The sequence below is a fragment of the Anoplopoma fimbria genome, chromosome 22 (genome assembly GCF_027596085.1).
Source record: "Anoplopoma fimbria isolate UVic2021 breed Golden Eagle Sablefish chromosome 22, Afim_UVic_2022, whole genome shotgun sequence".
Lineage (NCBI taxonomy): Eukaryota > Metazoa > Chordata > Actinopteri > Perciformes > Anoplopomatidae > Anoplopoma > Anoplopoma fimbria.
The window spans coordinates 5,354,234-5,476,321 of NC_072470.1; the positions used below are offsets into that span (position 1 = coordinate 5,354,234).

At 37.4% G+C, this 122,088-nt stretch overlaps 11 protein-coding genes and 1 long non-coding RNA gene across 13 annotated transcripts; 6 read left to right on the forward strand and 6 right to left on the reverse strand.

The window, feature by feature from the left end:
- The first annotated feature begins 8,749 nt into the window (after positions 1 to 8,749).
- Positions 8,750 to 13,527, forward strand: aamp (angio-associated, migratory cell protein). The gene is made up of 11 exons (XM_054623983.1): positions 8,750 to 9,052; positions 9,884 to 10,018; positions 10,111 to 10,230; positions 10,362 to 10,501; positions 10,840 to 10,984; positions 11,109 to 11,192; positions 11,740 to 11,855; positions 11,950 to 12,044; positions 12,253 to 12,343; positions 12,530 to 12,684; positions 12,839 to 13,527. Exons 1-11 carry the CDS (start codon positions 8,962 to 8,964, stop codon positions 12,912 to 12,914), a joined length of 1,248 nt encoding a protein of 415 aa, XP_054479958.1. The 5' UTR covers positions 8,750 to 8,961; the 3' UTR covers positions 12,915 to 13,527.
- A 5,741-nt stretch (positions 13,528 to 19,268) lies between these two features.
- On the forward strand, positions 19,269 to 20,297 carry LOC129111977 (G-protein coupled bile acid receptor 1-like). Its single transcript, XM_054624149.1, has one exon. The coding sequence runs from the start codon at positions 19,269 to 19,271 to the stop codon at positions 20,295 to 20,297; it is 1,029 nt and encodes a 342-aa protein (XP_054480124.1).
- A 2,607-nt stretch (positions 20,298 to 22,904) lies between these two features.
- LOC129111939 (keratin, type II cytoskeletal 8-like) lies at positions 22,905 to 25,268 on the reverse strand. Its single transcript, XM_054624101.1, has 8 exons — positions 25,159 to 25,268; positions 24,968 to 25,028; positions 24,637 to 24,732; positions 24,382 to 24,546; positions 24,162 to 24,287; positions 23,858 to 24,078; positions 23,735 to 23,760; positions 22,905 to 23,093 (listed from the first exon to the last, which is right to left on the reverse strand). The coding sequence occupies exons 1-8, from the start codon at positions 25,251 to 25,253 to the stop codon at positions 22,930 to 22,932; spliced, it is 954 nt and encodes a 317-aa protein (XP_054480076.1). The 5' UTR covers positions 25,254 to 25,268; the 3' UTR covers positions 22,905 to 22,929.
- Positions 25,269 to 25,826: 558 nt separating this feature from the next.
- Positions 25,827 to 31,798, forward strand: LOC129111938 (keratin, type I cytoskeletal 18-like). Its single transcript, XM_054624100.1, has 9 exons — positions 25,827 to 25,853; positions 27,542 to 27,910; positions 28,801 to 28,883; positions 29,039 to 29,195; positions 29,287 to 29,448; positions 29,544 to 29,669; positions 30,089 to 30,318; positions 30,618 to 30,652; positions 31,424 to 31,798. The coding sequence occupies exons 2-9, from the start codon at positions 27,575 to 27,577 to the stop codon at positions 31,777 to 31,779; spliced, it is 1,485 nt and encodes a 494-aa protein (XP_054480075.1). The 5' UTR covers positions 25,827 to 25,853; positions 27,542 to 27,574; the 3' UTR covers positions 31,780 to 31,798.
- Positions 31,799 to 32,870: 1,072 nt separating this feature from the next.
- arpc2 (actin related protein 2/3 complex, subunit 2) lies at positions 32,871 to 40,653 on the reverse strand. The gene is made up of 10 exons (XM_054623820.1): positions 40,402 to 40,653; positions 38,664 to 38,698; positions 38,058 to 38,170; positions 36,575 to 36,620; positions 36,146 to 36,332; positions 35,841 to 35,934; positions 35,078 to 35,204; positions 34,866 to 34,966; positions 33,927 to 34,027; positions 32,871 to 33,034 (listed from the first exon to the last, which is right to left on the reverse strand). Exons 1-10 carry the CDS (start codon positions 40,473 to 40,475, stop codon positions 33,013 to 33,015), a joined length of 900 nt encoding a protein of 299 aa, XP_054479795.1. The 5' UTR covers positions 40,476 to 40,653; the 3' UTR covers positions 32,871 to 33,012.
- Positions 40,654 to 45,476: 4,823 nt separating this feature from the next.
- LOC129111868 (C-X-C chemokine receptor type 2-like) lies at positions 45,477 to 47,583 on the forward strand. Its single transcript, XM_054624007.1, has 2 exons — positions 45,477 to 45,552; positions 46,047 to 47,583. The coding sequence occupies exons 1-2, from the start codon at positions 45,537 to 45,539 to the stop codon at positions 47,087 to 47,089; spliced, it is 1,059 nt and encodes a 352-aa protein (XP_054479982.1). The 5' UTR covers positions 45,477 to 45,536; the 3' UTR covers positions 47,090 to 47,583.
- Positions 47,584 to 48,456: 873 nt separating this feature from the next.
- slc19a1 (solute carrier family 19 member 1) lies at positions 48,457 to 56,049 on the forward strand. Its single transcript, XM_054623923.1, has 6 exons — positions 48,457 to 48,518; positions 49,094 to 49,745; positions 51,398 to 52,181; positions 53,358 to 53,550; positions 53,660 to 53,801; positions 54,559 to 56,049. Exons 2-6 carry the CDS (start codon positions 49,443 to 49,445, stop codon positions 54,760 to 54,762), a joined length of 1,626 nt encoding a protein of 541 aa, XP_054479898.1. The 5' UTR covers positions 48,457 to 48,518; positions 49,094 to 49,442; the 3' UTR covers positions 54,763 to 56,049.
- Positions 56,050 to 57,202: 1,153 nt separating this feature from the next.
- On the reverse strand, positions 57,203 to 62,297 carry LOC129111874 (T-lymphocyte surface antigen Ly-9-like). The gene is made up of 11 exons (XM_054624017.1): positions 62,065 to 62,297; positions 60,469 to 60,624; positions 60,241 to 60,369; positions 59,980 to 60,140; positions 59,549 to 59,642; positions 59,340 to 59,444; positions 59,162 to 59,182; positions 58,885 to 58,905; positions 58,744 to 58,770; positions 58,601 to 58,648; positions 57,203 to 58,519 (listed from the first exon to the last, which is right to left on the reverse strand). The coding sequence occupies exons 1-11, from the start codon at positions 62,138 to 62,140 to the stop codon at positions 58,500 to 58,502; spliced, it is 858 nt and encodes a 285-aa protein (XP_054479992.1). The 5' UTR covers positions 62,141 to 62,297; the 3' UTR covers positions 57,203 to 58,499.
- A 583-nt stretch (positions 62,298 to 62,880) lies between these two features.
- On the reverse strand, positions 62,881 to 66,949 carry LOC129112016 (cytochrome P450 4F3). The gene is made up of 14 exons (XM_054624188.1): positions 66,925 to 66,949; positions 66,558 to 66,841; positions 66,074 to 66,218; positions 65,902 to 65,955; positions 65,656 to 65,783; positions 65,345 to 65,466; positions 65,117 to 65,263; positions 64,710 to 64,833; positions 64,554 to 64,620; positions 64,147 to 64,276; positions 63,751 to 63,884; positions 63,563 to 63,627; positions 63,399 to 63,481; positions 62,881 to 63,308 (listed from the first exon to the last, which is right to left on the reverse strand). Exons 1-14 carry the CDS (start codon positions 66,947 to 66,949, stop codon positions 63,089 to 63,091), a joined length of 1,728 nt encoding a protein of 575 aa, XP_054480163.1. The 3' UTR covers positions 62,881 to 63,088.
- A 596-nt stretch (positions 66,950 to 67,545) lies between these two features.
- LOC129111558 (insulin receptor substrate 2-A-like) lies at positions 67,546 to 73,232 on the forward strand. 2 transcript variants are annotated; one of them, XM_054623550.1, is made up of 6 exons: positions 67,546 to 67,761; positions 68,883 to 69,384; positions 69,791 to 70,040; positions 70,592 to 70,844; positions 70,934 to 71,564; positions 72,538 to 73,232. In XM_054623550.1, the coding sequence occupies exons 1-6, from the start codon at positions 67,737 to 67,739 to the stop codon at positions 72,941 to 72,943; spliced, it is 2,067 nt and encodes a 688-aa protein (XP_054479525.1). In that variant the 5' UTR covers positions 67,546 to 67,736; the 3' UTR covers positions 72,944 to 73,232. The 2 variants fall into 2 exon arrangements, with proteins under 2 accessions (XP_054479525.1, XP_054479526.1); XM_054623551.1 differs by lacking the exon at positions 67,546 to 67,761 and adding an exon at positions 67,847 to 67,893 and having other exon boundaries at positions 72,538 to 73,231.
- Positions 73,233 to 77,709: 4,477 nt separating this feature from the next.
- LOC129111559 (trace amine-associated receptor 13c-like) lies at positions 77,710 to 78,696 on the reverse strand. Its single transcript, XM_054623552.1, has one exon. The coding sequence runs from the start codon at positions 78,694 to 78,696 to the stop codon at positions 77,710 to 77,712; it is 987 nt and encodes a 328-aa protein (XP_054479527.1).
- A 37,483-nt stretch (positions 78,697 to 116,179) lies between these two features.
- LOC129111560 (uncharacterized) lies at positions 116,180 to 120,986 on the reverse strand. The gene is made up of 4 exons (XR_008532333.1): positions 120,927 to 120,986; positions 120,617 to 120,690; positions 116,393 to 116,464; positions 116,180 to 116,265 (listed from the first exon to the last, which is right to left on the reverse strand). It is a non-coding gene; the product is annotated as an uncharacterized LOC129111560 (long non-coding RNA).
- Positions 120,987 to 122,088: the final 1,102 nt, after the last annotated feature.

Below are 122,088 nucleotides of genomic sequence, written 5' to 3' on the forward strand. Positions count from 1 at the left end.
ATAATATACTTACACTTAAAGTTAGTTAGTTTCTGCGGATATCATGTGGGGTTATGGTCATTACTGAGGAGAAACGTCTCTGGGCGTGTCCTAATAGGAGAGATATCATCATGTTGATGTCATTATTTGTTTTTAATAACTTTATGATGCTTTACATCTCCTGTAACTGCTATACAATAAATGGCATTTTTATGGACCATATTACAATCCAGAATATTGTTATAGACTCTTTTTGTGCCACTTTAAATATGTTATCTCTAGAATAAAGAATCTAAATGCTCCTATATTCATATTCATAATAATAAAACTAATAATAATAAACTCACCCACATGGTCTCTGGGCGTGTCCTAATAGGAGAGATATCACTGTGATACTCCAACGTGCAGTCATTATTTGTTTTTAATAACTTTATGATGCTTTACATCTCCTGTAACTGCTCTATAATGCATATGTTTATCGGTGCTTTACAATAAATGGCATTTATATGGACCATATTACTATTTCTGTGCCACTTTAAATATGTTATCTCTAGAATAAAGAATCTAAATGCTCCTATATTCATATTCATAATAATAATAATAATAATAATAAACTCACCCACATGGTGAGTTTATTATTACTTTATACCAACTTATAGTCTTTTTTTTTTTTATCAATAATAACATATTACAATCCAGAATATTGTTATAGACTCTTTCTGTGCCACTTTAAATATGTTATCTCTAGAATAAAAGAATAAAGAATATAAATGCTCCTATATTCATATTGGGATGTGGGTGAGTTTATTATTACTTTATACCAACTTATAGTCTTTTTTTTTTTTATCAATAATAACATCCCCATAATATACTTACACTTAAAGTTAGTTAGTTTCTGCGGATATCATGTGGGGTTATGGTCATTACTGAGGAGAAACGTCTCTGGGCGTGTCCTAATAGGAGAGATATCATCATGTTGATGTCATTATTTGTTTTTAATAACTTTATGATGCTTTACATCTCCTGTAACTGCTCTATAATGCATATGTTTATCGGTGCTATACAATAAATGGCATTTATATGGACCATATTACAATCCAGAATATTGTTATAGACTCTTTCTGTGCCACTTTAAATATGTTATCTCTAGAATAAAGAATCTAAATGCTCCTATATTCATATTCATAATAATAAATAATAATAATAATTGGGATGTGGGTGAGTTTATTATTACTTTATACCAACTTATAGTCTTTTTTTTTTTTTTTATCAATAATAACATCCCCATAATATACTTACACTTAAAGTTAGTTAGTTTCTGCGGATATCATGTGGGGTTATGGTCATTACTGAGGAGAAACGTCTCTGGGCGTGTCCTAATAGGAGAGATATCACTGTGATAGTCATTATTTGTTTTTAATAACTTTATGATGCTTTACATCTCCTGTAACTGCTCTATAATGCATATGTTTATCGGTGCTATACAATAAATGGCATTTTTATGGACCATATTACTATTTCTGTGCCACTTTAAATATGTTATCTCTAGAATAAAGAATCTAAATGCTCCTATATTCATATTCATAATAATAAATAATAATAATAATAATAATAAACTCACCCACATGGTGAGTTTATTATTACTTTATACCAACTTATAGTCTTTTTTTTATCAATAATAACATATTACAATCCAGAATATTGTTATAGACTCTTTCTGTGCCACTTTAAATATGTTATCTCTAGAATAAAGAATCTAAATGCTCCTATATTCATATTGGGATGTGGGTGAGTTTATTATTACTTTATACCAACTTATAGTCTTTTTTTTTTAATCAATAATAACATCCCCATAATATACTTACACTTAAAGTTAGTTAGTTTCTGCGGATATCATGTGGGGTTATGGTCATTACTGAGGAGAAACGTCTCTGGGCGTGTCCTAATAGGAGAGATATCACTGTGATAGTCATTATTTGTTTTTAATAACTTTATGATGCTTTACATCTCCTGTAACTGCTCTATAATGCATATGTTTATCGGTGCTATACAATAAATGGCATTTATATGGACCATATTACAATCCAGAATATTGTTATAAACTCTTTCTGTGCCACTTTAAATATGTTATCTCTAGAATAAAGAATCTAAATGCTCCTATATTCATGTTCATAATAATAAATAATAATAATAAACTCACCCACAATGTGACTTTACACCAACTTATAGTCTTTTTTTTTTAATCAATAATAACATCCCCATAATATACTTACACTTAAAGTTAGTTAGTTTCTGCGGTTACTTTACGGTAACCTTATAATACCACTGTGATCATTACAGCTTTTATAATTTATTATAATCATAAAGGCACCTACAGTTGTGTATGTTTTTAATAACCTATAGGTTTGTATACTATTATGTCATTATTACACTGCATGAATAGATTTATAGTTGGTCTGAGTAACTTATAAATGGATTTTTGTAGCAATTTAATTTTGACTATTTAACTTTTTCTATATCGTATGTTATAACTAATATTATATTCTAATGTGATTTTTCTACCCCTTCAACATGTATCACTGTTTGCTGTAATGTGTTTATAAGGAACAAAGAAGCTGGAAAATAACTATAGATTATTGATTTATTCAATTTTTGTTGTAATTTCCAACAATTTTTTGCCTTTTGCGACTTTACTAACCTTCCTTCCATTATTCAACACTTTCCATAACCCGTTGTGGCAAAATGAAACAAACATTTTTATCCAATTCTGGCTCATTGCAACATGAAACGCCTTCTCGGCTGCCTCCTCTAATCCAATATGCGTTTATTTCCATTACTTTATATTTGATTTTGCATCTCAGCAGCCACCCACAGGCAAAACTGCAGCACCACTGCCTGGTTCAGCTGACTTGATTACTGTAATATGCTAACCAGCTTCTGTATGGGTTTCATCTGCAGGCAGAGAAGGTGTTATTCAAGTGGAGATGGACTACACAGCTCCGCTCTCACTGGTTCCTCTCATACATAAGTTCACAGACACATTTTGGATTCGACTCTGGTCCTGCATGGACCGACCCTCCAGAGAGTTGAACATCATCTAACTTCATCACTGCATCAAAAAGGTGAATTACTACCATCATATTTTCAAACCCTCATCTACAAGGAGATCAAAGGTCAGGTGCTCTAGTATACTTGTAATATCCTTTGACTATTTATAGTATATGTATCATTTTCGGGCGTATTTGATCTTGACCTTTTTTCGTCTGATGTACCACTGCAGCTCTGTCAGACAAACTCAAGTAGCACTTAGTCAACAGCACCCTTCATGTTCCAATTGTGTTCATTGTGAACTGGATTATATAACACAATTTATGATATTAAAGAAGATATTTTTACAAAAATGTATTCACACAGTTGAACTGATAATATTTTATTTGCTTTGGTCAAGTTTGCATCTAATGTATCCGAAGGTTTTCCCCATTAATCCAATACGTTTAACTATTTTAACAACATATTCATATATTGCAGTGCTCTGTTCTATTTTCCTGTTTTACTCTTTTTATATGCCTTACTTTATTATTGTCTTATGTAAAGCACTTGTTGTGTAAAAGTCAGTAGACAAATAAACCTGCCTGTCCTTCCCCTGTTAATGCATTGCTTTAGGTATCTATTTTGACAATTGATATTATTTTTAGCTCGTCCCAGCTTTGTGCATGCATATATTAATCAAAGTCGCTCCTCTTTTGGAGTACAGGGGAGGCCAGTTGGGACAGCCGTATCCATAGCAACAGAGGATTATAATTTCTGTGGATGAGATACGGAGCATCGGTTACGTAAGGCAGTTGGTCTTGGAGGCAACTCTGATGTTGTTGTGCTTGATAAGCTCTTCAGGGCTAAACCCTGTACGGCTGCAAACCCTCTACCTCTGTATACGCTGCATATGAAAACAAACATAACACACATATCATTGTAATCCTTCTGTTTACATGCTGGACATCATGTTTAGTTTCAACTATTTATAGAAAGGATGTATGCATAAATGAATTGTTGCCATCTCCCTCTTTGTAAAAAAAAAAAAATACTTAAAAACAAGAACTAAATTAAAAACTAGCAAACCTACATTAAAAATGTCATCATTTTAATGCAATTATATATAGGCTTATAAATAACATGAGTTTGAAGCTGTGCTAGTAGCTCTGTGAGCTAAATGCTAACATCATGCTCACCATGCTCACCAACTGTAGTTGGTTTGTTCAGTATATTCGCATGCTAACATTTGCAAATTAGCTACATAAACAAGCTAAATCTGCTTGTGAAGTGGCGGACAGCACCAATAACATCTAATAAAATGCTTTAATATATGTATTCATTTGACAATATTAGTCAACTATGATTGTTGACAGATAAGTTGCAAACTGTTAAACAATTTACACAATCCTCTCTGAAAGACATATATTTACATCCGTAAAGTTTATACTTTTCTGTCAGGGAGCAAAAATCTTTCTTGATCATCTGTATTGTTTGTCTACGGGCTTTTGCTGACGCATATGTGCATAAATAACACTCAAATGTGTGTATACGTGCGTGTGTGTGTGTGTGTGTGTGTGTGTGTGTGAGAGTGTGTCCAGAGCAGTGATGTCAAAGCAGGGATTAGATTGGCTTATATTGCCCAGAGCAGCACATTTGCAATTCAGTGAACATCACACTCAGGTCGCCAAATCGCTGATCATGTTAGTTGAACTATTTTGCATTCAGGGGGGAGTCACCATCACCTCCTTCAATTTCAGGTTTCTATCCCATTAAGTTAGCTATAAGACCCCTCGTTTGGAGCATTTAAAAGCATCTGTACCAAAGAACCTTACTTGGCTCTGGTGAAAAAAAAAAAACACAAATCCTGAGTGATGATGTTCCAAAAATACTTCATGTTTTTTTGGCCAGTGGCTGGGTGAAAGGAGCAGCCATCAGGCTAGAGAGTCAACAGGCGAGCGTGTACGGCCTGCGCAAACTACCGCTCTGCCACCACAGCCGACACATCACACACAGGCTGTGGACCAGACCACTTGCAGTACACACACACAACTGGCTGTTAGTGGTTTTGAGAAGGGAAGCCGTCATCTCACCCAACACGGTCCCACATGAGTCAGACGCAGCGTGCAGACAAAGCGGGCAGACCTCAGTGACATAAAGAAGATTTGCTTTGCCAGCAAAGAAAGAAAACACTTCCAAAACATCTCGCAGTGCTTTTGACGGGCATGTGATAGAACTGTGCAACGATGTGAACTGAGGGCCTTTCGCGTATTCTAGATTGACATTTTTCCAAGGTGCTGTGAAACTGGAGCATTTAAGAGAGAAAAGAGAGCAAAAAGAGCAATAAAGAGTTCTTGTTAAAAAAACAAGAAGCAGAGTCAAGGCTTCTTACGGTCGAGCCAGTTAGTCTAAAACTTTCCATCAAAGCCTCGCTGAGCTGCATGGAGTAATTACCTCTCACACAGCAACAGCTCCCGGGCCTTATTACTGATACTATTTGTGTGTGTGTGTATTTGTGTGTGCACCTTTTACACACACACACACACACACACACACACACACATGCCTCCATGTCCTGGTCAGGCCGAGTGTGTGTGTTTCCACGTGTGTGTGCCTATAAAGTAGCAGCGCCCAGAGTGTCCTGTTTTTCAGACATAAACCAGCTTGCCGGAGTGATAAACCGAGAAATGTTTTTATGACGGGGTCGCTGCTGGTCTCTGCTGTCCTGATGACGGCAGAGAGGAGCCCACCCAATGCGCTGCTCTAGAGTTTCTGGGGTAAAAATAGGAAGATTCAAAAGACTGCAAGTGGAAAGCATGAAAACCTCCACCAGCGCTGAACAATCCTCCAGTTTGCTGTAACACCCGAAGGCATCAATTCTCTCACCTTTGAATATTTGAACCGGTCTGTGTCGCTGGAAGCATAAATTTGACTTTTTTGCTGATGTTTATTATCAAAAGAAGTACTCAGATGTTTTACTTAAGTTCTCTTACAACAATTTAAAGTCCTGAATTCAAATCCAACCCAAAATCCAGAAGTATACTCAGCAAAAAACGGTGATCAAACCCATGTGGAAGACCTCACCAAACCCTCACAAGAGATCCTGATGACAAAAGAAAAGATTAACTGACTGAAAGAAGAGAAATGACTTATTTTCAGCCGATGATTGATGTTTCATTGGATGTCCTGGTTGCCCAGGGGACTGAATCACATGTTTTCTAAGGTCAAGCCTGCTCATGGTCTCTATTGCATATATGGTATTTCCTGTTTCACCTCACCAGCGACTGTATGTACAGTTAATGCTCCTGACTCGGATTAAACCTGCGGACCGGACTGTATTCAGTCATGTAATCTCTCTTTGATGTGACCAGATTTTATTTTTGTGGACATTTCTGAATTTTATTTATGAACCTCAGTGCCTTAAGGAGCTGCTAAGCCAAAAAGAATCCCCTCGTCTGGGTTTTTAATGGAGACTTTGAGTGTCTCATGGTGGTCTAACTGCTTTTTCATGGAAAAACTGTGATTTATTGCCATGTTTTCGTATGAAAATTAGTTGGATTAGTATTTGAATTATCCTACAAAATCAGCTGCTACCCATTATTGTAAAAAGGTTCCAAAACTTGATTGATATCCACAAATAATCCAACAACGTTAGAGGCTTTTAAGTCATTTGAACAGGAGCTGAATAAAGTCCTTTGCTGGATGGATGGCCCAAAAAAAAAATAAAGAAGATAAACTGTCGAAACAGATTGACAAAATAAAGCGGCTGTAATTTATGTCATCTAACTTTCCAGCGTTCCTCATAAAACTAGCCGAGAGTTTATAAATCTCTCACTCACTGCAGATTGAAAACGTCTAAATAATGTACACTCCGATGTTTCCACATCTCACCACATCATGAGATGGTTGTATTTTTCCAGGGACGGCTTAAAACGGAGGGCCCAGGCAGCCAGTAAAACTTATTTGGGCATGCAGAGGCTGAGCTCTGCCAGCAGCATACAGCAGGAGACATAAAACCCCAAAAACCTGAGGTAGACAAACTGTGTTAAGTGTTCATAAAATATCTCAGGCAAGGGAACTTTTGATGGAGCGAATAAGTAAGAGAGGGGAGCTCCTTTTAAAAAATGGAACCACTAATGTTAGACCTGTGGCTCACTGCAGTCTCACAAATATCTTCAAACATCATCTCAGAAAGAGATGTTTGTCCTCTCGTTCCACTTGCAGAGGGAGGTCAGAGGTCAGTATTCAAGCTGGTGAAAACCTGAGAATTAAAAAAATCGGCCCTCTGCTGCTTTGATTGCACTGAGGTGATCTGGAGGACAGTTTCAGTTAATTAGCTCCCTAAACTGACTGTCCAGCTGCCAAAATCACAATGAGATGAGCTTGATATTGTCACATTTTTGATAATAAGGTCCCCATCAAGAAAACTAAACCTGATTTTAAGTAACCTTCTTGCATTAATATCGCAGCAATCTACATAGCATTTCTTATATTACATCATAATGTTCTTTGAGTTTTAAATCCCACAACACAATGCTTAACCTTTGCTCCGGTAATAACAGAGATGTCAATTACAGTTTTGTGTCATTACACACATGAGTGGTGGAGCATGATGAATAATAAGTGTCAGTTCACTAGAGGGACACTGAGTGTTAATCATGGAGGGGATGACAGAGAGAGAGGGATTTATGTTCTGACACACAACAATCACACAATGAGGAACACTTCACAGGGATATTTTAAGAGTGAGAATGTGGCTGAGATTTCTTTATTTTTTGCATGTGCAAGGACTTTTGCTTCCTGTGCTGCTTCCTGAGAAAAACTACTGAGCACAAAAAATAGGAACTATGTAAAACATATTGTCTGCATGATGCTAACGATGATAAAGATGATGACAGTGACTATCATCATTAGTATTAGTAGTAGTTGTGGGAACAAATATAATTATAAATGAATTAATAGTTAGTATTGGTAGGCACAGAAGGAGATAATTAGAATACTTCTCTGGGGAAGCTGCCCTGAACCCTTCATGACGATGATGAGGGATTTATTAAGAGATGGCAACCAGTCTTGGACACGGTGGACCCCTCTGGACTGGACTTGGTCCTCCCTTATGAACAACAATGGAACTGATCACAGCATATAACCTAGTCATTTATTGTAAATTACGTTTGTCTACGAGCTGTTTTGGGCTTTTATTATGGCTGTTCAAAAATGATGAGAAAGATAGATATTTATTATTTAGTTTTTGTTGGCCTAGTTATGGATAGAAACTCGATGGATTATTATTATTTGACAAATTGTTTGAGATCTTTAGTATAGAATACTTTTTTGGAATTAAAAGGACTTTGACTCTCTCTTTGTGAAAGCCAAGACAAACTAATCTATAATTATTTGTGTCACTTTGATCTACTGTCAAACACAGTTAGGTCAACATCTCTGTAGTGTAATTGGCTGATTAATAAACTTCAACAGAAATGTTCAGGACACAAAACTATGAATAATAACCAAGCAAAAACAAAAGAATATAGAAAACTTTATAATAACATCAGCCTAGTTTAGTGTTAATGACAATATTTATGAAGATAAATGACACAATAAGGGGGGTCTAAGCATCTCCAGGCTTTTAAACATCCTCCACACTGGTCTGACTGTCTCATTTAGCACAGCAGCGCCATCTTGTGGCCACGTGGTCGAACAACGCTGAGGTTGCGTCACGACGTTACGTGCTTACGTCATCACTGCGCGTCTTGCCTCTGAAATCTCCGCAGCGTGTGAAGAAAACACGGGAAGGCAGCTCAGTTGACATCTCACAATTGTTATATTTTTAAATTCACCGACAGCGACGTTTTGTGGAAGTGTTCAGATAAAAGTGAGGCTCAGGTTAGCTTTACTCGCGGTGGTATTAGTAGTTTTTTTTCGGTTGTTTTGCTCGCGTTTTAGCCCGCTGACAGCATGGACAACACGCAGGGGAATGCGATCGATATCCACGAGGACGAGGAGATCATCGAAGTCATCGATCTGGACGAGATGGAGCCTGATCCCGGTTGGTAGAAGCATGTTTACATCTCTACTGCAAGTCACTTTTGGCAACCTTTTTTTGGTTTCCCCACACCTGTGTGAGGCTGGGTATATATTATATATATATATATATATATATATTATATTATATATATATTTATTTTTTTTATTACTGAATAAATTAATAACTGAACTTAACTTCCTGACAGAAGTTTGAGGGGTTTGTTATTAACCAGCTGTTAATGATGCTCTTAAATCAAACCAGTGTTACTGTATCAGCACCACTCACTTCACCTAATTCATCTGAATGCTTTGTCAGTTTCTATTTGTTTCTACTAATAGTTTCTATTTGTTTTCTACTAATAGTTTCTATTTGTTTTCTACTAATAGTTTCTATTTGTTTTCTACTAATAGTTTCTATTTGTTTTCTACTAATTATTTCTATTTGTATTCTACTAATAGTTTCTATAGTTTGTCACATGACAATAAAAACACTGTGCAATAATAGTTAAAATAGTTTTTTTCTGTCTGTAAATATTAGATTTCAGTTATTGTTGTTTTTCTACTGTTTTTATTGCTTATTTATAATAATAATTCATTTTTTTTTTTATCTTGTCTTTCTTACTATGTCTCTTGTGTGCACTTTACTCTATGCTGCTGTAAGCCTGCAAAAAGGATTATCTTATCTTATCTTATTTTATCTTATCTTATTTGTATTCTACTAATAGTTTCTATACCTGTATCTGTATTCATTTATGTCCTTGTGCTGCTGCAACAACAGAACTCCCCTGCTCCTTATCAAAAAAAAGGTGCATCTTAATCTTAATTTCATTTTCTTTCTTTCTCTCTCACCAAGATGATTTGGCTGATGACCTGGAGGACGTTGACTTTGAAGACGCTGGGAACGCAGATGATGACGAAGGCTGGGAAACCGAGGACGAGATGGAAGAAGATCAGGATGACAGCGAGCTCACCTTCTCCAAACACACTGGTAGCACCTTGTCTTGATTTCATGCTCTTGTCAGCTGGCAAATCCAGCGTGTTTGACTTAAAATTTTTGGTCCTTCCCCTTCCTCGGTCCAGGCTCAGTGTTTTGCGTGAGTTTGGATCCGGCGACAAACAGCATGGCTGTAACAGGAGGAGAGGACGATAAGGCCTACGTTTGGAGGGTGAGCGACGGAGAAGTTCTGATGGAGTGCACCGGTGAGTGTTAGAGGCACACTAAAGGCTGTGTTCACACCACGCATGTAACTTTAAATCCTTCTGTTTACCGAGAAGATATAAGATCCAAGCTGCATGGGAAAAAAAGCTATTATTTTCCTTTTATTCCACAGGTCACAAAGACTCTGTGACGAGCGCCGTGTTCAGCCATGACTCCTCCATGGTGGCTACAGGCGACATGAGCGGCATGATTAAAGTCTGGAAAGTAGAAACCAAAGAGGAGATCTGGTCCTTCGAAGTGGGAGATCTGGAGGTAATGGTGAAAGAGTGTGACCAAGAAATTGGCTTCTGCATCAGCAGGAACGTGCGTCTGTTAAGTTTGTGCATCTGTAAGCACTTGTGTCAAGTCTCTTATTTGGGCTAAAGGAATTTATGAGGAAGTAAAGGGGGGATGACCGCTCAGGCGAAGAATTTTGTGGTCTTGTGGAGGCGCATGCTTGGTTGCCCTTTAGCAAGGCACACATCCTATGATGATTACAAGATCTGCTCTTTGTCTACCAGTGGAAAACTGCAGGGGGAATAAGAGGGGAAATAATCGGTGTTTAAAGTAGCTGTTTATTTTGTGGTTGTCTGCCTGGCTTCCTCCTCCAGTGGTTGGAGTGGCATCCCTGCGCTCCGGTGCTGCTGGCGGGCGCAGACGACGGCAACGTGTGGATGTGGAAGATCCCCTCGGGAGACTGTAAAACCTTCCAGAGTTCTGCATGCCAGGCCACCAGCGGCAAAATCCTCCCTGATGGTGAGAGACGGGAAATACACGACACAAATCCACTCCCAAAAATCATCTGGAGACTCTTCAAAAGGCTTACTGTAAACATACTGAATATAAATATATATATAATATAAAATATTTTTTTTCTCAGGTAAACGGGCTGTGGTGGGTTACGAGGATGGAACGGTACGCGTGTGGGATTTGAAGCAGGGAAACGCCGCCCACGTCATTAAAGGTGAGTCTGGCAGCTCAAAATGTAGCTTCATCCTGCTGTTACCTTTTTTTTTTTGTTATCTAGATGAGAGAGTCAGCATTTATAAATGCATGTATAAAAGAATTGAGTAGAGATAATGAGATGATTTTTATTTCAAGATAAGAGCGTGTTAGAGGAAGGAACGTGATCTCTGGAGCACGTTCCATGTGACTGTGCTGCTCCAACCCCGATGGGAAAGTAATTCTGGCATTCATTGTGATGATGAAAAAAAGGGGTCATGACCTAATGGAAGTCAACAGTAAACAACAGCCAATAAGGGACATTATAAAAGTATCAGCCATTAATCAAATGCAGAGTTACAGCCCGTTAAAGCAGACAAGAAAATAAAACTCAAGTGTAAACAAATTATATAAGAGTTTTTTGGAATCAGCCCTGACTTTGATCCGCAATACAGAAAGTATCGGAGCTTCTTTGGTGCATTTCTCTCATCAAGAATCTTTTCTGAATTCTAAACGAGATAACGCGCATCACTGTTTCATAAATGGTGTGGTTTTGTCTCAATCGACAGGTCAGGACGGACACAAGGGGGCGCTGACCTGCCTGGCGTGTAACAAGGACGGCTCTCTGGTGCTGACTGGTTCAGTGGACGGTTTCGCCAAACTCATCAACACCGTCACAGGCAAAGTGGGTGAAGGAAGTAATACAGCTCATAAAACATTTCCGAGTTTTTTTTTTTTTTTTTTTTTCATCCCTGTGTGTTTTTTGTTTGTCTTTTAAGGTGGTCGGAGCGTTCTCTGTGGATGGAGGCAAAGCCAAAGGGGCGAAGGATGATGCCGAATCCAACTCTGTCGAATCTGTGGGATTCTGCAACATGTGAGTTGTGAAGTGTTGTCTTTTGAAAGTCATGAAGTAGACATTAAACTGGAGAAAGATGCCATGTAATCTTACCCGGCGTATCCAGGTTCACCGTTATATCATTTTCAATTAATACCCAGTAAATGCGTGTTTTTAAAAGTCATTTTCGGGTAAGTGATTACGAGGGAAGTTTCCTAAATGTTTCATCCCTCTTTTCCCTTTCCAGCCTGCCTCTCATTGCTGTGGCGTACCTGGACGGGACTCTGGCCATATATGACCTCTCCTCACAGGTCCTGAGGCACAGGTGCCAACACGAGGTAACGCACAGTCGAGAGTTTTGTTTAGTTTAGTTCCCCTGTGCCGCGACGCTATGGATTCTCACTTGTCATAACTGTGTCAATCTCCTAGCAACCACTTCTGGTGCCATCAGGGAGGTCTAGGTTGAGGTTGACGTTGCCTGCGTGCAGATAATATGTTAAATTATACACACATTGTTCCTCCAGGCTGGCATCGTTCACCTGCAGTGGGAAGAGTCTTCTTCTGTGGTGTCCACTTGCTGCTTAGACGGAGCGCTGCGCCTCTGGGACGCCCGTTCTGGCAGCATTGTGTCCGAGTACCACGGCCACACTGCCGAGATCCTCAACTTCACCATCAACAGGTACCACATTATTTTCTGAAAGTAGATATTGTCTTTCTGAAAATGTAAATATACCGTCTCAGTTTATGAATTTATTTTTGAGGTATTTTGGCCATTGTTCTGTTTTCTTTTTCTTCTTCTTTTGTTCATTTGCCTTTGTTGATCTCTCCTTCAGGGAAGCGTCTCTCGCAATCACCGCCTCAGGAGACAACCAGGCGAAAGTGTTCTGCCTCCAGAGACCCGATCGGTAAAGAAAGACGGAAGAAGAGTGGAGGAAATCTAGCAGAGACATTTCATGATCAGACTCTTTGGTTCTCCAATACTTGAGAACGTGTTCCCCTTCTCCTCAGGATTTTAAAATGTGTCGTCTCACCATCGTATCTGACCTGCTTTAGGGGGATTGTAGCATCCAAAAGTTACTTTTTCCAGTTTTCATCAGGACTTTAAGATAAATCAAGGAGGCCTAAATAAACTGAAAGAGAAAGAGAGAGTTTTTGATCTTGTCTACACAGAAGTTCAAATCTGAAGCTGTTCCTCATAGCTTCTCTTGAGTAGCTCTTGTTCAGGAATCTGAAACACTAAACAGAGGAGAAGAGTGATACATTACAGTGGCTGCTGCCTTTGACATCCCTTTTAATGTTCTTTCCAAAATGTTTTGTTAGAGTGAAAACAAGTCAGAAAGAAGAAACTCCTTTGTTTTAAGTTTTTCCATAATTTGATTTTTTTTTTTGTCCTAGCTTACTCCCTGAGGTTGTGTATGTTTGGTCTTCCAGCTCTCAGACACATTGTTCGGTCAGGAATTTTCTGGCCAAGTTTTTGATGTAAACTGAAGTGTAAATACAACATAATAAATAATTGACTTTCTTCAGGGTAACCATGAAAGTTTATTGAGTAAGATAAGATAAGATAATCCTTTATTAGTCCCGCAGCGGGGAAATTTGTAATGGCTGCCCCCACCTCATGAAACACTTCATCTGCAACGGAGAAAACAGTTTATACTTGTGTGTTTCGGCTCAGATAAGATGAAGCACTGAGTTCATGCTTGAGGACAAACGTCATTTTGTGGCTGAGAAAGCGGGCTCTTGTTTAGACTGTCGTTCGATTCGGCATTAACCTCGGATCTGCTTTATCCATTTTATCAGATATGAGTAAATGGAGGAGTTGAGTCAGTCTGCAGACGACAGGACCCTTAAGAAAGTTTCCCAAAACCACAGCCGAGATATGATTCAAGATAAAAAAATTCAAATGTGAGGGTGGTGAGTACAGTCATCGGGGCTAAATGCGTAATATCCTGTCTTTAATACCAAATTAAGATTTTTATCATTTCAAAAGATAAGGTTTTATATATTTATTAAATATGTACCAAGACAAAAAGACCTATTTGTAACGCTGAAACAAAAGGATGTTGTTGGCAAAATAGAACAATCATAAAATAACTTTAATGCCCCAAACTGCATTTTCTGCAAACAGGAAATACAGTAGTTTCCCAGCCTCTTGTTGCTATGTCAGCGCTTTAACACAGGCCAAGCTGCTGCTCCCATTAGTATATATATATATATATATATATATATATATATGTATATGTATATGTATATATATATATGTATATGTATATATATATATATATATATATATATATATATATATATATATATATATGTGTGCGCATAAGTGTTTGCTACCATTGACATATAAATGCATGTTAAAATGAATTAAAAGGACCGTTACACACTTAAAGCTAGGGTGGGTATTAATTAATTAATTTCTTTACTGTAATATTTGGCAAAACTGTCCTAATAGCCAGTCAGCTATATGTAGGTGAAGTGCTCTGAGAATATCTGCTCATAACTTTGCTCTCCCCTGCCTCTGTGGGCCGCACCCAAAAATTGCCACCGCTCATGTACACTTTGACCAATCAGAGCGAGGCTCCGATTCTCCGTTCTTATTGGCTGTGGGACTGTCCGGTCACCTTGGCAACGACGTTGGTGCGTCCCTGCGTGTTTCGTCTTCCTATCAATGTAACTGAATTCACATGAACGCGCATAACTGACGTTCGGTGGGAGGAGCTACAGGTAGCGTGGCAGGGAGAGGCCAGAAACGCGACGGAATCTCAACGGCTTTTTCGCCCACCCTAGCTTTAAGTTACACCAGAAAAGCCTCACTGCAGCATGTATTGCACTGACCAGCATGCAACTTATATTAATAGATATGAAATTCAGAGGTGAGTCTGCACTTTATGTTTACCAATGCCCTGATAAAGACCAGACATCACATAAAGGAAACTCTGATTCAGTTTAGCGTAAGGCTTCCAAACACCACCGCTCTTCTCCTCGGTGCTCCTTCTCACGATCAAAAGTGTTAAAGGTCTTGTTTCAATGCCAAAACCTGCTCGGCCTCTTGAACTCCATTGTTAAGTTATTTTTCTCCTCTCCTCCCGGCTGTCCGTCCCGAAGAGGGAAAAACAACCGTCAATCGGTATCCTGCGCACAAGTGCTTCTTCCTAAAACCTGGATCCTCAGCTCACACAGTCATTGTATGTATCCAAATGTGCATGTGTGCATGCATAACTCACCCAGACAGGCAGGAGGTAAAACACACTTGCACGCATGTTTTGTTTGTGTGCTTTTCAAAGTTGTTGTTGAATCTGGCCGTGTGAAGTCAGAAGATGAGGCGCAGCATTTGCAAAATATGTATGTATTTTTGCACTATAAATTGCACAAAATTAATCCCAACAGTGTTTCAGCAGCTCATTTAGTGACCAGCGGAAAATAACGCCTGTCAAGTGCGGTGTTCACTGGCAGCAGGATATTTTCCTCATCTGTCACAGCAGTGTGTGTTTGGCCTCAAAGGTCAGCCTGTGTGAAGACAAAGGCGAGGAGTGGCCTAAAGGATTATCACCTTTAAACCTCCACAGGGCTTAAAGCCTGATCTATTAATTCGCAACTCGTATTGCTGCGCTGACAACAGATGCTGAACAAATCTGTTGAGCACAAAGAGAGAGACACGTGCCGGTGCCAAGGTAAACATGTCTGAGAGGAGGCGACAAGTGACAAACCCACTCAAATCTGTTTCACAAAAAACTGACACTCAGAACTCAGGTCAATAATTTATTAAAAATATTGTTAATAAGGGATTCAGTCGAACCTTTAAGTGACATATTGTAAATACATATTTGTGCCAACTGGTTGATTTCAGCTCACTTTCTGGCCTGTTTGCAAAAAGAAACTGGAAAAGGCCACATTTTCAGAAAATAATGAATTTAGTTGTGTCAATTTGAGTGTAACCAGTAAAACTTAATTCAGTGGAAATTTAAGTCCCTCAATACAGTTGGGTCCAATGTGATACATTGAGCCGGAAATGTAAGAAATGAGATGTCCTAAAAGGAATAAGGGAGTGTCAGCAATGAAAGCAGGTTGTTTTATTATTATTTGGCAAATTATTAAGCAAAAATCCCACCTATCTGAGTTCCAGGACACTTTAAGCGTCTTCTAAAACAAGGAAGTGGCGCCATTTGTTTAAGTTAACGTTAGCTCGTTTGACTAAAATGCTTTGTTCTCCTTAGCCGGCCAAGGTCTGCAGATGTCCTTTAATTAGTCATATCACATTGAATGTTTCCGCTGTGTATAAAAAAAAAATACCCAGATTAGATCACTGATGTTCTGTTGAATAGGAACCGTTGTTCTCAGAAAGCCAAGATGCTCCATCTTCTCCTTTGTAATGTGAAGATGTTGTGGTTTCATGTCCAGCTCGTCCTCCCTGTGTAGTGTCTTCCCAGACGCTCCCAGGCTGTGGAACATCTCTGTTTAAAACCATTATCTGACGGGAGCTCGTCCATCTCCAACCAGCACCAGGTCTGCTCCTGACTATCAGTGAAGGAGGCTTACGTGTTTGGCTAAAAAAAAAAAAACAGGTCACCGCGGGCCTTCCATCCAACACTGTGTTTAAATATGAGACGTGTGTGGCAGCTGTTATGAATTCAGACGTACACACTGTTGTATGTATATGTTTAGGTCAGCAAAGGGCCAAATAAAAGGAGCAAATACATCTAAACATCTGCTTCAACCTACTTGGAGTATGTTGGGGCCGTTGCTGACAAATGTTACAGTGTCATACGTTGAAAGACTGTTTCAGTGTTTCTAAAACTCAAATAAAAACCTTGCAGCTTGGTTTTTATTGATTAAACATTTTGATTAAACATTTTGGGTATAATTAGGCTTTTTCTTTTTCATGCTGAGAGTTAACGTCAGCTTACTGCTAGTGGCTGTTCCCACCTACAGTAGCTTCCCATAAAACCGCAAATTGTTGATTTTCCATTTCTGTTTGTATATGAATTAAACAAATACAATACATGAAATTAAATCTTGCCCTAAAATAATAAATAAATATATTAGAGGACAATCAAAGAATAAAGAATATTGTTCAAATTGACTTCCTTCTATATATGTTTCGGTATTAATTAATATTTGATCATTTATTTATAAATTTATTTATTTTTTTTCTGCGTTTGGGCCCCTATTCCATTTTACTGATGCTTAAAAAAAATAAAATTAAAAAAATATTAATTTAGGTCCTACCTTTTCCTTAAAACGATAGACCCATGTCAAAACTCCCACTCCTGTCCACATTTCTAAAGAAAGCCATGTTTGTACAGCTGCTAAATATTCAGAAAAACAATACTATTTTAGATCTGAGACGTCAGAAGCATCTGGGGGGCCACTATGGAGGGTGTGAAACCAAACCACATGCCAGGCCTCCTGATGTTACCCAGGAACGTTCTTATCATTTTCAGGCTGCAGTGATAACAGCTTTCCATCTTTCTTCCATTCATGGATGTGAACTGCAATCCTGGACAAAGTGGTGAACAAAAGTGTAAAGGTGCAGATTGACAAAACAACAAGTTTAGTGGGTGAAGGGTTAGTGGATACTGCTGCCTCATCCTCAGTGTGACCAGCGACCCCCATCAGGAAAAGACTATATACAGTATAAATGCAGCCACCTCCTCCTTCAGTGTGCACTTCCCCTTTAAAGCATCCGAGAGGAACAGCCTCACACTTGGCTGCTCGTCTCCGTCTCCCTTGTAGTTTGTGGCGAGGCTGCCATGGCTGACTTGATTTAAAGGATTATTAATCGATAAAGAAGAAGCAGTGTAGTTAATGTTGCTTGTGGATGTGACATGCAGGTAAAGAGGCTCCAAATTATCAGGAGAGAAATAAAAAACTATTTATTTATTATTTATCTGCATTTCCTTTGCTGAAGGATACATGACCGGACTGTCCATCCCCAAAAAAGGTAAAAAGACTTCATAGGTTTGTTGCTTATTATTTCAAAAAGTTATCATAAGTCATATTTTGTAACAGGACGTTATATATTTCTGGTGATTTATTTTAAGTAGCATCACTTCTACTCTTTTTAATACACTTTCTACATTACATAGATTGCAGGATCACAAATCATTTGGACTTTTTTTATTTTATAAAGGTGGCTTCTTTTATTAGATGACATATGTGGAAAATGGCTTTAAAACACATTTTGGGGGGAAAGTAATAAAGCAGTTATTCAAGTACAACCACTTTGTACTGTGTATTCACCTTTTAAATACCTTTTAAAGGCTGTATTTGTTGAAACCCATGATACCATAAAATTCCCTTTATTGAGCTGGTTAGCAAATGGTATATTATACATGTGGACATTGGAAATACTGGCATTTTTTACAATATTTTAATTGTAAGATCGCAATCATATAAAATGTTCGCTTTTGCACATTAACAGTTATTGCACATAATAAAGTGTAATCATAAAACATATAGACATATAAAATGTGCAATATTGTAGCTCATTGTGATAACTGCCTTTGACCATAAACTGACTTGTTACCTGAAGTCAAACTTGTTAAATGATCTCCAGGACATATAACAGGTACAAAGCGGGCTGTAACTCCAGAGTCCCAGCTGATGAATTATTGAATGAGAGCGGCTTCAAGTCCATTAACACGTGCTCTTATCTCTGCTGTTTGCTAACAAAGAGGTTATGTTTGTTTCACTGGTGACAGTTAGTGTGGTGACTGTTCTGACACCAAAGACAAAATGTAATATTCTAGTGATTATAAATACAAACATGCTCCCTTTAATTGAACAAGGAGGGTTTCTCTCTCTTTATTCCCAATGATAGTTGTTTGAAAGGTCACTACGCTTGATATAACTTAATGTTCAACTGTGAGATTGTATCTTATATTGACTTAAATTGGCTTTCAAGAGGTTTCCTTAACTCTCTTTTTGGTTTGAGTCCACCATCTCCATCCATCTCTGATAATCCACTCTGCTCTGCCAGCTGCTACTTTTAATTTAGAATCTAATTTTTCATCTCCACTCAATTGCATTTCCTCTGCATGTTTCTCAAAGCCTGTTTATGCTTGTTGAGCAATTACATCACACTAGAAGTTCACAAAAAGGGGTCAGCAAAAGCTCTTGATAGGATACATGAAACATTTCAGCTCGTTTTGGCCTCTACAGCTACCTTAACAATGCGTCTCCTTCCCTGCAGGGTAGCTGAGCCTTGATGGGAGTAGAACCAGGCTGCAAAGGGGAGGAAGTCTGCAGATTCCACACATGATGGACTACAACGACTCCCACGCTCTGCTCTCTGGGGAGCAGCTCATCTACGCCATCACCATACCGCTGTCCACCTCCATAATCTTGGCCAATCTCGTCATCGTGTTGGGCATCGCCTGGAACCGCCAGCTCCACAACACGCCCAACTACTTCTTCCTCAGCCTCTTGGTGGCGGATCTGTGCACGGGCGTGGCACTGCCCTTCATACCACTAATGGGTCTGAACCGGGAGTTGAGTTTTAGCTCCTGCCTGGTGGCTCACGTTTTCCCAAACTTCCTCTTTCTGGCGTTCCTTTTCAACCTGGTGATGGTCCACTATGAGCGCTACATTTGCATCATCGACCCGTTGCATTACAATAACTTGTGGATGCATCGCAGCTTTCCTCTGGCGTTGCTTGCGGTTTGGGCGCCACCGCTTCTGTACGCATCCCTACCTGCTTTTGGGTGGAATAACTGGACGGGGCCAGATTGGAAAGGCTGTTGTGCGAGTAACCAAAATCTAACGGCACTTTCAAACTGTTTACCCAACAAAACCGCGTGCTGCTCCTACAGGCGGGTGTTCCCCACTGCTTTTATCTACCTGGAGGTGTATGGACTCGTCCTACCTGCTATTCTTACCATCGCTGGCATGACTGGCCGTGTGTTATGGATCACCCGAGGCCAGCTGAAGGACATTTGTCGCCTCCATCGTTCGGTGGAGCGGGGAAGTCAGGCCTCGGACCACGAGCAGAGGATGAACCTGCGCTACACTCGCTGCGTGGTGGCCGTGTCGCTGACGTTTCTAGCATGCTGGGTACCCTACCTCATCTACATGCACGTGTGCATAGCGTACTTGATCAGCGACACCAAGCGGAGCTCCACCACTCACATCGTGCTGTCGTGCATCGGTATCGGAAGCATGGCGGTGGTGCCGCTGGTGCTCGGCCTCGCCAACAGGCAGTACACACAACCTGCATACAAGCTTCTCCAGAAACTCAGAGACAGGTGGAGGCGAAGGGTTCCGGGATCAGAGGAGGTGGAAGTCTGAGAAAATAGCGCTGAATATTTATGAATATGAACCTGTAAGAAATGATGTTGCTATAGTTGATGCCCAAATTATATTGATCAAGTACTTCAGCAGAAAAACACATTTGCAAAGACTCTTTTCGCAATTTTTTATCAGTGTTCCTCTGTTGTTTTATCACCACAACGATTTTCTGTCTGTAACTCTCCATTTCTGATGGGCCTCCATTACATCTTTCATAATTTTGCTGACAATATTAGTCAGTAAGGACAACATTTAAACCAACCTAGAGTAAAGCAGCATTAGAGCAACATGCTAACGTCAGCATGATAACATGCTATAGTGCTGATGTCTAGAAGGTATAATAACATTCTGCACGAATGAGTTCTAAAACATATTTACGCTTCAAAAAATCATAAAAGTGGATTTCATTTGGGAAAATTCAAAAAAAAAACTGTATAAGTATCATTTTCTGCAATAACCCAAAATCCAAATGGTAAAATCTCATTGACATTTTTGTTATGAGGGAACCAGTGTGATGCTAACCTTCTGGTTGGTCCACAACAATATATCACCCCTTCAGCACTGTATGATAACATGATTAAGAGAGGTTAAATAAAACTCCCCTTGTATCAGTGTTGTACATCATACAAACATAACTCAAATACAGGCTTATCTTCATTTTTCTTTGAGCTGCCTGCTCTGGATATCAGTTTAACCGATAGGAGATTTCCTCCATCTGTCTGCAATGTTTACTCCTACTTCGCTCACTGGTGTTTATCTAAATACTGGTATGCAAGCTGAAGAGGGTAGTTCCTAATTCATCTACAAGATTTGAGGAAATGAGAGCTTCAGCACGAACGTGCAGGACGATAAAAATGATAAAAACAAGTTAAAGATGGAAATTAGTTTTCAGTCTTTAAATAAACTGTCAGAGGAAGCTTAGATACTGTAAAAAAGAAAACATCTGCTGCGTCCAAATACTTTTATTCAAAGACTAGAAATTATCTTTGTTGATAAGATCCATTCGAGGGAAATTAGATTTTTATTTGAGACTCGATTAAACAAAGAATACATGCCGTGCTTATCGTTCCCCAATCAAAGTGCAGTTTTAGATGTGTTTGTACAGTATGTGGGTGGAAAAGAGACTTTAATCCAATTACAGAGCAAACAAGGACTGACTGACTGGGACATGAGGAGGGATGTGATATCATCATGGGGTCAGGGAACACCGTCACTATGACGTTTGTATGTGTGGCCTTGTTAAGCCATGTTCCAGTGTGTTTTCCACACCGAAATACTGTAAACATAAGACGGAGGAGAACCGGGACAGGAGGATGAGGAGGATGAAGAGGAGGGAAAATGATGACGGGACGAGACTGTCGGGCTCCAGCTTCTGATGACTGACTGATATCTGTATCAAGTGGAAACAAACACACTGTGCCCAAATTGTGTCTGGATTCTTTACATATAACCAACAGTTCAACGTTTTGAGAAATACGCTTATTTGCTTTCTTTCCGAGGGTTAAATGAAAAGATTGATATCACTCACGTCTTTCCCAAAATGTCTGTCTTAAAGCGACTATACTGTTTGTGCGTTTATGTGAAAGAAAAAAGAGAGCAGACGTATTGTTCATGTCACTTTATTTATTAATTGTATTCCATTGTAAATATTCAACAGTAAACTCTGATGCCCTCTGATTTCCTTGTGATCATTTGGATACGTTTGAGTTATAAAGCAGAAGAAAAAAAAAGCCATTTCAAGAAAGCAGATTCAACCCTGGATCCATGTCTGCATCACCTTAACGTGACCTCTTGTGAAACTCTCCTTCAACCGCCAGCTGGAAGCCAAAAGTTCCTCATTTTATCCTTCAATTCTTTAAGAAACCTGTGCACCGTTAGATAGGTGGTTTTATTTTTCCCACAAAGACAAAATCTTATTTAGCTCACAAAGGAATGAGAGAACAACTGCAAGACATTCGGCGCAGAAAAACACACTGATGGTTCTAGGAATACGAGGCAAACAAAGATAAGAAAAGATTTTTAAAAACCACGCTTGACCTAAACAAAATGTCTCCAACTAGATTCTATGAAAAACATTCCACCTGCCAAAGAAGCTATTGTTATACCTTAAAGCACACAGAGGAAGCATGGTGATTATTGAATTTAAGGACACTTTCGTGATGATTCCTGAAGAGTTTAACTACTTACAGTACCAGTCAAAAGTTTGGACACATCTATAATCTAAAATATAAAACATATTCTGGTTTGTTGAGCATTTGTTTGTTTACCACAAAATTCCATATGTGTCCCTTCATAGTTTGGATGTCTTTAATATTAATCTACATTATAGAAAAAAATAAAAATAAAAATAAAGAAAAACCATTGAATGAGAAGGTGTGTCCAAAACGTTTGACTGGTACTGTATAATATATTTTAAATAAACATATAATCTCTTTTTGATGTTGTTTTTTTAGTGAGCTATTATCAAAAAAATATTTCGAATTATTTCATTTAATATTTAAAAATAAAAATAAAATAAAGAAAAACCATTGAATGAGAAGGTGTGTCAAAACTTTTGACTGGTACTGTATTTAATTTACATTTTGCGGATTTACTGTAATGCTGCAGACAGAGGTGTGACGGACAGTGCCGGTCAATCTTCAGTGTAATGGGAGCTTTCGGAGACGACTCTGCCGGCCTCCACCTCCACCCGGATCAGCAGGCGTTGCTTGGAGGCGGGGTACTCAGCAGGGACAACGGTGGGTTCTGGGGCTCGTGGCTTTTCGGTCCGGTGTTGCTTCTTTGGCAGGTGAACGTCTGCATGCAAGTAAGGACTTGATTTTTGTTTGTTTTTCAGAAATCTGAGCGAAAGAGAGGTTTGATTTTAGCGGGGCACAAAATCATGAGAATGCAGATATGCATGAAATAGAGGCAGGGTTTGTTTTTGTTTTAATTTTTGATACAATTTTTATTTAATAATTATATCAGATCTATGGTCCACTCAACCTCCCTTATCTTCCAGTCCCACATTTCACATTTTATTTTACAGTTGGTTTAAGTCAAATGTCAGCACGCAGCCACTTTGTGCACATTTGCTGCATTGCATTCTGGTTTATTGAGGCCTTCACTTGCGTACTGGTTTAACATTAGTGGTTCCCAACCTGGGGGTCCAGATCCCCACAAGGGGTCAGAAGAGAAGACCAAGAGGGTCACAAAAGAATTAACAGGATAGAAAACAATAAAAGACAATTGTGCAATTGTGTTTTTTTCTGACTTTCTTCCAAATGAATCATTTTTTCTTATAAATGATTGTATGATTTCAACTCTAGACATCTGAATGATGAGACGGCACAAGCCAAACAGATTGGGAACCACTATTTTGACATGTATATTTGTCCAGTATCCGTAGAAAAAAGTTAAAAGTGACCAAATCAGGAAAGTAACACAATGGTTCTCACCTGCGTTGCGCATGAGGTGGTTCATTCTTCACAGAGAGGGAGCAGAGACAGAGACAGTTATTAGTTTAAATATTAATGCATGGTTATATATGTGATAACTAACAGCAACATGATCTCACATACCTCTGCTCCTCGCCCTCCAGCAGCTTGCGGTAGGTGGCGATCTCCATGTCCAGGGCCAGCTTCAGGTTCATCAGCTCTTGGTGTTCACGGACCTGACCGGCCAGGTCTTGCTTGGCCCGCCTCAGGGCCTCCTCAAGCTGGGCAATGTCCTCCCGAGCCCTGTCCAGGTTTTTGTCTCCTTCTGTCCTCATGTCATTGATGTCCTTCATCAGGGACTCTTCCTAACATAAAAAATTAGAATGTTAAGAGAACATCAGCGGATGAACATATGAACTCTGGGAGTGTTTATCTGTGTGATCACAACCTTCCTTTGGAGAGCCTCCAGGTCCCCGTGGAGCCTCTGGATTTGGCGCACCAGGTCTGAGATCTCCCTCCTTATATCACGCACATCCTTCTCACGCTGTCCTGCAGTTAAGACCATGGCATCCATCTAAGGGGGCGAGAGGGCGAGATAGCACATTTCACCATGTCTGTTGGTAACTCTACGGAGCTAGTTTAAGAAAAGGATCTTCCTTTGTCCTCACCTTATTCTGGTTCCACTGCTCGGCCTCCTCCCTGGTGCGGGCGGCCATGTTGGCGTACTGATTCTTGGCTCCGTCGATGATCTTGTCCATGTCCAGAAACCGTTTGCTGTTGTCACGTAGGACCACTGTCTCGTTTTGGACGAGCGACTCCAGCTCCTTGATCTCCTGCAGGGGGGCAGACAGGTTGTAGTTTTTACAGTGCAGAGAGATATAACAAAATAAAACAATAAAAAATACAATAAACCCTGTATTTACCTCATCAAAGCCCACCCGGAGGAAGTCCAGTTTCCCCATAAGGTCCTCTAGCTCCAGAGCAAGATCTACTGTCTCCAAGTGACCTTCATCTACGTCCTGTTACACACATACACATTGAACACATGCATAAGTGTGTGATTGCATATTATATATCATATTGTCAAGGTTACATCCTCAGTTAAATACACCAAAGTATATCCAAAACAATACAAAAAAATATTTTTCAGTTGCCTGAAGTTCTTTAAAAGTACTTTAATGTCTTTCGAACTTCATGAGAGTGTTTACTATGTTTCTAAAAAGGTTGAATAAATAAGCAGCGTAAAACATATACCTTTTTCTTGATGACAAAATCATTCTCCAGTTCAGATTTCTTTGCAAACTCCTCCTCATACCTAAAAACCAATAGAAAGGGTGAAAACATCATTTGTTCCAATAATATAACATACACAGTACAGGGCCAATGGACTTATTAAAAGTTGGTGGAGATCTAGTGTGTCTTGACTCTGGCCGTGACCGACGGACCTCCTCTTGGTGTCATCCACTTCCTCCTGGTTCTGGAGCAGCTCTGCCTTCAGTTTTTCTTGGTCCTGGAGCAAGTTCTCGATCTGCTGCTCCATCTCGGCCTCCAGCTGCTTGACGATGTTGTCAATTTTCCCCTCATAGTCCTCCTTGTCCTTGAGGATCTTCAGCTTCGTGTCAAGCTTTTTGTTCTCATCCTCCAGATGTTTCACCTAAGACAGAGACAGACACATTTTGGGGGTTGGATGGTGAACAGAAATGCAGGAGGAAAACAAAAAAAATAGCAAAGAAGTAAAGGCTAAGGAGGCATGATACGATGATATCATAAAAAAGTCCCCATTATTTCATGTGATGGTGAAAAATAAATCTGAGGAATGCCATGTCCTAAATATTTAGGCCTGCTGTAGCTAGATGCTAACTTTTCCATGTTATCATTATGTGGTCCTTGTGTTTGAGCATGTGTGTTTAGAGCCCCACCTGCTGGCGATAGATTAGAAGTGTGGTTTATTGATATAATTCAGCTGTTTTAATTGCACTGCTGCAATTTGATTGGCTGTTCGTCTCTGTCGTCATTCGCTATCAAGAAAAGCTTGACATTTAACACCTGAGGGCCTCCTTATTCTGAGGAAATGGACAACAACAAGCTTCAAACATGACGGCGGATACAAACGGGACTAGAAAGTTGAGGAGGAAAAAAGGTATGTACCCAGTCGTATTTTTAACCTGTTGTGGGAAAAAACGCAAAGAATGGCCCCAAAAAACTGCACTCTGTGTCTTTATATATGAGACTTTAATTTATTTATATAATTGTCCACAAGGTGGCGCCCTACATGTACCTCCACCATTGTATACGTGCAGTGAAGCGAGCAAAGGGAGACACTTTTTTATGGCCTCCGGTTACAGAATGAATGACAGCAGGCGGAGGCTGATTAAAATCATGCTCCAGGATTGTAAACAGATTTTTTTTTACATTTTTTTATACCCTCAACAAATGATTTTAGTTTCTTTGAAATAGTTCTGAATATTGTTCTGCTTTTACGACAGATAGTGACATTTTGCGTTGGTTCAAATGGCAAATAAATAAAACAAACAAAAGAAAATGCACAAAAATATTAAATGAAATAATTCGAATATTTTAGCTCACTAAAAAATAACATCAATAAAAGAGAAAAATGCACTATCCTTTATATGTTTATTTTAAATATATTATACAGTACCAGTCAAAAGTTTTGGACACACCTTCTCATTCAATGGTTTTTCTTTATTTTTATTTTTATTGTTTTCTATATTGTATATTAATATTGAAGACATCCAAACTATGAAGGAACACATATGGAATTATGTGGTAAACAAACAAATGCTCAACAAACCCAGAATATGTTTTATATTTTACATTCTTCAAAGTAGTTGAATGAGAAGGTGTGTCCAAACTTTTGACTGGTACTGTATATATAATGTATGTCTTCTTATTTTATATATATATAAATGTATGTCTTCTTATTTTATATATATATAAATGTATGTCTTATTTTATATATAAATGTATGTCTTCTTTTATACAGTACCAGTCAAAAGTTTGGACACACCTTCTCATTCAATGGTTTTTCTTTATTTTTATTTTTATTGTTTTCTATATTGTAGATTAATATTGAAGACATCCAAACTATGAAGGAACACATATGGAATTATGTGATAAACAAACAAATGCTCAACAAACCAGAATATGTTTTATATTTTACATTCTTCAAAGTAGTTGAATGAGAAGGTGTGTCCAAACTTTTGACTAGTACTGTATAAATATAATAGATTGCACTATTTATTAAAATTATTTTATTTAGTTATAGACTAACTTTTTTGTTTTGACCTTTTTTGAAAAATAAAAAATATATATAATTCACCTAATATGTATGGAGGGGAATATCTTAATTGACCATTTAATTAATGGAGCTAAACTGTTATAGAAAAAAAAAAAAAAAAAAAAAAATGTAATTTACTCACTTTGTCAATCAACTGGACGAACTTGTCGTTGAGTCCGACCAGGTCGTCCTTCTCCCTGGATTTGCCCGACGGGTCGATCTTGTAGCTTTTGGCCGGGCCCTTGTAGGACTGGCTGCTGTAATCTCTTGGCTTAGACATATCGGAGCTTGTAACAGGAGAGATGACACCCATAAACTGCCTACATCCCCTCCGGATCACCTGCTTTTAAGGTGGACAAGGCCCACCCATCACCTCCCCAACACTCTGCATGCGTCCAATCAAGAGAGGTGCAAAATAAAAATAAAACTTGAAATACTTCATTTTTGAGTTGGAACCAGTTTGTCCATGGGAGGATGCATGCGTAAAAACCCAGGTATAAAACCTACCTGTCTCCATCACCTCCATCCAGACGGGTCTCTCTGTCCTTCTGCTCCCTGCAATCATGTCTTCAAACACGGCTGCCAGCATGTTCGGTGGAGCCGGAGGAAGAGGCTCCAGGGTGTCTGTGGCCAGCCTGGCTGGGCTGCGTAATATGCTGCGTAACGAGCCGGACAGGGACTCTGCTCCTGGAGCTCAAGCAACACCTGCCGAGGGAGACAAGCAGACACTGCGGGGATTGAACGACCGGCTGTCAGGCTACCTGGGCAGGGCGAGGCAGCTGGAGAAGGAAAACGACGACCTGGAGAAAGAGATTGATGGTGTTTTGGCCCAGAGGAAAACACCTGAGGGGCGCGACTGGGATGAGGTTGAGAAACCCCTGGATGATCTCAAGAAGCAGGTTGGTTATCAGGTTTCATTCTTAGTCCAAAAATACATTTGCATATTCTCATGAGATATATATATATATATATTTATTATATTCCTTTATTGATCCCCATGGGGGAAATTCTAGTACAGCAGCTCAACTACACAGACAGACAATAAATACACATACTATACAACTACACAGACAATAAATTACTATACAACTACACAGACACAGACAATATACAACTACAACTACACAAGAAATAAATACAATACTATACAACTTTGTTGACAATAAATTTGTTTATACTATACATTCCATACAGTTCCTTCATACAATAAATACATGTATACAACAAAATAAATCTATAGAAAAAAATAAAAAAATAACATGAAAAACCATTGAATGAGAAGGTGTGTCAGCAAACCAGACTGTGGTATAAAAGAAGACATTGTTATACAGTCTGATGGCAGTGGGCACAAATATATATATATATATATATATATATATATATACGTATTATTGTATTCGTATTAGTTGTTGCACTCACTGTATTCGTATCAGTTTGCTGCACTTATTGAATTCGTATTCGTTTACTGCACTTATCCTATTTGTAGTAGTTTGTAGCACTTATTGTATTCGTATTAGTCTGTTGCAATTATTGTTTTCGTAGTAATTTGCCTCTGCACTATACTTTTGCTCTGGTTTATGCTTTTAGATGCTTGTTTAAGAAAGGAGATGCACTTATGACTTCTGGTGACTAGTAGTTCTCTTGAATACCTATGTTGAATACACTTCCTGTAAGTCGCTTTGGATAAAAGCGTCTGCTAAATGACTGTAATGTAATGTAATGTAATGTGTATATATATATATATATATATATATTACTGGTAATAAACATCATGCATTAATCTTCTTAGATCAAAGACATCACCATGGACAACGCCAAGCTGCTGCTCCAGATTGAAAACACCAAACTGGCCAATGAAGACTTCAAGAAAAAGTGAATATCATGCAATCTTTTTATTTTTTTGGAAATAAAATTGGTTTAGGAAAAAAAAAAAGACCAAAATTAAACATTAAGTTCAGTAAACTTGATTCATTTTTTTCCCCAGTAGTTTGTGTGGATCATTTTTTGGTTCCTCTCCTTGTACGCAGGCTGGACGATGAGAAAAGAAATGAGAAAGAATTAGAGAAAGAACTGGATGATCTGAAGAAAACCATTGAGGAAACCCAGCTGACCCACGTGCAGACAAAGAAAGAGATCGATCTGGTGAAGGAAGAGGTCACTCGTCTCGAGCAGGAACACAAAGAGGTGAGACGTGAAAACAAACACACTTCAAGAATGTGTAACAAAATTGTATCTTGTGAAATCTGAGGCAAACTTGTAACTGCCGCTCTCGTAGGAGGTGGATGTCCTGCGTGAGAAGATCAAGGACTCTGAGGTGAAGGTGGAGATTGAGTCTCAAAACTCCGACCTGGCTGAGATTGTCAACAAGATCCGCTTTCAGTACGATAAGCTAGCCAAGAAGAACCTGAAGGACACAGATGACTGGTACCAGAGCAAGGTACGTTACCTGCAGGATCTTTAAGTCAGTCTTTCTCTCTTCAGTCCATCTCCCCTGTTCATCTCACCATTTTCATCTCATTTTTCCCTCTCCAGTTTGAAAACATCGAGGTGGTGGAGGCCCAAAATGACAAGGATTTGAACTCTGGAAAGTCAGAGCTCAAGGAACTGCTGAAACAGCGGAAAACTCTGGAAATTAGGATCCAGGGTTTTCACAGCAAGGTAACCACACACAAGTCTGTTCAGAAGTTTGGAGACGCCTTTTTTTGACACATAAGACCTAAACATCAATATTTTCCATGTTTTTAAAATAATCACTCCGCAGCTTTTGCAAAACTCCTGCGTGACATTAGACACCAGTCAGAATGATAAAATTGCATACCTGACTACCCTGTCATTACCATGTAAACACGCTACTTTAAACCAGACAAACTCTTCATCCGTCTCACTGCCACCTGGATCTGCTCTTGCAAAACAAAACAAACTATGAACATTTAAAAGGTCAAGGCATCCAAGAAGTCACGAGGAAACAATCCGTTTAACATCTGGCCTCCTTGGTCTAAAATCTAACTACAAAAGACATTAGAGGACAGGACCCCCAAAAAGAGGCTTAAAAAAATCACTTGACATTTTCCTTTCAGATCCACAATTTGGAGGAGGCTCTGAGTAGATCCAAAATGGAGTACAATCAGAGCCTGGGCCCCGTCAACCAGAGGATACTGGACCTGGAGGCGGAGCTGAAGGAGGTGAGGGCACAGGTGGAGCGCCACGTGGAAAACAACAAGAACCTGCTGTGTGTGAAGATGAAGCTGGAGGCGGAAATGGATAACTACCAGCGGCTGCTGCAAGGCATAACTGCCGACCCCGAAAGGTGAGGACCGTGGCAGCTCAGAAATGATGGTTGTATGACATCAGAGCTTTAGATGTATCCTATTGGCTGAAATTAAATTCTGACACATCTCTGCCCAGGAGAAATAATACTTGGGATAGAAAGTCATCTGCTAGCTGTAGCATCTTCTTGTCTAACTCTCAGAAAGAAAGGGATAAATGTATTTAACAAAATCATCATCTGGTTCTTTTTAAAGGTTTAATGCGATAGCATAAACACACATAAGCATGGTGTACCTGTTTCCCACTCGTTAGCATACTTATCCTCCTCTTTCCCGACAGCTTGGAGTTTTCTTTAGAAGCTGCGTTGACCAGCGGTAAGTTCTGGATCTGGCCTGACAAAAAAACAAAACTATTTGAAATAGAATCACAAAGCCCCCAGCATGTTCGTGTTGTTTTTCGGATGGAAAAGTTTATCTCTGCTGACAAGAAAGTTCTGGGAAAACTACTGACTGACATGCTTTCTAATTGGCTCCTTTCACACAGAAAAAAATATTCAAAATGATCAGAATTTGATTCCCAACTGTCGATTTGAAAGAGCTAGAAAGGTGTAATAAATACGGTTGACATTCCTCACTGAACAGGTTTGTAACATGGAATGGCCATATGGTTTACACCTTTCTATTCTTTTAAAATCAACAGATTGCGCTATTGTACGTGCAGAGTTAAACTTGAAATCTAACCCTCGCATCCCCTGTTGAACATGACGCTTATTTGCTTCCTTGCCACCAATGAGAAGAGAAGACACCTCTTCTACACCCCTCTCAAAGATATCCATCTCCTCGTCTGATTCTGAGTCTGAAAACAGACCAAGCGTCTTTCTTGAAATGTCAAACCATTCCTTTAAACCTGGTTGTGTCACTGAACTGCACCCAACTGTTTTTGTCACATTTCACCCTGTAACTGCATGCATCGCACACCCGATTCTAACACAACACTGGAATCATATTTTAAATGATCAATCGCAAAAAAAGGAAAATCTAATTTCTTTATCCTGTTCACTTGACTCTCTCGTAGGATCACACACAAATTTAAAGAGAGCTGAAGGGCCAAAAGGATGCTAAACATATTTATATCTTGTTTTACAGATCAGCAAAAGCCTGACGAAATGGCGCCCAAGCAGCAGGAAGAAGTGAGAGAAGAAGCCCCTGTGAGGCAAGAATCCCCCTCTGACAAATCCACTCCCCCTAAAACCCCTGAAGTGGAGGAAGGAGACCTCATGAAGAACATGAAGGCTGAGGTCAACAACGCAGCAACTCCAGCTGCACCAAGCAAAAAGAAAAAACCCAAGACCAAAAATAAGAAAGGCTCATCCTCTTCCTCCTCCTCATCTTCTTCTTCCTCCTCCTCATCTTCTTCTTCCTCCTCCTCATCTTCTTCCTCCTCCTCCTCCTCCGATGAAGATGAAAAGCCCAAGAAAGAGAATGAAGAGGCCAAAGCCTGATCTTAAAAGCTTTTCTGTCACTAAGCCAAGTATCATATTCTTTCCTTCTGTTGCTGTCTAACCTGTTGAAGTTACTATGAGGTTGTCACTAAATAAAAGTTTGATTCAAAAAAGATGTCGCCAAGCTGGGTTTCATTTACTTACTCTTCTGATACATGATGTTGTTTTTCCTTCTCATTTACCTTCATAAAATATACTTTAATAATCACAAAGTGCAGTGATTCTCAATCAGGGATACTTCAGCAAAAACATTGTGACAAAAAGACAACTAGAAGGTAAACTATCAATGGTTGAAACATCCAAGTGACGTTACAAGTATAAATGCATTTGCATGTGTATTTACTGTAATTATAATAATTCTACTCCTACTGAAAAGATTATGATTTACAGATTATGACTTCCATATGAAGAAATGTAGCAAGAAACAAATATCTACTAGAGAAATCTGCCAAAATGTCACTGTCAGGTGGAAACTTAAAATGTCCTTAATGTCATTAGCACCCTTGTTTTTTCAGGCACGTTTTAGTTTAAAATATATTTAAATATATTTAAAAAGTCCTCAAACCAAATTGGAAAGCCATTATGCCAAAGTTGAGTATTTCCAATTCACAGGCTAGTTTATGCAATTTCTTTTCTAAATGAAACCTTATTATTGTCAAAGAAAATAAGCATGACGAAGTAAATCAATTGAGACAAAATATTCTATGTGCAATGAAATTGTGGGGAGAAAATAATAGCATAAGTGTTTGTTTTTTTAAGAGTGATTTCTTTTATTTTTTCAAATGACAATGGTACAGACGACATGAAAGCACAGAGGGAGGAAAGAGGGGGGGGGGGGTTGAAATCATCCAATTGATGGATATTGCATGGTGAGGGTCGAGGGGCAAGCAAGAGTACCAAATGGAGTAAAAGATATCGTATCAAAAATTTCAATTTTTTTTTCATATATATATTTATATAGGACTAATAATTCTCTTTAACTATGCAAAAGCAGGGAATGCCCATGTTTCCGTTTATCTTGAGCCATGGCTTTCCCTAAGTAGAGCCAACATTATTATTCATTTTAAAAAAAAAAAAAAAAAGGGGGGGGGGGACTGGACACGTGTTTGGGGGCTGGGCGGGGGGGGGGGGGGGCATTTAGAAGAGTCCTGTCCGATGTGGCGTCTCAGTGAAGCGCGTTTGGGCTTGTCCACGGGGTTTAGGATTACTCTGGTCGTGTTGGTGGGGCGGGCCTCAGCGGGAGAATGTTTTTCCACTGAAAAATCAAACAAAGACACTTCTTAGGCGCCACACAATAGGACATAACACCAAACAGGTTATCATCTTCCCTGGTACTCCACTCAGACTTCAACCCCTTAAAGAGGAATCATAGTTTGTTGCAACATACAACTGTGTTAGCTGCTTTAACTACATCTAAAATGATTTTTTTTTTAGGGGAATAATTTGGCTTTTTGGGCAATGTTTTGGTTGAAACAGCTAACAGAACTGAATGTTGCAACATATAATCCTCCTCTTCTCTTGTCTTCTGGTTGCCAGCGCCATCAGAGCCACTATAAAATTACTTTCATCGATGGACTTGGCAATAAACTTTATAGTCAAACATATAACTCTCACGGAATTGTGTTATAATTTAAGTCTGCAAACTTATTTAACAATAAGTGATTGACACTTCCAGTTTCGGTTCTATATTCCTGAACGTTTCTTAGCCGATGACATATTTTTATATCTTCAAACACAGAATCCATATGAAACGTTTCTCCCTCTTCGAAACTCACAAACATGACGGCTATGGGGGCTTCCTGATTGTTTCAGTTACACGTTAACCACAGAACAAAGACTCTCTTTGCTCCGAGTTTGTATTTCCCAATTATTTCAAAAGATGCAGGGCTAATAAACTGTGTCTGTGCAACTGATTTCAGGTTTTAGAAAAGCAGAGAGCTGTAAAAATTCCTCCCTCACTCACTTCAAGCACTGTAAAAACTGTGTTGGCATACAGTCACACACCTCAAAAACACACAAACTTACAGATGGGAAATGAAGGAGTGGTAAAATTAAATGAAAGAAAATAAGAAATAGGATTAAAATTCCCAAATTTGATTCATGGCCTCAAAAAAAACCACCACAAAGAAAGAATCGTGACTACGTACGACATGGTCTTCATCTCCTTCTTCTCGGCGTCGGGTCGAGCGCGGTTCAGCACCTTGAGGAAGTCTGACGTCTTGGCCCTCATGCGTGTGTGAATGTAGGCCTTCGGAAGAAAAACGATCACATATGAGGAGATTCTCATCACACAAACAAGTGTCGACAAAGTTTCTTTATCTATCTATAGAGATGCACATACAGAATTTTTTCTTTTGTGAAAAATAGGATGAAAAACATGTTTTGTCACGTGCGACAGCGGTGGTTTTGACGGTGTGGAACCACAAGTTACTATCCCTTTATCTATCCGTGATGTTACCCGCGCAGACTCCCTGCTGTCTGGGGGCAAAAACATCCAATTTCAAATTCCATTACCTGCACCCTGAACACCAGGTGTTTTCAAAATAACACAACAGCATGAAACATGCCTCTGAAATGCATGCCGTCTGACAATTTCCTTTGAAAAACGTGTTTAGAGTCGATAAGAGCTCAAAGGGAAGGTTCTCGTCAGGAAGGGCCCTTGTTTGATCTCACCTGTGGCGGCGCTTTCTATTGTGGAGAGGGAGCCTCAAACTTGATTTATCGTGTCATGTATCGTGTTATCAGCATCAAGCCTTAAAGTATCACTACAGTTTACTGATTATCTGTCCAAACATAATGATTACAGTACTTGCACGAGATAATCACAAATTTAGAGCCAAGAAACAGCAAGAAAATACAACAATAATTATCTAAAAGGGCCTAATTTTACGTCAGAGCTTAATGAAAAGGTTCCCAAAAGATTATGTTTTCGGTAACATCGATGTGCACTCTGCTCCAAAGAGTCTCAAAGATTAAAAAAAAAAAAAAAAACAACCTGACAGAATATACATGTTTTTAAATCCTTGAAAGGAAAACTTGCTGGAGAATGTCTCTGATTTCTTTGGTCGTGGTTAAGTTGAACTGACCTTGGAGCACTTTATGTGGTAGTGCAGGTAGTCCCTGAAGGTGTGGATGAGGTTGATGGTGTTGTCTCTGGCATTGGTATTGGTGTGACGTGGGAACAGGACTGAAAAAAGATTTTTTAAAAAAAATCAGTGTAAAGATACCAGTATCAGATTTACAGATTAGTCAAATAATTACAGTAGTTGATCTTCAAGCCGATTGCTTTTGTACTGACCAAAGGTGATGTATCCAATGTTGTCCCCGACAGCAGCGTCGGTGTCCTTCAGCTCCAGTGGCGGCTCCCTGTGGCTGAACAGCACCTGGGGGGCTGTGTGGCTGGCTCGCCGACCCTCCTTGAACTCCTACACACAGAACAAGTCAGTGGACAGAAACACTCCATTACTTCCATGCCTGGTTTAACATCCATCCCTTCCAAAAATTAAAAAGGAAAAATGTTATTCCAACAGCAAAGAATTAAATCTGTACAGCTCTTAAGATTAGCTTGTTAGCTATTTCGCTAATTTAGTTAGCTACAGGTTGCTGGAGCTAATGTGATCCTAGAAGGTCAGCTAGGCTTTGTAGCTAACCGAAATGAAATATAAATAAATAGCGTTTCAGCTAATACTGAGAGTGCTATGCTACATAACATTAGCTGCCTTCTTTCCCACATTATTGCCCCCAATTCCAACATATTAGTGCTCCATTCGGGTGATGCACGCCAAACAGGGAAAACAGAAAAAGCTTGGGAGTCACACATTATTCAAAGATGGTCATTTTCAGCCTTGCGTTTTTTTGTTGTTGTTGTATTGTGCTTCGGTAACAAGAGACACTAGAATGAATATCTCTTTTGTGTTTAGCTGAATCCACTGACTGAATACTGGGTTTTTAATTCTGTGTAACTGCCATTTTGCCAGCGGCTTGTGGACTACCTTGCTGCAGTCTCGTATAACCTCTCTAAATTTCCCTCAGTAACTTCATGTACAGATGGCCTCACACACCTGCATGAAAACTTTGCCGATGATGACGTCGTCGTCGTCTTTGAACACTGTGCTGAAAACAACTGTCACTCTGTCTTTCTTGGCCTCCAGATACCTGAGAGGAAGGAAAAAAAATGTCGGAGGTTTAAAAATGAGATAGTACATAAACTAAAGAATTTGTCAATCCAAGGGACTGCAAATATTCTTTTTAGCTCTGTAACATCATACGTGGCGGTCTTATAATCAACCTGTTTTCATTTTATTAGCCAACAATTCAATCCACACGGTCACATCTCAGTTAAATAAATATCTAAATTTGCATTTACATGGACTCATCCTCTCTGTAGTGGACCACGGCCCTCTCCTCGCCCTCTTTGCCCTCTTCCTGGAACTTGAAGTACTTTTCAAACACTGAGGCGAAACAGTTCCTCTTCAGCATCCCCGCCTGGTGGACGACCTCGTCTTTATTGGCCGGTAGCGCGTCCAGATCGTAGAGGAGGGACACGTTGTAGCCTGGGAGGAAAACCGGATCAGAAACGGAGCGATTAGGATTACAGATTGTACAAAATCTACAGCGAGTAATGTCTCATTGTTAGCCATTACTTTTAATTTTTATATTAAAAGGAGAAATTGAGCGACCACAAACAAACAAATACCGGAAGAAAAAAAAAGATGTAGAAATGAGGAACAAAGTGGCTGTGTGGGAGTTAGCCGCCTATCAATCTCATGCAATCAGTAACTTAATGAGAGCTTACCAGACTCTGTTGAAACCAGGAAATTCCCATAGATCCTCTTGAGCAGCTGAAATTAAAAACAACCTTTTATTTTTTTTATCTCACTTCTCTAAAACACAGACATACAGAAAAACCACTACACAAAGGCAAAAGAAAAAAAGAATATGAAGGTCAAGAGCAAAATCTTAGTTCACAGGAAAGGAAATGTTATGTAATGCAAAACACTGTAAATGTGTTTTTAAAAATCAGATTATCACGTAAGAAGTCATTGTCATTGCCTGTGGGAATTCTCAGGTAGTTCGAAGAGACAAGAAACTGGCAGGAGTTTCAAAACTAATAAAAAAGCAGAGAAAGAACAATAGGAACACTATGTAGCGCAGCAGGAAGGAGGTTGGTGATTTAACAACACGGGGGCCTCCTCTGTAATGGATACCTGTCGTTGTGGAATGAAGTAGACTTCGCAGGAATATGCAAATCAAAACTAAGGTTTGGCAATAACTAACCACCAAAGGTCAACAAAAGACAGAGCGTAGTATGCTATGTTCTGTCTTATTTTAATCTGAGCAGCAAAACTAAACCGGTAAAATGAGGAAGAGATTAGAATGTGTGAGAATAAAAGGAGCCCCCCTCCTCCTCCTCCTCCTCCTCCCCCCGACTGCTTTCTAAAAAGACTTTTCACAGGCTGATTAACTGAACCATTCACTTATCCCTCTGCTCTTCAGTTTTAGGCAACAAGGAGGGAAGATGCTGGACGGCAGCCAAGACATTCACACACGGTGGCTGCTGCTCTCAGTAAGCATTTCCTCGCCCGGGGTGAGTCACACAACTCACTTCCTGTTTCTACCAGAAGCCCAGGCAGCTGCTTTCTTCCTTACATGGCAACAGAGCTCTTGTGGTGGAGGTGTGTGTGTGTGTGTGTGTGTGTGTGTGTGTGTGTGTGTGTGTGTGTGATAGTGTGTGTGTGTGTGTGTGTGTGCAGATAGCAATCATGACCTCATACTGCTTTTTTTTTTTTAAACTTAATCAGTTCAAAATTAACACCAAAACCTGTTAGAAATCATCAGTTTATCAGTGTTCTTTGTTTTAGTGTTGCAGCAGTGCAATTTCATAAGTTGACCGGTGTTCAAACAACAGTTAAAAAATCATAAATATATAATGAAGCAACTGTTGACCTCTGCGTGACCAATTCATTTTTTAGTGTGAGAAAACCATTCACACATTTTTAAGACTTTTAAACTCAAGATTACGACCTAAAAGACAAGAACATTTCAGTTTATGAAACATGAAAACATAATTTCAGCCACTCAAAGGTTTGTCCAGGGACTAACAGACAGCCTGGTCCATGTTAGATGTGTTTATACAGTATGTGAACTTGTGTTTAAAGATGTGAATATGGGTATTACGAATTTGAAACCACACATAACTGAGCGTTCGTGAGGCCCCGTTTCTGTCTGGGCAGGCACAGAGGAACATTTTCTACGTTATGTTATGTTATGTTATGTACCTCGTCAGCCCCATGCTCCTGCAGCTCCTTGTAGAACTTCAGGGAGATGCTGACCATCACTTTGGTCTTTTCCCCATTGGGGTTGGAGATGTGGTACAAGACGCCATCGAAATCTGCAGCAGAGGTGAACGTTAAACATTAGAGCCTGCAGGTGACTGATGAGGGGCGACCTCCTAACCCTTTCATTCTGGCAACTTGACACCAAACACGTTTTGTACTTGGGACAACTGTTCCTTATCAATTAGTGACCTCAATACATTGCGATATATTAGAATATTTCAGAGAATTTCACATGTGAGATGTAACACTTGGTGTCTTCTAGCAGCGATTACTGGCAAGGCTGAGAATGCGTAACAGGTTGATTGCATAATTGGAATATCCTCCAGCAATAGCATTAAAGCTTTACACATATCAAGACTCAGCAGATGGAAAATTCTACTCTAGCAATGTAGTAGTAGTAGAAAAGGTTTGGTTTTATTTGAATGTCTTTACACTTGGCCACAACCAAGCTGTTAAAGAATTGTGTGGTCGGATCTAAACAAGGACTTTCAAAGACAACGCATACAGTGTAAAGCTGTAGTTAGACAAGATGCAACATAATCTCACCTGCAAACGTCACATCTACGGCCTCTGGTTTGGTTCTGCAGGGAGAAAAATCAAATTAGGAGACGTATGACGCATAAAGTAAATACAATCATAAATCGTTAAGTCACATATCATTTCGAAAATACTGTACGGCTCGGACTGTGTTCAATATAATCCAAACTGTCCCCCATTTTAACAGCAAAATAACACATTTGGGTGCTGACATCATGTAATGTAATTTATCGCAATCACATGATGAGTTCCTCGTTACAGATTCTCTATTATGAAGATTTGCTGCTTCCATTACATTTACATTACATTACAGTCATTTAGCAGACGCTTTTATCCAAAGCGACTTACAGGAAGTGTATTCAACATAGGTATTCAAGAGAACTACTAGTCACCAGAAGTCATAAGTGCATCTCCTTTCTTAAACAAGCATCTTAAAGCATAAACCAGAGCAAAAGTATAGTGCAGAGGCAAATTACTACGAAAACAACAATAATTGCAACAGACTAATACGAATATAATAACACTAGGCTTCAGGAAAAGTAGGATGGGCACTCTTAATTATTTAATGAGCCTTTAATGGACGTAGTGATACGATTCTTGCAGGCAGAGTCACTATTTATTTAGTCTTTATGCTCTGATTTCAAACTAAAACAGTCTGGATTGCACAATATCTTCTTTTTTTGGGTTTTTTTCAAAACCAGCTAGGGTATATAACTAGAATACGTAATGCATGGATATGTTTTTAAAGCTGGATGCTCCAAGAAGCTGCACAGAGCTCGGACTTGACTCAGCTTGACTTCAGGAATGCGGAAGCTGGGGGGGAGAGAGAGAGACAGAGAGACAGAGAGAGAGAGACAGAGAGATAGAGATAGAGAGAGACACAGAGAGAGAGATAGAGAGATAGAGATAGAGAGACAGAGAGAGAGAGACACAGAGAGAGAGACAGAGAGATAGAGATAGAGAGACAGAGAGAGAGAGAGACAGAGAGAGAGAGACAGAGAGAGAGAGAAAGACAGAGAGAGAGACACAGGGAGAGAGATAGAGAGATAGAGAGACAGAGAGAGAGAGAGAGAAAGACAGAGAGAGAGAAAGACAGAGACAGAGAGAGAGAGAGAAAGACAGAGAGAGAGACACAGAGAGAGAGATAGAGAGATAGAGAAAGAGAGACAGAGAAAGACAGAAAGACAGAGACAGAGAGAGAGACACAGAGAGAGAGAGACAGAGACAGAGAGAGAGAGAGACAGAGAGACAGAGGTCCTACGTGGAAAGCATACATTTGGCTTTCAATGCGTGGAAACACCCACTTTAAATACCAGAGTTGTGTTAATGGTTAGTCACGTGGGGGGAAAGGACACCGGAAATGCATTTTTTGTTGTTCTCCTGACAGACCTGTTTAGTCAACAAATGACTTAATTAAATAGCTATGCTGTTTATAAATAGACATTCATGACTGGACATACAGATATCTATATCATTCATTGTGAAAAAGCATACCACAAAAGCAGTGCAAGACACACCCCAGCTCGGGGGCAAAAACACCCAATAAAACATAATTAAATATGTCTTTATGCATTTTAAACCACAAACACGACTAAATATCTGACTTATGCACGGCTGTAAACAGTAATAAACAGTAATAAACCCCTCCTTTGCTCCATTGCGTGCAGCCATCATCTTGCAGGAAAAGCGCTAAAGGGGAAGCTAGCATTGTTAGCATTGTTAGCATCGTTAGCATCGTTAGCCTCACCCATTGGACGCGCCGTCAAACTTCAGCGACAGCGTCTCCTCTATGATACGGTTGTTGATTTCTAACAGGATCATCGCCGGTGTCGAGAAAAAGAAAAAGGAGAGGGGATGATCGGTGCTATTTGTTTGGGATTAAACCTCTTTGTGTCAAATTCTGCAATTTTCTTTTTTTTCTTCCTCTCCCCTGCCTTGACAGATCAGACCGCTTCCGCCTGTCACTTCCGCGTATTTCACAATCAGGACCCCGGGAGGAGGAAGGGGTCCGGGAGGCTGCCTGTCTGAAATTCGTAACGCTGATTTAATGGAAAGAAACGGGTCTGTGATATTTACTTAATAATAATAATAATAATAATAATAATAATAATAATAATAATAATAATAATAATAATAATAATAATAATAATGGATTTTATTTATACAGCACAGTTTAAAATATTTAATGAAATATCAAGGTGCTTTGAAAGTAAAACAATCACAATAATCAAATATTATTATTATTATTATTATTATTATTATTATTATTATTATTATTATTATTATTAATATTAAAAGATTTAAATGTACAGTATATCCACATGGGGGGGGGGGGGGTCGCCTGGTCAGCATGATAATAAATATGATAATAATAATAATAATAAAATGCTAAAAACTAACTAACTAACTAATTATTATTATTATTATTATTATTATTATTATTATTATTATTATTATTATTATATTCCTTTATTGATCCCCATGGGGAAATTCGGGTGTTGCAGCAGCTATATTATACAATAAAAATTAAAATAATATTAAATAAAAGATTTAAATGTACAGTATATCCACATGGGGGGTCGCCTATTATTATTATTATTATTATTATTATTATTATTATTATATTCCTTTATTGATCCCCATAGGGGGAAATTCGGCAGCTCAACTACATATAAATAGATAATAAATACAACATATTATACAATGAAAATTAAAATAATATTAAATAAAAGATTTAAATGTACAGTATATCCACATGGGGGGGTCGCCTGGTCAGCATGATAATAAATATGATAATAATAAAACGCTAAAAACTAATAAAAAATAAAATAAATGGATTCAAGAGTCATGGCTGTGCCAAGTTTCAATCTTATTGTCCAACATTTTTTTTTTACAAAACAGCAAAAACTGTAAGAAGAGACGTCTAAAAAAAATCACCGATATTTACTTTTGCTTCTAGTCTTTTTCTGCCCTTTTTCAGTCATTGTTATTTTGCGTTTATTTTCTAAGTGCTCTTATTACTGTTGATCCATTCAGTGGTTACCAAAGTGACCAGAAACCAAAAACAGGCCATTCTCGTTTGGGGACTTCCATGTTACCCGATGGAGGCTGGAAACAATACTGCAATTTAGTGTCGTGGAGCCTTAATCTCTAAGTAGTGTGACAGCTGTGGGGACATGTTAATCATAATACAATCTAAGAATATATATTAAAACTGAACAACTACCCAAGAAACGCAATCTAAACTACACAAAGCCAAGACCTTAGGGGAAGGCAAACTTACTTGTGATCAGTTTTGCGTGAAACAAATGTCCAAATATACAAAGTATGCAATACAAACGAATACATATTCCTTATGTAAAACATAATTAACGATAATTAATCACCATATCATTACATTACATTACATTACATTACAGTCATTTAGCAGACGCTTTTATCCAAAGCGACTTACAATAAGTGTATACAACATAGGTATTCAAGAGAACTACTAGTCACCAGAAGTCATAAGTGCATCTCCTTTCTTAAACAAGCATCTAAAAGCATAAACCAGAGCAAAAGTATAGTGCAGAAGCAAACTAATACGAATACAATAAGTGCAACAAACTAATACGAATACAATAAGTGCTAAGTGGAAGGCTCAGGTATCAATTGAAGCTATCAAGATTATTACATATACAAGCCATACTGAGACGCTCTATCACGGTACACCAAATAAAAATCATATTATCTACATCACTTTGTTAGTGTAATAAAGCTTATAATAACAGAACCTCCTATACATATAGTTTAGTTTATTGTGTACTACTTTAATTTTACAATGGTCCCATATTTTTAAGGTTTTAAGGTTAATAAGATGACAAATGTTTCAGGCTATTGTTCTTTTCTAACATAGTAAATATGCAGCAATTGTGCAAAATAAGGAGAAAAAAAGTCTCTGGAGTGTTTGAAAATGTATTTATGTGGATTGGTATTGTATTAGCAATTTCAGTCATCTCTTCTTGTGAAACCCCAGTGAAATAAACACAGTATAAACCCTCTAGGCATCATTTACATATCTGTATTTTGATATTTTAAGAGTAAGTCATATCACATCTGCAAGTCTTGATTACCAAACAAGAGAGTGGGCAACCCCCCGGTGCCCGAGATTTCCAGAAACCCCAGAAGCCCCGTATTCACTTGTTTTTTTGGCAATTTGATCTGATCGATCCAAATCGGTTTCGATGTACTTAAACAGATAGATAACTCTGTGGTTCTCACCAGACAGAAAGCAACACAGTCATAATGTTTCCTTTAACATGATAAGTATGAGGGGTGGTAAACTTAAACATAGGCCTCAGTCCATTTACAAGGTATGTCAAGATAACTGCCAGTAATGACCGTACTCGCTGTCACAACGCCTTTAAGTTGAGTGGTTTTGTAAAAGAAGAAGTTCAGGAATGTTATAAAAGAACTACTGTGTAGTTTATGTCCAAAAATAAAGAAGAACCATTAATGCAGAAACACAACCAGCATTCAGTAACTGATGGGTTCATCAAAACTAATATTTTAAAGTCTGATATGTTTTTACTCCAAACCACATTAGTAACACTAGAACACAGCAGCCAACAAGACTGCACTACAAACTGTATGCTTTTTAATTTTCAAAAAATAAGAAAAAATACTCAATTAACTGTTTGGAGATAATGTGACCGCTTATAAAAAAACAGGCTAAATTGTTAATTTTTCACTTTAGACATTTCCAATCTGAACTCATATGGTTTCATTTACATAACTGTAAAGAGGTAAAATTATCCAATATATCACAAAAAATTATTTGATTAGATACAAGCCATTGGACTAAACTAACTAACTGAAAGTAGTTAAAACAAGCGTCACCTGCACCAGCTGCAACAGTAAAATGATACTTGTACTGTACATTCATGCATGAGTATTAACAATTTAATAATGGTATTTATGATAATATATAAGTTGCAGGTGGAATTCCTGATGAACAAGTACTTGAAGTAGCTGATTTTGTACTTTTACCTAAGGAAAATTCTGAATGCAGGACTTGTACTTGTATTGGAGTATTGTTATTATTTTTTTTAAATATATATATTACCTATTTATATCCAAAATGATTATAGAAAACAAGCAGCTGAGAGGACATCAGGGTGGTGACAGCAGTATACTGTCCAAAAGGCAGACCCTTGTTAAATAAAAAACTCATAAAAAGTGTTATCTTTTAGAAAAACGCATGGATACTGCAACACTCCCAATATAAACTAAATTCCAAGCATAGCTGGGAATTTTAAAGGGATTCCTGTTTTATAGTTTTGCAGGAATCATCCCAGTGTAGCTTTAGACACAAACATGTTGATAAGACGATAAAATTGCCTTCAATGTTTACGGCACTTCAAGGTACGAGAAAATATTTCCTCTTCATTGTCAGTCAAACATTTCCATAGAAGTACACACACACATGGACACACAAACACATGCACGCACACACAACCATTGAAGTCATGGCTGTGCCAAGTTTCAATCTTATTGTCCAACTTTTTTTTTTTACAAAACAGCAAAAACTGTAAGAAGAGATGTCTAAAAAAAAATCACTGATATTTACTTTGGCTTCTAGTCTTTTTCTGCCCTTTTTCAGTCATTGTTATTTGTATTAATGTCTAAGTAGTGTGACAGCTGTAGGGACGACAACAGTGAGACAACACGTCGCTATGTTGATTATTGTGCATCGCAGTTCTTAGAACCTGAACGAGGTGATTTATGGAGACAAAGGGGAGGAAGAGGAGACACCTTTGTGTCTGGATACACATTTAGCTTTTCTCAAAGATAAGGGGGATGAGAAGGTTCAGCTTCTATTAGCTTTATCCCCTGTCATTACCGATGGGTGTTTATCATTTTTCTCTGCATGCTCACTGATGCTCAACAAACCAACGACAATAACAACAATCTCAACAAAACAGTCTACCTTGTAACTGATTATTATTTGACTGTTTACACAGCGTGGGGAAATTATGCCGGACTTTTGCAACAGGAAGAGTGAGAACAAAATATTTCATTTCCAGAAAGTCTCACACTGACATCCTGACGTTCTGATTTGTAAAATACCTTTCCACACACCCCTGGTTACCCAATACTTGCAACAGGGTTCCATCACATGTTATCTGGCTATCTGTTTTAGTTGTTTCTAAGATAAAGATCAATCAGCTTACAACATCTGAGTCCATAAAGGATTTTTTCTGCGGTTTACTTTTTTTTACAGATGTTTCTTTTTTTCTAAGGTTAGGAGCTTTATTTTGGAAGAAAATATCATAATTTTGTCGACATACCAAGTGTTATGGTTGTGTTGAGAGAGAGTTTGGGAGAAACAATGTTGTAATAAAATGGGACCAATTTAAGTTCTGTTTCTGAAAGTATGACTATGTAAACGAGGGGTTCACAGCTTTTTGAACCCCTTGTTGTTGTTTTATCCTTGTTGATTTAAGTTTTGGCCTCAAAATATTTTTATCTCAGGTTTCATTTCATGGGTGTTTATTTCCTGTTTTTGCAATCAGCGTTGGTAGGATAACTATGTATTCCTATCAGTCTAATTGATTAATAAACAGACCTAACTTATATATATTTTTAAATCCATCAGTCAGCATCTATTATGTTATTTACAATTGTGCTTTTTCTACCGCGACATGTCAAAATGCCGTTTGTTGTATTGCAGTAAAAACATTTGATGCAGCAACATATTGCACGTGCAGCAACATATTGAGTAAGGAAACAGGACATTGGGTCAACTCTCCATAAATAACAACTATTGTTACCCTCTTAAAGGGATTCTCATTGGCACAGTCTCATTTGGGTGTTGTGCTGTTGTCATCCTGAAAAGCAGCTATGGCAAAGCGAGAAGGTGAGCGTCTGAACTAGTTTATTCTCATAGGTGGAAACTATGGAAAATATGTGTGTATTAAAAGAAGGCTATTTAACTTTTGAAAAACAGAATAACCCAATCTTCTTGGTATAAATTAAAAGTTAAATTGTTAGATAATAAAAACGCCTTCTCTTAAGTTAATAGACTCAGGGGTTTTGGTTTTGGTCGTATGACTAGTTGCTCATCATGGCTCTAATTGTGCTATTGTTTCTCTCCATGTCGCTTGTGGTCACAGTAGTTGCTGTTTAGCAAGAGTTACTAAGGCTCACTTTAAAGCTGCACAACGCAATTTTGCTACCCTCAAATTGTGGGAAATCACTGTTTGTAATTTTTAAAGCTCGAAAAAATAATATCATGCATCCTCTTGCTGCAGTTTTTTAAGTGTAATTTTGCAGGATAATTTCAGCTTAAAACCGTAATGTTTTTGTACTGCTTTGATAACGTACCAGTATCAATCTATTTTTCATCCATAGTCATGTCGTACATCTATAGCTATGAGGAAGATAACTTCACCAGTTATGAGAATGAAACGCCCTACATTGTGGATCCAACGACGTTATCATGCGAGAAGGAACCACTGCCTCCTACAACAGCTTTGACCCTGTGTGTCATCCTCATAGCCATCTTTTTACTGGCTGTACCAGGGAACCTGTTGGTGGGCTGGGTGATCAGCACCAGCAGAAAGGCACTCACTCCATCGGATGCGTACTTGTTTCACCTGACAATAGCAGACGGTCTGTTGGCCCTAACCATCCCGTTCATGGCTGTTGAACTGATTAAAGGATGGATCTTTGGGGACTTCATGTGCAAGTTCCTCAGCCTCGTCACGGAGGCAAACTTCTACACCAGCATCATCTTCCTGGCCTGTATTAGCATCGATCGCTACCTTGTGATCGTGCACGCCAGCGGGAACCTCCGGAGTCACCAGAGGAAGTGCAGCCGGCTCCTGTGTGCCGCAGTGTGGGCCCTTGGTTGGGCCCTCGCTCTGCCCGCGCTTTTCAAAGACGCCTCCAAGTTGACTTGCAGCGAGACCTTTGACATCGGCAGCGCCACCTCATGGAGGAACGCCACTCGCGGGTTCCGTCACATTTTTGGCTTCTTGCTCCCTCTGGTTGTCATGGTAACCTGCTACAGCATCACCATCGAGAGGCTGCTGCGCACCCGTGGTTTCCGGAAGCACCGGGCCATGAAGGTCATCATAGCCGTGGTGATTGTGTTCCTGCTGTGCTGGACGCCGCACCACTTAACCATGATGATAGACACTCTCATGAGGACTGATGTGATATTGTTCAACTGTGCTTTCAGGAGAGCCGTAAACTTTGCTTTGGTTTTTACCCAAATCCTGGCTCTGTCCCACAGCTGCATCAACCCTTTCCTCTATGCCTTCGTGGGAGAGAAGTTCAGGGACAATATGATGCAACTTGTTAATAGGAAAGCCAGACAGGAGAGGATGTCGGGGTCAAAGTTCAGTAGGTCCACATCTCAGACTTCAGAAGGCAACGGAACTCTTCTCTAAAACCACAATAGACTTTTAAAAAAGTATTTCCATCTGAAGTCAGAAAATCCTTGAATGGCAAGGACTGTTTTAGAGTCGCTAATTCTTTACTTTGATTTGTGGTGCACTGCTGCCATCTATTGACTTCCCTGTTGTCTACATCCATTATGAAAACTCTTGGGATTTCCAGCCTCTGATTTGATCAAGTCACAAGTCATTTTCCCATCAATTTCCATTTTCCTTACTCAAGAATTGACCACTAGTTGTATTCTGGATCTGCTTTTTATTGTTTTTTGTAATGAAAGAATCTAAGACTGCATGTATTGCCCCAGGAGGAATTCAAGCCTTACTCCTGACAGTGTTTTATCGTCCAGCTGATATTTCTGTGTTCATTTATTAATGCTAGAAAGTTAGAACTGTAAATACTGCTTTCTTTTTCAATAAAAGTGCAAATGCCATTCACATTTCAAGTGCTGACAATTTGATCATTACAAATAAAAGGCTTTTCAATCTTTTCTGCACTGACTGATTTAATCTTGTAGACCTCTGGTTGGTTCGGTTAACCAGGGTCATCCTTACCAATAAAGTTTTTGAATAACCGAAACACCAACATTTGTGACAAACCTGCAAAACATAACTCAAAATATTTTTGGGGCACTTTGACTTTTCATCATCATGACAAAGAGTTCATTCTTGAACTTGAAAACATCCGTTTACAAGGTTTTCAAGGTCGCGAATGAAGTCCATGACAACCGGCAAGACTCCATCTGCTAATGAAGATACTACTTATGTACCTTTTGGTGAGACTGTTTTGCTTTTAATCATTTTGACATGTCTGAATGGAGCCATCATGGAAGCAACACTGCAGTATGTACAGCCATCTTGTATACAGGTACAAAATATCATTAATATTTACATTTCATTTGAAGTAAAATGTCTTAAAAATGGCATTTTTCTGCAACCATTGTAACAGTGTGGACCATCTGGATGCTGGTCAAATTATAATAGTAATGGCCCTGTATTCTGTTTCCCAAATGACCCAAACTGAGTAAACAAAAAAAATATTGAATACTTTTGAACTAATAGTAATAATGGGTGATATTTCGTTATATGTTAAAAAAGTATAATATTAAACATGTTCTCATTTAATATTTTTACAATATTTTTTTATCATGGTTTATCAAGTACTTTATCATTTATATTTATTTATATTATTATTAAAAATATTATTAAAAATACAAAAACATGAAGTAATTGTAGGAACTTTAAGTGGTGCCATCTTTGTTCTTTTTTATGCATTGAAAAAAAAAAAAATAAATACAGTTTGTTTTAACCAGGCGTGTCGTAGCAGCAAAACCTGCAAAAACTACATTTCCCAGAAGTCAATGCGATGTGCAGAAAAGCAAAGGGTAGTGTGAGCTAAGCGCTGGCTGGTAGACACTTCCACGAGGTGAGTTATGCACGTTGCGTTTATATAATTTCGTGTATCCTAATATTATAAAATGATAATTGTTGCCTTCTTAATAGAAAGGCAGGGTGTCATTAACTGCGTTTTGTTTTCACTAGCAGCCTGGTTTAGCACACTAGCAGCTAAATGGCATGCTAATGTGGTGTTACACTCCAATAACATGTCTTGTGTAACTTGTTTGCATTGGCCCTTAATGTATTGAAACGTAAGCCAATCAATGCAGTTTATTCCTCAGGTGTGAGTCATTAGGAAGCCCCTCTACTTAGACATGTTATATGCATTATTTCTTATAGGAAATGACTGTTTTTCACACTTTTTTTTATGAATAATGTGGGGTTTTTGGACTGCTTGTTAAACCATATGTTATTTATTTTTTTTCCACACCATTTCTCATATTTTGTACACACAAAAAATTGATTTACTGCAAAAAATAAGCCAGATAATTGAAAATTGAAGCCCTATTTGAGTTAAAACAGCGAGAGATAGTCTGCCACAATAGAAAACACAGCCAGACTTAAAATAGTCAGAATAACTGATGATATTGTTGTCTTTTTCAGGCTAACAATGACACTGGACTGGTCTGCTGGATAGCTTGCTGTCAGAAAAATGTCACAATGTGGAATGGAGCAAAGGTCAACATTTTCTCCTACATGCCAATGGCAGCATGTAGCATTTTAACTACATAGTCCTCACCCTGCTAAACTCATTCACACCATCTCAGTATCCTCTGGCATGGAGAGGGAGTCGGACTGAAACCGAAAACAGTTGGATTTTTACATTATTTTGTTTCCCTACTTTTAAGCAGGGCGTCGGCAGCTTTTCAAGCCAAAAGAAATCCTCACATGGTGATTTGACACAGTAGAAAAAAAGTTGGACTCTGCATCACAGAGTGGACCCGCTGACACAATGGTAGCAGAGAACACAGCAGGAAGTGGGGACCGATCAGAGGAGGAGAAGGAGATAGACCAGAAGGCGGCCGCATCTGAAGACATCATAGGACATGAAGATGGAGACGTAGAGATGGTTGTGTCTGCTCCAAAGGGCCCGTCTCCTTCCGAAGGTCCCCCAGGGGAAGTCGTGGAGACGAGAAAGTGGAAGGGGGCCGTAACATTCTTGTGTTTCTACGGGTTTATGTCAGCGGTAAAGCCCGGTGAGCCCTTCATCACACCAAATCTACTCAGCCCTGAGAAGAACTTTACCATGGAACAGGTTAGTGGTGTCATCAGGCTCATGCTGTAGGTTTTTGTTCAGGTGTAATATGTCTTTGTGTGAACACCAGTGCAACCACATACGCAAATATTGACAAAAAAAGCCCAAAAGGAAAGATGTTTTGCAGACTTTCGGCCCACTTTTCACCTCCTACAACACACTGTCCAGAGAGACTAAAAGTTAACCTGTAAGAAGTTCTTTCTACATGCAGTCGAGCACTCGTTACACAGTAGCATGAATGAATGTCCCGTGGAAAGTCTGCTGATCCATCTTACAGTGGTCAAAGTTCACATTCCTCCAAAGTGGGCCAGTGTAGTAGGTCTGTGAGGAATGGCTGGGAAAGCATCTGAGGACGGTGATTTGTAGATTTGGTTAACTTCTCTTATTTTGACCGTGGTCTCGTCCAAAGAGTTGCTTACCGTCAAAGTGTCATTCAGAGAGGAGGAAACGTTCAGCATTTGTCTGTCAAACTATAAAGGACAAGTATGTGGAAAAAACGGACCTGAATGGCTGCTGAGTGTAATGGAAATGTATATTGGTGTATGTATGAAGGTCTGACTCAGAAGGCCTGGAACCTTATGACCCAGGCCAGGTGCAGGAAAAACAACAACCATAGACAAGTTCTTTTTACTGTCTCTCCTTTTGACACATCTGTCCCCCCCATTCCTTCTTCACCTTTTAGCTTCCTCCCCCCCTGTCTTTCTTTTATTCTCTTGCTTCTCGTCCCTCCACCTGTTCTTCTTTCCTTTTGGCCTTCTCCCCTTATTCCTTCTTCTATCACCTATTGACCTATTTCCCTATTTGGTCTTGTCCATCAGGAGATACTAATTCAGAACTGAGCCTGCAGACACTGATTTATAACCCTGGTCACCCCGTCTCTGTGGGTTTTCCTGCATATATACCAGGGGTGAGCAGCCTTACTCTTCAGTGCAGTACTTTGCAGGCTCCCTGTGACTCTGTAAACTTCTGTCTCTTTCTTGCAAGAAATAAAATACCTTAAGGACATTCATTTGTCATTTGATCATTATTTCAACGCTCATTGAGACTCATCTCGGGACATAGATAGATAGTATTGGTATATTGTGAATTTCCACCACATGAGCCAAACATTTCTGTCTGCCAAAGGGATTTTGTATTTCAGTATCACTATGACTTCAAATTTGTTCAGAGTATTATGCAGGACATCATTTGATAATATGATGTGTTCTTGTTTGAATCCCTGTTACCAAACAAGCATGAAATCAAAAACTAACTAAAGTGCTATTAGGATGTTTGCTTAACTTGCATGAAGAGTTCGTTCAAACATAGTGATAACTGTTACTACACTGTTACATACACTACATCAAATTTATCAGCTACAACTATCATTAGCAAGTTCATTTGCAGATTTATTTCTTGATTAGTAGGTCAGTTGTTTAGTCAATAAGATGTCAGAAAAATTGTCCGGTTACGTCTTTACTTCTTTTTTTTGTGTAAAACAAAAATATCAATATACTAATATCATGTTAGTCTTTTATTATAATTTGCTGTAAAATAACTAGATTTGGTCATAATAATGAGATATAGTCTCGGAAAAGTTTATAAACTGATTAGAGAAACATGTTGTGAACTTAGACTGCAGATTTCTTAATTTACCTAATTGTCATTTCCAGGTGACCAATGAGATCACTCCGGTGCTGACGTACTCCTACATGGCGGTGCTGGTGCCGGCCTTCCTGCTGACGGATCTTCTGCGCTACAAGCCGGTCCTGATCATGCAGGGCGTGAGCCAGGTGGTCATCTGGCTCCTCCTGCTGCTGGGCAGCAGCCTCCTGGAGATGCAGTTCATGGAGGTCTTCTACGGCATCACCATGGCCTGCCGCCTGGCCTACTCCTCCTACATCTTCTCCCTGGTCAGTCCGGTCCTCTACCAGCGTGTGGCCGGGTACTCGCGCTCCGCGGTCCTCTTGGGGGTGTTCACCAGCTCGGTACTGGGCCAGCTGTGCGTTACCGTTGGCGGGGTCTCCTTCTACACCCTCAGCGCTGTTTCTTTGGGTTTCGTCAGCTTCGGTCTGACGCTCTCCATGTGCCTGCCCTGGCCCAAACGCTCCCTGTTTTTCAACCGGATGCGGATTCGGGAGCAAAGGGAAGCGGCAGCGGTAACAGCAAAATCAGAACTGGACAAAATGAACCCCAAAGAGGGTGGCTCGTCCTCTGCAGCCCCCCTGTGCTCAGCGTCGCGCTGGAGGGATTCTGTCTTTTTGCAGATGCTGCTGGAGGTGAGAAATGTGGCGAGGATGCCCAACCTGAGGCTCTGGTCCCTGTGGTGGGTGTTCAACTCCACAGGGTACTACCTGGTGCTGTTCTACGTTCACATCTTGTGGAACAAATTCTACCTGGCAACTGAGAATAAGAGCGTTTACAACGGGGGAGTGGAGGCGGCTTCTACCCTGCTGAGTGAGACATTTTTGGAGCTAAAATAATGAGATTTTAGAAGAAAATATGTTGCTCTGTTCTCGTACAACAGTTGGGATTCTCTCTCACCGTCCTTGGTGCTTTTATTCACATTGGAGTGCAAACTTGGCATCTAAATTTAGATGCAAATATTTGGGACAACTCCTTTGTGCTTAACAGGAACAAAATATCAAAAGCCCTTCGCCAGAAGGGTTTTTTTCATTTCCTGCACAAAGTTGGTCTGAAAACTACAAACAAATAATTCATAAACTTAGATTTTCAAGCTAAGATCAGAAAACAGTTGTGTTAGGAAAACAATAACATGGATTGAAAGGTTGGACTGGATTATACAGATTTGTTAATGCCACAAGTAAAATATGGATTGCTGTGGTTTAAAACACACCGTTTATCCGGGTGAATGAGACCCTAAATCAGATGATGTGGGAAACGATCAGGCTCCTCCAATCGTTTGGAGCGTTTTTCTGAGTTTAAATTATGAGTTTCCTCAAAACAAATTCAGAGAAAAGTCAGCACACGTTTTTGAGCTGCATACAGTTTAAAAAACACGAAATACCGGTTTAGTTCTGATATAAATCCAGCCATCAAACTGAAGAGTGAAAGTTCCCTTTTGCCAATTTATATTGTTAATATTAAGCACCAAAATATCAAAAAAGCAATCAAACTTGCACGTAACAAATTGTGAAGAATACCAACCGACTTAGCCTTTCTGCCACCTGTTTTTAAGAGGTTGAGTCATGGATCTCCCTCCTTTTTAATCTTATAAGTCATAATTTGTTAATCAGCTGTAAAGCACAAAGGTAGCAGTTTGTTTCAATAACTTGGAAGTCACGTGAAAGCAGTAAAGGTTAAAGTTGTAAAACAAAATCTAACAGCGGAAAACTCCCTTCAAGTGACAGCAGTTACGTAGTTGTTCCTAATAGTTTCATAAAAGAAAATGATCTCCTTAAAATATATATTTTTATATTGAAAGTAATAGGTTAATAAAACCCTAGTTAGGTTTTTTTGTTTTGTAGTGAAATTACATCATTTCCACCACAATATTAAAAAGAATAAAATAAGTGACATGATTAGTGATTAAGCAGCTTGTTTACATCTCTCTACCGGCTGCTTGTTTTCAGTAGATGGATGGAGTTCTGATCGATGTGCATCTTTCTGCAGGTGCGCTGACGTCCTTCATCGCCGGCTACGTGAAAATTCGGTGGAACGTCTGGTCCGAGCTGGTCATAGGTGTCATCACAGCACTGCAGGCGGGTCTGCTGCTCCTCATGGGGATCACGGACGACATTTGGGTCTGCTACCTGGCCTACGTCCTCTTCAGAGGCTTCTACCAGTTCCTGGTGCCGATAGCCACGTGAGTGCCAAATACAATATAGGATTTAAGCTCTAAATGAAACTACAAAACGACATTCCAGGAAGTTAAATCTTTTACGACGTCGTACTCATCCGTCTGCCTTGCATAGTTTCCAGATAGCTTCGTCACTCACCAAGGAGCTGTGCGCCTTAGTGTTTGGCATCAACACCTTTTTGGGGACCTTACTGAAGAGCATCATCATCCTGATATTTGCTGACAAGAGAGGCCTGGCGTTGGACGTGCGTTCTCAGGTACAACAGTCATTTAATACGTTAAAAACTAGCAGCTTTGGCTCATAGAGCTTTGGCGGTGTTTCCCCTTGGATGTGTTTCATGCCACGATTATGTCAGTACACTTTAGGGAAAGTTCTTGTCACAATTTATACCCTTGCAAAGTGCTTTACATGCAGATTTTTGTATATTTTAAATTGCATATGATAATGGGGAGAATATGGAGCGAAATTAAGGTTCAGTAAACTTTTCTTAACAGCAAATTTTCCGACTTTTCCATCAGATGTAACAAATAACAATCTGTGTGTTTCATTACAGTAAATGCTGGAGTAGAGACATCGTCAATGTGATTAGTTCCACCTGTGTATGTAAAAGTGTGGGCAGTTAACTTATTTTTATTTGCACAACAGAAACTGCATGCAAGTCATGTTTTAATACTCTTTAATGCAATCTGCTCAGTTTGTTAAAGGTTTCCCCAGTACTGTTGTTTATTATTTAAAATGTAGAGTAAAATAGAGAGTAGAAAATAGAGTAGATAGAATTTCTAAAATGTGGTAAAGACAAACATTTGAGGAGGTGTAGAGAAACAGAATGTAAGCCTCTGTTTTGAATTTAAGGGACTATTTCATTTTATCAAATGATAAAGTTTATGTTTGTCCTGTGACAACAAGAGGGATGTTGATGTCAGCAAAGTAAAACTTTTGTCATCCTCTTTTAGTATTTTTATGATTTTGACTTTCAGTCAGATTTTAAGATGTCTATTTTTTTTCTCTTACAGTTCCTGGTGTACTTCGTTTACTTCACCATCCTCACTGTCATCTACCTCGTCTGTGCTGCTGTGGTCATCGTCCGTCACTATAGAAACCAGCGTGGGGGAGGAGGAGGCGGGGACAACGAACAGGTGGGGTCCACAGAGCTCAGCCCCGTGGCTGTAGAATCGGAGGCAGAGCCTCTGTCTAACGGCAACAGTGCCAAAGCGTAATGACTGATCATATCGTATCTAGAGCCCAGTTTTTGCTAATGAGCTCTTCAGACTCAGCGGGATCAATCAATTTAACCCTTTGATGTTGATGAACTGGTTTATATGTTGGCTAGCTGAGCCTCAATCATAAAAGTGCCTCTTCTATTACTTAAAGCTGCTGCACTACGCCAGTCAGACCGACACTTTGGGACAGTTTTGTATTCGTTTTTGATGATCAGATGTGAAAAGATTGAAACTGAATAAAAAGCGGTACTATGCTTTCATTAACAGAGAGAGGGACTGTTCATGAAATGGCCAGAATGTAACGCCTTTTAGTATTTTGTACAGGAAACAAACCAGTTGTAACATCCTGAACTGTTTCAGTGGCGGTGATTCAGTTTCATGATTACTATGTGCTCACTATGTGTTACTCTAAAACAGCCCATCTTAGACATCACGCTATTTGTTTTTATTCACACTCCTAATGTAATGTTACAGTGCGATGATTATTTGTTAGTGCCATTTTGAAAAGCGACTGTCCATATCAGTATATAACGGTACAGTTTTTCTATTCTGTATTGATAATTCAATTTCACATCACATTCTTATAATCAGATTAAGAAGTTAATCAGTTTATTGAAGCTGGAAACTGCAGTTTGTATGCAGTGTGTTAGATTATGTGATTCTTTTTTTTTTTTTTTTTTTTTTAATGATTTAATTGTTGCTGAAATTATCTTAAATGTAGAAGCTGCAGCATCAGAATATTTTAAACTATCTGCAGATTGTGTGCTTATTTGACAATAAGTCCTAATTCCCATCACTGAGTTTTGGTTATTAAACATGTGATATTTCTCTTTAGTGTTGATTTTCAGCAGTATGTCGGGTGAAGATGCTGCCAAACAGGATAAAAAACAAAACACCAGTCAAAAGTATTGCTGCTAATTCAATTTTTCTCTATTTTTGACTATTTATCAGTTCAAAACGAGGACGACTAGAGGCACGCCCTCGTGTTTCTAATAGGGATCTTTAAATAAATAAACATAGGAATGCAGTGTTACTTAATGCAAACGGAACTAAAGTGCAAACATTAAGTCATTTTTTAAAAAATCAGCAGGTTTGGCTGTTTTTTTTTTTTACAATAGATGCTGTAGTGACTGCGTTTTGAGTTTTTACATTCATAATGTAAAGATATTTCTGATTGAAATAATTGCGGAGATGTAATGTCACTGTGAATATGTCTGAATGCTGTGAAAAGACAAACACTGAAAATAAGTACATGTTTATTTTTTATTCACAAATAAATTGAGTTTGGTGAATAAAAAGCTACCTGATCTTTTTAATTTTTTTATTTCATGTACAATTAATATTTTCCCTGATACTGAACTACGTTGATAAGTTGTTGATTTCAAACATTTTTGCAGCTGAAAGCCAACAAGATTAAGATTCAGTGAGAGAAACATGTCCAGTTTTACAGTTATCTCTCTTCAGCACCAAATTATACAAGAGAATAGAGTAATTTTACATGTTTAATGTTTTTATCTTTTCATATTTAACTGTGTTTGAGGGACTAGATGTAAAAGTGAGTTGTTTGGTCAGCTGCACACAGCAGGAAGAGTCCTCTGATCCTTATTTATTTCTCTGCTGTTAAAAGTAGGACAGTTCTGTATTTTATTTAGTTTTTTCTTAAATCTCAACTGTTTATTCAGCTGAAAACAGTGATGGGAAGAAACCCTCGTGTTCAAGACTTGTTTCTCAGCGTTTAACTACGTATCCACAGATCTGATACCCAGGAGAGAATGGAAACATGAGACATGAGACATGAGATTAGCAGAGAGGTCAAAGTGAGACGTGTATCTGGTCGTTTGCTGCTGGACAGTTTGTATTCTTGCCCTTTAGTCCTCAAGTCCAATAAGCAATGATTCATCAGCTGTTATTTGCACCACATTATTGACTTTTCCTGGAGTTGAATATGTCCAATGTTAATTGTATAAATGCTGATTTTTCGTTGGGTTCATCAAATGCAACCGTAAATCTGCAGTGCTATGATTGGCTGCCATTATTACATTTAAATACTTTTACTGAGAGGCGTAAAGGTAACTGAATTTAGATTTGTAGTAGAATGTCAAACCCTAAATGCTGCTCAGTTACTTTAAAGTATATTTATTTTTGTCAGCTTGCAAATTAAAAACTGCCATAAACTAGTAATTAAAAGGACTATAGGTTTATGTAAAGTTATGTGTAGACAGCAACTAACAGTAATAAACAATTATTTAATAAACAAATCAATCAAATCCTAAAGTTTTATAACAGCTATCCAAGACCTGCAGTACTTATGACTCAGAATGTTTTCAATGAGAGTGAAATGTGTGGACCTGTTGCCCTCAAGTGGTTCAACTTGAGGGCAACAATTTTTATTTTATTTAACTGCTGGAAAAAGAAAGACGACAGGATTGATGTGTAAAAAGGGGTGACATTCTGTTCTTTTATTAGATACATCCAAATAAAAAACACATGTATATTCATACATTCTTTATATATCCCAAAAAATGTTAAGCCACAATAAATACTACGCTATCAGGGTATGAATAACTCAGTGCCTTTTCTGGAAGCACCAAAGCTTTATGAACTTTAAAAAACCATATCATTAAGGAGTGCTGCTTTGTTAAAAAAAAGAGTTTCACAAGTCATTCCTCAGTACATTAAAAAGACTAATTTGATCTATAATAAGTGAGACTTTTGTAACTAAATGCAAATACTTTCAGCTGTGTGGAAGTGCAAAGTATTTTGTAATTTCATGAACAAAGCTAAGAACAATACGGCAAAATAAATAAAACAGAAGTGCAAAAACACACCTGTCATCCATTTTAAACACACCTCTAAAGCATAAAACACATTAAAATACAAACAACCAAAGATTTAGATGATAAATGAGATACGGAAAGAAAAAGAAAACCCCAAAAAATGAAATGGCTGATTGACTTTCTTTGATGTTAACATATTTAGTTTGTTTTGTAGCTGTTGCTGAGGACTAAAGAACTGTACAAAGCCTCGCTTGTTGGCTGAGCTGGTGGCCCAAAACACACAATGGCGTCTCTTTTTCCTCTCCTCTGCAATCAGTCCACCTCCTCCCCACAAATGGATCCACCAGACCTGCTTGGTTATGAGCTCGAGGTACCGGTCTGTGTCAGGTATGCAGTCCGCCACAGGAAACGGCACTTTGCAGGTCTTCCTGGTATTGTCTAAACTTTAAGGCCCTTCATAGCCTCTTTTATGAAAATCTAGAAACAAACTTCTTGTCTTTTTATGTGTTTCTGTGCCACAACTGTGGACTTTTTGTCTATTTTTATTTCATAATAAAACACTAATAAAAATCTAGTAGTCGCTGGATAAACTAATGTGTTATGTTAAAAACAAGCTGCAGAAAAATTGGAAAAAAAGTTCTACTGGGCTCCCTTTGTCTAGTCCAGAGAGCCGGATCATTCAGGAACTTAAAAGTCACAACTTTTTAAGAGTCTGGCATGCCTTCATACCCACTTTTGGTCAGTTTTTGTGTCAAGTATATATGTTTTAAATAATCTTATTTCCCTTACTTTTTGCTTTATTATTAAGTCTATATTTGAGACACTATTCTTAAGGTTTTTTTTTTTTACATATATGTGTACTGAAAACACAGGACAGATCAATCCGATGTGCATTTCTTCACTGCGTCACTGTGGAGCGTCTTGTTTTACATCTGACAGGTCCGGACTTTTTGCTCCCTATGACAGCGGTGTTTCCTCTGCCAAATGACAAAAGCAGAGTCACACACTGCAAATATATATATACATATAGTAAAACATTTTTTTTACTGGTCTCTTACCTTCTGTTTCTACGTTCTCTTTACCATTAGAGCCAGCAGCATCTCTCGCTGTATTTATAATATAGACACATGGACGTAAATCTTTTCATCATAATAAAACATCAAACAAAAAGAAAATACAGAAAAACAGACTTAAAACGTACGTGGCCTCTCGTTCTTCCTCCAGAAGTCTGTGATGGAGGAAGACAGGACAGTAATATTAACAGAAAACACAGCAGCAGAAGAAGAAGTCACTACATCTGTAAAAGGTCCAGAGTGTATGATTATTAATTGAATTTACTCACTTGGTTCCCATGGCATGGATGCTGCAGAGAGAGAATCACAGATAAAATGTCAAAAGATTTTGCTTAATATTAAGAAAGAACTTCACCAAACCCCAGTAATCCTTATTCAGCGCAATGTCACAAATCTCTACTGTACTTAATGCGGCAATATCCTACATTTCCCATAATGCCCCAGAGAGAAATTGCATACAGTAAAATGATTCACAAACTTTCACTTCTCTTTTTTAAAATTCTGTAATCTGTGTTAAACTTTTCATAACTTTAAACGATTTCTTACATTTTTGGAAGAACCACACTCCTAGAGGAGATAAAACAGAATGATTAGAACTCTCATCCTTACACATAAAATACATAAATGCACACATATCAGCTTCTTAATTTGATCCAAATATCAATTGCTAATATTGATAAAAAAAATATATAAAATAGGCAGATACAGTGTCGTGAGTTCTCACCTGTTTTACATCTGTGAACGGCGACCAGCAGTATCACGGAGACCAGCAGAATGACGAGGACTATGACTCCCAGGGAAATGTTCGGCTTTCTTGGCGGTGCTGAAACTACAACGGCAGCCATCGGTGGGCTCGTTACAGCGTAATGACACATCCAGGGGATATTTTGAGATGAAACATCAGATGAAAACATTTCCAGTGTGATAACTCACTCGTGTAGAGAGGGTTGGGGATGGATAGGCTGCTCTCCAGACTGACCGGATTCTTAATCTCACAGCTGAACTTTTCTACACCCAAACTCTCGTTCTTGAAGTAGAGTGATATATATTACCGAACATTAATACACACATGCAATATTTACAACTTGGTGTTCATACTGTGTATAAAACTCAGTTATTTGCACACAAATTTGAGATTGATTTAATTTTACGTACACTTCATCTGTGATAAATTCTTATAGTGACAACATCAGTTACTGTACCTTTAAAAGTCATAAAAGTCGGTTGATATATTTTAAAAGTGAGGGTTTGGGCGAGGAGCATGTTGATGAACACTAACTCAATGCATTATCGGTTTAATTATGGATATATGCATATATTAATGTAAGAAAATAAGATGCGGGTTTGAGTACACTGTACGATACCTTTGTAATTTGTAGCTCCTTGGATTGAGCCGTCACCTTGTCATCTGACCTCCAGCTGTAGGTGACCGGTTTGGCGTCTGTGGTGTCTCCATCACAGGTCAAAGTACAGCTGGTACGCTCGTCGTCACAGGATACACTGACAATGGGTTTAGGGACGGGAGCTGTTGTCATTGGAGAAAAATGAGATTAGAAATTGGAATCAGATTAAATCTCATTAACACAACTATCCACGTGTCCGTCATTTTTTTCTCTCCCACTTACAGATGACAGTGAGAAGAATATTTGGTCTCTTGACCACGTTGTTGATTTCTGCTGTGTACAGTCCGCTGTCATTTCGAGTCAGTCCCGTGATTGTGAATTCTCCGTTTGAAATGTTCAGGTTTCCGCGTTCTTCAAACAAACGCAGACATGGAGAGATTGATCAATCAAAACACCTTTAAATGAGGCACATATTTGATCCCACAGACACCAAAGACATGAGCAGCGTACTTTGAAACTGATGATAAAGGTCGAGTCCCTCTTTATCGAACTGGGCGGCGATGTTGGGAACGTGGATCCAAACGATGTGGGTGATGGGGCTGCTCACTGCGGTGTTACCTGGTTTGATAACAACGTCATCGCCCACCTTCTTGTAGACTTTAATCTCTGCAAGGACAAAATGAAGCTCAGTACATTCTCTGCTTCCAGACTCTTCAGCGCAGACATTTGTTGCTTTTCTCTGTTTTATATCATTGTAAATTATAAATCTTTGTTTGTTTTTTTAAGCTATCACTGAGAACTCTCAGGTCATTTTTTCTTTGATTATGACACATGGGCATTGTATTGTTTTAGATTAGCCTCAGGCAGCATTAAGATCTTCATTAAGGGAGTTGAAATTAATAGAAAATACAATTTAACTTAACTTGTTGAGCTAGTTTTTTGTGACACTATCTCTCTATTAACTTCCTCGTTTCATCCTTACTACTCTTTTTCTTATCCTATCAATTTATTTATTCTATTCAATTTGTCTCAATCCGGTTCTTTTATTCTCCCTTTGTTCTTACTTTTCTGTCTGTTGTCTCTTCTCTTATTAAGCTCAACTATTCTTTTTTATTCTGTTCTATTCCTAAATGTTTAAGGATGTGCAACTATTCATCTTTTTTACACACTTTACCTCAGTTATACCCTTCTTTATTATGATTATGAATTATCCTATTCTGCTCTATTCTATTGTACTCCTAACTACTGTATTTCTACTATCTTCTATTGTACTCCTAACTGTTATATTTATACTCTCTTCTACTATCTTCTATTGTACTCCTAACTGTTATATTTATACTCTCTTCTACTATCTTCTATTGTACTCCTAACTGTTATATTTATACTCTCTTCTACTATCTTCTATTGTACTCTTAACTGTTATATTTATACTCTCTTCTACTATCTTCTATTGTACTCTGTTATATTTATACTGTTATATTTATATTTATACTCTCTTCTACTATCTTCTATTGTACTCTTAACTGTTATATTTATACTCTCTTCTACTATCTTCTATTGTACTCCTGTTATATTTATACTCTCTTCTACTATCTTCTATTGTACTCTTAACTGTTATATTTATACTCTCTTCTACTATCTTCCTGTTATATTTATACTCTCTTCTACTATCTTCTGTTGTACTCTATTCTAATATATTTTGTCATAACTGTTTTATGTATACTGCTATTTTTCCATTCTTCACATTCCAATTTTGTTCCATTTTAATAGATCACTCTATAATACTGCTTTATTCATAACTATTTTTCCATCCAACATATTCCACCCAGCTATTCTCTACTATTTTCTATTCTATTCTATTGCACAGCACTCTAATCTATAATGTCCCTAACTGTTCTATGGTGCACTACTTTATCTTTTTCCACATTTTACATTAAACTCTACTTTATTATAAATCAGCTGGTAGTTCTGTACATACAGGCTCCCTGTGGCTACATGCTGGTTAACACTGGGTATGGCCATGGATGTGGGTACGACACAAACTATCACACATTGCAAACCACAAAACAAGATACTTTAAAACGTGCAAAGTAGACATGAGCTCACCGGTGTCTGAGGTCACCACAGCCAGAAAAACACACAGCCAGGCGGGCACTCCCATGGACGTCTCCCCGGCCCACATCCTACTCTGAGTCGGCCAAACTCTCCAAGAAAAGAGGAAATCCGACCTGGTTCTGTTCTGTTCTAAACATAAAGACGATGCATGCTGGGTTAAAGTGCATTTATATAGCGTTAAGAAAGAGGGAAACTGTTGGAGCTCAAAGTGAAAGTAAAGTGAAACCACATTGACAGGTTTCCGGTGTCTCCGCCTCCACCGGGACATGAAACATATTTTTAAAAATACTCTTTTAAATTGTTCCTTGCTCACCATAGATGTGACACTACCCCTGGAATAGTGGATTAAATAAATAAATAAATAAAAAATACATAAGTTAAATCATTTAAACATAAATAAACAAGAATTGTCCACCTCCCCGTGGCCAGAGGTTGTTACTGCAGTCTGCTAGAATAATCTATAGGCTTCATTTTAAAATGTAATTACAACATCTATATGTAATCTGATGTAAAAACCGGGCTGTACAAATGCATTATTTGTCATTTATGCAAAGGAATATTCTCGTGAATATTAAAATCTCGTGCATTTACTTATTAATCTTTTACCAAAGAGGATTTTTACTCTGCTACATATGTTTTTAAACGAGTAATGCAAGGGCCAGTTATCTTGTCCCTGACTTGGCCTGGGCCTCTTATATTAAAATACAGATATTCATTTTCGTTTTATTATCCTAAACCCTTGTTTTAACTCCACAACACACTTTTAAGGATGAGGATAAGGATTTTTTATTCAGATTTATTTCAAAACTAACTTAATACAGTCAACAATCATTTCATTAGAACAATAATACTTGTTGCAAAAGTATATTACATTTTACTTTCCAATTCTATTACAAATGATGAATTAAATACATTTTTCAAGAGAGAATATAAGAATCATGAAGCCTAACAAATGTCACAAATAGATTTAGAAACAGGAAACAGAAAATCCAAATTCTTGGTGGGAGGCCAGGTGTCATTCATCCTGCGATTCCTCCAGGTTGTGCGGGATCAGAGGCTCCAGCTGCAGCCACAAACCCCCCTCTGCACGCAGGACGAGTTGGGGGAGACGGCGAACTCCTTCAGACTTGGTCCCAAGTTCAGGGTTCACCCCCGGGGTCAGGCTAAACCTGAGCAGGGTCAACGCCACGACGACTCGAAGCTCTGCCAGGGCGAATTTCTGCCCGATGCAGTTCCTGTGTGAACAAATACAAGCTCCTGTCTGTACCAACATATTCCTAAACAAGTAAGATCCAATTTACATTGCAGCAATGAGGACTCAGTACCTGGGGCCCGAGGAGAAGGGGATGAAGGCATGAGAAGACCGTTCATCTGTGTATGAAGGGTCAAAACGCTGGGGTTGAAACTCCTAAAAGAGAATAAATCACACAGGTCAAAAATTATAGGTGGAAAAAAAACAACTTAAGAATTGTCTTTTTTCATTTCTTACATGAGGGTCTGTCCAAACAGCAGGGTTGTGGTGTGTCCCATAAATACTGACCAAACAGATGGCACCTTGGGAGGAATCACAGAAAGAATCAACTTTTTGAGAATGCATTCACTTTGTTGTAGAATACTAAAAACGTCTAAAATCGAATTAAAAAACTTCCAAGAAAGCCAAGAGTATCTCCCTCTCACCCTTTGGTACCGTCCGATCCCCCGGCAGTACCATGTCCTGGGTGTACTTCCTTGTTACAGCTTGCACAGGAGCGTGCAGACGGAGAGACTCTCTAATGCACATGGTGGTGAAGGGAAGGTTGGACAGATCCTCCCTTCAAAAAGACAATTTAACGTTTAAATATGACTCATAACAGACTTTCAGCTGCACTTAATACTAGTGTGAACTTCAGTTTTCCACCCTCTAACTAAGCATCTTTACTGAGGAAATTACAATCAAAACTTCATTGATGTTGTGTGTGTGTGTGTGTGTGTGTGTGTGTGTGTGTGTGTGTGTGTGTGTGTGTGTGTGTGTGTGTGTGTGTGTGTGTGTGTGTGTGTGTGTGTGTGTGTGTGTGTGTGTGTGTATTTCCTCACCACTCTATCTCATGTCGGTCTCGTCCTTGCATCAGATCCATCACTTCCTGTCTGCATTTCTCCTGATAGTGGTCGTGGCGCGCTAAATTATACAGCGTCCAGCAAATGGCACTGGCTGTTGTGTCGTGACCTGTGTGGGGCAAAAAAACACTCATTTTGAGTCGTGTGTCTGTTGAAAATTGAAACAACAAAGAAGAAAAATGCAGCTTTAATGCGAGTACTTTAACCATTGAGTTAAGAAAATACACATTCTTCCTTTTACTTACAAAAAAATGAATTCAGAAGCAGTAAAACGCAACATTGCTCAATACACTGCAGCCTTACTTTGTCTGCTAAATACAAAATATATTGCTAAACAGTAGCATTTAGCATTCTCCAAGAAGAAAAGTTGCTTTAAACTGTCTCACCTGCAAACATGAAGGTGTTGGCCTCTGCCTGGATCTCCTCATCTGTTAGGCCTCGTCCATCTTCATCCTGCAATTATACAGACTTTTAAAGCTATTCAAACTGTCACTTTTGTTTCTCTATCCATCCCTCATTCTTAGTTCTTCTTCTACTGCTACCTTTGAGAGCAGTATGATGTCCACAAAATCTTTCTTTCTCTTTGGTGCTTTGGAGAATTCAGTTTCTGTCTTCTTTTGTTGGCTGATCAGAGCTCTGCGCTTCTGAACCACCTCCCTGGTAAACCTGCAAACACCAGGTTTTACCCAAATATATAACAGAACAGACAATGAGAAGTTTTTAATATAGAATATTATAAATGAGAAGCATGCAAATGTGGTGACCCAGTACATTACGAGATAATAAAATATAACACTAGAATACAATACAAACAGAATTGTATAAAAGATATTTCAGTTATTTCATTATTTTGCAGTAAAAATGTTTTATCATACTTAAAGGTTCCTCTACCATCTGTGCTACACTGCAACATAAAGGTCAGAAGGTCACACCTGTGTGTGAGCTGTACCTGTGCACAATGCTTAGGGCCTTCTTGAATTGTTTCCCCTGCTGTGTTTTCCAGTAAAACCAGTCCCAGTGGTGCAAAATATTTTGCCGACGGTCTATTATCAGGTCACTCAGCTCCACTATGGCTGACACGTACTCACTGGTAGACCTGGAAAGAGAACATTTAAAAAAAATTGAAGAGCAGAAGTACTTATATATTGGTGGAAAATGATGAAGTGTGTGTCCTCACCTCTGACAGTTGCTGTCGTAGCTAAAGGCACATTTCAGTAAACTGTCCAGTGTCATCAGAGTGACATGGTCAAACATCTCTAACGTAGTCGTGCCCTTTGCGACCAAGTTGTGCCACTTATCCTGAGAGACACAGAAGAGATGCAACAGAGACGTTTGCATTCAGTTACTCTGCAGATTATAAAGGCTTTGTACATATTTCCCACTAATTTACATACAGACAGTTAATGCAACGTATCAACATCTCTCTCTTTCATGAAGGACACCAGTTATGTGTGTTTCCCTGCATCTGCACGCCGCTTTGTGTCTCACATGCATGGTGTTGATCGAGGTGTTGAATTTGGCAACGTAATTCTGCAGGATGTCAAAATGAAAAGCTGGAGTCAGCAGCCGTCTCCTGCGGGACCATTCCTCCCCGTTGCTTAGCAACAGGCTCTGCCCTGGGACGTGACGGGGAGAGAAGGTTTTGGAGGTGAGCATGACGGTAAATTGTGATCAATAAACAAAGGGAGTCTTTCACTAGACTTTCATCAGGGCAGCATGAGCCATTTGACTCACCAAGCCATGGACGCAGATGACCATAGATGAGCTCATCTTTCATTGTAATGCTGGCTGGATGGAGGGAAGAGGCATGGATTTATTGGAAGGAAAAAAGAACAAATTGTGGAAACGTTGATTTATAGCTCGGATCAAGCTTCCAAAAAGTTTGTTTCCAGTTATTATACACTACCAGGTGCCGTCAGCAGAGGTTTGACGTAGTCAGGGTGGAAGAGTCTGACCAGGTGATAGAAAGGCCCGAGGAACCAGCTGCAAGAGTGTTTGTACATCCGCACCAAGTAATCCACCTGCAGGAGACCTTCTTCTGTGCTCTGCATCTGAGGAACAAACATAGTTAAAACAAAACATTACAATATACACCATCGTTTTATTTAAATTAAAAGGTTAGTAGAGTGAGTTTTAGTTGATTTACACTTTAACGCTTCACTGAATTCTTATTGCAATTCAAAGGAAATAAACCACAAGGAGGAAATTTTGCAATCATCCTGTATCACTATGACACATCGACAGTTAGATTTCCTTATATCTTGTTTCAACATTGACCAAGCATTACAGTAATGGCATGACATTTAAAGAGGTGATTGCAGAATTAATCAAGGAACTGACGGTAATAACTGCACATTTGTGTTTTACCAGCCTCGGTGTGTGTGTCCTACCTGGCCCAGGTGGCCTAACAGCCAGGAGTTTGCATGTGGCTTGCTGAAGCAGGACAGCCTGTGTGTGTACCAGGCATGTCGCACCAGCAGCTTCACCGTCCAAAGTGCAACCACAGCTCCCAGTCCTGCACTGAGCACCAACAGGACCTGAAAGAGGCCCGTCCAGCTGAAGACTTGAGAGAGGACCCCCAGACGAGAGACATCCTGGGACAGAAAGAGTGATGAGTATCCAGAGGCTCGCTTGACACTCGCCCTGCTCTGACTGTGTTCACAGTGAGAAGTTACTGATGTTGAAATATGCTGACAACAATCTTTTCCGCCGAATTATTTCCACAGAAGCAAGTGCTGTAACCTTGAGAAACGTCACATCCTTTGTTGAAATAATCACTCATTTCCCAAATCATTGCAAGTCTGACAAGTTTATTTCATCTGACCAGTGCTCAAGAAATTTCTTTTTTAAATTTTCATCTTTTCATCATCTTCATTTTTTTCTTGCAAGTTATGTTGACATTGTTTTATTATAGGCATCCTTCATTGAAGAAAGAAAAAAAACCCCCAAGACTTAAACGACAACAACTATTTTTCTTTCCTAATTGCAAAGTTACTGTTTGTATATTTGTCAAAAATATAGTTTTATTCATTAACTTTTGTCAAGTTTATTTTTGTTACAGACAGATATTTTAATTTCCTCCCCGAGAATTGTGGGCGACTTATCCAACTTTTCTTTAGATATGCTTAAAAACACATCGAAAAAGAACACAAAAGAGTTCGCCATCATATATATTCAAAGATTAACTTTAATTAAGGAAAACATGTATATTTCAGACCAATTGTTTCAAAGCAATGCTTCAGAGTCTGATAAAACACACACGTCTCTAAATAGTCATAAACTATAGCTTTCAGATCATTTATCACCATTGATGAACTCCACAAGGAATATTAAATTGTTTATAAACCCGTAAACTATTTTTCTATAATGTTTAGTTTGCCTAGTGTTTTGCTTTACGACGTGCGCGCTCCCGCGAGATACGTGCACGACTCCGCAGAGCGCCCGTCGCACCTGAGCGGACAGACAGACGGGTCCGGACGAGGACGGGAAAGTTTGACGGGAAATGAGTAGTTGTTCTACAGACAACCCGACATGAAACACCGGCCACACAGAGCGAGAGTCCAGCTGTAATGTTTGTACTGCAGACGGTTACAGGTGAGGTTTAATGTAACAGGTGAGGGTTAATGTAACAGGTGAGGGTTAATTTAACAGGTGAGGTTTAATTTAACAGGTGAGGTTTAATTTAACAGGTGAGGTTAATTTAACAGGTGAGGTTTAATTTAACAGGTGAGGTTTATTTTTTTATTTTTTTTTTATTTAACTTTTCTGTCCTAATGTGGGAAAACGTGACTCAGCTAATCAGCGTTGATATCAATCAGCTGGTGGTAGTCTCCTGTGGGCCACGTTTACCCTCCATCCGGGTAATAGGATGGAAAAAAATATTAAAATGAATTTGCTTGACTAATGATTGATTATTATTATTTTTTTAACTATTTAAAAATTTAAACTATTATTTATTTTTTTAACTATTTTTTTTTTTTTTTTTACATTTTTTTTTGAAATTAAATATTTGCTGAATTGCAAGCATTTATGGTAAGAATGCAGTAATTTGCCACCTTTTTTAAGACACCATAGATCCTCCTGTTGTATACTAAGGTCTTCAGGCTGCTATTTATCAATATATCATTTAATGTATATTATTTTGGATTTGATTATTTTTTCATGGACCAGGTCAGCTATAAGACACTTGTTTCTTTTTTAAGATCCTCACTTAAAATCAGTGAATATAATTTAACTAGGTGTATGTTCAGAAATAAATCACAATTTAGGGTTTGACACAAGACACTCTGGTATATTTCATTTTGACAATAAATGTAAATGTGATTAAGTATCGTTTGAAAACATCTTGTATGATGAATAAGCCTGAATTGAAGTATTAACTTTTGTGGATATGTATATTGGATGAGTGAAGAAGAGACAACTTTAAAGCAGTAATATTAAATCTAAATGGTTAAAAATGCTACTGAATTTGGAAATACTTAATCAATTAATCTTGTGCATTTTGTTTTTCTGCATCTGCTGAATAAAACAAGCCCAAAATTCTCATACAACCTGTTTTTGAAAATTAACCCATTTCTCTCTTTTCATTACAAGAAACATGAAGTTATTTTAATCGAGTGATCTCCTCCGAATTTTTGTCTTTTGGAAGCTGCATTTTTAAAGTAATGTATAAATATCCAGTATCTCATTCCTCTTGCTCTGTGTGCACTTTTCAGGTTTTCAGCTTGAAATGAATGAAATCACAGAAGGGCACAGCGGGTGTGCCAACCAAGAGAGATCTCTACCTGCTTCCAGCTCCCCTCTGTCGTCTCCCGGCTGCACCTCCACCCAAACATGGCTGCCAGCTGAATCCCCTCTGAGGTCTCCCTGGATGAAGTGTCGTCAGATGGAGCAGGACCGGGATTCTCAGCACCATCACGATGAGATGCAGTCCAGTCCTCCATCCCGTTTCTATGAGGAACTCTTCTGTACCAGCCAGGCCTCCAAAATTGTGGTCCCTCTGACCGGCACCCTCATGACCTCCTCCGGGCCACAGAGCGATGTGGTGAAACAAGGTTACCTCGGGAAGCTGGATTGGAATCACAGACATTATTTTGTCCTGAGAGCGGGAAGTCACACCGGGCCAAGCCGACTCGAGTGGTACAAGAACCAGGAGAAGTTCACAGCAATGGAGAAGTCTGCTGGTAAAGCTGCGCTGTTTGGCTCAAGCAAGCAAGGGTAAGCTCAAGTTACTTCAATCAAATAAAGAGTTTAAAGGGGCTTAACCGCAACGCATGCCATCAGCTTAATTTAGATCGTACATGTTTTTCATACACATCAGTAATTTGTTTGAGATCCTGAAAAAATCAACTGCTTTGCCTTTGACATTTTGATTTGAGGAGCAAGGACCCATAATTGTATTTGCCCTTGACCCTGACATCCTATCAGTCTTACATGGTAGTTCTTTTAATGTGTAAATAAAAACTTAAGACCAAGCAATAAGCTTTACAAGTCAATGGACCCTGCCAGCTGCAGCTTGCTGTTCAGCAGTGGCCATTGGATTCACTATAATGGAACATGGCTATAAAGTAACTGCAGAAACATTACAATCCAAAATGAAATGTGATTATGTCCTTCCTCCCAGGGTGATCTACCTGAGCTGCTGTCTTGGTGTGAGCCGGAGCGGCAGTTCTAGGAAGCGCCACACGGTGGTGCTGTATGCCAAGGATCAAACCATTGTGCTAGTGGTGGATGACCAGTGGGAACAAGAAGACTGGTATCTGGCCATTAAGAAACTGATGGAGGAAGAGCGGAAGGATGAAGAGCATGGAGAAGGATTTGATGAAGAGGATGATGGGTATTGCACCCTGCCCCCTGCTGCTTTCTTCAAAGAGGTTAGACCAGATTTTTTTTTTTAATCCTCTCACATGCATTAGATTTAAGAGAAATTAAACCTCTTGATCCACAGTTTGCACTTTCAGAAATAAGATCAAATCAAATAAAAGAGTGTAATATATTTACCAAGGCTATCATTGTGATATAAAAGCTTATATTCAACAAGGCACAATTTAATAACTACTAGAACACCTTAAAAACATCCAAAGTGCTTGGCACAAACACGTTAACATGACTATAATCAAAGAAATGACCTCAATGGTCCCCGATGGGATTCAACACGAACACCACGCTGCTGGGCCCGCTGGAGGGAAAGGAGGCACTGGAGAACAGGACCAGGACTCGCACTTAGCTGTCAGACTCCTGCTGTAGTAAAATTAGAGGTTTTTCTTTAAGGACTCTGGTGCTCGAAGACACTACCACTTTTAGCGGAGTGGCTGCCAAAATAAAAACAAAGAGTTCCTTGTTGTAACTAAGTACAACCAGTTCTTCCTTAGATTTAAATATTCCTGCCCGATCTTTGCCTCTGCTCCCTCCACCTCCGTCTAAGGTGTGGCCCGTCACAGTGAAGCCCGTCGGTCTGGGCTGCTCCAAGTCCCTGGCTGGGGAGAGCCGTCTCTGCCTCACAGCTACGTCTCTCATCTTGGTCAGAGTGGCCGCCGCATGCAGTGATTCGCCGTCGGTTACAATACCTTTGCTGAGTGTTAGGCGCTTTGGTCACTTGGATGGTTCGTTCTACTTGGAGCTCGGCAGGTCGGCACCAAACGGTCCGGGAGAGGTCTGGATGGAAGCAGGAGACCAAGGTAATTAAGAAGTAAAAGATGTGCTAATTTAACTAATTTCTGCCTTACCATAGGACCGTGACGCCTCTTATTTTGTCTGCTCTGTACAGGAAACCCAGCGGTTGCCCAGCACATTCATGAGTCTGTTCGTGACACAGTTAGGGCGCTGCGAGCTCTCCCTGACTTCAGCCGGTCACCGACCTCCAACAACAATCCGCTTCAAACCCTTCAGGCTTTAAAACGCTGCAGACCCAAATACAGAGACAGAATGATGAACGTGAGACCACCTGGTTCTCGTCTGGCCCTGCACCTCAGAAACCCTGAAATGAATACAAGTCCAACTAAATGTCACCTCGAGCCCAACAAACTGAAGCCTGAGTCCACTGCGAGCTCCTCCTCACATCTCAGCCCGCTCAGAACCCAGCAGAGCTCCACGTCTGGGACTGGCAGCTACATGGACATGAAGATGGACCAACATATCCCTGTGAACAAAGGGAGGGAAAACGACAGCAGAAGAGCTGCCATGGCGACAGGGGACCACTGCAGTGATGCAGACTGCGGGACGGAGAACTGGGAGCCAGGTGAGGAGCAGGGTCTGGGTTACATGATGATGTCGTCACATGGAAGCCAAAGTTCAGCTGTACTGCCTCAGGACGACTATGTGACCATGGCAAGCCCACAGAAAGACAACAGAGCAGCCTACTCTTCATCCTCCTCTTCCCTTCAGACATCATTCAACAGGTAAGATTAACTCAATCCACTCGATGCAAACTCAACACTCCCTGTGTGTTTACCTGTTGTCTTGTTAAATTCAGTATAATGTCCGTTTCCATCAGTACACTAAGAATCCTGTGAGGATCCACTTTTCCGATGTTAAGCTAACATGCATGTAACGCAACGTTTCCTCCAGAATTTAATGATTAAAGTCTTGCAGCCTTCCCTTTTTATAGGGAGGCTTTTAATGTGATAAAAAAACATAAGGAAATGTCCAGATTAGTTGACGGAAGCTTAACATCAGAGTATGGCAAAGAAGAAATTATTGAAAATAATTAAAATGTAAAAACATTTCTGTTATAAGAAACCAAGAGCAGAACTGTAATGCTGTACTAATGGAATTACAGCTGTAAATATGTACATTATACTAAATTTGCCATGTGAACTCTTTTTACCTGCTATTATCTGAAAACCAAACTGTCACAATTTACGGTAGTAGTTCAGTATTTTTAGCATGCTTCATAGATTCACCCTGCTACTACTACTACTACTACTACTACTACTACTACTACTACTACTACTCTCTAGTAGCCTTGATGAGTCGCTTGTACATATTAAAGTGGTGATTGTAATTATATACTCAATTTAGGACTCACTTTAGTAGTTTTTCTGTTAGTAGTTCTCCGCTGTTAAATATTTCGTACTGTACAGCGTAAAGCTGTTGGAGGACAATCTGTTTTCTTGGGTTGTATAAATAAACTGACTTGACGAGCTGCCTTTATAGCTCTGACCAACTGCAGACGCTCTATGATGAAAATGTATGAAATATTGTGACAGGAAAGGTTAGGACATGCATCAAAAGTAAACCCTTTCCAACACAGACTGAGACACTTTGTTGGATACACTATGAACGCTAACCTCAGAATTTACTAAGAAGTTATGTAGAATGTATTTTTGGCGACAACTTATGATATAAAACTTTTGTCTATTTTTTTTTTAGCTCCACCTCTGAGAGCTCCTCTCCGTCACATCTTCAGACCAATGAGCTCAGTCAGCCGCACTGGCTGGTGACCTCAGACCAACAGTCAGAAACAGAAGCTGACCAATCACAGATGAGAATCAGCTGCTCCGGCCGACCACAGGACGATGCAAGCCAGGAGCAGACGTCCGCCAAGCAGAGACGAGTAGAGCAGACCAGGGCCTCTTCGTCTCCTGTGAGGAGTGTTTATTGGTCTGGCATGATGACTCCATTTGTCACAAGCGGTCCAGACCATACCAGGCCAGTCCAGGCTAGTCCAAACTCTGGCAAAGACTGGTCTAGCCGAGCCGCATCAGACAAATCTGTCAGAAGATACCGGCTGTCTTTGTGTCTGCCTTCCTGCCTGCAAGCTGAGGACAGATGCTGAGTTGTTGTAATAATTAATTGTTTTGTTGAGATCAATAATCTGAACAGAAGCTACTTATTTATTCAGGTGACGTTATAGTTACAGGCCACAAAAAGTAAAAGTTATGAAAGAATGATTGATTGATGTGTTCAGTCCACTGGGGCTTTAAAGTCTTAGATTAAATACAGAATATGTTTGAAAAAAATTAAAGTTGTCTCTGACACATTTAATCTGTTATTTTGTTTGTAAATGTACTTTGTGTTTGGTTTCAGTTTTCCCCTGTTTTGTCAATTTTCTTTTTTTCTCCTCTCTTGGTGTGGATTAAATGAGGCACTTGAAGATGCTTCACTGTTATATGAAAGAATTTAAAAGAATAAAGTCACATGAATGCACATGTTTCTTAAGCTCTTTATCGATCGGTAACCGTGGTGACAGGGGTTTGAGTGCAGTCAGGACGGCAGGAGATGATAAACAAAGATTGTGGAATTTAATTAATTAGCTCTAAGCCCACGACTCAAAACACTAAATAACTTTTCAGGTCTACTGTGTTCCTCAGTATTTCCCTGAATTCATCTCTGCAGGTCATTTATTAGGTTACTTATAATATTAGAACTTGTTAAAATACAACTATCCACCAGATGGAGGTTTACCTTGTGGGCAGATATAAATAATATATGAAGGTGGCATAAATTGAAGAGTTTTTTAGTGTGCCAAAGACTGAAAATCAAATGACTTTCAGAATAAAATCACAACTATTCTTCAATAAGAAATATTACTGGTGTGACAACATATTTAGTGATTGATTATTTGTAGATTATTGGCTGATATATTTAATTATTTCACCACTGTATCCGTCAGGAACATAGTTGGAAACAGGTGATGTGTGTGTTATTTCTTCTTGAGGACCGATTTCTGATCCCAATGTCACCTTCAGGAACAGAAATGGCTAAATTAGTGTTTCCTCAAAACACAATCATACAGCAATAATTGTATTAAAACATCAACCGTCGCCATTCAAAACAAATTATTTTATTGTCATAAAGTGTAACTGAAGTTGAAGCTGTAATTTGTTGGTTACTTGATTTACAAATATTTACCCCTCTAAATGCTTTCAATGCCTTTTATGACATGTATCTTTTAACCTTACTTTACTAGCCCAAATCTTTCAGTAAGTCTGGTTAGTGTGTACATATTGTTGTTTTTGATTTAGGTAAAAAGATATTTCTAATTTCTTTTTAATAAAGTAATGATTCAATAAACAGGTTGAAAAACTTGACTCTGAAAAAACAACAAAATTAAAATGTATCAGTGTTAAATCCCACATTTCATTAATGGTTGTTTATATTTGAAATGAATGCAAATATACATTCTGATGACTATTTATTTTCTGTTTCATCTTATAGAGTTGACTGGTGTTTACACGGTCCATGGTGGAGTCTTCAGGTCGGTGAAGAAGAGGAACGTCTTCTCCGTGCTGAAGCTCTGAGGTAGGATACTTCTTCTCAATATTATCTGCTGCCTTGTGTTTAATGTTGTTGAATATCAAAAGCAAACATTTTAAATTCAGTGGGCTCTTTAGCTTTGTTATGAACGTCTTAAAAACTCGTGAAATTATAAATGATGGTCTGTAATAGACATGGACATTGAAGCTGACTTCTCAACCCGTTTAAGGGGCTCATTTGTCTTCTTTGTTGGTTCTCAGTCTGTTTAAAACCAGGAGGATCTGTCACTGAAGCAGGATAGTCTTAGTATAGTTTAGTAAATGTGTGTCTCTGTTTTTTGTTCAGACTGCTGAATGAACAAAGACGCATGAAGGGCCAGGATTGCAACTGTTGTCCTCATATGGAGACCTGAAGAGGTCAATATAAAAAAATATAAAAGACCTTAATTAAATAAATAATTGTTTGGATGAGGAATACTTTTTGTGAAAAGCTAGGATCATAATTATTATAAATGTTTTATTATCTTTACTGCAGGTACTTTTTATTTCCAAATGTGTTAAATCCAAAGTCCACTTAAATTTAAGACCTTGTTACAGGAACAAAGTGTTCTCTCTCCAGGTTCCTAACATCATAAGCAGCAAGGAGAAGCGAGAGCAGTGGGCCCTCCCCCCCCTCCATCTCCATCTTCTTCCGTTTCCACACTGAGCCCCGGCCTCAAGTGTGTCTATAAGCCACCGACTTGTTTTCTATCTCGTCTGTAGCCCCGAATCGTGAAAGACATTTTTGTTTTTCCCCTGAAACTAAACTGCTCTCTCCTCAGTTGTTTATTTTTGACAAAAGTGTTCCCATTTACAAAAACATTCCCATTCCCTCCTCTCTCTGTGGGGCTCTTATTTAATCTTTAAAGTGTTGAATATCAACATCATCGTCCTTTGTCTGTTCTTATGGCTACATACCCTGAGGGTTGAATGTATATTCTAGCAGCAATCTACCTTACTGCTTGTCTCCTTCATCATAGCAACGTGAAATCATGCTTTATTTTTAAGTTGACCTATCCTGAGATAAAAGGTTAATTTTTTAATTCAATTTTAGATGAATTATAAAAGATCAGAAATGTCAAAGAATTGATATTTAACAAATGAATACTTGTTATGCTGCAGATTTGAATGTCTATATTGCGGAGATCTATATCAAATTGAAAAAAGGAGACGTTGTATCTTGTACAAAGTGTTACAAAGGCTATAAAGGAAGGCAATGCAGAACTTGTATAGACAGTATATCTATAAGAGCCATTCTAAAGCGGGGGGTGAAATGAGGGCCTTTATATTAAATGAAGCAAGTGATATATAGTAATTATACAATACAGTATATGTATTTTAAACACTGTATGTGATAATATGGAAGAAATTAGAAATGTTTCTTCACTGTCCTGGTAATTGAGAAAAGTCCTGTTGTTTCAGCTCTCATTCTAATCATAATGTCAAACATATGCCCCAATAACTCTGTTTCTACAGTGTGTAATGTGCTGCTCAGTGTCTCAGCAGAAGATTTTATTTGTGACCAAAGACGGTATTTTATCAGCTTAAAATATCAGTTCTGAAAAAACACGTTTAAAAAACGTATCCTGATGTTTCAGAGCTGGTCATGTTTGTTTTATTGTGTCTGTGTTGCTGTCTTACGCTCATCAAAGCGAGGCAGCGAGACTTCTTATATTGCAACCGTGATGCAGTGGACAGCTGTTACATCGTTGCTTATTCCATGCCTTAACAGAGAAATATTAACACGACTGTCTGTTTAACCGCGTTTATTGTGTCTGCTAAAAAAACCTTGTACCTCCTAAATGTCCACTTGTAAGGAAATCACATAGTTTGTGGACATGAAGTGATAAAAACATCTAGATATCCAATAATATCTCAATATTTTTATTTTAAACACATTTTTGTATGTAAAACATATTTTACTGCTTTATCCCCCATCAATAGTAAGAATGATGATGTTAAATCACATAATACAGGATTAATATGTGCCATAAGTCACATAAACGCACAGTGTGTTGTTATTGGCTGCTTCTCTCTGTTATATGTCAGTGCCGTATTTAACATGCTTTCTTTTATGTGAAAATATTGTCATTCGGGTACATAGAGATTTTCTTATGCAGTGGGGATAGAGTGGAAATATTGCAGCCTCTATGGAGGTGTCTTAATGCAGTTTATTCAACAAATATTCAAAGTGTATTCTTAATAAAAGCACACATTACTCCCCTGTTTCTACCTTATTTAAGACCCAAAATGTTTGACATTACCACAAAGGAAATGCAGTGAGTAAAATGTTTCTGTTATGAGTTCTTGTCTTGTCCTCTGTATTCATATCAACCTAAGAATCTGTTTTAAATGTTTGCACAATGTAAAACATATCTATCTCAAATCCATAAAAACACACTGTACCACACATTTCAAGGTTTTAAGTCTTTAAAGCAGTACGAAGACTTGACTTGAGTTCCCTTTAAATGTTATGTGTCTGTCAAACTATGTCTTCTTTGTGCAAAGCTAGAATAAAGTATATCAGAATATTTCTGGAATATCTAAATAAATGGATATTGTTTACAATGGTTTTCAGCTGTATGTTCATTTCTAACTGTGGAGAAGTCAGTAACAGTATTAAAAATTACATTACATCATTACAAATCCTGTTAATGATGTCACACTTTATGATTATTTCCCATGTTGTTGCAATGAATGACCCCCCCTTAATGGAAGACGCCATAAAGCTCAGGTTCACCATGTGACCCGATGACGTATCCAAGATGGCAGACAGACACCTGAGAGGTGACTTCCACGCTTTTCGACTGTTTGTGAACCTGCTTAATAAAAACCAATGAAGGAACCAGAGAGACTGAGACTCAGGCCAACGTTACATGTGAGTTATCACGTCAGTCAAGGGCTTAAAGGCCATTACATTTGTGTTTGTATGTGTCTGTGTTTTATATGTTTGAACAAATGTCTCAATAAAGATATTGGAAAAACACGTGTTGCAGCGTCCATTGCTTAGTTAGTTACTTTGGCTGGTTGGGACAAATAAACAAACTAATCTAACTGCTAGATGTCAAATTAAAATTAAACATTATTTTTTAGAAGGAACATTGCCTTTTGTATTGGTTTGGTTATGTGTTTTTAAACTGTTATTGTCAGATGTAAGGTTAACCTTAATCACGCCACCTGTGGATGAGCAGAGTGGTGCAGTGTGTCACAGAAGATGAATGTCTGCAGCTGAAACACACATATACAGGTGATGCAGACAGGATGCTTCATTAAAACTGAAATGTCACCAAACACAGATATATTTAGTCTACAGGATCCTGTTCTCCTTGGAGTGAAGCTGCAGTATTCTCAGTGTGATGATGAGTTTGATAGCTTTTCTAAACCAGGGGTAGAACAGAGCATAAATCAGAGGGTTGAAACAGGAGTTCAACAGCATGATCCAAGACAACGGGGCGTAATACGACAAGCTAGTGGAGGTTTCCTCGCCTGCTATAGAGGGATAGTAATACGGGCAGAAGCACATTAGAAACACAGCTATCACAATCCCAAGAGTCCTGGCTGCCTTCGTCTCTGATCTTTTAGCGGTTGGAGCTAACCTAACAGTCGCAGCAGCAGTCTGCAACCCAATGACACGCAGGTGGGAAATGGCAACAACAAACACCCTCATATAGAGAACAACCATGACAGTACAGGGCCCAACAAATGTGACAAAGAGGTCAACAACTCCTGCGATGTGGCTGATGACCACCACACACTCCCCACGGCAGGAGCTGAACCTGTCCGGCTGCCCTAAGTGTCCCATCAGAATACAGCCGTTGTAGAGAAGAGAACAGGCCCAACATAAACAGACTGATGTTTTAACTCTGCTCAGGGTGATCTTAGAGGCGTAGAGCATTGGGTCACAGATGGCCACATAACGGTCTATGGATATGAGCACCATGTTGCCCACGGAGGCAGAGAGCAGACAGTAAGAAACATAAGGAGTCAGAGCACACATCAGCTCTCCCAGCAGCCAGCACGTCTCCATGTAGCGCAGGCCTTCCACGGGCATCACCAGCAGCCCCACCACCAGGTCGGACACGGCCAGAGACAGGAGCAGGGAGTTGGTCCGGGTGTGGAGCTGCCGGAAGTGGGAGATGGAGATGATGACGAGCAGGTTGAGGGTCACGGTGAGCAGAGAGACGGAGGCCAGCAGGGTGTAGAGCGGAGCAGTCTCAGAGCGGGGTTTAGGCAGCCGCCTGCAGGAGGAGTTGAGGTTGGGGAAGCAGAGCAGAGGACCCTCGGTGATGTCCATCAGGGAGGAGGGAAATGGATAAAGTCTCTACCAGACGTACATTTATCCTCCTAATCTCCCTCCCACTTTTCCAATCAAAGAAATGATGCAACTTCTGTCCCTCATCGTAAGCTTTAACGTCATTAACCCCCTCTCTACTTTATCTTTTCACACTTATCTTTATTTTTTTTCCCTCACACATTGTGTGTCCATCTACCACTTTCAGATAAGACGAACTTTATAAAGTTTTACCAGCGACTTTTGGGTTTTGGCTGAACATCCTGACCAAAATAAGACTGAGAATTCAACAGAACCCTTTATTACTAGCTACTTGGTCCTAGTTGTCAATTAAAGGTCCCATATTGAATAAAAAGTGAGATATTATGTATTTTTTAAATGTATTATAAAGCAGCACTAATTGCTATCTAAAAACTGTGAAAGTCTTGAAACGCTTCACAAATTGTTCCCTTAAACAAGCTTTTAGGTTTATTCCCACCTGACACAATTTCCTGAAAATCTGTGTTTCAAGAGTGCAAAGACTTCCACATGTACTTGTGATAACCCTTAGTAAATATTCTTGTTGAACTCCTATGCATTGCTTTTTTAAATATGTTGAATAACTTCTTTTTAACATCTAGACCCCCTCACATGATGTCCAGATGAGAGGCCACAGAAGGAGCCAAACTCGGCTTCATCATCCATCATGATGTCACGGAAGGCCGAGCTCTACATCTCTTTGAAGGCACAGGACCATCAAACCACCATGTTCTACCACATCTGGGATCAAAAGGTCATGTCAAACACAGAACTCAAAACTTTTTGAGACATGAACAGTGACTTGTTTACTTGTTTACCTGTTTTCACATCTACCATTTGTTTTTTTAACACCTCAGATTGGCCTGGTGCCTCGGTGGTTTAGAGGTGTCTCTTTAAAGAGTCATCTTAAAGGAGGTGAGCTCTAATGAGGAGCCTCTCAGACATTAATCGCTACTTGTTTTGCTGGTGGTTGAGAAGCTATAATTGGATCTCAGAGGTATTACTCCCTGTGTCGATGTACATAGTGGTATTAGACTTTACATCATACATTAGCCCTACGGTAATTAGGTAATCAAGGTGACCAATACTGTGAAATGGAAGAAAAACATCTTGGCACACTTTTGATTTACCCATAAAAATAATGCCACATACAATTAGTTGAATTTTGACCCTGTTTTATAGATTAGAGTTTTTTAATTAATTCCTTGAAATTGTATTATAAAGACACATTTGTTGTACAAATACTCAAAACTTGAGGCAACAAATCTGGGGGAAAAGAGGCCATTAAGATACTATGTCATATTTAAGGAATCTTGTCTTACAGTTGAATCTCTTCATTACTATATGTCATGTATTTTTAACTTCATTCTACTTTTCTTTAACATAATTAAAAGTATTTATTTGAAGCCCAATTCTTCCCATTACATCTTCCAAAACAAGCTGGTTTGTGAAGTTTGCAGCACTACGTGGCTACTTTGGTGTTCAGAAAGTTATTGCCCCAGTAGGTTAGTTGTCTTTTTGGAGGATCTGCAGTGAAGCTGAATATTGTATGAAGTGTTGAAGAGTTGAATGACAATGTTAGTTTTAGAGTCATTAGTAATATGTCAAAGAGGGCTTGGCGCTGGAGTGTTGTTGTCAGATCTCCCTCTCAGATGTATTTTGAATTTTATATTTTAGAGACAAAACAATGAAAAATAATTATTAGTTGCAGCTCTAATATTATTATTAAATCATGCGTTTAAGTTGCTAATTACATTTTGTTAACTGGATTACAGTGCAGCTCCATGCCGTGGACCTGAGGGCCAGCACCAGCAGCTACATCCCCATCACCTGTATACTCAGGTATGTATGATTTTGCAAATATTTCATTATTTTATAGCATGCACACTATTAATAACTTAGAAAGTGGCTTCAGGAAATGGACAGGCATACTGGGACATCTAACAGATTAGGGTTTGTCTTTGGTGATAATGGATTAAATGTATTTCTTTTTTGTGATTTATAACATTTATCTAAATCATGGGGCAGTCCAGTGACAGATGTAGTACCTTGCAGATGTGAATGAGGTGTAGACTTGGAAACGCTCTGGTGATAGGACAATATTGTGGCAATGCTAACTTAACTAATTGTTACAACTTTTATTATAAGAAAAACCTCAATGCATCGAACCAGAAGTATAATGTAAATTCCAACAGCGTGAAACATTTTTTTGCTTTGCTTCTATGTCGTCCAGGCTGGAGGAGCAGCTGGAGAACCACAGGGCGGTTCATCTAAGATCTAAGACGAGCATAAGAAACACCAGGTCAGAAAAATGTCAGTGAATAAAGTCAAGCAAGTCAATAAGCTAACAGTCTCAACTTAGCTAACTGTCTTAACTGAGCTAATTGTTGGACTGTATTCGACATACCGTACTATGTGTTGCTGTTGGACTTTACTCGACATACCGTACTGTGACTTTGTGTTGGACTGTATTCGACATACCGTACTATGTGTTGCTGTTGGACTTTACTCGACATACCGTACTGTGACTTTGTGTTGGACTGTATTCGACATACCGTACTATGTGTTGCTGTTGGACTTTACTCGACATACCGTACTGTGACTTTGTGTTGGACTTTATTGGACATACCGTACTATGGCTTTTGGTTGGACTTTACTCGACATACCGTACTGTGGCTTTTGGTTGGACTTTACTGGACTTGCCGTACATACCGTACTGTGACTTTGTGTTGGACTTTATTGGACATACCGTACTGTGACTTTGTGTTGGACTTTATTGGACATACCGTACTGTGGCTTTGTGTTGGACTTTACTGGACATACCGTACTATATGTTGCTGTTGGACTTTACTCGACATACCGTACTGTGACTTTGTGTTGGACTTTATTGGACATACCGTACTGTGGCTTTTGGTTGGACTTTACTGGACATACCGTACTGTGGCTTTTGGTTGGACTTTACTGGACATACCGTACTGTGGCTTTGTGTTGGACTTTATTGGACATACCGTACTGTGACTTTGTGTTGGACTTTACTGGACATACCGTACTGTGTTGCTTTTACTGTACTGTGACTTTGTGTTGGACTTACCGTACTATGGCTTTGTGTTGGACTTTACTGGACATACCGTACTGTGACTTTGTGTTGGACTTTACTGGACATACCGTACTGTGACTTTGTGTTGGACTTTACTGGACATACCGTACTGTGGCTTTTGGTTGGACTTTACTGGACATGCCGTACATACCGTACTGTGACTTTGTGTTGGACTTTATTCGACATACCATACTGCGACTTTGTGTTGGACTTTACTGGACTTGCCGTACATACCATACTGTGACTTTGTGTTGGACTTTATTGGACATACCGTACTGTGGCTTTGTGTTGGACTTTATTGGACATACCGTACTGTGACTTTGTGTTGGACTTTACTGGACATACCGTACTATGACTTTATTGGACATACCGTACTGTGACTTTTGGTTGGACTTTATTGGACATACCGTACTGTGGCTTTGTGTTGGACTTTACTGGACATACCGTACTGTGACTTTGTGTTGGACTTTATTGGACATACCGTACTGTGACTTTGTGTTGGACTTTATTGGACATACCGTGCTGCGATTTGTTTGAAATGACAGGTGGTTGTGGGTTGAAGTGGGTCCAAATTTTGGGAAACAGTAGCCCTTGTTGTGAGAGATACAGGTTTTTTGGTGAGTATATGTTCGGAGTAGAGCGGGGTGGTTGGCAAATAAGCGCGGAGACAAGTCAAGAGTGTCGGGGCCGATGGGTGAGGGCGATAGGACCGGGGCTGGGATGCCGGAGGTTGTGGGTTTGAGTCTTGCTTCTGGCCATGGTGTTTTAAGGTCTTACATGCAATGGCAAATAAGCACGGAGACAAGTCAAGAGTGTCAGGGCCGATGGGTGAGGGCGATAGGAGAGGGACTGGGATGCCGGAGGTTGTGGGTTTGAGTCTTGCGTCGGGCCAGGGTGTTTTAAGGTCTTACATGCAATGGCAATGGCAAATAAGCACGGAGACAAGTCAAGAGTGTCAGGGCCGATGGGTGAGGGCGATAGGAGAGGGACTGGGATGCCGGAGGTTGTGGGTTTGAGTCTTGCGTCGGGCCAGGGTGTTTTAAGGTCTTACATGCAATGGCAATGGTAAATAAGCACGGAGACAAGTCAAGAGTGTCAGGGCCGATGGGTGAGGGCAATAGGAGAGGGGCTGGGAATGCCGGTGGTTGTGGGTTTGAGTCTTGCGTCGGGCCAGGGTTTTTTAAGGTCTTACAAGCAATGGCAATGCCAAATATACCAGGACAGGGTTAAGGAGTGTGAGGAAGAATGGCTCAGGTGGATGGCGACGGGCTGACATCCCGTAGGTTGTGGGTTCGATCCTTACGCGGGCAATTTTTCAGATCCGACTTGCAAGGACAAGGTTAAATACGCGCAGAGAAGAAGTCTAGATGTGAGTGAGGCTGTAGCACAGTGGGTAGGGTTCCCCTCATAGGGAGCTGTCAGCTGAGTTGACCATGCTGCCTGACGAAGCTGAACGCAGGTTCGATTTCCCCACTGGCAGTCTCGAGTGCAATCACCGCGGAGGTGATGGTGGGGGCATATTCCCCACAGTTGTTTCAGAGAGATGTAAGTAAGGGGTTATTGAGAAGATCATAAGAACCGGCTGATATTTAATTGAATAGTGTAGCGAGAGGAGGAAGGCAGGGGGCGATAGAGAGTGGTAGTGGAAGGCAGGGGGCGATAGAGTGGTAGTGGAAGATAGGGGCGATAGAGAGTGGCAGTGGAAGGCAGGGGGCGATAGAGAGTGGTAGAGATAGATATATGGAGAGAGAGAGAAGAATTATACATATTTAAGACACTTAGCTTTATAGCGAAATGATGCTGGCAGCTGCTATTACTTTCTTTCTTTCTTTCTTTCTTTCTTTGTCGGCCGAGACCCATTGTCTTCCAGTCAGATTTGAACCCTTGTACGCATAACCTCTCCTGCTCTTCAACCATGCCTTTATCTCCCGCACCCATCCGCTCAGACAAACCACCCCGCTCTTCTCCCAACATATACACACCAAAAAACCTGTATCTCTCACAACAAGGGCTACTGTTTCCCAAAATTTGGACCCACTTCAACCCACAACCACCTGTCACTTCAAATCGCAGCACAGTATGTCCAGTAAAGTCACAGTACGGTATGACCAATGAAGTCCAACCAAAAGCCACGGTACGGTATATCCAATAAAGTCCAACACATAGTACGGTATGTCCAATAAAGTCCAACACAAAGCCACAGTACGGTATGTCCAATAAAGTCATAGTACGGTATGTCCAATAAAGTCCAACACAAAGTCACAGTACGGTATGTCGAGTAAAGTCCAACAGCAACATATAGTACGGTATGTCCAGTAAAGTCCAACACAAAGCCGCAGTACGGTATGTCGAATAAAGTCACAGTACGGTATGTCCAGTAAAGTCCAACACAAAGCCATAGTACGGTATGTCTAGTAAAGTCCAACAGCAACATATAGTACGGTATGTCCAGTAAAGTCCAACCAAAAGCCACAGTACGGTATGTCCAATAAAGTCCAACCAAAAGCCACAGTACGGTATGTCCAATAAAGTCCAACACAAAGTCACAGTACGGTATGTCGAGTAAAGTCCAACAGCAACACAGTACGGTATGTCGAATACAGTCCAACAATTAGCTCAGTTAAGACAGTTAGCTAAGTTGAGCCAGTTAGCTTATTGACTTACTTGATTTACTTTATTCATTGACTTGCTTTACTTTATTCACTGACATTTTTCTTACCTGGTGTTTCCTGTGCTCGTCTTAGATCTTAGATGAACCTCCCTGTGGTTCTCCAGCTGCTCCTCTAACCTGGACGACATAGAAGCAAAGCAAAAAAATGTTTCACGCTGAAAAAGTCATAGTATGGTATGTCCAAAACGGTCATAGCATAGTATGTCGAAAAAAAGGACATACTTTAGTATGTCGAAAAGTAAAAAAAAAGGTCAAATTGAAAAAAAGTCATACTATAGTATGTCGAAAAAAGTAAAAAAAAAGGTTAAAAAATACTATAGTATGTCGAAAAAAGTCAAAAAAAGGTCAAATTGAAAAAAAGTCATACTATAGTATGTCAAAAAAAGTAAAAAAATAGGTTATACTATAGTATGTCGAAAAAGTCAAAAAAAGGTCAAATTGAAAAAAAGTCATACTATAGTATGTCGAAAAAAGTAAAAAAAAAGGTTATACTATAGTATGTCGAAAAAGTCATAGTATAGTATGTCAAAAACTGTCAAAGCATAGTATGTCGAAAAAAATTGTAAAAAAAGTCATACTTTAGTATGTCAGAAAAAGTAAAAAAAAGGTCAAATTGAAAAAAAGTCATACTATAGTATGTCGAAAAAAGTAAAAAAAAAGGTTATACTATAGTATGTCGAAAAAGTCATAGTATGGTATGTCTAAAACTGTCATAGCATAGTATGTCGAAAAAAGTCAAAAAAAGGTTATACGATAGTATGTCGAAAAAGTCATAGTATGGTATGTCTAAAACTTTCATAGCATAGTATGTCGAAAAAAATTGAAAAAAAGTCATACTATAGTATGTCGAAAAATGTCAAAAAAAAAGGGTCATACTATAGTATGTCGAAAAAAGTAAAAAAAAAGGTTATACTATAGTATGTCGAAAAAGTCATGGTATGGTATGTCTAAAACTGTCATAGCATAGTATGTCGAAAAAGTCATAGTATGGTATGTCAAAAACTGTCATAGCATAGTATGTCGAAAAAAATTGAAAAAAAAGTCATACTATAGTATGTCGAAAAAAGTAAAAAAAAAGGTTATACTATAGTATGTCGAAAAAGTAATAGTATGGTATGTCAAAAACTGTCATAGCATAGTATGTCGAAATAAATTGAAAAAAAGTCATACTATAGTATGTCGAAAAATGTCAAAAAAAAGGTTATACTATAGTATGTCGAAAAAATAGGTCAAAAAGTAGTATGTCGAAAAAGTCAAAAAAAGTTATACTATAGTATGTCGAAAAAAGTCAAAAAAAGGGTTATACTATAGTATGTCGAAAAGGTCATAGTATGGTATGTCAAAAACTGTCATAGCATAGTATGTCGAAAAAAGTCAAAAAAAAGGTTATACTATAGTATGTCGAAAAAGTCATAGTATGGTATGTCAAAAACTGTCATAGCATAGTATGTCGAAAAAAATTGAAAAAAAAGTCATACTATAGTATGTCGGAAAAAGTAAAAAAAAAGGTCATACAATAGTATGTCGAAAAAAGTTAAAAAAAAGGTTATACTATAGTATGTCGAAAAAGTCATAGTATGGTATGTCAAAAACTGTCATAGCATAGTATGTCGAAAAAAGTCAAAAAAAAAAAAGTAAAAAAAAAAGGTTATACTATAGTATGTCGAAAAAGTAATAGTATGGTATGTCAAAAACTGTCATAGCATAGTATGTCGAAAAAAATTGAAAAAAAAGTCATATTATAGTATGTCGGAAAAAGTAAAAAAAAAGGTCATACAATAGTATGTCGAAAAAAGTTTAAAAAAAGGTTATACTATAGTATGTCGAAAAAGTCATAGTATGGTATGTCAAAAACTGTCATAGCATAGTATGTCGAAAAAAATTGAAAAAAAAGTCATACTATAGTATGTCGAAAAAAGTCAAAAAAAAGGTCATACTATAGTATGTCGAAAAAAGTAAAAAAAAAGGTTATACTATAGTATGTCGAAAAAGTCATAGTATGGTATGTCAAAAACTGTCATAGCATAGTATGTCGAAAAAAATTGAAAAAAAAGTCATACTATAGTATGTCGAAAAAAGTCAAAAAAAAGGTCATACTATAGTATGTCGAAAAAAGTTAAAAAAAAAGGTTATATTATAGTATGTCGAAAAAGTCATAGTATGGTATGTCAAAAACTGTCATAGCATAGTATGTTGAAAAAAATTGAAAAAAAAGGTTATACTATAGTATGTCGAAAAAGTAATAGTATGGTATGTCAAAAACTGTCATAGCATAGTATGTCGAAAAAAATTGAAAAAAAGTCATACTATAGTATGTCGAAAAATGTCAAAAAAAAGGTTATACTATAGTATGTCGAAAAAAAGGTCATACTTTAGTATGTCGAAAAAAGTCAAAAAAAAGGTTATACTATAGTATGTCGAAAAAAGTCAAAAAAAGGGTTATACTATAGTATGTCGAAAAGGTCATAGTATGGTATGTCAAAAACTGTCATAGCATAGTATGTCGAAAAAAGTCAAAAAAAATACTATAGGTCAAATTGAAAAAAGTCATACTATAGTATGTCGAAAAAAGTAAAAAAAAAAGGTTATACTATAGTATGTCGAAAAAGTAATAGTATGGTATGTCAAAAACTGTCATAGCATAGTATGTCGAAAAAAATTGAAAAAAAAGTCATACTATAGTATGTCGGAAAAAGTAAAAAAAAAGGTCATACAATAGTATGTAGAAAAAAGTTAAAAAAAAGGTTATACTATAGTATGTCGAAAAAGTCATAGTATGGTATGTCAAAAACTGTCATAGCATAGTATGTCGAAAAAAATTGAAAAAAAAGTCATACTATAGTATGTCGAAAAAAGTCAAAAAAAAGGTCATACTATAGTATGTCGAAAAAAGTTAAAAAAAAGGTTATACTATAGTATGTCGAAAAAGTAACTGTATGGTATGTCAAAAACTGTCATAGCATAGTATGTCGAAAAAAATTGAAAAAAAAGTCATACTTTAGTATGTCGGAAAAAGTAAAAAAAAAGGTCATACAATAGTATGTCGAAAAAAGTTAAAAAAAAAAGGTTATACTATAGTATGTCGAAAAAGTCATAGTATGGTATGTCAAAAACTGTCATAGCATAGTATGTCGAAAAAAATTGAAAAAAAAGTCATACTATAGTATGTCGGAAAAAGTAAAAAAAAAGGTCATACTATAGTATGTCAAAAAAAGTTAAAAAAAAGGTTATACTATAGTATGTCGAAAAAGTCATAGTATGTATGTCAAAAACTGTCATAGCATAGTATGTCGGAAAAAATTGAAAAAAAGGTCATACTATAGTATGTCGAAAAAAGTAAAAAAAAAGGTTATACTATAGTATGTCGAAAAAGTCATAGTATGGTATGTCAAAAACTGTCATAGCATAGTATGTCGAAAAAAATTGGAAAAAAAGTCATAGCATAGTATGTCGAAAAAAGTAAAAAAAAAAGGTAAAATTGAAAAAAAGTCATACTATAGTATGTCGAAAAAGTAAAAAAAAAAAAAGGTTATACTATAGTATGTCGAAAAAGTAATAGTATGGTATGTCAAAAACTGTCATAGCATAGTATGTCGAAAAAAATTGAAAAAAAAGTCATACTTTAGTATGTCGGAAAAAGTAAAAAAAAAGGTCATACAATAGTATGTCGAAAAAAGTTAAAAAAAAGGTTATACTATAGTATGTCGAAAAAGTCATAGTATGGTATGTCAAAAACTGTCATAGCATAGTATGTCGAAAAAAAAAAAAAAGTCATACTATAGTATGTCGAAAAAAAAAAAGTCAAAAAAAAAAAGGTCATACTATAGTATGTCGAAAAAAAGTTAAAAAAAAAAGGTTATACTATAGTATGTCGAAAAAGTAATAGTATGGTATGTCAAAAACTGTCATAGCATAGTATGTCGAAAAAAATTGAAAAAAAGTCATACTTTAGTATGTCGAAAAAAAATAAAAAAAAGGTCATACTTAGTATGTCGAAAAAAAAAGTCAAAAAAAGTCAATGTCGAAAAAGTTAAAAAAAAGGTTATACTATAGTATGTCGAAAAAGTCATAGTATGGTATGTCAAAAACTGTCATAGCATAGTATATCGAAAAAAATTGAAAAAAAAGTCATACTATAGTATGTCGGAAAAAGTAAAAAAAAAGGTCATACTATAGTATGTCAAAAAAAGTTAAAAAAAAGGTTATACTATAGTATGTCGAAAAAGTCATAGTATGTATGTCAAAAACTGTCATAGCATAGTATGTCGAAAAAAAAAATTGAAAAAAAAGTCATACTATAGTATGTCGAAAAAAGTAAAAAAAAAGGTTATACTATAGTATGTCGAAAAAGTCATAGTATGGTATGTCAAAAACTGTCATAGCATAGTATGTCGAAAAAAATTGAAAAAAAAGTCATACTATAGTATGTCGAAAAAAATTAAAAAAAAAAAAGTTATACTATAGTATGTCGAAAAAGTAATAGTATGTTATGTCAAAAACTGTCATAGCATAGTATGTCGAAAAAAATTGAAAAAAAGTCATACTATAGTATGTCGAAAAATGTCAAAAAAAAAAAGGTAATACTATAGTATGTCGAAAAAAAGGTCATACTTTAGTATGTCGAAAAAAGTCAAAAAAAAGGTTATACTATAGTATGTCGAAAAAAGTAAAAAAAAAAGGTTATACTATAGTATGTCGAAAAAGTCATAGTATGGTATGTCAAAAACTGTCATAGCATAGTATGTCGAAAAAAATTGAAAAAAAAGTCATACTTTAGTATGTCGGAAAAAGTAAAAAAAAAGGTCATACAATAGTATGTCGAAAAAGTTAAAAAAAAGGTTATACTATAGTATGTCGAAAAAGTCATAGTATGGTATGTCAAAAACTGTCATAGCATAGTATGTCGAAAAAAATTGAAAAAGAAGTCATACTATAGTATGTCGAAAAAAGTCAAAAAAAAGGTCATACTATAGTATGTCGAAAAAAGTTTAAAAAAAGGTTATACTATAGTATGTCGAAAAAGTCATAGTATGTATGTCAAAAACTGTCATAGCATAGTATGTCGAAAAAAATTGAAAAAAAAGTCATACTATAGTATGTCGGAAAAAGTAAAAAAAAAGGTTATACTATAGTATGTCGAAAAAAGTAATAGTATGGTATGTCAAAAACTGTCATAGCATAGTATGTCGAAAAAAATTGAAAAAAAAGTCATACTATAGTATGTCGAAAAAAGTAAAAAAAAAGGTCATACTATAGTATGTCGAAAAAAGTTAAAAAAAAAGTTATACTATAGTATGTCGAAAAAGTCAAAATGTCAAAAACTGTCATAGCATAGTATGTCGAAAAAAATTGAAAAAAAAGTCATACTATAGTATGTCGAAAAAAATTGAAAAAAAAGTCATACTATAGTATGTCGAAAAAAGTAAAAAAAAAAAGGTTATACTATAGTATGTCGAAAAAGTCATAGTATGGTATGTCAAAAACTGTCATAGCATAGTATGTCGAAAAAAATTGAAAAAAAAAAGTCATACTATAGTATGTCGAAAAAAAAAAAGTCATAATGGTATGTCAAAAACTGTCATACATAGTATGTCGAAAAAAATTGAAAAAAAGTCATACTATAGTATGTCGAAAAAAGTAAAAAAAAAAAAAGTTATACTATAGTATGTCGAAAAAAAAGTAATAGTATGTCAAAAACTGTCATGTCAAAAACTGTCATAGCATAGTATGTCGAAAAAAATTGAAAAAAAGTCATACTATAGTATGTCGAAAAAAAAAAGTGTCAAAAAAAGGTCATACTATAGTATGTCGAAAAAAAAAAAAAGTCATACTTAGTATGTCGAAAAAATTCAAAAAAAAAAAGGTCATACTATAGTATGTCGAAAAAAAGTAAAAAAAAAGGTTATACTATAGTATGTCGAAAAAGTCATAGTATGGTATGTCAAAAACTGTCATAGCATAGTATGTCGAAAAAAATTGAAAAAAAAAAGTCATACTATAGTATGTCGAAAAAGTCAAAAAAAAACTGTCATACTATAGTATGTCGAAAAAAAAAAAAAGGTTATACTATAGTATGTCGAAAAAAGTCATAGTATGGTATGTCAAAAACTGTCATAGTATAGTATGTCGAAAAAATACTTGAAAAAAGAAGTCATACTATAGTATGTCGAAAAAAGTCAAAAAAAAGGTCATACTATAGTATGTCGAAAAAAGTTTAAAAAAAGGTTATACTATAGTATGTCGAAAAAGTCATAGTATGTATGTCAAAAACTGTCATAGCATAGTATGTCGAAAAAAATTGAAAAAAAAGTCATACTATAGTATGTCGGAAAAAGTAAAAAAAAAGGTTATACTATAGTATGTCGAAAAAGTAATAGTATGGTATGTCAAAAACTGTCATAGCATAGTATGTCGAAAAAAATTGAAAAAAAAAAGTCATACTATAGTATGTCGGAAAAAAAAAAAAAAAGGTCATACTATAGTATGTCGAAAAATACTATAGTATGTCGAAAAAGTAAAAAAAAAAAGGTTATACTATAGTATGTCGAAAAAGTCATAGTATGGTATGTCAAAAACTGTCATAGCATAGTATGTCGAAAAAAATTGAAAAAAAAGTCATACTATAGTATGTCGAAAAAAAGTCAAAAAAAAAAGGTCATACTATAGTATGTCGAAAAAAGTTAAAAAAAAAGGTTATACTATAGTATGTCGAAAAAGTCATAGTATGGTATGTCAAAAACTGTCATAGCATAGTATGTCGAAAAAAATTGAAAAAAAAGGTTATACTATAGTATGTCGAAAAAGTAATAGTATGGTATGTCAAAAACTGTCATAGCATAGTATGTCGAAAAAAATAGTTGAAAAAAAGTCATACTATAGTATGTCGAAAAATGTCAAAAAAAAGGTTATACTATAGTATGTCGAAAAAAAGGTCATACTTTAGTATGTCGAAAAAAGTCAAAAAAAAAGTTATACTATAGTATGTCGAAAAAAGTCAAAAAAAGGGTTATACTATAGTATGTCGAAAAGGTCATAGTATGGTATGTCAAAAACTGTCATAGCATAGTATGTCGAAAAAAGTCAAAAAAAAAGGTCAAATTGAAAAAAAGTCATACTATAGTATGTCGAAAAAAGTAAAAAAAAAAGGTTATACTATAGTATGTCGAAAAAGTAATAGTATGGTATGTCAAAAACTGTCATAGCATAGTATGTCGAAAAAAATTGAAAAAAAAATTGAAAAAAAGTCATACTATAGTATGTCGGAAAAAAAAAAAAAAAAAGGTCATACTATAGTATGTCGAAAAAAGTTAAAAAAAAGGTTATACTATAGTATGTCGAAAAAGTCATAGTATGGTATGTCAAAAACTGTCATAGCATAGTATGTCGAAAAAAATTGAAAAAAAAGTCATACTATAGTATGTCGAAAAAAAAAAAAAGTCAAAAAAAAAAAAGGTCATACTATAGTATGTCGAAAAAAGTTAAAAAAAAGGTTATACTATAGTATGTCGAAAAAGTCATAGTATGGTATGTCAAAAACTGTCATAGCATAGTATGTCGAAAAAAATTGAAAAAAAAGGTTATACTATAGTATGTCGAAAAAGTAATAGTATGGTATGTCAAAAACTGTCATACATAGTATGTCGAAAAAAATTGAAAAAAGTCATACTATAGTATGTCGAAAAAAGTCAAAAAAAAAAGGTTATACTATAGTATGTCGAAAAAGTATAGTATGTATGTCAAAAACTGTCATAGCATAGTATGTCGAAAAAATTGAAAAAAAGTCATACTATAGTATGTCGAAAAAAAAGTCAAAAAAAAAAACTATACTATAGTATGTCGAAAAAAAGGTCATACTTTAGTATGTCAAAAAAAAGTCAAAAAAAAAAGGTTATACTATAGTATGTCGAAAAAAGTAAAAAAAAAAAAAAGTTATACTATAGTATGTCGAAAAAGTCATAGTATGGTATGTCAAAAACTGTCATAGCATAGTATGTCGAAAAAAATTGAAAAAAAAGTCATACTATAGTATGTCGGAAAAAGTAAAAAAAAAAGGTCATACAATAGTATGTCGGAAAAAGTAAAAAAAAAGGTTATACTATAGTATGTCGAAAAAGTCATAGTATGGTATGTCAAAAACTGTCATAGCATAGTATGTCGAAAAAAATTGAAAAAAAAGTCATACTATAGTATGTCGGAAAAAGTAAAAAAAAAGGTCATACTATAGTATGTCGAAAAAGTTAAAAAAAAAATAGGTTATACTATAGTATGTCGAAAAAGTCATAGTATGGTATGTCAAAAACTGTCATAGCATAGTATGTCGAAAAAAATTGAAAAAAAAGTCATACTATAGTATGTCGGAAAAAGTAAAAAAAAAGGTCATACTATAGTATGTCGAAAAAAAAAAAAGGTTATACTATAGTATGTCGAAAAAGTCATAGTATGGTATGTCAAAAACTGTCATAGCATAGTATGTCGAAAAAAATTGAAAAAAAAGTCATACTATAGTATGTCGAAAAAAGTTAAAAAAAAGGTTATACTATAGTATGTCGAAAAAGTCATAGTATGGTATGTCAAAAACTGTCATAGCATAGTATGTCGAAAAAAATTGAAAAAAAAAGTCATACTATAGTATGTCGAAAAAAGTCAAAAAAAAGGTCATACTATAGTATGTCGAAAAAAGTTAAAAAAAAAGGTTATACTATAGTATGTCGAAAAAGTCATAGTATGGTATGTCAAAAACTGTCATAGCATAGTATGTCGAAAAAAAAAAAGTTACTATAGAAAAAAAAGTTATACTATAGTATGTCGAAAAAGTCATAGTATGGTATGTCAAAAACTGTCATAGCATAGTATGTCGAAAAAAATTGAAAAAAAAGTCATACTATAGTATGTCGAAAAAAGTAAAAAAAAAAGGTTATACTATAGTATGTCGAAAAAGTAATAGTATGGTATGTCAAAAACTGTCATAGCATAGTATGTCGAAAAAAATTGAAAAAAAGTCATACTATAGTATGTCGAAAAAAGTCAAAAAAAAAGGTTATACTATAGTATGTCGAAAAAAAGGTCATACTTTAGTATGTCGAAAAAAGTAAAAAAAAAGGTTATACTATAGTATGTCGAAAAAAGTAAAAAAAAAAGGTTATACTATAGTATGTCGAAAAAGTCATAGTATGGTATGTCAAAAACTGTCATAGCATAGTATGTCGAAAAAAAAAATTGAAAAAAAAGTCATACTATAGTATGTCGGAAAAAGTAAAAAAAAAAGGTCATACAATAGTATGTCGAAAAAAAGTTAAAAAAAAAAAAAGGTTATACTATAGTATGTCGAAAAAGTCATAGTATGGTATGTCAAAAACTGTCATAGCATAGTATGTCGAAAAAAATTGAAAAAAAAGTCATACTATAGTATGTCGAAAAAAAAGTCAAAAAAAAAAAGGTCATACTATAGTATGTCGAAAAAAGTTAAAAAAAAGGTTATACTATAGTATGTCGAAAAAGTCATAGTATGGTATGTCAAAAACTGTCATAGCATAGTATGTCGAAAAAAATTGAAAAAAAAGTCATACTATAGTATGTCGAAAAAAAAAAAAAAAAAAAGGTTATACTATAGTATGTCGAAAAAAGTAAAAAAAGTTATACTATAGTATGTCAAAAAAGTCATAGTAGTATGTCAAAAACTGTCAAAAAAAATTGAAAAAAAAGTCATACTATAGTATGTCGGAAAAAGTAAAAAAAAAGGTCATACTATAGTATGTCGAAAAAAGTTAAAAAAAGGTTATACTATAGTATGTCGAAAAAGTCATAATGGTATGTCAAAAACTGTCATAGCATAGTATGTCGAAAAAAATTGAAAAAAAAGTCATACTATAGTATGTCGAAAAATACTAGTATGTCGAAAAAAGTAAAAAAAAAGGTCATACTATAGTATGTCGAAAAAAGTTAAAAAAAAAGGTTATACTATAGTATGTCGAAAAAGTCATAGTATGGTATGTCAAAAACTGTCATACATAGTATGTCGAAAAAAATTAAAAAAAAAAGGTTATACTATAGTATGTCGAAAAAAAAAGTAATACTATGTATGTCAAAAACTGTCATAGCATAGTATGTCGAAAAAAATTGAAAAAAAGTCATACTATAGTATGTCGAAAAATGTCAAAAAAAAGGTTATACTATAGTATGTCGAAAAAAAGGTCATACTTTAGTATGTCGAAAAAAGTCAAAAAAAAAAGGTTATACTATAGTATGTCGAAAAAAGTCAAAAAAAGGGTTATACTATAGTATGTCGAAAAGGTCATAGTATGGTATGTCAAAAACTGTCATAGCATAGTATGTCGAAAAAAATTCAAAAAAAGTTGAAAAAAAAAAAAAAAGTCATACTATAGTATGTCGAAAAAAGTAAAAAAAAAGGTTATACTATAGTATGTCGAAAAAGTCATAGTATGGTATGTCAAAAACTGTCATAGCATAGTATGTCGAAAAAAAAAATTGAAAAAAAAGTCATACTATAGTATGTCGGAAAAAGTAAAAAAAAAGGTCATACAATAGTATGTCGAAAAAAGTTAAAAAAAAGGTTATACTATAGTATGTCGAAAAAGTCATAGTATGGTATGTCAAAAACTGTCATAGCATAGTATGTCGAAAAAAATTGAAAAAAAGTCATACTATAGTATGTCGAAAAATGTCAAAAAAAAAGGTCATACTATAGTATGTCGAAAAAAAGTTTAAAAAAAGGTTATACTATAGTATGTCGAAAAAGTCATAGTATGGTATGTCAAAAACTGTCATAGCATAGTATGTCGAAAAAAATTGAAAAAAAAGGTTATACTATAGTATGTCGAAAAAGTAATAGTATGGTATGTCAAAAACTGTCATAGCATAGTATGTCGAAAAAAATTGAAAAAAAGTCATACTATAGTATGTCGAAAAATAGTCAAAAAAAAAAAAAGGTATACTATAGTATGTCGAAAAAAAAAGGTCAAAAAACTTTAGTATGTCGAAAAAAGTAAAAAAAAAAGTCATACTATAGTATGTCGAAAAAAAGGTCATACTATAGTATGTCGAAAAAGTCATAGTATGGTATGTCAAAAACTGTCATAGCATAGTATGTCGAAAAAAAAAAAAAACTATAGTCAAAAAAAAAAAAAGTCATACTATAGTATGTCGAAAAAAGTCAAAAAAAAGGTTATACTATAGTATGTCGAAAAAGTAATAGTATGGTATGTCAAAAACTGTCATAGCATAGTATGTCGAAAAAAATTGAAAAAAAGTCATACTATAGTATGTCGAAAAAGTAAAAAAAAAAGGTCATACAATAGTATGTCGAAAAAAAGTTAAAAAAAGGTTATACTATAGTATGTCGAAAAAGTCATAGTATGGTATGTCAAAAACTGTCATAGCATAGTATGTCGAAAAAAATTGAAAAAAAAGTCATACTATAGTATGTCGAAAAAGTCAAAAAAAAAAAAAGGTCATACTATAGTATGTCAAAAAAAGTTAAAAAAAAGGTTATACTATAGTATGTCGAAAAAGTCATAGTATGGTATGTCAAAAACTGTCATAGCATAGTATGTCGAAAAAAAAAAATTGAAAAAAAAAAAGTCATACTTTAGTATGTCGAAAAAAAGTAAAAAAAAAAAAAAAAGTCATACTATAGTATGTCGAAAAAAGTTAAAAAAAGGTTATACTATAGTATGTCGAAAAAGTCATAGTATGGTATGTCCAAAACTGTCATAGCATAGTATGTCGAAAAAAATTGAAAAAAAAGTCATACTATAGTATGTCGAAAAAAAATTCAAAAAAAAGGTCATACTATAGTATGTCGAAAAAAGTAAAAAAAAAGGTTATACTATAGTATGTCGAAAAAGTCATAGTATGGTATGTCAAAAACTGTCATAGCATAGTATGTCGAAAAAAATTGAAAAAAACTGTCATACTATAGTATGTCGAAAAAAATTGAAAAAAAGTAAAATGTCGAAAAAAGTAAAAAAAAAGTTATACTATAGTATGTCGAAAAAGTCATAGTATGGTATGTCAAAAACTGTCATAGCATAGTATGTCGAAAAAAATTGAAAAAAAGTCATACTATAGTATGTCGAAAAAAGTAAAAAAAAAGGTTATACTATAGTATGTCGAAAAAGTAATAGTATGGTATGTCAAAAACTGTCATAGCATAGTATGTCGAAAAAAATTGAAAAAAAAGTCATACTATAGTATGTCGAAAAAATGTCAAAAAAAGGTCATACTATAGTATGTCGAAAAAAAGGTCATACTTTAGTATGTCGAAAAAAAAAAAAAGTCAAAAAAAAAAGGTTATACTATAGTATGTCGAAAAAAAAAAAAAAAAGGTTATACTACAGTATGTCGAAAAAGTCATAGTATGGTATGTCAAAAACTGTCATAGCATAGTATGTCGAAAAAAATTGAAAAAAAGTCATACTATAGTATGTCGAAAAAGTCAAAAAAAGTATGTCGAAAAAAAAAAGTCATACTATAGTATGTCGAAAAAAGTTAAAAAAAAGGTTATACTATAGTATGTCGAAAAAGTCATAGTATGGTATGTCAAAAACTGTCATAGCATAGTATGTCGAAAAAAATTGAAAAAGAAGTCATACTATAGTATGTCGAAAAAAGTAAAAAAAAAGGTCATACTATAGTATGTCGAAAAAAGTTTAAAAAAAGGTTATACTATAGTATGTCGAAAAAGTCATAGTATGTATGTCAAAAACTGTCATAGCATAGTATGTCGAAAAAAAATTGAAAAAAAGTCATACTATAGTATGTCGAAAAAAGTAAAAAAAAAGGTTATAAAAATGTCAAAAAGTATGGTTATACTATAGTATGTCGAAAAAAGTAATAGTATGGTATGTCAAAAACTGTCATAGCATAGTATGTCGAAAAAAATTGAAAAAAAAGTCATACTATAGTATGTCGGAAAAAGTAAAAAAAAAAGGTCATACAATAGTATGTCGAAAAAAGTAAAAAAAAAAGGTTATACTATAGTATGTCGAAAAAGTCATAGTATGGTATGTCCAAAACTGTCATAGCATAGTATGTCGAAAAAAATTGAAAAAAAGGTCATACTATAGTATGTCGAAAAAAGTCAAAAAAAGGTTATACGATAGTATGTCGAAAAAGTCATAGTATGGTATGTATGTCAAAAAGTCATAGTATGGTATGTCAAAAACTGTCATAGCATAGTATGTTGAAATTATTGAAAAAAAAGTCATACTATAGTATGTCGAAAAGGTTGTTTGTTCGATCCTCATGAGATTTGAATTTTTTGACTCAAAACACCAAGTGTTGAAATCAAAACCTCGACCAAAAACGAGTCAAGCCTCTCAGACAGAATAGCTCAAAGTGATAAATGCCTCTCTGGCAAACCTAAGGTTATTGGTTCGATTCCTCGTGTGCTGCAAGGAATTTTTAGGACCAACACCCCAAGTGATGAAGTCAAAATCCCAACCAAACATGTGATACTCCTCTCAGATTGAATAGCTCAGAGTGATGGTAGACTGGTTAAAATCCACAAGGTTGTGTGTTCGAATCTTGCAAGGTGCTTTGACTTTTAAAGTCTTACGACCCAAAGAGAAAATATCCAAACTTCTAAGAAACAATGAATATATATATCAGAGATGTAATTTCTCACGGTGATAGATGAATGGACAGCAGTCCAAAGGTTGTGTGTTTGAATCTTGCCAGACACTTTTAAAGTCTTACGGCCCAAAGAGAAAAAGTCAAAAGATCTACAAAACATAGAACATGTATCGGAGATGGAATAGCTCACAGTGATAGATGAATGGACAGGAGTCCAAAGGTTGTGTGTTCAAATCTTGCCAGACACTTTTAAAGTCTTACGGCCCAAAGAGAAAAAGTCGATAGGAGAGGGGCTAGGATGCCGGTGGTTGTGGGTTTGAGTCTTATGTCGGGCCAGGTTGTTTTAAGGTATTACATGCAATGGCAATGGCAAATAAGCGCGGAGACAAGTCAAGAGTGTCGGGGCCCATGGGTGAGGGCGATAGGAGAGGGACTGGGATGCCGGAGGTTGTGGGTTTGAGTCTTGCGTCGGGCCAGGGTGTTTTAAGGTCTTACATGAAATGGCAATGGCAAATAAGCGCGGAGACAAGTCAAGAGTGTCGGGGCCCATGGGTGAGGGCGATAGGAGAGGGACTGGGATGCCGGAGGTTGTGGGTTTGAGTCTTGCGTCGGGCCAGGGTGTTTTAAGGTCTTACATGAAATGGCAATGGCAAATAAGCGCGGAGGCAAGTCAAGAGTGTCGGGGCCGATGGGTGAGGGCGATAGGAGAGGGTTTGGGATGCCGGTGGTTGTGGGTTTGAGTCTTGCGTCTGGCCAGGGTGTTTTAAGGTCTTACAAGCAATGGCAATGCCAAATATACCAGGACAGGGTTGAGGAGTGTGAGGAAGAATGGCTCAGGTGGATGGAGACGGGCTGACATCCCGTAGGTTGTGTGTTCGATCCTTATGCGGGCAACAAGTTTTCGGGTCCGACTTGCAATGAAGAGGTTAAATATACCAAAACACAGTTAAAGAGCGTGAGGAAGAATGGCTCAGGTGGATGGGCGACGGGCTGACATCCCGTAGTTGTGGGTTCGATTCTTATGCGCGGCAACAAGTTTTCGGGTCCGACTTGCAATGAAGAGGTTAAATATACCAAAACACAGTTAAAGAGCGTGAGGAAGAATGGCTCAGGTGGATGGGCGACGGGCTGACATCCCGTAGGTTGTGTGTTCGATCCTTATGCGGGCAACAAGTTTTCGGGTCCGACTTGCAATGAAGAGGTTAAATATACCAAAACACAGTTAAAGAGCGTGAGGAAGAATGGCTCAGGTGGATGGGCGACGGGCTGACATCCCGTAGGTTGTGGGTTCGATCCTTATGCGGGCAACAAGTTTTCGGGTCCGACTTGCAATGAAGAGGTTAAATATACCAAAACACAGTTAAAGAGCGTGAGGAAGAATGGCTCAGGTGGATGGGCGACGGGCTGACATCCCGTAGGTTGTGTGTTCGATCCTTATGCGGGCAACAAGTTTTCGGGTCCGACTTGCAATGAAGAGGTTAAATATACCAAAACACAGTTAGAGCGTGAGGAAGAATGGCTCAGGTGGATGGGCGACGGGCTGACATCCCGTAGGTTGTGGGTTCGATTCTTATGCGCGGCAACAAGTTTTCGGGTCCGACTTGCAATGAAGAGGTTAAATATACCAAAACACAGTTAAAGAGCGTGAGGAAGAATGGCTCAGGTGGATGGGCGACGGGCTGACATCCCGTAGGTTGTGTGTTCGATCCTTATGCGGGCAACAAGTTTTCGGGTCCGACTTGCAATGAAGAGGTTAAATATACCAAAACACAGTTAAAGAGCGTGAGGAAGAATGGCTCAGGTGGATGGGCGACGGGCTGACATCCCGTAGGTTGTGTGTTCGATCCTTATGCGGGCAACAAGTTTTCGGGTCCGACTTGCAATGAAGAGGTTAAATATACCAAAACACAGTTAAAGAGCGTGAGGAAGAATGGCTCAGGTGGATGGGCGACGGGCTGACATCCCGTAGATTGTGGGTTCGATTCTTATGCGCGGCAATTTTTGAGATCCGACTTGCGAGGACAAGGTTAAATACGCGCAGAGAAGAAGTCTAGATGCCAGGGAGGCTGTAGCACAGTGGGTAGGGTTCCCCTCATAGGGAGCTGTCATCTGAGTTGACCGTGCTGAGCGCGGGTTCAACTCCCCCACTGGCAGTCTCGAGTGCAATCACCGCGGAGGTGATGGTGGGGGCATACACCCCACCGTAGTCTTAGAGAGATATAAGTATTTAATTGAATAATGCTAAATGACTGTAATGTAATGTAATGAATAGTGTAGCGAGAGGAGGAGTCAGTGGAAGGCAGGGGGCGATAGAGAGTGGCAGTGGAAGGCAGGTGGCGATAGAGAGTGGAAGATAGGGGGCGATAGAGAGTGGCAGTGGAAGGGAGTGGAAGGCAGGTGGCGATAGAGAGTGAGAGTGGAAGGGAGTGGAAGGCAGGGGGCGATAGAGAGTGGCAGTGGGCGGCAGGTAGTGGAAGGCAGGGGGCGACAGAGAGTGGCAGTGGAAGGCAGGTGGCGATAGAGAGTGGAAGATAGGGGCGATAGAGAGTGGCAGTGGAAGGGAGTGGAAGGCAGGGGGAGTGGAAGAGTAGGGGCGATAGAGAGTGGCAGTGGGCGATAGAGTAGTGGAAGGCAGGGGGCGATAGAGAGTGGAAGATAGAGGGCGATAGAGAGTGGAAGATAGAGAGTGGCAGTGGAAGGGAGTGGAAGGCAGGGGGCGACAGAGAGTGGCAGTGGAAGGCAGTGGAAGGCAGGGGCGATAGAGAGTGGAAGATAGGGGGCGATAGAGAGTGGCAGTGGAAGGCAGGTAGTGGAAGGCAGGGGGCGATAGAGAGTGGCAGTGGAAGCGGCGATAGAGAGTGGAAGATAGGGGGCGATAGAGAGTGGAAGTGGAGGAAGGCAGGTGGATGGAAGATAGAGGGCGATAGAGAGTGGCAGTGGGGGCAGGTATGGAAGGCAGGGGGGGCGATAGAGAGTGGAAGATAGGGGGGCGATAGTGGAAGGCAGGGAAGGGAGTGGAAGGTGGAAGGGGGGCGATAGAGAGTGGCAGTGGGCGGCAGGTAGTGGAAGGGGGGGCGATAGAGAGTGGCAGTGGGCGATAGAGGTGTGGAAGGCAGGTGGCGATAGAGAGTGGAAGATAGGGGCGATAGAGAGTGGAAGAGGGGGCGATAGAGAGTGGCAGTGGAAGGGGGGGCGATAGAGAGTGGAAGATGGAAGGCAGGTGGCGATAGAGAGTGGAGTGGGCGGCAGGTAGTGGAAGGCAGGTGGCGATAGAGAGTGGAAGATAGAGAGTGGGCAGTGGGGGCAGTGGAAGAGTGGAAGGGCGATAGAGAGTGGATAGGCAGGGCGATAGAGAGTGGAAGGGCAGGTAGGCGATAGAGGGGGGCGATGAGAGTGGCAGTGGGCGAAGGTAGTGGAAGGCAGGGGGCGATAGAGAGTGGAAGATAGGGATGGGGGCGATAGAGAGTGGCAGTGGAAGGCAGGTGGCGATAGAGAGTGGAAGATAGGGGGCGATAGAGAGTGGCAGTGGAAGGCAGGGAAGGCAGGTGGCGATAGAGAGTGGAGATAGAGGCTGATAGAGAGTGGCAGTGGGCGAAGGTAGTGGAAGGCAGGCCACTCTCTATCAGCACCTGAGTGGAAGGCTGCCACTCTCTATCGCCCCCTGCCTTCCACTCCATAGAGAGTGGAAGCCACTGCCTTCCACTCTCACTCTCTATCAGCCTCTATCTCCACTCTATCTTCCACTCTCACTGCACTTCCACTGCCTTCCACTGCCACTCTCTTCACCCTCTCCACTCTATCGCCACTCTCTTCCACTCCATCCACTGCCACTCTCTATCGCCACCTGCCTTCCACTCCACTCTCTATCGCCCCCTGCAACCACTCTATCTTCCCTGCCACCCACTGCCACTCTCTGTCGCCCTCTATCTTCCACTCTCTATCGCCACCTGCCTTCCACTCCCTTCCACTGCCACTCTCTATCGCCCCCTATCTTCCACTCTCTATCGCCCTCTCTATCTTCCACTCTCTATCGCCACCTGCCTTCCACTACTGCCACTTCCCACTCCACTCTCTATCGCCCCCTGCCTTCCACTACCTGCCGCTCCACTTCTATCGCCACTCTCTATCGCCCCTATCTTCCACTCTCTATCGCCACCTGCCTTCCACTGCCACTCCACTCCCCTGCCTCCACTCGCCCCACTTCCACTCTCTATCGCCCCTATCTTCCACTCTCTATCGCCCCTGCCTTCCACCTTCCACTCCTGCCACTCTCTATCGCCCCCTATCTTCCACTCTCTATCGCCACCTGCCTTCCACTCTCTATCGCCCCTGCCTTCCACTCCCTTCCACTGCCACTCTCTATCGCCCCCTATCTTCCACTCTCTATCGCCCCTATCTTCCACTCCACTATCGCCCCTGCCTTCCACTACCTTCCACTGCCACTCTCTATCGCCCCCTGCCTTCCACTCCCTTCCACTGCCACTCTCTATCGCCCCCTATCTTCCACTCTCTATCGCCCTCTATCTTCCACTCTCTATCGCCCCCTGCCTTCCACTCCCTTCCACTGCCACTCTCTATCGCCCCCTATCTTCCACTCTTCCCCTGCCACTACTTCCACTCCACTCTCTATCCCCCTGCCTTCCACTCCCTCCACTGCCACTCCATCTTCCACTCTCTATCGCCCCTGCCTTCCACTCTCTATCGCCCCCTGCCTTCCACTTCCACTGCCACTCTCTGTCGCCCCCTGCCTTCCACTCCTGCCGCCCACTGCCACTCTCTATCGCCCCCTGCCTTCCACTCTGACTGCCACTCTCTATCGCCCCTGCTTCCACTCTCTCACTTCCACTGCCACTCTCTATCGCCCCCTATCTTCCACTCTCTATCGCCACCTGCCTTCCACTGCCACTCTCTATCGCCCCCTGCCTTCCACTGACTCCTCCTCTCGCTACACTATTCATTACATTACATTACATTACAGTCATTTAGCATTATTCAATTAAATACTTATATCTCTCTAAGACTACGGTGGGGTGTATGCCCCCACCATCACCTCCGCGGTGATTGCACTCGAGACTGCCAGTGGGGGAGTTGAACCCGCGCTCAGCACGGTCAACTCAGATGACAGCTCCCTATGAGGGGAACCCTACCCACTGTGCTACAGCCTCACTGGCATCTAGACTTCTTCTCTGCGCGTATTTAACCTTGTCCTCGCAAGTCGGATCTCAAAAATTGCCGCGCATAAGAATCGAACCCACAATCTACGGGATGTCAGCCCGTCGCCCATCCACCTGAGCCATTCTTCCTCACGCTCTTTAACTGTGTTTTGGTATATTTAACCTCTTCATTGCAAGTCGGACCCGAAAACTTGTTGCCCGCATAAGGATCGAACCCACAACCTACGGGATGTCAGCCCGTCGCCCATCCACCTGAGCCATTCTTCCTCACGCTCTTTAACTGTGTTTTGGTATATTTAACCTCTTCATTGCAAGTCGGACCCGAAAACTTGTTGCCCGCATAAGGATCGAACCCACAACCTACGGGATGTCAGCCCGTCGCCCATCCACCTGAGCCATTCTTCCTCACGCTCTTTAACTGTGTTTTGGTATATTTAACCTCTTCATTGCAAGTCGGACCCGAAAACTTGTTGCCCGCATAAGGATCGAACACACAACCTACGGGATGTCAGCCCGTCGCCCATCCACCTGAGCCATTCTTCCTCACGCTCTTTAACTGTGTTTTGGTATATTTAACCTCTTCATTGCAAGTCGGACCCGAAAACTTGTTGCCGCGCATAAGAATCGAACCCACAATCTACGGGATGTCAGCCCGTCGCCCATCCACCTGAGCCATTCTTCCTCACGCTCTTTAACTGTGTTTTGGTATATTTAACCTCTTCATTGCAAGTCGGACCCGAAAACTTGTTGCCCGCATAAGGATCGAACACACAACCTACGGGATGTCAGCCCGTCGCCCATCCACCTGAGCCATTCTTCCTCACGCTCTTTAACTGTGTTTTGGTATATTTAACCTCTTCATTGCAAGTCGGACCCGAAAACTTGTTGCCGCGCATAAGAATCGAACCCACAATCTACGGGATGTCAGCCCGTCGCCCATCCACCTGAGCCATTCTTCCTCACGCTCTTTAACTGTGTTTTGGTATATTTAACCTCTTCATTGCAAGTCGGACCCGAAAACTTGTTGCCCGCATAAGGATCGAACACACAACCTACGGGATGTCAGCCCGTCGCCCATCCACCTGAGCCATTCTTCCTCACGCTCTTTAACTGTGTTTTGGTATATTTAACCTCTTCATTGCAAGTCGGACCCGAAAACTTGTTGCCGCGCATAAGAATCGAACCCACAATCTACGGGATGTCAGCCCGTCGCCCATCCACCTGAGCCATTCTTCCTCACGCTCTTTAACTGTGTTTTGGTATATTTAACCTCTTCATTGCAAGTCGGACCCGAAAACTTGTTGCCCGCATAAGGATCGAACACACAACCTACGGGATGTCAGCCCGTCTCCATCCACCTGAGCCATTCTTCCTCACACTCCTCAACCCTGTCCTGGTATATTTGGCATTGCCATTGCTTGTAAGACCTTAAAACACCCTGGCCAGACGCAAGACTCAAACCCACAACCACCGGCATCCCAAACCCCTATCGCCCTCACCCATCGGCCCCGACACTCTTGACTTGCCTCCGCGCTTATTTGCCATTGCCATTTCATGTAAGACCTTAAAACACCCTGGCCCGACGCAAGACTCAAACCCACAACCTCCGGCATCCCAGTCCCTCTCCTATCGCCCTCACCCATGGGCCCCGACACTCTTGACTTGTCTCCGCGCTTATTTGCCATTGCCATTTCATGTAAGACCTTAAAACACCCTGGCCCGACGCAAGACTCAAACCCACAACCTCCGGCATCCCAGTCCCTCTCCTATCGCCCTCACCCATGGGCCCCGACACTCTTGACTTGTCTCCGCGCTTATTTGCCATTGCCATTGCATGTAAGACCTTAAAACAACCTGGCCCGACATAAGACTCAAACCCACAACCACCGGCATCCTAGCCCCTCTCCTATCGACTTTTTCTCTTTGGGCCGTAAGACTTTAAAAGTGTCTGGCAAGATTTGAACACACAACCTTTGGACTCCTGTCCATTCATCTATCACTGTGAGCTATTCCATCTCCGATACATGTTCTATGTTTTGTAGATCTTTTGACTTTTTCTCTTTGGGCCGTAAGACTTTAAAAGTGTCTGGCAAGATTCAAACACACAACCTTTGGACTGCTGTCCATTCATCTATCACCGTGAGCAATTACATCTCTGATATATATATTCATTGTTTCTTAGAAGTTTGGATTTTTTCTCTTTGGGTCGTAAGACTTTAAAAGTCAAAGCACCTTGCAAGATTCGAACACACAACCTTGTGGATTCTAACCAGTCTACCATCACTCTGAGCTATTCAATCTGAGAGGAGTATCACATGTTTGGTTGGGATTTTGACTTCATCACTTGGGGTGTTGGTCCTAAAAATTCCTTGCAGCACACGAGGAATCGAACCAATAACCTTAGGTTTGCCAGAGAGGCATTTATCACTTTGAGCTATTCTGTCTGAGAGGCTTGACTCGTTTTTGGTCGAGGTTTTGATTTCAACACTTGGTGTTTTGAGTCAAAAAATTCAAATCTCATGAGGATCGAACAAACAACCTTTTCGACATACTATAGTATGACTTTTTTTTAATTTTTTCAATAATTTCAACATACTATGCTATGACAGTTTTTGACATACCATACTATGACTTTTTCGACATACTATCGTATAACCTTTTTTTGACTTTTTTCGACATACTATAGTATGACCTTTTTTTTTTTTTTTCGACATACTATGCTATGACAGTTTTTGACATACCATACTATGACTTTTTCGACATACTATAGTATAACCTTTTTTTTTACTTTTTTCGACATACTATAGTATGACTTTTTTTTCAATACTTGATGACCTTTTTTTTTTACTTTTTTCGACATACTATAGTATGACTTTTTTTTCAATTTTTTTCGACATACTATGCTATGACAGTTTTTGACATACCATACTATGACTTTTTCGACATACTATAGTATAACCTTTTTTTTTTTTTTTTACTTTTTTCGACATACTATAGTATGACTTTTTTTTTTTATTTTTCGACATACTATGCTATGACAGTTTTTGACATACCATACTATGACTTTTTCGACATACTATAGTATAACCTTTTTTTTTACTTTTTTCTACTATAGTATAACCTTTTTTTTTTTACTTTTTTCGACATACTATAGTATGACCTTTTTTTTTTTTCGACTTTTTTCGACATACTATAGTATGACAGTTTTTTTTTTTACTATACTATGACTTTTTTTCATACATACTATATGCTATGACAGTTTTTGACATACCATACTATTACTTTTTTTTACGACATACTATAGTATAACCTTTTTTTTTTTTACTTTTTTTCGACATACTATAGTATGACTTTTTTTTTTTTCGAATTTTTTTTTTTTCGACATACTATGCTATGACAGTTTTTGACATACCATACTATGACTTTTTCGACATACTATAGTATAACCTTTTTTTACCATACTTTTTTTTTCGACATACTATAGTATGACCTTTTTTTTTTACTTTTTCGACATACTATAGTATGACCTTTTTTTTTTACACATACTATAGTTTTTTTTTTTAATTTTTTTCGACATACTATGCTATGACAGTTTTTGACATACCATACTATGACTTTTTCGACATACTATAGTATAACCTTTTTTTTTTTTGACGACATACTATAGTATGACCTTTTTTTTTTACTTTTTCCGACATACTATAGTATGACTTTTTTTTCAATTTTTTTTTTCGACATACTATGCTATGACAGTTTTTGACATACATACTATGACTTTTTCGACATACTATAGTATAACCTTTTTTTTTTACTTTTTTTTTTACTTTTTCGACATACTATAGTATGACCTTTTTTTTTGACTTTTTTTTTTGACGACATACTATAGTATGACTTTTTTTTCAATTTTTTTCGACATACTATGCTATGACAGTTTTTGACATACCATACTATGACTTTTTCGACATACTATAGTATAACCTTTTTTTTTACTTTTTCCGACATACTATTGTATGACCTTTTTTTTTACTTTTTCCGACATACTAAAGTATGACTTTTTTTTCAATTTTTTTCGACATACTATGCTATGACAGTTTTTGACATACCATACTATTACTTTTTCGACATACTATAGTATAACCTTTTTTTTTACTTTTTTCGACATACTATAGTATAACCTTTTTTTTTTTTTTTTCGACATACTATAGTATGACCTTTTTTTCGACATACTATAGTATACTTTTTTTTTTACTTTTTTCCGACATACTATAGTATTACCTTTTTTTTTATGACTTTTTCGACATACTATAGTATGACTTTTTTTTCAATTTTTTTCGACATACTATGCTATGACAGTTTTTGACATACATACTATGACTTTTTCGACATACTATAGTATAACCTTTTTTTTAACTTTTTTTGACATACTATAGTATGACCTTTTTTTTGACTTTTTTTCGACATACTATAGTATGACATTTTTTTTGAATTTTTTTCGACATACTATGCTATGACAGTTTTTGACATACCATACTATGACTTTTTCGACATACTATAGTATAACCTTTTTTTTTTACTTTTTTTTTGACATACTATAGTATGACCTTTTTTTTTTACTTTTTTTCGACATACTATAGTATGACTTTTTTTTTTTAATTTTTTCGACATACTATGCTATGACAGTTTTTGACATACCATACTATTACTTTTTCGACATACTATAGTATAACCTTTTTTTTTTACTTTTTTCGACATACTATAGTATGACTTTTTTTTTTTTTTTGACTTTTTCGACATACTATATGACTTTTTTTTTGACAATTTTTTTCGACATACTATGACAGTTTTTGACATACATACTATGACTTTTTCGACATACTATAGTATAACCTTTTTTTAAACTTTTTTTTTTTACGACATACTATAGTATGACCTTTTTTTGACTTTTTTTTCGACATACTATAGTATGACTTTTTTTCAATTTTTTTCGACATACTATGCTATGACAGTTTTTGACATACCATACTATGACTTTTTCGACATACTATAGTATAACCTTTTTTTTTTACTTTTTCCGACATACTATTGTATGACCTTTTTTTTTTTTTTTCCGACATACTAAAGTATGACTTTTTTTTTTTTTTCAATTTTTTTTTTGACATACTATGCTATGACAGTTTTTGACATACCATACTATGACTTTTTCGACATACTATAGTATAACCTTTTTTTCAATTTTTTCGACATACTTTTACTTTTTTTACATACTATAGTATAACCTTTTTTTTGACTTTTTTTTTTGACGACATACTAAAGTATGACCTTTTTTTTTTTCGACATACTATAGTATAACCTTTTTTTTTTACTTTTTCGACATACTATAGTATGACTTTTTTTTCAATTTTTTTCGACATACTATGCTATGACAGTTTTTGACATACATACTATGACTTTTTCGACATACTATAGTATAACCTTTTTTTAAACTTTTTTTCGACATACTATAGTATGACCTTTTTTTTTACTTTTTTCGACATACTATAGTATGACTTTTTTTTTTTTTCAATTTTTTTTTTGACATACTATGCTATGACAGTTTTTGACATACCATACTATGACTTTTTTTTTTTTTTTTTTCGACATACTATAGTATAACCTTTTTTTTTACTATAATTTTTTTTTTACTTTTTTCGACATACTATAGTATGACCTTTTTTTTGACTTTTTTCGACATACTATAGTATGACTTTTTTTTTAATTTTTTTCGACATACTATGCTATGACAGTTTTTGACATACTATTACTTTTTCGACATACTATAGTATAACCTTTTTTTTTTTCGACATACTATACTTTTTTCGACATACTATAGTATGACCTTTTTTTTTACATTTTTCGACATACTATAGTATGACCTTTTTTTTTACTTTTTTCGACATACTATAGTATGACTTTTTTTTTTAATTTTTTTCGACATACTATGCTATGACAGTTTTTGACATACTATGCTATACTATGACTTTTTTTCGACATACTATAGTATAACCTTTTTTTTTTAAACTTTTTCGACATACTATAGTATGACCTTTTTTTTTTTTTTTTCGACATACTATAGTATGACTTCTTTTTCAATTTTTTTCGACATACTATGCTATGACAGTTTTTGACATACCATACTATGACTTTTTCGACATACTATAGTATAACCTTTTTTTTTACTTTTTCCGACATACTATTGTATGACCTTTTTTTTTACTTTTTCCGACATACTAAAGTATGACTTTTTTTACAATTTTTTTTTTTCGACATACTATGCTATGACAGTTTTTGACATACCATACTATTACTTTTTCGACATACTATAGTATAACCTTTTTTTTTTTTACTTTTTTCGACATACTATAGTATAACCTTTTTTTTGACTTTTTTCGACATACTAAAGTATGACCTTTTTTTCGACATACTATAGTATTACCTTTTTTTTTACTTTTTCCGACATACTATAGTATGACTTTTTTTTCAATTTTTTTCGACATACTATGCTATGACAGTTTTTGACATACATACTATGACTTTTTCGACATACTATAGTATAACCTTTTTTTAAACTTTTTTCGACATACTATAGTATGACCTTTTTTTTGACTTTTTTCGACATACTATAGTATGACTTTTTTTTTTGATTTTTTTCGACATACTATGCTATGACAGTTTTTGACATACATACTATGACTTTTTCGACATACTATAGTATAACCTTTTTTTTTTTCGACATACTATAGTAACTTTTTTTTACTTTTTTTCGACATACTATATGTATAATACTATGCTATGACAGTTTTTGACATACCATACTATGACTTTTTCGACATACTATAGTATGACCTTTTTTTCGACATACTATAGTATGACGACATACTATAGTATTACCTTTTTTTTTACTTTTTTCGACATACTATAGTATGACTTTTTTTTCAATTTTTTTCGACATACTATGCTATGACAGTTTTTGACATACATACTATGACTTTTTCGACATACTATAGTATAACCTTTTTTTTTACTTTTTTCGACATACTATAGTATGACCTTTTTTTTATGACTTTTTTTTCGACATACTATAGTATGACTTTTTTTCAATTTTTTTTTTTTTTTTACATACTATGCTATGACAGTTTTTGACATACCATACTATGACTTTTTCGACATACTATAGTATAACCTTTTTTTTTTTTACTTTTTCGACATACTATAGTATGACCTTTTTTTTTTACTTTTTCCGACATACTATAGTATGACTTTTTTTTCAATTTTTTTCGACATACTATGCTATGACAGTTTTTGACATACCATACTATTACTTTTTCGACATACTATAGTATAACCTTTTTTTTTACTTTTTTCGACATACTATAGTATAACCTTTTTTTTGACTTTTTTTGACATACTAAAGTATGACCTTTTTTTCGACATACTATAGTATTACCTTTTTTTTTACTTTTTCCGACATACTATAGTATGACTTTTTTTATAGTATAACAATTTTTTTTTTCGACATACTATGCTATGACAGTTTTTGACATACATACTATGACTTTTTCGACATACTATAGTATAACCTTTTTTTTTTAAACTTTTTTTCGACATACTATAGTATGACCTTTTTTTTGACTTTTTTCGACATACTATAGTATGACTTTTTTTTTAAATTTTTTTCGACATACTATGCTATGACAGTTTTTGACATACATACTATGACTTTTTCGACATACTATAGTATAACCTTTTTTTTAACTTTTTTCGACATACTATAGTATGACCTTTTTTTTGACTTTTTTCGACATACTATAGTATGACTTTTTTTTTAACTTTTTTCGACATACTATAGTATGACTTTTTTTTTAAATTTTTTTCGACATACTATGCTATGACAGTTTTTGACATACCATACTATTACTTTTTCGACATACTATAGTATAACCTTTTTTTTTACTTTTTCGACATACTATAGTATGACTTTTTTTTCAATTTTTTTCGACATACTATGCTATGACAGTTTTTGACATACATACTATGACTTTTTCGACATACTATAGTATAACCTTTTTTTAAACTTTTTTCGACATACTATATGAGTATTTGACCTTTTTTTGACTTTTTTTCGACATACTATAGTATGACCTTTTTTTTTTTTTTTTTCTACTATAGTATTACCTTTTTTTTTGACTTTTTCGACATACTATAGTATGACTTTTTTTTCAATTTTTTTTTTTCGACATACTATGCTATGACAGTTTTTGACATACATACTATGACTTTTTCGACATACTATAGTATAACCTTTTTTTTTAACTTTTTTCGACATACTATAGTATGACCTTTTTTTTTTTTCGACTTTTTTTCGACATACTATAGTATGACTTCTTTTTCAATTTTTTTCGACATACTATGCTATGACAGTTTTTGACATACCATACTATGACTTTTTCGACATACTATAGTATAACCTTTTTTTTTTTTTTCGACATACTATTGTATGACCTTTTTTTTTACTTTTTTCGACATACTAAAGTATGACTTTTTTTTCAATTTTTTTTTCGACATACTATGCTATGACAGTTTTTGACATACCATACTATTACTTTTTCGACATACTATAGTATAACCTTTTTTTTTACTTTTTTCGACATACTATAGTATGACCCTTTTTTTTTACTTTTTTTCGACATACTATACTATGAAGTATTTTGACCTTTTTTTTCGACATACTATAGTATAACCTTTTTTTTTACTTTTTTTCGACATACTATAGTATGACTTTTTTTTCAATTTTTTTTTTCGACATACTATGCTATGACAGTTTTTGACATACATACTATGACTTTTTCGACATACTATAGTATAACCTTTTTTTTTTAAACTTTTTTCGACATACTATAGTATGACCTTTTTTTACTTTTTTTCGACATACTATAGTATAACCTTTTTTTTGACTTTTTTCGACATACTATGCTATGACAGTTTTTGACATACCATACTATGACTTTTTCGACATACTATAGTATGACCCTTTTTTTGACTTTTTTCGACATACTATAGTATGACCTTTTTTTACTATAGTATGACTTTTTTTTTTTTTCGACATACTATAGTATGACTTTTTTTTTTTACTTTTTTCGACATACTATAGTATGACAGTTTTTGACATACTATACTATTACTTTATTCGACATGCTATAGTATGACTTTTTTTCAATCTTTTTCGACATACTATAGTATGACTTTTTTTTCATTTTTTTCGACATACTATGCTATGACAGTTTTTGACATACATACTATGACTTTTTTCGACATACTATAGTATAACCTTTTTTTTTTTTCGACTTTTTTCGACATACTATAGTATGACTTTTTTTTTTACTTTATTCGACATGCTATAGTATGACTTATTTTCAATCTCTTTCGACATACTATAGTATAACCTTTTTTTCAACTTTTTTCGACAGACTATAGTATGACTTTTTTTCAATTTTCTTCGACATACTATGCTATGACAGTTTTGGACATACCATACTATGACTTTTTCGACATACTATAGTATGACCTTTTTTTTAACTTTTTTCGACATACTATAGTATGACTTTTTTCGGCAAACTATAGTCTTATTTTATTCGACATGCTATAGTATGACTCATTTTCAATCTTTTTCGACACTATAGTATGACTTTTTTTTCATTTCTTTTCGACACACTATACTATGACAGTTTTGGACATACCATACTATGACTTTTTCGACATACTATAGTATGACCTTTTTTTTACTTTTTTCGACATACTATAGTATAACCTTTTTTTTTACTTTTTTCGACATACTATAGTATGACTTTTTTCGGCAAACTATAGTCTCACTTTATTCGACATGCTATAGAATTTTTTTTTGAAAAAAAAGTCATAGTATAGTATGTCGAAAAAAGTGAAAAAAGTCAAAATATAGTTTGTCAATAAAGTCATAGTATGTGCTATGCTATGCTTTTTGACATAACATAGCATGTCAAGAAGTTGAAAAAAGTCATAGTATAGTATGTCGAAAACAATTAAAAATGTCATAATATAGTATGTTGAAAAAAGTAACCAAAAGTCATAGCATAGTATGTCGAAAAAAAGTGAAAATAGTCATAGTATAGTATGTCGAAATAAGTGGGAAAGTCATGTGGAAAAAAGTCAGTATAGTATGTGGAAAAAAATCTGAGAAAAAGTCATAGTATAGTATGTCGAAAAAAGTGAAGAAAATCAAAATATAGTTTGTCAATAAAGTCATAGTATGTGCTAAGCTATGCTTTTTACATAGCATAGCATGTCAAGAAGTTGAAAAAAGTCATAGTATAGTATGTCGAAAACAATTAAAAATGTCATAATATAGTATGTTGAAAAAAGTAACCAAAAGTCATAGCATAGTATGTCGAAAAAAAGTGAAAATAGTCATAGTATGTCGAAATAAGTGGGAAAGTCATGTGGAAAAAAGTCATAGTATAGTATGTGGAAAAGCATAACCCTCTCGGTTTATTTGCGATATCCCTCTCCATTTATTTCTCTGGAGACCGGGGAGGAGACTCACTGCTCAAACTCCCTCCGGCACTGGATTGATGTCCACACTAGGGTGAGAATCGAACCCGGCTCGACGGCGTACAAACCGGGGAGAGCGTAACCACGCCATTACGACACACACTTTGAGATCTTCGTTTCGTATATTTGACTTCGTCATGTTGGGAGTTGGACCTTAAAATTCACTGCCACACATAAGAATTGAACCCATAACCTCCTGTCTTCTAAGCAGTCGTCCATCTCCACGAGCTATCTGTTCTGACACTTGACTAGGTTTCTTTGCATATTTCACCTCCTCATTCTGGGAATTACACCTAAAACTCACTGCACCAAATAGGGATTGAACCCATAACCTCCTGTCTTCTAAGCAGTCGTCCACCTCCACGAGCTATCTGTTCTGACACTTGACTCTGTTTCTTTGCATATTTCACCTCCTCATTCTGGGAATTACACCTAAAACTCAATGCACCAAATAGGGATTGAACCCACAACCTCCTGTCTCCTAACCAGTCGTCCATCTCCGGGAGCTATCTGTTCTGACACTTAACTCTGTTTCTTTGCATATTTCACTTCCTCATTCTGGGTGTTAGACCTAAAACTCACTGCACCAAATAGGGATTGAACCCACAACCTCTAGTCTCCAAACTAGCGGTCTATCATCTTGAGCTATCTCATTTCTCGTACAGGGTAGAGTTTTTTTTTTTAAATATATTTGCCTACTTTTGGGTGTCAGACCTCAAACTTTAACGCATCACTGAAGGTTTAAGCTCATGACCTCCAGTCACCTTTCACCAGGATCACTTAAATCAAATCAAATGTTTTCCTAGAATATTTCACTTCCGAATCTTGGCTGTTGGACTTCAAAATTGACCGCGCTGCAGGATGGATCTGACGACCTCCAGACTCCTGAGCAGTCCTCTATCTCCGTGAGCTATCTGATCCGACACGCTGACCTGCTGCAGCTCCACATGTTGTTCCGCAAAAACAAACTATCACTCTTCACTTTTAGGCTGCTTCACTTTAGTTCTTAGTGTTTATAGTCTGTTGAGGAAACAGACTTCATTAAACAGAGTTGGGGTTTGATCCTTTCACCTCACGTCGTATCAGCACGTCCACTTTGGGTGTGGATCCTTAAAAATCTCTGCACTAAACGAGGAACGAGCTCACAACCTCAGCTCTTCACAGCAGTCTGCTAACTCACTGAGCTATTTGGTCACACCGCCTTCACTCCACTCACATCTGGAAGAACCAAACACCTACGACACTTTTCAACAATAAAAGGTTGTTCTGCTCATTTGAGATCTAAAATAAGCGTCCCGTTAGCATCATGAAGCATCTTCAGTTCTGTTGAGGAGACAGACTGGACCTTCCTAAACCAGAGTCTGGATTTGAAACTTTCACCTCATAAAGACAAGCTTCAGTCTCTACCAGCTCCTCATCCTGGTGAGCTATCCCTGAGGGTGACTGTTGGCCGTTTGTTCTGAGGTTTGTTCTCCTCACTGCTGAGGAGAAAACTCTGAGAGTCTGAAGACTGAGGTTGACTCGACAGGAGAGCCGGGATTGATCCTTTCACCTCAGACTTTCAGCCATCAGCCTATCAACCCCGACCGTGTCTAACACCCAGAATGAGGAAGTGAAATATGCAAAGAAACAGAGTCAAGTGTCAGAACAGATAGCTCCCGGAGATGGACGACTGCTTAGGAGACAGGAGGTTGTGGGTTCAATCCCTATTTGGTGCAGTGAGTTTTAGGTGTAATTCCCAGAATGAGGAGGTGAAATATGCAAAGAAACAGAGTCAAGTGTCAGAACAGATAGCTCGTGGAGATGGACGACTGCTTTGAAGACAGGAGGTTATGGGTTCAATCCCTATTTGGTGCAGTGAGTTTTAGGTGTAATTCCCAGAATGAGGAGGTGAAATATGCAAAGAAACCTAGTCAAGTGTCAGAACAGATAGCTTGTGGAGATGGACGACTGCTTAGAAGACAGGAGGTTATGGGTTCAATTCTTATGTGTGGCAGTGAATTTTAAGGTCCAACTCCCAAATGACGAAGTCAAATATACGAAACGAACATCTCAAAGTGTGTGACGTAATGGCGTGGTTACGCTCTCCCCGGTTTGTACGCTGTCGAGCCGGGTTCGATTCTCACCCTAGGGCGGACATCAATCCAGTGCCGGAGGGAGTTTGAGCAGTGAGTCTCCTCCCCGGTCTCCAGAGAAATAAATGGAGAGGGTTATGCTATTTTCTTTATTAAAAATGTAGCTGCACAGCACAAAAATTAAAAAAAATTTGAACAATCCCCCCTTCTTTGTTTTAGATCACAGAGTAACCACAGGGTGGAAGAAGAGGGGGAGGATGAAGAAGAAAAGGAACTCCGTCGTCGTCTTCTTCTTCAGGTCAGGTCTGGAAACTCTGCCCTCATCTGAGGAGAAAAGAAGAAAAGGACAACATTAAAATGTGCATCACATTTACATACATGTATGAATATCAATACTACTGCAACAATAATGACTTCAACAACTACTAATAATAATCAACTTGATGATTACCAAATGTTTGTTCCATGTGTTCCCGTTCTCGTCTCCTCCAGGCCCTTCATGTGTCTTTGGTCATTCAGCAGTCTGAAGAAAAAACAGAGACATACTCTGTTTTCATTTTCGACATACTATGACTTTTTTTTTCATATTTCTTCCACATACTATACTATGACTTTTTTCAACTTCTTGACATGCTATGTTATGACTTTTTTCAACATAGTGTATTATGACATTTGTAATTGTTTTCGACATACTATACTATGACTTTTTTCAACTTCATGACATGCTATGGTATGTCAAAAAGCATAGCACATACTATGACTTTATTGACAAACTATATTTTGACTTTTTTCACTTTTTTCGACATACTATACTATGACTTGTTTTTCAGATTTTTTTCCACATACTATACTATGACATTTCCACATGACTTTCCCACTTATTTCGACATACTATACTGTGACATTTATTATTTATTTCGACAAACTATACTATGTATTTTTTTTACGTACTATACTATGACTTTATTGACAAACTATATTTGGACTTTTTTTTCACTTTTTTCGATATACTATACTATGATTTTATCTAGACTTTTTTAAACATACTATGACTTTATCGACATACTATATTTTTACTTTTTTCGACATATTATGACTTTTTTCAACTTCTTGACATGCTATGCTATGTCAAAAAGCATAGCATAGCACATACTATGACTTTATCGACGTACTATATTTTGACTTTTTTTCACTTTTTTCGACATACTATACTATGACTTTTTTTTCAGATTTCTTTCCACATACTATACTATGACTTTTTTCCACATGACTTTCCCACTTATTTCGACATACTATACTGTGACATTTATTATTTATTTCGACATCCTATGTATTTTTTTTTTACATACTATACTATGACTTTATTGACAAACTATATTTTCACTTTTTTCACTTTTTTCGATATACTATACTATGATTTTATCTAGACTTTTTTAAACATACTATACAATGACTTTATCGACGTACTATATTTTCACTTTTTTTCACTATTTTCGACATACTATATTTTTACTTTTTTCGACATATTATGACTTTTTTCAACTTCATGACATGCTATGGTATGTCAAAAAGCATAGCACATACTATGACTTTATTGACAAACTATATTTTGACTTTTTTCACTTTTTTCGACATACTATACTATGACTTGTTTTTCAGATTTTTTTCCACATACTATACTATGACTTTTTTCCACATGACTTTCCCACTTATTTCGACATACTATACTATGACTATTTTCACTTTTCTTCGACATACTATGCTATGACTTTTGGTTACTTTTTTCAACATACTATATTATGACATTTTTAATTTTTTTCCACATACTATACTATGACATTTCCACATGACTTTCCCACTTATTTCGACAGACTATACTGTGACATTTATTATTTATTTCGACATACTATACTATGTATTTTTTTTACGTACTATACTATGACTTTATTGACAAACTATATTTGGACTTTTTTTCACTTTTTTCGATATACTATGATTTTATCTAGACTTTTTTAAACATACTATACTATGACTTTATCGACATACTATATTTTTACTTTTTTCGACATATGACTTCTTTCAACTTCTTGACATGCTATGCTATGTCAAAAAGCATAGCATAGCACATACTATGACTTTATCGACGTACTATATTTTGACTTTTTTCGACATACTATACTATGACTTTTTTTCAGATTTCTTTCCACATACTATACTATGACTTTTTTCCACATGACTTTCCCACTTATTTCGACATACTATACTGTGACATTTATTATTTATTTCGACATCCTATGTATTTTTTTTACATACTATGACTTTATTGACAAACTATATTTTCACTTTTTTCACTTTTTTCGATATACTATGATTTTATCTAGACTTTTTTTAAACATACTATACAATGACTTTATCGACGTACTATATTTTCACTTTTTTCGACATACTATATTTTTACTTTTTTTGACATATTATGACTTTTTTCAACTTCTTGACATGCTATGCTATGTCAAAAAGCATAGCATAACACATACTATGACTTTATTGACAAACTATATTTTCACTTTTTTCGACATACTATACTATGACTTTTTTTTCAGATTTTTTTTCCACATACTATACTATGACTTTTTACCACATGACTTTCCCACTTATTTCGACATACTATACTATGCATTTTTTTTACATACTATATGTTCCGTACAGTGTCTTGTATGTATACATGTTGTAGGCCTACATGTATTGTGTTCTGTTTTGTGTTGTTGGTTTGTGTTGTTGTTCTGTCTCCTCCCACCGTTTTCATTCTCCTCCTTCTCAGATGTGTGCACCTGGTTCCAATCATTGATCATCACCACACCTGTTCCAGATCTCCTCTCAGCCATTCCCCTTTAAATAGCCCCCATTTGTGTTAGAGAAGGTTGTTGCTTTTTGGGTTGAGCTGTGGCAGAGCTCTGGTTGAGCTCTGGTTGATTTTGCTTGGTTTTGCTGGTTCATTGATGAACCTTTAGTTAAAACACCTTTGTTAAAACCATTTACTTTAGCAGCCTACTTTTGTTTTGTCTTGTGTTAATTCTTTGTTGTGCGCACAGGGACAAACGAGGATAGGTAAGATACCCTGGGTATACATATTACATGCACGTAGGTTTACCTTTTGTTAAAACCCCGGATTAGAGTGAGCACCACCCGCTGTACTTTTGGGTGCTTAGCACCTGTCAATGGGGGTGGGTTTATTTATGTTCTTTTCTTTGGTGCCACTGACAGTCCTCTGATCCCTGTTGCTTTTCTGTAAATAAATACTTTATTTAATTCATATTGGGTCCTGGTTTTGTGTGACTACACCCTCACTTGCTCAACCTGGTGCATTATGTTACGTCCTTCTACTCCGAGCCACCAAGGGGGCGTAACAAAGAGAATTACTTTTATTTATGACATGCTATACTATGACTTTGACATTATTAGATAGATGTATAAGATATACTATCATTGTTTTAATAGTTACTTGCATTTAATTACATTTAGGGCCCTTTAGGTCACAAAATAACTCCCAATAATTAAATGGAGATCTTCACTGTCTGTCAGTCCATTAATATGGCTACAAGATAACAAATAATAAAATAAATAAATAAAACATTCATGTCAAGGTGGTCAAGTGATTTTACTATACTCCACAATTCAAGCATAGTCTATTTTTGATTATATACTACACTGACATTTTTGACAAGACATACTTTTTTTCCCCTTCTATTTTGATAATATTTGTATTGCATACTATACTATGGTATTTGTATGACATATTTATGAAATTTGACACAATGGAATAATAAGCAAAAATAATTGACATACTAAACTATGACTTTTTAAAAAAATGATATTTTTATGGCATACTATGTTTATTATTACTGTTTAATGGTATACTATGACATTTCTTATCGAATACTATTTTTTAAAATATTTTAATAACATACTAAATTATTGTTTTATTGCATACTATACTTTGATATATTTTCATGATTCTTTTAATAGCACAGTATATTGCTGATTTCTTTTAATAAACTAAGACATTTTTATGGCATAATATTGAGCTATATTTTATGGCATATTATACTAATGCATTTTTCATTTTTTATGACATAGTATAGGATGAATTTTTATTATATTTGGTACGACATTATAATATCACATTTAATGGCATTGTAAGGAACTACATTTTTTTTATATAAATTGATTTCAAACAGTGTACATTTTTATTACAATAAATTGTGGTATTTTAATGACATACTATACTATAACTTTTTTAATGTTACTTAATTATGGACATTTTAAATGGCCTACTATATGATGACATTTTTAATGACACTTACTATACTATGACCTTTTAAAATATGTTTTATTACATACTATATTATTAATGTTTGAAGTCATACTATTTTATGACATTTTGATGACAGGCTGTATTGTGACTCTTTAATGGCAAACAATAATATATTATTTTGTATGACACTTTATTATAAAACAATGTATGGCATGCCATACAGACATTGTTTAATTCTTTTTTGGTTTGCCATTATTTATTTTATGGCATACTATACTATGACATTCTAATGGCATATTTATGACTACTGCTACACCTACAACAGCAACTTCTGCAACTACTAAAATTTGATTTGATAATTACCAAATGTTTGTTTCATACGCTGCAGTTCTCGTCTCTCCTCCAGGCACTTCAAGCGTCTTTGTTCATTCAGCAGTCTGACAAAAAAACAGAGGAAAACATTAACATATATAAAAAAGTATGGGGCAACTTTAAATGATGTACAAACAAACAGCAACGGACAATGCTACATAGTATCACTTCAAATAATAAATACAGCAATACTTATTTTTTAAATGTATAGTTGAGTTTATATTAAGCACCAACACTGGAAACTTGAGAATTGCTCAATATTCATAAATAAAATCACAAAGACATGAAGGATTTGACGAACCTGAAGACTCATCCATAGTTCCCAAGAATCGTTTAGACACCACTCCACCTGCAACCGCCTATACGAGGAAACACAAAATAATAATAATTTCAAGTTGAACAATATTACACACATTCAAAACAACCTTGGTGTATAAATGAAATAAAACATCTGCATTGAAAAATTATTGTTTACTTGATTTTCATTTTTTGTTACATTGTTGGATGAGGCCTCCTATTTCCATAAATGTTAAAAAACTAAGTTTCTGTTTGACTTTTTGTTTTATCCCTTTAGAAAAAAAATGTATGCATGTTTTTAAATTAATTTAAGTAAATAAAAATATTTTCTTCAGTTTAATATTATACAAACCTGAATTAAGTTACAGCTAAAAAAATTATAATTTATAAATTTGAAAAAATGGTAAAAAAAGAAGGTTAAAAACATACAAATAGTGGCATCCAAGACTATATATATATATATATATATATATATATATATATATATATATATATATATATAGTGGGTACGGAAAGTATTCAGACCCCTTTAAATTTTTCACCCTTTGTTTCATTGCAGCCATTTGCTAAAATGGCTGCAATGAAACTTTTTCTCATTAATGTACACTCAGCAACCCATCTTGACAGAAAAAAACAGAAATGTAGAACTTTTTGCAAATTTATAAAAAAGAAAAAACTGAAATATCACATGGTCATAAGTATTCAGACCCTTTGCTCAGTATTGAGTAGAAGCACCCTTTTGAGCTAGTACAGCCATGAGTCTTCTTGGGAATGATGCAACAAGTTTCTCATACCTGGATTTGGGGATCCTCTGCCATTCTTCCTTGCAGATCCTCTCCAGTTCTGTCAGGTTGGATGGTGAACGTTGGTGGACAGCCATTTTCAGGTCTCTCCAGAGATGCTCAATTGGGTTTAGGTCAGGGCTCTGGCTGGGCCAGTCAAGAATGGTCACAGACTTGTTCCGAAGCCACTCCTTTGTTATTTTAGCTGTGTGCTTCGGGTCATTGTCTTGTTGGAAGGTGAACCTTCGGCCCAGTCTGAGGTCCTGAGCACTCTGGAGGAGGTTTTCTTCCAGGATATCTCTGTACTTGGCCGCATTCATCTTTCCTTCAATAGCAACCAGTCGTCCTGTCCCTGCAGCTGAAAAACACCCCCATAGCATGATG

Coding starts and splice junctions, on each gene's coding strand:
- LOC129111874 (XM_054624017.1), bottom strand. CDS start 62,140: ATGTGGGCCGGGGAGACGTCCATGGGAGTGCCCGCCTGGCTGTGTGTT. Junction 60,625..62,064: donor TGTGGTGACCTCAGACACCG/GTGAGCTCATGT, acceptor TTGTCCTTGCAG/AGATTAAAGTCTACAAGAAG. Junction 58,771..58,884: donor ATCCATGCCATGGGAACCAA/GTGAGTAAATTC, acceptor CCTCCATCACAG/ACTTCTGGAGGAAGAACGAG.
- LOC129111977 (XM_054624149.1), top strand. CDS start 19,269: ATGATGGACTACAACGACTCCCACGCTCTGCTCTCTGGGGAGCAGCTC.
- LOC129111558 (XM_054623550.1), top strand. CDS start 67,737: ATGTTTGTACTGCAGACGGTTACAG. Junction 70,845..70,933: donor GATGGAAGCAGGAGACCAAG/GTAATTAAGAAG, acceptor TGCTCTGTACAG/GAAACCCAGCGGTTGCCCAG. Junction 71,565..72,537: donor CTTCAGACATCATTCAACAG/GTAAGATTAACT, acceptor TTTTTTTTTTAG/CTCCACCTCTGAGAGCTCCT.
- LOC129111938 (XM_054624100.1), top strand. CDS start 27,575: ATGTCTTCAAACACGGCTGCCAGCATGTTCGGTGGAGCCGGAGGAAGA. Junction 27,911..28,800: donor TGGATGATCTCAAGAAGCAG/GTTGGTTATCAG, acceptor TAATCTTCTTAG/ATCAAAGACATCACCATGGA. Junction 28,884..29,038: donor AATGAAGACTTCAAGAAAAA/GTGAATATCATG, acceptor CCTTGTACGCAG/GCTGGACGATGAGAAAAGAA.
- LOC129111559 (XM_054623552.1), bottom strand. CDS start 78,696: ATGGACATCACCGAGGGTCCTCTGCTCTGCTTCCCCAACCTCAACTCC.
- LOC129112016 (XM_054624188.1), bottom strand. CDS start 66,949: ATGAGTGATTATTTCAACAAAGGAT. Junction 66,219..66,557: donor TGTTAGGCCACCTGGGCCAG/GTAGGACACACA, acceptor TTTGTTCCTCAG/ATGCAGAGCACAGAAGAAGG. Junction 64,277..64,553: donor CAACACCTTCATGTTTGCAG/GTGAGACAGTTT, acceptor TGCCCCACACAG/GTCACGACACAACAGCCAGT.
- arpc2 (XM_054623820.1), bottom strand. CDS start 40,475: ATGATCCTGTTAGAAATCAACAACCGTATCATAGAGGAGACGCTGTCG. Junction 35,935..36,145: donor TACAGAGAGGATGAGTCCAT/GTAAATGCAAAT, acceptor CCTTCCTCTCAG/GTATCTGGAGGCCAAGAAAG. Junction 33,035..33,926: donor AAGGAGATGAAGACCATGTC/GTACGTAGTCAC, acceptor TTGATTTTTCAG/TGGAAAAACATTCTCCCGCT.
- aamp (XM_054623983.1), top strand. CDS start 8,962: ATGGACAACACGCAGGGGAATGCGATCGATATCCACGAGGACGAGGAG. Junction 10,019..10,110: donor CACCTTCTCCAAACACACTG/GTAGCACCTTGT, acceptor TCCTCGGTCCAG/GCTCAGTGTTTTGCGTGAGT. Junction 12,685..12,838: donor CTCAACTTCACCATCAACAG/GTACCACATTAT, acceptor TCTCTCCTTCAG/GGAAGCGTCTCTCGCAATCA.
- slc19a1 (XM_054623923.1), top strand. CDS start 49,443: ATGGTAGCAGAGAACACAGCAGGAAGTGGGGACCGATCAGAGGAGGAG. Junction 52,182..53,357: donor GGCGGCTTCTACCCTGCTGA/GTGAGACATTTT, acceptor ATCTTTCTGCAG/GTGCGCTGACGTCCTTCATC. Junction 53,551..53,659: donor TTCCTGGTGCCGATAGCCAC/GTGAGTGCCAAA, acceptor TGCCTTGCATAG/TTTCCAGATAGCTTCGTCAC.
- LOC129111939 (XM_054624101.1), bottom strand. CDS start 25,253: ATGGAGCAGCAGATCGAGAACTTGCTCCAGGACCAAGAAAAACTGAAG. Junction 24,733..24,967: donor ATTTTGTCATCAAGAAAAAG/GTATATGTTTTA, acceptor TGTGTGTAACAG/GACGTAGATGAAGGTCACTT. Junction 23,094..23,734: donor CCACCTCATGCGCAACGCAG/GTGAGAACCATT, acceptor ACTTGCATGCAG/ACGTTCACCTGCCAAAGAAG.